At 34.6% G+C, this 144,179-nt stretch overlaps 1 long non-coding RNA gene across 1 annotated transcript; it reads left to right on the top strand.

The window, feature by feature from the left end:
* The first annotated feature begins 38,071 nt into the window (after positions 1-38,071).
* LOC116419773 lies at positions 38,072-126,933 on the top strand. Its single transcript, XR_004230069.1, has 2 exons — positions 38,072-38,214; positions 126,279-126,933. It is a non-coding gene; the product is annotated as an uncharacterized LOC116419773 (long non-coding RNA).
* The last annotated feature ends 17,246 nt before the right edge of the window (positions 126,934-144,179 follow it).

Below are 144,179 nucleotides of genomic sequence, written 5' to 3'. Positions count from 1 at the left end.
AGAAAATTAATTGAAATGAGAGAATTTAAGAATTTTTTTGACATTATCAACATATTAGCCTCGACACCATTTTTCAGATATTATAAATAAAATCTTCCCTGATGTTTTAGATCCAGAAGATAAAATGAAAAATGAAAGAATTCACTAATCACCTTCTGAAAGACATCTCAAAATGAAAACTCCATGGGATGTTATAGCCAAAATCCAGAGCTCCCATATCAAGAAGAAAATATTATAAGGAACCAGAAAGAAACAATTCAAACATCATGGAGCCACAGTCAGCATCACATAAGAATGATCAACTTCTACCTTAAAGAAGTGCAGGGATTAGAAAACTATATTCAGTAGAGCAAAGAACTAAGATTACAACCAAGTCTTACATATGCACCAAGTGCATATCATCTTTAAGGGACAAAATGGACATTCAATGAAATAAAAAACTTCTAAGTATTCCCAATAAAATACCAGAGCTGACTAGAAAATTTGATATTTGAACAGATGATTTTAGAGACCTATTAAATGGTAAACAAGAAAGAATAATTATTAAGGACTTAATGGGGCTAAACTGTTTATATATGGGAAAATAATGTACTGAACTCCAAAGAATGCTTTCATTATTAGAGTAGTTAGAAAGAGTTTGGATAGACAGAGGTCACAGCTACAAATAAATTATATTGGGATAATCTCCAAAGCAAGAAACTTAGGAGGGAGAAAGAAGGATACACTAAGAGAAGGGGAGAGAGAGAATGAGGCAAATTTTCTCATATAAAGGAAGTTATACAAGGAAAAGCTTTTATAGTAGAGTGAAAATGAGGAAGGGATGAGGGCAATCCCAGTCTCATCTCATTATAATTGGTTAAAAAGAGGAAAATATATACAGATACCTACACACATATGTAAATATACTCATGTGTGTGTATATATATATATATATATATATATATATATATACTGATAGATGCATAAACATATACAAACATAAACACATAAACACTCAAATGGGTATAGAAATCTGACTTGTCCAATAAGGAAATAGGAAGGGAAGGGAATAAGAGATATGGAATGGGGGAAAGCATATGGAGAAAAGCAAATGGGGTAATCAATGGTCAGAAACAAGACAGACTTTTAAGGACTGACAAGATAAAAAGAAGCAAAAACAGAAAAATGGGATGGAGGGAAGTACACAATTAGTGATCAAAACATGAATGTAAATGGGATTCCCTAACTCACAGAATATAAGCAGATAGCAGGATGGATTAGAAACTGGAATCCAACAATATGTTGTTTATAAGAGACATACTTGGAACAAAAAGACACAAAATTTGAAATGAAAGTCTGAAACAGAGACTATTATGCTTCAGCTTAAAGTGAAAGGGGCAGAGAGCTTGACCCCCCCACCCCTTTCAAATTTTAGATTTGCTTCTTACTACCATTATGGCACTGAGCACGTTGATTGCTATTTCTGGGACTCAGTTTTCTCATTTGTAAAATAAGGGTTAATGCTAAGTGATCTTGAACTTGTTTCCTTTGACTCTGAATTTATGATCTCATCACAAATTTATTGAATTGGCCTCAATCATTTCATTCTTGAAAAGAGCCACATCCATCAGAATTCACCATCCCATAATTTTGTTGTTACTGTGTTCAATGTTCTCTTGGCTTTACTCATTTCACTTCATATCTGTTCATTTAAGTCTCTCCAGACCTCTCTGAACTCATCCTGCTGACCTTTTCTTATACTACAATAATATTCCATGACATTGAAAAACCATGCCTTAGTCAGCCATTCTCTACCTGGTGGGCATCCACTCAATTTCTAGTTCGTTGTCACCACAAAAAGAGCTGTTATAATTATGTTTGCACATATGTGTTCCTTTCTCTCCTTTATGGTCTCTTTGAGATACAGGTCCACTAGAGACACTGACTCAAAGGATATGCACAATTTGATAGGCCCTTAGACATAGCTCCAAATTGCTTTCCAGACTTGTTAGATCAGTTCACAACTTCACCAGCAGTGTATTAATACCCCAGCTTTCCCATATTCCCTCCAACACTTATTATCATTTTTTCCTTTCATCCTAATCAATCTAGAAGACATGTAGTGGTACCTCAGAGTTCTCTTAATTTGCATTTCTTTGTTTGACAGTTATTCTGAGCACTTTCATATAACTAGAAATGGTTTTAATTTCTTCATTTGAAAATGGTTCATATCCCTTGATCATTTATCAAATGAGAATGGTTTGCATTCTTATAAATTTGAGTCCATTCTCTATATATTTTAGAAATGAGGTCTTTATCAAAATTCTTGAATGTAATTGTTTTTCCTAGTTTTCTGCTTGCCTTCTAATCTTGTCTGCATTGGTTTTGTTTCTTAAAAAAAACTTTTTAATTTAATATAATAAAAATTATTTAGGTTGAGTTTTGAAGGAAATGAGGTAGTGAGAGGCAGAGGTAAAATAAAATTCATTAAAGGCAAGGCACTATCCATAAGGAGGCTGAAATAAAATCCATTGTGATAGGAAAAAAGAAACAGGCAAGAAGGCTAATAAAATAGATATGATACCTTCATGACTTACTTGAGAGAATGAATGGGAAGAAAGCATTGAAAATTGTTAAACTCTATGAAAATAAAATTGTCTGAACATCAGGAAGGTCACACAAATTCAACATATTGAAATATCTGTTTTCATGTCCTTGCTTTCATGCCCCCTGGGGGTCACTTCACAAATTTCTCAACATTTACATTGCTAAACATTGGACTATAGGGTCAAACAAAGATCTCTTTAACCCAAAGGTACCCATTAAAAATATTGAAGGTGACAGATGATCAGAGGCAGTTTGTTACAACATCCAGAAAGAGGTCAACTAAAAGCTTCTAGGAAAATGGTTTTCTGTTGATATAACTGCCCTTGGAAAAGACTACCAACATGTCAAATATACCAGATTAGAACATAGGGCTATAGAAAAAAAAAATCAAAGTTTTTGAAATCATTTATGCAAAGCAGCACCAAAACTTTTTTCTTTCTTTCTTTCTCTTTTTCTCTCTCTCTGTCTCTCTCTCTCTCCCCCCTCTCTTTCTCTTATTTTTTTCTTTCATTCTTTTTCTTTCTCTCTTTTTTCTCTTTTTCTTTCTTTTTTTAAATCAGTCTTTCATTCTTTCTTTCTCTCTCACTTTCTTTTTTCCCTTTCTTCCTTTTTTTCTTTTTTCTTTTTTTTTCTTTTTGTTTCTTTCTTTCTTCTTTCCTTCCTTGGAATACCCATACAAATGTTCCCACTACTTGGTAATGAAACATTTAGTGTAGATTATGGGTAACTTATAAAAAATAGAATTTGGGAGAAGTAGAAAGAAGGGATAATGAGCTAGTACATAGGACAATGTTCTTAGGCTTACAAGAAATGTGTGTTTTTATCATCAAAGAGAAATTGCACTAGTCATCTCAGGACCATCTCTTAATCATGTTTAACAAACATGAGTCCCAGTCAAAATAAAATAACAGATGCTATTTAAAAAATGGTATGACTAGAATAAGAAAAATATGACCAGCTTGTCGAGAGTAATGGGGAATCAATAGTTAGTTTGAGTGCTTCACTGGTACCCATACAATGTCAAAAATCTAGAGAAAGTCATCCTAACATATGGAATGAGTTTCCTATAAAAGAATTTTGATATGACATAAATCAAATCATGCAGCAAGAAGGTTACAATGAATATCAATTTATACCATTGAAAGAATACTCACATAGACATAATAAAGTTTAAAATAATTTTGATTGAAAAAAGGAAATTCCCCATAAGTAGAACTATACCTTTGGGAAGCTATTAAAAGGTGTAAAATACCTCTTTATAACATTTATTTTATTTCATAAAAATAAGGGGAAACCAAACTAGAAACATTCAATGTTATGAATTATTGTGAAATTCCCAGAGTAAATGGACACAATTGAATAATATTAAATCAAAACAAATTTGAAGATGAAAACTACAAAGGAAGACTTGTATGAAATTATGTCAAATGAAGAAAGTATATTTGGAATGATTATTGCACTACTTAAAATGATAATAATAACAAAAAGTAATTGTAAACACATATTTATTGAAAATTTTACTTTGAGCTTTAGAGCCTTACTATAGGTAAAATACACTGTGTATTTGTTTTTGAAAGTTTGTTTTGGCTGGTGATTACCATTAAGAATTTTGTTTTAAATAATATTTCAACACATCAGAAGTTATAACACTCCACATATCATTTTAGAAATATTTTAAGTGTCCCATTTCTATATTTATATACCAATGTTGACAAGGACTTTTATTATTGTCATGTATTTTACTAGTCTTTGATAATCTGAAAATTGATAATATTATATAAACCCTTACCTAGTAACTAAAACTCATAGCATGTTCCTGTATATATGATGGAATTGTCGAAACTCTATCAGTTTGATAGATGATGAAGGGAATACAAATTTGAAGTCAAGTGTAATGGAACAAGCAGTCACTTTACAGATTTTTTTGCATTTCTTCCCATCCTTTCAAGTCAAGTGAAATGCTGTCTTCCACAGAACCTCTCGGATTCATTTCTGTTGGTAATTGCCTTACCCTTTGGCATAGCATAAACATTTCATACTTCTCTAAGACACTTACTAAATATTATGGATTATCAGCATTTGTCTTTGTTCTCATGTTCTGTAAATCCAATGTGAGCAAGGTATAAATCTAATGTCAGTTGCATCACCCAATATATACCCATACCAAAAAAAAAAATATATATATATATATATATATATATATATATATATATATATATATATATATATTGCCCATACACGAGAAACTTAACGAAATTTGATTGGCATTTAATGGAATCTTTCCTTTGCAAATCTCTCAGTTGATGATTTACATGGTGAAACTGTTAGAACAGTGTCAAAACTTTCTTTTCCTACAATAGGATTTTAATTTACCAAATTCATGTAAATCAAGTTTTCAACATTCATTTTTGTAAGACTTTGTAATAAATTTTTTTCTCCTTCACCAGTAATCTGATATAGTTTGAACATGTGCAATCCTTTTAAACATATATTCACATTTGTCATGTTGTGCAGAGAAAAATCAGACCAAAAAGAATAATAATATGAGATTAAACAAACAAACAATGAAAATGTGAAAACGTGCTTTGATATGAATTAGGTCTCCCTAACACTCTCTCTAGATATTGATGGGATTGTTCATCCCAAGTGTATTAGAATTTCTTGCATCACCACATTGCTGAGAAGAGCTAAGTATATCACAGTTAATCGTCACACAATCTTCCTGTTACTGTAGAGAATATTTTCTTGGTTCTGCTCAGCTTAATCAGTATCACAAACAGTACTTTTGTACACAGGAGATCAGGTTTAAAAATAGGAATGACACTGAGCAAAATTCTCTATTGACTTAGATTCACACTAAGATGTAAAGTCTCATGAGACCAGAAAGCGGGAAAAGTAAAAGCACAAGGAACATTAGATAGTTGCAGAGGGCAGTATTGGGGGAGTGAAATAGGGAGAAGAGACATTTGTGTTAAACCCTGTATACTTTAAATAATCAAAGTAAATTAGAGCTAATGGAGACCTTAGAGGCCACCGATTCAAACTCTGTCATTTTACAGGTGAGGAAAGTGAGAGTCAGAGAGAGAAAGAGATTTGATCATGAACAAGCCAAGACTATTAATTTTATAGCCAGTATATGAAATCAATACTTCTAAATTTCAGTCTGGTCCACTTTCTTACCATGGAATAGGTAAGGGAACTGGAATTAGCATTATATGTAATATTTTTTTTAATCTCCTGACCTTTAAGTCCATGACTCAGCATCATTTCAGTAATCAAGAAAAATGTGATCCTAGAATCTATGTAAAGTGTTGCTTTGAAGAAAATTACTGGCAAATTACAAATATTATAACCAGGTTAGCTTTTGTTAGTGCTGCTATTTAATAACAATAGCTTACAATAAATAAGAAGTTGGTGGGAGTGAGGGAAGGGAAGAATTTCAGAAAGGATGTGTCATGTGTTTAATTCCAGGAAAACATAAATGTTGACATTTGCATTAGTTTCTAGTTCCCAAGGTCTCTCCATAAAAAAGGCCCTACTGGTTTTATTGGGAGCTGGTGGGGATGGGAAAGCTCTTGAAAGAAAAGCTGTCATTTACTTCTAAGCAGAAGCAGAGTGCAAACATGTTTTTTCCATATTGCCCCATTGCTGCTATCTGTTCAAACTTTCAAGGCTTGCTTTTCTCAAGGGAAGAAAAAGAGTGACAATGAATGCATCCTTTCTGTTTTTCTGGGGAGAGAAAGGAACTGGGCCTGAGATTACATTGGGGGAAGAGCTATTCTGTGAGGAACTGTCCTTGCAAATTTGATTTGGCACCTTCTTTGCAATTCACCATCTTGGAGAGTTCTTTAAGTACTTAAAGATTAAATGGTTTCTTCAGAGACACAAGACCAGTAAATGTAAAGGACAGGGCTTGAGCCTGGGTCTCCCTTGTTACAATGAGGGCTGTCTATCACAATACCACATCACCTTTCATTTTCTAGGGACCAAGGTATTGTTGACACAGAGTGATGAGAAACAAGGGACTCTTTGGCTCATGTTTTTCTCCTAAACACATAAACATCTCTAGAAAAGGTTATTGTGAAGAGACTTATAGAATGTCTCAGTATAGAGGGCTGAATTCAAGAGCTGTCTTTATCTTGGTTTTAATTCTTATAAGATCTACATGTTTGAATAATTAAAGCCTTAATTTCCATGGAAGTAAAATAGAAATGCTTATTGTTGCATGACTTAAAGGGCTACTTGTGGAGACCTAGTGATAGTTACATCAATTCCATCCTTTTCAAATTGGAGATTCAGCACAAATATTTCATAGGCCATAAGATTGATAAGTCAAAAGTTGAAAAAAGACTTTAGATATGGTGAAGTCTGCCCCCTCATTTTACAGTTGAAGGAGACTGAGGTTTGGAAAGGAAGTCAACTTGCTCAGAGTCACATAGGAAGTTAACAGAACTGTAGTTCCAACAGAATCACAGACTTCAAACCTAGCATCCCTTTTACCCCACACTTAATTTGTGTTTGATTGGGTTTTGTGGGGTTTTGTCTTTTCCACAGTCTTCAACTGAATCGAATTATCATCATCCTGTATGTAAATGCTATGTATATTAAAATAAAGAGATTCAGTGTTCTCTAAATATCTCAGATTCATTTTACTTCATTTCATTCTACTTAGAAGAAGACAATGTGCTTAAATGTCTTAGATTTCCCTTAAGATACATGAAAAAAAGACAGCTATGAACAAAAAAGGTCAGCTACCAGCAGAAGAGACTATAAAAAAACCTAGAGGGAGGGCTAGAAAAGCTTAAGGAGAGAGAAAATAAGAGAAAGAAGGGTTTTAGGAGCTCATTTTTATAAAATGTATCAATATTTGCAAAGTACTTTGCATTTCTTCTCCAAGATCAGCCTTGTGTTCTGCAGCTGTACAGATTCTTTCATTTATTTATTTTATTTTTTTTAATTAAAGCTTTTTATTTATCAAACATATGCATGGGTAATTTTTCAACATTGATCCTTGCAAAGCCTTCTGTTCCAAATTATCCCTTTTTTTCCCCCCACCCTCTCCCTCTCCCCTAGATAGCTGGTAGCCTAATATATGTTAAATATGTTAAAAATCCAATATATGTATACATATTTATACAGTTATCTTGCTGCACAAGAAAATTTGGATTAAGAAGGAAGAAAAAAACTGGGAAAGAAAACAACATGCAAGCAAACAACAACAGAGAGAGTGAGAATGCTATATTGTGGTTCACACTCAGTTCCCATGGTCCTCTCCCTGGGTGTAGATGGCTCTTTTTATCACTGAACAACTGGAATTGTTTTGAATCTTCTCATTGAGGAGAGCTACATCCATCAGAACTGATCATCGTATAGTCTTATTGTTGCCATGTATAATGATCTAGTTCTGCTCATTTCACTCAGCATCAGTTCCTGTAAGTCTCTCCAGGTCTCTCTGAAATCCTCCTGCTGATCATTTCTTACAGAACAATAATAATCTATAAAATTCATATACTGCAATTTATTCAGCCATTTTCCAATTGATGGGCATCCATTCAGTTTCTAGTTTCTTGCCACTACAGAAAGGGCTGCCACAAACATTTTTGCATATATGGGTCCCTTTCCTTTAAGATCTCTTTGGGATATAAGCCCAGCAATAACACTGCTGATCAAAGGGTATGCGTAGTCTGATAAATTTTTGAGCATAGTTCCAAATTGCTCTCCAGAATGATTGGATCCGTTCAGAACTCTACCAACAAGGTATCATTGTCTCAGTTTTCCCATATCCCTTCCAACATTCATCATTATCTTTTCCTGCCATCTTAGCCAACCTAAGAGGTATGTAGTGGTATCTCAGAGTTGTCTTAATTTGCATTTTTCTGATCAATAGTGATTTAGAGCAACTTTTCATATGATTACAAATATTTTCAATTTCTTCACCTGAAAATTGTCTGTTCATAACCTTTGACTATTTATCAATTGGGGAATGGTTTGTATTCTTATAAATTTGAGTCAATTCTCTCTATATTTTAGAAATGAGGTCTTTGTCAGAACCTTTGAATAATAAAAAAATGTTTTCCCAGTTTATTGCTTTCCTTCTAATCTTGCCTGCATTAGTTTTGTTTGTGCAAAAGCTTGTTACCTTAATATAATCAAAATTATCTATTTTGTGATCAACAATGACCTCTAGTTCTTCTTTGGTCACAGAGCTCCTCTTCCTCCACAGATCTGAGGGGTAAACTATCCTATGTTCTTCTAATTTGTTTATAATACCATTCATTATTTCTAGATAATAAAATCATTTCGACCTTATCTTGATATATAGTGTTATGTGTGGATCAGTGCCTAGTTCCTGCCATACTAGTTTTCAATTTCCCCAGCAGTTTTTGTCAAAAAGTGAATTCTTATCCCAAAATCTGGGGTCTTTGGGTTTATCAAACACTAGATTGCTATAGTCATTGACTGTTTTTTTGTTTTTTTGTTTGTCTGTTTGTTTACTTTACCTATGCCACTGATCAACTGCTCTGTTTCTTAACCAGTACCAAATGGTTTTGATGATAGTTGCTTTATAATATATAGTGTTAAATCTGATACAGCTAGGCCACCTGCATTTGCTTCCCCCCCCATTAATTCCATTGAAATTCTTGACCTTTTGTTCTTCCAGATGAATTTTATTGTATTTTTCCTAGGTCAGTAAAACAGTTTCTTGAGAATTTGATTGGTATAGCATTAAATAAGTAGATTAGTTTAGGTAGTATTACCATCTTTATTATATTCGCTCAACCTATCCAGGAGTACTTAATATTTTTCCAGTTGTTTAGATCTGACTTTATTTGTGTGGAAAGTGTTTTGTAGTTTTGCTCATATAGTTCCTAACTTTCCCTTAGCAGATAGATTAACAAATATTTTATACTATCCACAGTTATTTTGAATCAAACTTTTCTTTGTATCTCTTGCCATTGGATTTTGTTAGTGGTGTATAAAAATATTGATGATTTATGTAGATTTATTTTGCATCCTGCAACTTTGCTAAAGTTGTGGATTATTTCTAATAGTTTTTTAGTTGATTCTCTAGAGTTCTCTAAGTATACCATCATATCATATGCAAAAAGTGATAATTTGGTTTCCTCATTATATACTCTAATTCCTCTAATCTCTTTTTCTTCTCTTATTGCCAAAGCTAGCATTTCTAATACAATATTGAATAGTAATGGTGATAGTGGGCAACTTTTTTCACTCTTGATCTTCTTGGCAATGGTTCCAGTTCATCCCCATTACATATGATGGTTGCTGATGGTTTTAAGTAGATGACTTTTAAGGAAAAGTCCATTTATTCCTACACTCTCTAGTGTTTTTATTAGGAATGGGTTGGATTTTATTAAATGATTTTTCTGCAATTATTGAGATCATCATATATTTTTAACTTATTTGGTTACTGATAAAGTCAGTTATGCTAATAGTTTTCCTAATATTGAAACAGCCCTGCATTCCTGGTATAAATCCTACTTGGTCATGGTATATTATGCTGGGGATGATTTTCTGTAATCTCTTTGCTAATATTTTATTTAAGATTTTTGTATCAATATTCATTAGGGAGATTCGTCTATAATTTTCTTTCTCTGGTTTAGGTATCAGTGTCATGCCTGTGTTATAAAATGAATTTGGTAGGACTCCTTCATTCCCTATTTTTCCAAATAGTTTATATGTTATTGGAGTTAATTGTTCTTTAAATGTTTGGTTGAATTCACATGTAAATCTGTCTTGTCCTGGGATTTTTTCTTAGGGAGTTGATTAATAGTTTGTTCTATTTCTTTTTCTAAACTGAGACTATTTAAGTAATTTATTTCCTCTTCTGTTAATCTGGGCAATCTATATTTTTGTAGGTATTCCTCCATTTCATTTAGGTTATCAAATTTATTGGTAATAAATTGGGCAAAGTCACTCTTAATTATTGCTCTAATTTCCTCTTCATTAGTGGAAAGTTCTCCCTTTTCATTTTTGAGACTATCAATATGATTTTCTTCTTTGCTTTTTCTAATTAAATTAACTAAAGGTTTATCCATTTTGTTGCTTTTTTCATAAAACCAAGTCAGTTTTATTTAGTGATTCAATAGTTTTTTTTTCTTTCAATTTTATTAATATCTTGTTTTATTTTTAGAATTTCAATTTTGATATTTGATTGGGTTTTTTCTTTTTCTTTTTCTAGCTTTTTAAGCATCTAGAGATATAAAACTTCCCCTGAGTACCACTTTGGCTGCATCCCACAAATTTTGGTTAGTTGTCTTATTATTGTCATTCTCTTGGATGAAATTAATGATTTTGTGAATGACTTGCTGTTTTACCCATTCATTCTTTCAGATGAGATTATTTAGTTTCCAATTTCTTTTTGGTCTATTTCCCCCCCGGCTTTTTATTGAAGGTAATTTTTATTGCATTGTGATTATAAAATAAATAAATAAATAAATGAAAACAACAACAACAACAACAACAACAACAACAACAACAACAACAAAACAAAAAAAAACAAAACTGTGAATTCTACCAAACATTTAAAGAGCAATTAACTCCAATACTATATAAACTATTTGAAAAAAATAGGGAATGAAGGACTCTAACTAAATTCCTTTTATGACACAGACATGGTACTGATACCTAAACAAGGTAGGATGAAAAAAGAGAAATTATAAAACCAATTATAAATCAATCTCCAATAAACTAATGAACATTGATGCAAAAATCTTAAACATAATATTAGCAAACAGATTACAGAAAATCTTTACACAAGATATAGTTTCCTTCCTTATCTCTTTTAATTAGATCAATTTTTGCTTTTGCTTGATCTGAGATCAGAATGGCTACCCCTATTTTTTTTTAAATTTTTTTTACTTCTCTTGAAGCATAATAGATTCTGCTCCAGCTTTTTACCTTTACTCTGTATGTATCACTGTGCTTTAAATGTGTTTCTTGTAACAACATATTGTAGGATTCTGGCTTTTAATCCAATCTGCTATCTGCTTATACTTTATGGGAGAGTTCACCCCAATTCCCCTTTACAGTTTAATTAGTACAGTACTAATTCTATATTTCCTATCATTTCATTAACTCCAAATTATACTTTTCTCTTTCACTTTCCCCTTTCTCTCCGCCTCAGTATTTTACTTATGAGCACTACTTGCCTTAAGCAATCCTCCCCCTTTCTTAAACTTTTCCCCTATTATTTCGGTTTCCCTTTCTATTTAAACTACTCCTTTGGTTTCCCTTTCTATTCCCATTTTTCTATCAGGTGAGAGAAGCTTCTGGGCAAAAGCAAGATATGTTTAATATTTTCTCTTTGAGTCAAATCTGATGAGAGTAAGGTTCACATAATGTTCATCCTCCTCATTTTTTCCTTCAGTTATAATAGGTTTTCTTTGCCTCTTTGTGAAATGTAATTTTCCTCATTTTACCTCCACTTTCCCCTTTTTTTCCCTGTACAATCCCCTTTCCCCTTCTAGTTTCTTTTTTATATTATAACAATAAAATCAAATGAGGCATGCACTCTCTATGTATAACTATAACAGAAATACAGTTCTCAAGAATTCTTTTTACCTTTTTATGCTTCTCTTGAGTTCTATATTTGGAGGTCATTTTTGTTGTTGTTGTTGTTGTTGTTTAGCTCTGGTCTTTTCATCAGAAATGAAAGGGATTTATCTGTTTCATTGAATGTCCACCTTCTTCCCTGGAAGAAAATGTTCAATTTAGCAGGATAGTTTATTCTTGGCTGCATTCCAAGTTCCTTTGCCTTTAGGAATATCAGATTCCAGGCCCTTTGATCCTTTAAGGTGAAAGCTGCTAGGTCCTGGGTAATCCTTATTGTGGCTCTTTGGTATTTGAATTGCTTCTTACTGGCTGTTTGTAATATTTTTTCCTTGGTCCAATAGTTCTGAAATTTTAGCCATGATGTTCATTGGGGTTTTAATTTGGGGGTCTCTTTCAGGAGGTATATTATGAATTCTTTCAATGGCTATTTTACCTTCTGATTTTATGACATCCAGGCAGTTCTCTTTCATTCTTTCCTGAAAAAATAGTGTCTAGGCTCTTTTTTTCATCGTGGTTTTCAGGGAGTCTAATAATCCTTAGATTGTCTCTCCTAGATTAATTTTCCAGGTTAGTTGTTTTCTCAATTAGGCATTTTACATTTTTTCTTTTTTTTTTCATTTTTTTTGCTTGACCCTCTCATTGTCTCATTGAATCATTCATTTTCATTTGTTCAGTTCTGATTTTTAACGAACTGTTTTCATTTACTTTTTTTTAAACTTCTTTTTGTATTTGTCCAATTGAATTTTTAAAAGAGTTGTTTTATTCTATAGAATTTTTTTTCCATTTCATAAATTCTGTTTCTTAAAAAGTTGTTTTCTTTTTCCATTCCACAAGTTTTGTGTTTCTGAGAGTTGTTTTCTTTTTCCATTTTGTCAAATCTATCTTTTAATGCAAATAATGTCTTTTCCATTTCGCTAAGTATATTTTCTGTTGTTTTATCCAAACCCTCTTGCAAAGTTTCCACTTCCTTTCCCTATTTTTCTTTTGGCTCTCTTTTAAGATCCTTTTTAAATTTCTTCTAGGAGAGCCTTGTGTGATGGGCAACAGTTTATATCACCTTTTTGGGGCTTCATCTGGAGATGATCTGCTTTTTGTCTCCTCAAGGTTTGAAATCTGTTCTTATTTTCACCATAAACACTCTCTATGGTCAGAGTTCTTTTTTTAATTCATTTTTTTTTAAAGTTGATATCTGGTTTTAGGGCAAAAGTGTTTGTCCAAGCTTCCTTTACAACTGGCCAGGCTGTGCTGGGTTAGTGCTGGCTGGCTGAGTCAGTGTTTACTTACTTCCTGGTCCTGAGTTGGCGTGGACAAGTCCCGTGAGATTCTGGCATTTCAGGATTCATTCTTTACCTTTTGTGTTTGTGTTGGATGATTTATAACTTCTAAGGTGATCTATTGGCTTGCAACCAGGGTACAATAGCCAACACTGATGTTCACAAATAATAAAATACAAATTAAATTGTTATTTGTGTTGTTGTATTTTATTTATTTTGTGGAATATCTCCAACATTTTAATCTGGTTCAGGCTGCATCAGAAGTGTTCAGGGTCATATATGGTCAATAGGCTGAGAGTTGGACACCTATGGTCTAGATAACTAATCTGTTGTACTGATGAGAAAACTGTGGTTCATGGAGGTCAAGGGACATATCCAGGATCACCTAGCTAGGAAGTATCTGAGTTAGGATTGAGGGCTTTAGGCTTCAGGTTTAGCCTATTATTGCCTACATATACCAAAAGAACTCTTTTGCTTAGTGTATCTCTTCTAGTGCCTCTGACTTCCCAAGCCTGCCTTTGCTGAAGTTTATCTTACTGTTGAAAGGTTACTCTTTCATTTTCATCTGTTGTCCTTTTCACCAAAGGTGATCCCTTATCTTACTGGGTCTAGAAGTGATGTTTTCTTAAACCCAGAGTTATGGGTATACTCACCCTTCGATTAGGGACACTGTGTCTCCTCATATTTGAAACATGAAACTCCATTTATCCTGAAGATTTGATCTATGAAGGAATAGCATTTGATGTTTCAAAACTACCATGAGTTACCACTAGCAAATTCCCTATCTCAATTAACTAATTAGGAGCCTGGTGAATTGATGCCAACACTGTGAAAAAAAAAAACTAACTTGATAATACTATAACTAATGAAAATATGTTTAGAAACAGCTTATCTAAATGAATCTCCAGCAAGAAAATGACTTATTATTCTAGACTGTATTTGGTTCTGAAAAATCAATCTTCCCTTCAGGCCTGTCATCCAGCAGCTCATCAGACATTTAAAGCATCAAATGAGCCAGACGGCTTTTGCCATTCTTAGCAATTTAAACATTTTCACAGTAGATCAAAAGACATTAGTGCTATTATTATAGAGATTAAGAACACAGCCCCAGTGCAAGAAATGAATGAACGTTATGTTTCTTTAAATGTAACCTTTCTGTCCTCATTAAATCAGCTTTGGTTAAAAACAGCTGACTTTCTTTTTTTTTTTTTTCCTTCTTTCTTTCCTGGTTTCCAGAGGAAATGCAGTAAAACCTATTAAGCGCTGTACATTATTGCTAACATCTGTAACTGTTTGTAGTGCACATTATGAAAAACTTTATATAAAATGCCACAATTGAACTGTAGAGTATTAAAAATGTCAGCCCTATTATATCATTTCTGAAGACCAATTTGCCTTTCTCTTTTTCAGGAGGTTGTAATGAGCTTGGTTCATTTTGCTTTGTACCATTTATCTTTTCAGTAGTAATGGAAAATTTCCCCCTTAGGCACAGCAAACTATTCTTGTCTTAGACGATTAGGCAGAAATGAAGGGGATCATAAAGGTGAGAGATTTCTCCACAAATAATATGATATGTAGCACAGATTCTTGCACCATTCAGACCCAGGGATTCCAGTGGAACTGAAGTGTAGGTACTTGGAAATGGTGTGAGCGCTTGCAAAAAGCAAGTAATAATTCATCTATTTCTTAACACTATGGGAAGGCAAATGTTTGGTCATTTTCTGTGAGACTTTTCAAAGGCTAAGTGAATTGTACTTTTTCCAGGCTCAGCTGTCAAGAAGCATAGCTTAACATGAGAATGCAATGTGCTTAATGAAGTTGAAATAGTCAGGATATATCTGGCTCAATCCTAGGAAATTTGGGGGTTCTGGGATGGAAATATACTTACTGTCCTTGGCCCTCTTGCACTTTCCCTCCACATCCTATGCTCAGGAAGGCTCATTGACTCCCAAAGGTTCAATTCCTACGACTCCCACACTCTCTGGATCTAAACTCTCCTCTGAATTCTAGGCCAGCATTTCACAAAGTATTCTAGAGACTCCTAGGAATCCTCCAGACCTTCTCAAGGCATCCCCAGGGACTCCTTTGCATTCACATAGGGTTATCTATAAAATCTGTTTATGTATTTACTGTACTAAACTGTACTTTGTATTTATTTGTACTGTTATACATTGCACCAGACACTAACATTTTGAGTAATGGCTCTAGCTAAGTTTTGAGCCTATATACTCACTTAGAGAGGCAACAAAGATGGTTTGGTGCATCTCTATCAAGCAACTCATCTTTCAAAAAAAAAATGTTAGGACACACAGGGAGGAATAGCAACAAGCCCTCGATCTACCTGTGCCTCTGTCTCTCTATACACATAGCTGTTTATTATATTACACATTAATAGATATATGTATTAAAATAGTGGGTAGACAATAATTCCTACTTATTGGTCTAAGCACATTAAAGAATCTGTATTAACTAATGCTCAGGTGTCCTGCTCTCTGCCTATGGGACTAAATTAGGTCACCTTCCCCCTTTCCCTCCTAATACTTTATCTTCCCTATTGAGGCAATCAGCTCAAAGTCCTAGGATGTTCATCTCTAATAAATGTTATTATAATTTCTTAACATTTCCCTTTTACTTTACAAATTCTATAGCTGGAAAGGTTCATTATCACCTGTTTTTCTGCCATTTTAAATTTTGCTGACAATACATTTAAAAAATGATTTCATATAAAAAGGTAAGATATTTTAAATTGAATCTTCAGTTGTTAGTTTGACTACAAAATGAAGGAAAAGGATGAAGAGTGTCTCTCATAATTGATTACACCAAATTCAACTGCCTGAGAGACCAGCTTTCCAGTTTAGTGATCAACAGATTGTGTATAAGCTCAGAGAATTTTATTAACTTTATTGAAAATCTGTATTTTTAAATTTTATAGAAAAAGGAAAATATGGAACCAGAGCTAAAATAGAACAGCAACAACAAAAAGTCCTGATTAGCTAATCTCATTGCCTGAAGGAAGTTTTGTGCTTGAGTCCTCTGCTTTTCTTTTTTTTTTTAATTCCCAAAAGAGGTATATAGCAAGAATACAGATATCAGAAAAGGTCCCATCCCTATGTCAGCTCCCAGTGGGTGAAAAGAGGCATGGTGAGAATAAAAATTCAATCCCTTCTACTCCCCCAACCACAAGGGAAACAAGTGAACAGTGTCCCTTAGCCGACATGCCTTTCACTGAGACCTCATCTTTGGAAAGATGTGAAAGCTGAGAGTATCAGTTAAGCTTTTCAATATGTAGGAGCTTCTGGGTGAAGAATTTTAGAGTATTTTAGACTTCCACTAAAATAAACTGACATAGTAAGTCTGAAGAAAATGGATGATTTAATGTATTATGTAGAGGCTAGTTTTCTTGGCCTGTGCACTCAACTAGTGAGACTGAAAGTACCGAGTCTTGTCACCCTCATCATCTGTTAAAGTAATGACAGAACACAGAAAGATGATTCAGTGTCAAAACAGTATCATTCTGATGGGAACAATGGTGAAGTCGGATTTATGCAAGTGGACCCAGAGCCAGAACATCAGAAAATGAGTGAAAATCAGTGGAGAATTTTTTGGCGTGTGTGTATGTGGGGGGGATGACTTGGATATAGGACACATTTATCCTTTGATGAATGATTATAGGTCAGGGAGCACACAGATTTTGTGAGTCAAGCTGTTCCTCACTTTATGTCCTCACTTTATGACATAAAGTTTTGAAAAATAAGAGAGTAATTTCGATTCACTATTTTAAAGGCACAGAGTTCTTAAGGAACTGAATAATCAGTGAGTGCCTAGAAAGAAAAGAGGAGGGGGATTCCAAGAAACAATTTGAAGTTTTTAGAGGAATGGAACACAGAGTCTAAGATCTATCGATAATATCGATAATTATCTATTGATAATTCTTTGGCTCCTATATCTAAAGTATTATTCTGACTTGCATGAACCAAAGTAATTCAGAACTTTGTTGGCTGGGAATCATATCTGACTACTGGGATAAATGGCTGAGAAAATGTGAAAACTCTTGATAAAATGCAAGTTTACTAGAGTGGATCATTAAGACTGGGGAATTTAGTCAAATGTTGGATAAGGTAGAATGGTAGTAGAGGCCTGGGGTCTATATGGGGTCTAAGGAACAAAACAAAACAACTAGACAAATATAATAAGGTGTATTTATGTAACTATACTCACATTATTCCAGGAAGTGATTAGATGGGAAGATTCCTGGTTAAAAAATAATTCAAAAAACAAAAGAAAACAAAACACTGTGAAGTTACAAAAAATAAAGTTAAGGGAGTTGGTGGTCCATTTTTTAAATGAGGGTATTTATCATGCCTCTAACTACCCCATTCTCCAGGGATGCATGTCCCTGTGAAGCCTGACAAAATTTAAACATCCATTTCAACCCCAGGTTTACATGATACTGAGACCTAGTAAGCTAAGGGGACATCCATATTTTAATACTAATTATGGTGATAGGTAGATATAGATACACATATATGTATATGTACACATTATATATGTATAGATACACATATACATACATATATAAGTACACACATATGCACACATCACAAGTAGTTATGATTTTTTTTTAATGGAGAGAATTAGCTAGGCCAGAATATGAAGTTCTCAAGAATGCAATTCTGAAAATGCTCAGAGAAAGCCATTGTGGATTATTAGGGAGAGCCATCTATATGAATTAAAGTTAAATGCTATGGAACTGGGCACTCTTTCTTGCTTTCCCTTAGGCCTGGAATGCCTTTCCTTCTATTCTCCAGCTACTGACCATCATGATTTTCTTTAAGTCCCAGTTAAAATCTCAACTCCTATAGCAAGCCTTCCCCAATGCTTCTTAATTCTAATGCTCTTCCTCTGTGGATTATTTCCTATTTAGACTGCACATAGCTTTTGTGTATATTTGTTTGCATGTTGTTCTCCCCATTACATTGTAAGCTTCATGAAGGCGGGATTGTCTTTTTGCCTTTATTTATTTATTTATTTTTGTTTTTCCAACATTTCGTATCACTCCTGGCACATAGTAAGTGCTAAATAATCATCTCTATGGATAGTTTTGCCTTTCAATTCAATTCAATAAACAAAACTATCCATAGAGATGATTAGGTTGGTGAATTTCCTTCTAGATTTTGTAAAGAGCTCCCCATATATATTTTATTATTGTTGTTAATATGGTTATTCTTTTATGCAAATAACATTGCTTTCTTTCTCAAAGATATAAGTGGAATTTTCATTAATTTTTCTTCATCCCCGTATGTGTATTAGATCGGCAGGACTGGGTAGGGGAAGGTATTATGTCTGCTTTTAGTCTTTAGGCTCATGAATAAAGGTCAGTCTTGTTCTATTTTTCTATGATTTATACTTTCCTTGGAATTAGTATTGTCTCAGAGATGGTAGCAAGAGGGCTCAGGTATCCCAAAATAGACTCTGGTCCTTCTCAGGAAATGAAAAGTCAGTCTCTATATTACTTTACTTACCCAAGTTGCCGGATTACCCTTGTTCCTCACCAGAGTCTGACATTTTACATTTTAAACAAATTCACCCATCGGCACAAAGCTGCTTTACAAAGATTTTCTTATTTAAACAAAATGTCACCATTAGAGAAAATCACACTAATTCTAAAATACATGCTATGCCTGAAAAAAGAGAGCTAAGGTACAGATTGGAGGACAAGGATATAGTTTGACATTAAAAGTATACCTCTACAATGTTACCAGTTTAAAGAAAAATAGTTTTACAGAGATATTAATAATGTCAGGATTACTCCAGCATTGATGACAAAGTTTTCACAATGTCTGGGATAGGTACACCTTAGAACAGCAAAGGATGGAAAATATTGTTGAAGACAGAAATATTATCGATGTCTGTGACATGCAATTGTTGGTATTGTTTAGTCCATCAGTTGATTCGGTGCCCAAGATTACAAGAAGCCCGTAGCACAGTCTGTTACACATGACTTACCCAGACATATCCACAAGAAAGGAGAACAATGCTCATCAGTAAACCTATAATGAAACAAAATTCCTTGGATCTATAATATTCTGAAAGAATTTTTACTCCTTCCTAAATCCGCTGTTTAATCACCATGGATACATAGGCCAGCCTAAACAACAAGATGTCCAAATTCTGTTTTTAATATGCTCTTTCTACCTAAAACAAAAGTCTAGTGGCCATGTTGGATTGCTGGTCAATAGCATCTACTTTCTTGTATAAAAATTAAACTGAACTGTCTTCACCATAATAACAAAAACATTAAAACTAATTCTATTCTAGCTTCACAAAATGACACTGTTACCTATTTCAGCCTATTGACTAAGATAAAAATCAGAGAGAGGGTCAGTGTTCAATATAAAATCTGACACCTACAAATTTTAACTCCCCTAAGTCTACTTACATCTCATTTATAACATTTCCCCTATGGAACTAACTGCCCTCTGCATGGTTGTTTCACCTAGTTATCTTTTCATAGAAAAAATTCTCGATATTTAATGTGTGTTTTTTGAGAAAGCATTTCATGTCATGCAATCATCAACCAACTTCTTTCTAAACAAATATAATTAAAACAACTGCTTCAAATAAAAATCACGTCTTCAGGCTTACTGGGGTGGAGGGCAAGCTAAAGACAAATTAGAGAATAATTTTCTAGTGTGAGAGAAATTAAAGCAGCAAGATAATCAGAGGCTCCTTAATTATATTATGGATTTTCCTTTTAACTTAATTTGTACTCTAATTGTACCCCAAGAGAAAGTTATGGGCATTTTGTGGTGTCCAAATTTGTCTGCAGCCACACACATCCTGAGCAATATATCTAGTCCACAGCTGTTTGACAAAAAACTGGACACATGCCAACTGTGGGCTGGGCTGGGTAACCAATTTGTCATTTTATTTTGGTGTTAGACACGTATCTTCTTTAGTTAAAAAGAAATTACAAAAAGATTTCGTGATTATTTCAATCTAGGATGGGTTGAATTAAACTTGCAACCATATTCAGTGGCTTGTATGATATATAGCTAGGTGAATACTGAATTTAATGTCAATCTCAATTCTCCCATTTTTTTTTAGGTATGTGACTTTGAAAAAGTCATATAACTTCTCTTAGCCTCAGTATTCTAATCTGAAAAAAATGGGAATAGTAATTCCTATATGTTTAATGTATGAGTTCCTAATGATGAAATGTATCATAGGTATTTTAAGAACATTAAAGAAATCAAAACTTAAATATCAGCAATAAGAGTGATCATTGATGATGATGATGATGATGATAACTTTCCTTCACTATCATAGGGATTAAATTTCTTCATTAGTAGATTTCAGATAAAGTACATATTTTTTAGAATTAATTTTCATAGCAAATAATTATAGTCTTTGAATATTTAGAAATTTCCAAGCATTTTAGAAATGTGAACTATTTCTGAGATGCTGATGATGTTGATAATCATCACCATTGCCATCACACCATTTTGCTTCTCTAAGTCTCAGCTTCTCCTTCATAAAATAAGCTAGGTACTCTGGATGCCCACTAAGATCACATCCAAGCTTTCCAGCATGTGTTCTATGTTCTAAGGTCCTTTCTGGATCGAATATGTATTGATTGACTCTGGGAAAATCATTTCTTTGTCTTTCTTAGAGAGAACAAGTTGGTTTAAGGCAAAGCTCAGTTTGGCTGGAGGAAGCCTGGCACAGCTGCTCCCACCAGCTGTGAGTGGTTTTGCTCTGCTTATTCTTTAATAAATGTATAAAATGCCCCAGGACAACATATGATTACATTTATAGGGTAACATATAAATGGCTTCAGTTCAAGAGCTGTTTGGAAAGCTACTCTCAGTTGAAATCTCAGAGTCATATTAAATAATAATGCTTGAAAGTTTACAAAAAATCTTCCTAAAATACATCTGTAAGGTAAATAATAGATTTATTATGATGCGCATTTAAAAAAAAATTCATGAGGTAACAAATGGATTCCTGCAGGTTATAAATTATGAAGCTAGGCTTTGAATGCAGGTGTCATAACCCAACGGCTAATCCTCCTTCTTCCAAACTTCCAAAACACTTTACAAGCCTACCTTCTGAGAAGCCTAGATGCAGAAAGGACACAGATATGTATTTAATGAAATGTGGCAGTAAATGGCCTCCACCACTGCTGTGCCATGGACATCTCTGACTCTGCATCTTTCAAGGCTAGATCAATGATCCTAAGCATTGGAAAATCCTAGCAAAATGGGAAGGTTTTGAGTATAAATAGAGAAGCACACTTTAGATCTGTTATTGGGAGGTCATCCTAATAGTGAAGATGGTGAAAGGGTAATGGAAAGTTGGGGGTGGATTTCATTATGGTAATAGTGCCTTTTAAGGGATTTATTTTTCATATACAACTCCTCAAGAAGATTGTCTAGTAAGATGTCAGTGGTCAAAATATCCATGTAGTTGAAATCCTGTGTCCTTAAAGTATTGATGCAAATTTTTAATGAAACCTACTATAATTTATGAATTTGAATATTTCCCATAAGCCTTCTCATCATTAAAGTAGAGCATTCCTTTCACTTTTTTGAAGAATGTATCAATCTGTATTCAGCCACAATCAGTTCCTTCTTTGACTATGCATAGGATTTTTCATCATGTCCTTCAGAGTAGTTGTGGGTGATTGTACTGCTAAGAATAACAAAGTCATTTAGAGTTGGTCATCCCAGAATATTGCTATTACTTTGTAATCATTATATATCACTTTGCTCATGATGGACTTTCCAGGATGTTTTTTTTCCCCTAAGAATATCCTGCTCATCATTTCCCAGAGAACAATAATATTCCATCACAAACACGTGCCACAGGTTATTGAGCCATTCTCCTATTTATGGGTATTACTTCAACGTCGAATTTGGTATTCATGCCTAGTACTGGTGTTGTTAAGTCAAAGGATATGCATGAATTTATAGTCCTTGGGGCACAGATCATATCTTAGGGCATAGCTTTTTGTTATGGGCCAGAACTTGAAATAAGGTACTAAGTCAGTGGAATTGATAGAGACGATGGCTGTTGAGCATGGTGCTTAACAGTTCTCCAGTTCAGTACATGTACTTAGTACTTAATATAGTTCTACAAGATTCACACCTATGATAAGAGACATCATGAGTTCAGACAAACTCAGCCAGAATCAGAACTGCGGAAGACAGAGAAGTGATGGCAGGCTGTCCTCCTTTGCTTCTTTACAAGATCCAGAAGGCCTCCAGAAAAACTAGCCAAGTCTCAAGAGAAGGAGACAGGACTTTGAAGGAGACAATAAGAATTTGGACTTCAACCCTTGGCTACTCTTGTGGTGATTACTGACCTGATACGAAGGCTGCCTCCAGATACCCCAAGAAAACCTCAACAGAGAACATTGCATTTTAGAGAGAATATTACAGATCTTTTTTAAATATAAATTTGACTCAGTTTTCTCTATGTTTGAAAAAAATACATCTTTTCAGAGAAACTTGCTGCCAATTTTTTTTATACTTACTAGTACTAATTGTATTTCCCCCCATTTATTCCCTCTTTTCTCTCACCCTGTCCCTCCTCAAAGGTGTATTACTACTGATCACTCTTCCTGCAATATGCCTTCTCTTTTACCACCTTCCCCCCTTTCTCATATCCCATTTCATTCCTATTTTCCTGCAGATTAAGATAGATAGCTATTTTTCTATTTGAACCAATTTTGATAAGAGTAAGTTTCATTCACTCATTTTCTCCTCCCTCACTTCTCCTCTGCTATAAAATCTTTTTCTTCTCTCTTTTATATGACAGATAATTTGCACCATTCCATTTCCCCCTTTTCCTTTTTTCAAGTACATTCCTTTATTATTTCATCATTTTAAAAAAATGTCATCATTAAAAAAATTACCCCTCATATTCAACTCAGAATACCCATGGCTTCTATCTATATATACTTCTAACTTTAATAACAATGAGAATGTAATAATGAGTTACAAATGTTATCATTTCATGTAGGAATGCAAACTTAAAGTTTATTAACTCTTGTGATATCTTTTCCCAGATTATCTCTTTATGCTTTTTCAGATTTTTTGTATATGAAAATCAAATTTTCCATTTAGCTCTGGTCTTTTCATCATGAATGCTTGAAAAGCTTCTGTTTCATTGAATGACAACTTTTTCCTCTAAAAAAACCTATATTCAGTTTGGTTGAATAGATGATTCTTGGTTGCAATCCTAGCTCCATTGCTCTACAGAATTTCATATCCCAAGCTCTCCAGTGTTTTAGTGTAGAAGCTGCTAAATCTTGTGTTATCTTGACTGTGGCCCAACTTTACTTGAATTGTCTTTCTGGATGCGTGAAATATTTTCTCCTTGACCTGTGACTTCTGGAATTTGGGTATGATATTCCTTAGAGTTTTCATTTTGCGGTTACTTTCAGGAGGTGATTAGTGAATTCTTTCAATTTTTATTTTACCCTCTAATTCTAGAATATCAGGACAGTTTTCCTTGATAATTTTTTTGAAAGATGATCTTCAGGATCTTTTTATGATCAGGACTTTCAGATAGACCAATAAGTTTTAAATTATCTCTCCTGGATCTATTTTTTATGTTAGTTATTTTTCCAATGAGATATTTCACACTTTTTCTATTTTTTTCATATTTTTGCTTTTGATTTATTGTATCTTGATTTCTTAGTAAGAAATCAAGTCATTAGTTCCATTTTCTTGATTCTCATTTTTATGGAATTATTTTCCTCATTGAGCTTTTGTACCTTCTTTCCCAGCTGGCCAATTTTGATTTTCTGGGGACATTTTTCTAAAGTTGTATGTTTTTTTTGTATTTCCTTTTGCACCTCTCTCAATTCTTTCCCTAATTCTTCCTCTATCTGTTTTGCTTGATTTTCAAAGTCCCTTTGGAGCTCTTCCATGGCCTGAGCTGAATTTGTATTTTTCTTGGAGATTTGAAATGTAGGAGCTTGGACTTTGTTATCATCTTTTTTTTTTTTTTTTTTTTATCTTCCTTGTCACCATAACTTTCAATAGTCAGATTTTTGTTTATTTGTTTGTTTTCTGCTCCTTTTCCCAACCTTTAAGTCTTTGCTAAAGTAGGGCTCTTTCCAGGATGGAGGGTGCATTGTCCCAAGCTTCAGGGGTTTTATGTAGCTGTTTTCAGAAATCCTGCTAGGAATCTGGCCCTGGAGCTGTTAGTGGTGTTCTCTACCCCACTGTAACTGCCCAGTGCTGGCCTAAGTTGGGGCTGCACTGGGAATGTGTGTTGGGCTCCCACTCTAGTTCCACAGACCTTTTCTGCTGACCTTCCAGGTCCTCTTTGGTATCTCAGCTGAGAGGTCTGGAAGCCACCAGTCCTGCTGCTGATTCAAAGGTCAGGCTGTTCCGGGCAGGATTATATTGCACCAGGACTGCACACTGCTCTCCTGAGCTTCCATGTTACCTTCAGCTGGAAAATGTTTTACTCCATCTTTTGGATTAAAATTTGTTTAGAGACATCATTTAAAGGAATTTGGAGCACTTTGGGGGAGATGTTCCTGCCTTTACTCCACCATCTTGGCTCCACTTTCCAAGCAGAATATTTCAATAGAGAAAATAACTAGATCATAGTGGACTCATATGAGACCAATTAGATAAGAATTTATATGACTCAGCAGCATATAGCCTGTGTATTTAGATAAACTTATTATTATTATTGATTAATCATATCCATGACAAATGGCTATCAAAGAATCACCTCAAAATGCCAATATTTACTTGGAAGTAGGAACGAGGGTATGGATCATAACTTTACATTTTTAGTATAAAAGATTGGATTCTAATCCCAGTTTTGCTGCTTACACTATTCACTTCATCTGTAAAATGAGTCTAATAATAGCAACTACCTTCAAGGGTTATTGTCAGAATCCAATAAGATAGTCATTTAAAAGCACTTAGCATATTTCCTATCATGTAGCAAATGCTACATAAATGTTAGCTACTATGAGCCTTTATCATTATTAGTATTTTTTATTATCATCAAAACTACATTAAACAAGTATTTTTCTAGGCCTTAGTTTCCTGGCATGTAAACAAGAAGAGGCTGGACTAGATAATGTCTACAACCCTTGCCAGCTCTAAATACAATAATCCTATAAATTCACATTTATTTTATTCTAAAAGCTTTTCAAATTACTTTCCTCACCATAACCTTGTGAGACAAGTGGAGCATTTTTTTTTTCATTCCTCATTTTAGTGATGAGGAAATTGAGTTTCAGAGAAGTGAGTTAGTATAACCAAAATCATAAAGCTAGGGAGAAAAATTACTCCCTGGATGAATGCTCTGCCCTCAAATCTTAATTGCTAAAATACAAAAAATAATATTAAAACTTAAGCTTTGGAGCTGTGCCAAGGTTTAATTATTAAACATAATTATGCTTCTCACTAGTTGATCCCTTTTCTACTCTTTCTCCCTTATCATTCTTTCTTCACATCTCTATAACAATAATCTTTTGTTTTCAATTATAACTTCTAATCAGAAACTTTTATTTCTTCCTTACTGCTTTACAAAAAAATTTGAAAATCTCTTTCTTGCCGCCTAAGACTTTTGCTAAACTGTTATAAGCTTCCTTCCCTTCTACATCTCAAAGTGACACCCTCCACATACTCTTGTGTCCAGCCAAACTACTGTAATTTTGTTTCTTTGAATGTATCATTTCCCTGACTGCTCTTTATTCCCTTCCTCACAATATCTCCTAAACACAAAATTTATCTTCTTCTTGAATTTCCTTAAATTCACAAGTCTAACTGGGTTAACTCATAATGTCATGAACAATCTTTACCTCTCAATCCTCCCATGGCACTTTGTTTTGCTCCTCTTTGGGGTGTTTTTTCCTGTACTGTGAATTATATTTATCCAGCATGGTGTCTTATCTTTAACGCAAATCCGGATAAGAGAAGGGACTTGGTAGTCTTAACAACTTTATAGTTCTCCCAGTACCTGGCGCCATTGAACAGATGGATGGAAAATGAATAGACTGTATATATGGATGGATGAAATCTATTTATTGACTGATTATAAACATTTTTACCTTCAGAGGGCTGCAGAAATCATATTTTGGCAAATCACTCCTTTAAGCAAATTACATCCAAATCCCAAACAATAGCTTCTTTGTTTTATTGTGTGATTAATAAGCACTGTGGTATGCGACTCTTCCTGCACACATAGCAGAGGATCTGGTTTCAAATCCCAACACTGCTACTTATGTTGTCTTAGTGGTCTTGAATAAAATGCTTCTTTCTTTTTCTCTCTTTCTTTCTCTCTGTGTATGTGTCTTCCCTTCTTAACCTGCTTTAATCCAGATGTCCTCTAGTTTTCCTCTTTCATCTTCATGCTTTTGCACTGACCATTCTTCATGTCTTGAATTTATATTCCTTCAGAGAATACCTTTCTTACTTCAAGAAATAACTCAAGCTTGCCCTTCTGCATGAGGTTTTTTCGGATCCCACAGAGTCCTAGTACTTTCTTACCATCTTTTTGTTAACTATGATGGATTCATTAGTGTTTAATCTTTTAATATTTATTCTTTATATATATGCATATATTTATATAGATATGTATATCTTATATATATATATATATATATCAGTCTGTCTATCTATATTATGTCACTATATACTTTCTACCATTATTTTATAACTCTCTTGAAAACATGAATGATTTCATTCTTTGTATCTATATCAAAAGTATTAAACACACTTCCTAAAACAAAGTAGGCTCTTAATATATGTTTATAAAGTGATCTGCCTTCTTTGTGACATTATGACTGATATTGTTAATAACTGGAATTTTGGTCCAATTCTTTTCTTTATTAAGTTCTGATTTTCTTTAAGAGAAGCTAAATTCACCACCAGAAATTTTCTGGGTGAGAAGTAATTTTTTTTCTTTATCATTTTCTACGGTTTTGTGATTGAGGGCTTTCTCAAAACCCAAAGTAGAACTGAATTAAAACTATTTTTTAACTGAAGCCCATATAATCATCATGTGTATATCAAATATCTAAAGTTGTCAATAAATGGGGCCCACCTATCCATTGTGCCAACATTTGGAGCTCATTAGAAAGTAGCGTGGTTCTCTTTCCAGTTCTTTGTTTGCTAGGTGTGTTATTTTCTCTACCCGAGACTCAGTTTCTCCCTTTAGAAAAGAAAGGAATTAGATTAAGTAATTTTTCTTAGAGCTCTCATCTGACGGCCAGCATTGGATTCTAGATTTCTTTTTAAATTTCTCTATATCCATTGACTTGCATTCATATTTTTTTTCTGTAGTCTATTTTTTCTCATGTATGAAGTAGATAGTCATAGAAACTCAACACTGAATACTCCTAATGAAGACAATTAAGTAAACCTCATAATGTTATAATTGAAATGCTAACAGATAATTGGCCATGTAATTATCCCCAGTCATTTTTATTATCATTAGGGAAAGATAAAAGTCAGTGGTATGATTTAATATCAAATGTCGCTCGATTACAGAGATATGTTTAGTGGTAATAGATCTGTTTCATAATCTCTTGAGAATTATCTCGGTGGCTAAAGTGTAAGGAGCATTCAAAACGGGCTATTTTATATGAAATAATATTTAGAAATGAGTGTATATTATCTTTTTTAACTCATGTTTTGTTACTGTATAAATCCTGGTATTTTACTTTGCCACAGAACATGGAATGTTAAAACAGGAGGGCATGGTGGAACTTAAAACAGAGAATATGAACAACAAAAGGCATTTTAGAATATATAAAAGGATGAACTTGAAATATGCAAAGTGAATATCAGGTCTAAAAGAATCCTTGGAAATCAATTGATCATGGATTTATCTCTTAAAAGCATATTATAAATTATTTACTTTCTCCACCTGTCTTTTACTTTACAAATAAGAATATCAAAGGATAACAAAACAAAGAAACACATATTGTGTTTGTCCTTTGTTTTGAAGAAAACTAGTGCTATCGTAGGGTGATGTTTTGACTCATGTGTTAATTGGATTTAAGTGAGGCACTTGCACAAAGCTGTCATCCTCACTCTCTCTCTTCCAGGGTCATTAGAGTCCAGTGGCAAGACAAAAGTCAGTTATGACAGACAGTGGCCCTGGATGTAGTGACTGACCTTGGCGTCTTCAATATCTGAACAAGCTCCATGGGCTCCAAAGAGCTTGTTTCTGCCACTCTGATGTTATTGCCCATTGGAGTAAATTGCTCTCAACTAGCCATTCTACCATGATCTTCACATAGACAGAGCAACCCCCCAGCTCACTTACTTTCTCATAATTATTATAAATGATGGATAATATTCATTAGCAAATGGAATCAGAACTTCTCCTGGAAACTCCTTTAATCTTGGAGCTACATGAGGTAAGATATCAATAAACAGCTGGTCATCTAAAAAGCATTTCAGATCAAACGCTGGATCAAGGACCACTTTGCTTTGTCTTCTGACTCTGACCTACTGCTGAGATGGGAGCAGCTTAGAATTCTGGGACCAGTCTTTTTTGTGGTCTGTAAGTTGCTCTCACTCTAATTTAGCCCATCTGCCTAAATGGCTTACCAGCTTGTGACATTGAACATATCACAGCTTCTTAGAGCTGAGGGAGAGTTGGACAAAGGTGGATGTCAAAGATGGATAAGCAGCCCTGAAAAGGGTCTAATAAGTCATCTCACCAAAGAAGCTAGTCCTCCTTGAACACCCCATATACCCTCAGATGACAAACAGGTAGCAGTAAAGCATTAGAGATCCCTTGCCTAAAGTTGCTCATTTATGTCATTTTCAAGATTTTATTTATTTTCCCTAAATTTGGACTATAATATTCTTCTCTGAAATGTAATCTTCTCTTGTTGGGGTTTCCTTGGGGTCTGGAGGCAGACTGAGTTTCAGTTCAGTAATCACTCCAAATGCAGCCAGGCATTAAAGTCCAAATCCTTTATTGTCTCTTTCAAAATCTTGTCTCCTTTCTTGCAGCTGGTTAGCATTCTTAGAGACCTTCTGTAGTCTTTTTCCAAGAGTTTGAGCTCTGGCTTCTGAATCTCCTGGACTGAATCCTGGCTTCTGCATCTCCCTGACTGAGTATTGGTTGAGACTCCTAGCTTATATATGCTCTCTTAAAGGTGTGAATCTTGTGGAACTCTAGTAAGTACTAAGTACATGCTATGCTATGCTAAATAATCATTGTCTCCATCAATTCCACTGATGTAGCACCTTGTTTCAAGTTCTGGCCCATAACATCGGACATTAGATTTTTTAAGTAACCTCAGTTGGAATAGAATTCCTAAATTCCTTTAACAAGTTTTGTTCTCATGTATTATTTTTAAACTTGGTAAAAAAAATAATATTGGACTTATAACTATTGTCATTAAATTCCATTTCAGATGTAAATTCCCTCCACCAATGAATCTTCATCATATATAATTTTTGGCTTTACTTTGATATTTTAATACCTAGAAGGGATATATTGTTTTAAAATTTTATACAACTCTTCCTGTGTTCTGTCATTCAGTCCTCAAAGCAATCCTGTGAAAATAACAATTTTTATCCCCATTTTTACAAGTGAGGAAACTGAGGCTGAATAGTTAATTGATTTTGCCCTGGATCACACATCTAGTAAGTGAGTGAGCATTTTAGTTCTGATTCTGTGTCCAATGCTCTTTCAGGTATTTTGCTAAAAGGAAAAGACGAAAGTCTATATGCCAAGGAAAAATTTATGTATCATCATTTGAAACCATATCAACTGAAGAATGATTGTGTGTATGTACACGGAGTGGGAAAAATGAGTTTGTGGGCCTGGGCAGTGCTTTAAAAGAGTTTACAAGGCTAATGTGAAAAGACGAGGAGGCCCATTCTGTATAATTTCAAGTACAGAATGTAGGTACTTTTAGAGGCATCTATAGCTTTAAGGAATTCCCAGTGTAACATATTCTTAGACAATCTCCCCTCCAATTGAGGGGGCAAGTAATTTTCACTTGTATACATAATCACTGAGGTCACTGGCAGCACTTGAACCCAATTTTTCCCAATTCCTCTCTTTCCCTTAAGCCCTGTTCCTTCTAAATATTCATGGAAAGCTCCAAGTTTGTGTATTCCATGAGAACATCTGTAACATTTTCATCACTTCCAGCACTTTTTCTTATACATAACAGGTACTTTGTAAATATGTAAAAATGAAGGAATGAAAAACTTGACCCAACTGGGAGAAATTGCAGGGAAGCTGGTTCACTCTCAATATAAGAAAGTCCTACCTAGCAATATAAGTGATCTAGCAATAGAATTATCTTCCTAGAAAAACAATGAGGTTTTTTACCCTTAGAAATATCCAAATAAAAGTTTTTTTTTAATTTTGCTTGATTTGCTTATGAGTGGTTGTACTCATTTGATAGGCTGGTACTTTGTCATATTTATAGATAGAAACAGATCAGTAGCTTTACTGATGTGATAGTTTTGTTAAAGTAGAAAAGTTATTTTTTATAAATAGTATTTTTTTTCAATTTACATGTAGTTTTCAACCTTCATTTTAGCAAGATTTTGAGTTTCAAATTTTTCTTTCTTCTTTCCTCTCCAAGAAGCGAAGCAATCAAGGAAACATATTTGCACATGAATCATGTTCTAAAAGAAGAAATAGGACAAAAGAAAAAATCCACAACCCTCCCTCTCCCCAAAAGTGAAAATAATAGCCTCGATCTGCATTCAGAGTCCATCCCTTCTTTCTCTGGATGTGGATGGCAACTTCTATCATGAGCCTTTTGGAATTGTCTTGGATCATTGTATTTCTAAAAAGAGTTAAACCTATTAAAGTTGATCATCACACAATGATTCTGTTAATGTATACAATGTTCTCCTGATTCTATTCATTTCATTCAGCATCAGTTCATGGAAATCCATTTTGCCCTAAAATCTACTTGTTCATTCCTTATAGCACAATAGTATTCCATTACATTTATATACTACACGATGCTCAGCCATGTCCCAACTGATGGACATCCCCTTGATTTCCAATTCTTTGACAACACAAAAAGACCTGAAATAAATATGTTTGTACATTTATTCCAGTTTTTTAATAAAATACTGATCTAGTAGTGGTACCCAAAATTTTGTGGCCCTTTCCGCACAATTCCAAATTGATCTCCAAAGGGCTGGATCAGTTCACAGCTCTACCTACAATGCATTAGTGTTCCAGTTTTCCCACATCTTCACCAAAATTTATCATTTTCCTTTTCTGTCAGATTAACCAATTTAATAGTTATGAGATAGTACCTCAGAGCTTTCAACTAATGATTAATGATTTAGAGCATTTTTTCATATGGCTATATATAGCTTTGATTTCTTTATCTGAAAATTAACTGTTCCTATCCTTTGACCATGTATCAATTGGGGAAATAGTTTTTTTTCCCACTGCCTTGCAAGTTACTTGACTGAACTGAATGGAGATGGGTGTTGCTTAGGTATCACATTGACATGTATTTTCCATATAGGTTTAGACCAATTCATAAATAACATCTCTAGTCAAGGAAGTTTGGTTCAGGGCAGCAGTGCTTGACGTTGGCAGCAAGTTTCACATTCGGATCTGCATGATAGCATGTGATATGTTTGTCAAGGATAAAATCTCGGTCCATGTGATGTCTTTGTCAAGGATAAAATCTTAGTCCATGTGATGGCTTTGTCAAGGATAAAATCTCAGTCCAGATACACCACAAGTCTTATAGAATTTGTGCAATGAGGTCATAGCCCTCCATGTTGTGATACGCCATGAGAGAAGGATTCCACAGATATTGAGGAATTGGGATGAGCATGGACTGAAACCAGGAGATGTAAATTCCAATTCTGTCTGTAGTTCTTAAAAGCTATTTGGATTTTGGTAAGAAAGTTTATTTCTCCAAAATTTGGTTTCTTTAAGTGTAGAAAAAAGGTACTAAGATAAATCATCTCCATGGTCCCATCCAGTTTTATAATCCTATAAGATGTTACTGTTAAGATGATGATTGTGGTAATAAATCTTTCTAAAAGTCTATGCACATTACACATATGGGTAAAGCCACGTCTGATAATGATCCCATCTGGACATTGTCAGGGCAATATTTTTGTGTTGGTGAACCAAAGGATATATAGTCTTTTCAACCATGAGTTTTCTCAGGTGAGTTTTGATGAGCCCGGCACTTCACAAGTAGGTGGTGTGTACATGGAAGCTTGATCCAAATAGCTTGACACAGAGTTACAGGAAAGCTGAGCCGTCCCCAGCCTTTAAAATTAAAAGTTGTAATGTCTGTGGAGATGTGTTTGTTTTTATTATATTGTCTAGACATGTTGATAGGTATGTGCGTGTTTCTGTTATACAATATATGTGGGTATATATATATATATATACACACATATGCATGTAAAAACACACATATATGTGCAAATGTATATGCCGACAAAGATCAACATGGAATAAATAGTTTGGGGAGTAAAATGTTTCTAAGGTTTCTGCTTGAAATAATTAAAAACAAAACAAATGCTGCTTTTTGTTTTTTGAAAATTTTTATTATTTTTTAAAGCAGCTCCAATGTAGATCCAAAGGCCCTCAAGAGAGTTTTAATATCTGATTGAAATTCATAAATTTCACACAAATTGTAATAAGGAAAGCAAATGCTTACAATTCTATTTTATATTTTAGTAATTATTGCTAACGAGGTGAATTGTCTAATATATATATATATATATATATATATATATATATATATATATATATAAATTTAACAAAGTTATTTCTTCATATATCTAGCCATTCCACTGTTGTGTCCAGAGATCATCAGCGGTTTATTACTGTCTCTTGGATAAAGATCATAGTCCTTTGCTTGAAATCAAAGAGCTTTCTTAGTCTGGTGGCATTTTTTCTTTCTAGTCTTATCTCATATTCCCCTCTCTTTAGATGCAGTTAGCAAGACAGTGGATCAAGCACTGGGCCTGGAGTCAGGAAGATGAGAATTCAAATGGTGTCTCAGACACTTACTGGCCCTGTAACTCTGGGCAAATCACTTTATCCCTGCTTGTTTTCTTAAATTTAAATAGGAATCCAAGCAGCACCTACCTCTCAGGGTTGCTGTGCTTATCAAATGAGATAATATGTGTAAAAAAGCTCTTGGCATACTGCCTGGCACATAGTGGGTACTAAATAAATGTTATTACCTTCCCCTTAAACTGTCATGAGGAAGTTAAGGTAGACATTTTGCCCCTCACATCCACCTTGCACACTCCTACCTTTGCAACATTTTCTGTCACCTGTAAAATGGAGAATATAATAATACTTATCTCAGAGAAGTCGTTTGAAGATATTGTGCAGATATTGTGAGAGAATATTGTGCAAAGGGTTAGTACTGCCCCTAGGCATAACAGGCGGCTGATAAAGCTTGTTTCTTTCCTCTTTTGATCATTCAGATGCCTAATCCTGGTCTGCTCATCTCCCCATTCCTCTCTCATTATTGATTCATGAACTATCTTTACCTGCTAACTATGCCGCCACCTCCATTAAGATGTATCTCAGGGTTCCTGTTGCCCAGTTTCTTTGGATTATAATCTTTAACAAAGAATTTTAATAGACAAGTCAAATAAACTGCTCTGAGGCTGGAATAGATCATCTCTATGGTCAACCTGCTTTCTACATGTGTGATCCTTTCTCTCCAATTCACATAATTAATAATGGGCATTTTAGTCTTTTGTGTTCAAGTCTTATTCCCTCTCTTAGCATGAAAACTCCAGCAGTTGGAAATTTGAGCTTGTCTCTAGCAAACCTTGCTTTTCACCTTGCGGTGGACACATTACTCTGAGCTACGCTGCTTTTGATTGCTAAATGATTTCTGAAATTAAACTCTTTGTATGAATTCATTCATGACATCAAAAACAGAACTGTGTTCCTTTATCATAGAATCAAGCAATTTCTCAAATCCTTATGTGAAGTTCATTCAATACCATCAATCAGTCGATCAATATTTGCATATATGTGTACATATGTGTGTACATACATACATGCAGAGTCATTGTGGACACATATATACATATATTGTGTATATACATCAATACGTATACACATACATGTGCATTTATATATATATATATATATATATATATATATGTAATATAGGTCTGTGTTATGCACACAAACATGTATATCCTATTATGTACAAGGTCTTTTGCTAGGTACTATCAGTATAATCCTAAGTTTCTGGCCTTAAAGCAGACATAAGGAAAGAAACAAATCATATATAGAATTTATTCACACAGTATGCTTACTGGAATGCTGGGAACTCTTGTTCCCACCCCCAGAGTTCAAAGAGAGAAGAGATCACATCCCCCAAAGGGGATCAGAAAAGGATGCCCAGAGAGAGAAGCTTTGCAGTTGATCTTTAAGAAGTGTGGGATTTCAATAGGCAATGATGGTAGGTGAAAGGGGACCATTTCTAGCACAAGGAGGAATGGGAAACTAGAGCAGAAAGAATTGGATGCTGTATTTGTATTGTTTTCATCAAAGGTCTGGTTGTCTGTGTTATAATGAAACATAAATGACCTTTTCTCCGTATTTGTGAAACAGCCCGTTTCAGAGATTTTTAAGAAATATATTGCTGTATTTTCCCTTTGTTTGCCCAATGTTGAATTATTTCTTAGAGGTGTTGCTGCTGAGAACTAAAAGTTTAATGCCATGTTGCCTTCACACCCAAGATCCTTGGGCCCTTTACAATAATTACTACTGCCCAACAGAGTATCAAGGAACACAGTCTCTTTATGGAGTAGCCATTGTCAATTAGCCTGCCATTATTGCTTGATGCACCTAACATTTGTGGCCATTGAGCAAGATGGATTTTGAAATATGGATAAGAAGAGAAAATGGGTAGAATATTCATTACAGTTATATAAGAGAAAACCATAATATTCTTGTGGCTAGTTATAAATTTACTGGTGATGAAAACTCTCTCTCTTCTGGTACTTTTTTCTTTAGGAATTGCTAAGGTCATGCTGCAGATGATACTGATGAAATGCAAGGGGTATATGGTTCGAGAAGCCCTTCTGTCCTATGTGTACATATATTTATATATGTCTATATATATTTATGTATTTACATATGCACACACTATATATATACATACATATGTGTGTATACACACACACACACACACACACACACACACACACATTATTATGTAGCCAGGTTTTACACTTTATTTAGGAAGCTGATCTGATTGAAGGAAAGCTCCAAGACTGAGAATTGATTAGAAAAACCAGAGCACTCTGTTGTTTAAATAACTATCTTAGGGGAAAAATAATCTTGCTTTCTGATGCTATTTATAGCCTGAGAAAACTTTTCAAAGGCTCGTTTATACTGTTCTCCGAGGCTCAAGAAGAGTTAAACTCTCACAGGCAGATTATAGGCCTAAATCTCTTTTCAGATTTAAAACTTAATAGAATTACTTTTTGCTGGAAAATTGCATCATTGGAAGATCACTGACTCAGTATGCAGTCAAGTGAGTATACCTATGAAAAATTTCAGATCTTATTGTTAGGATTCTTCTTCTTTTTATTAGAAGAGCAGCAATATCTTTTAAAGAACGGCTTTGAGGAAATAAGTTAATTTGACTATGATAAATAACCAAATTAGTTATAAAGGACAAAACACATAGGACATATGAAGAAAGACACTATCTTCATCCAGAGGAAAAATATGATAAATAAAAATATAGAGAATGATATGTAAATATATATATTTATATACACACACATATACACATATTCACAAGTATATACTAATTTGTGTATACACACACCCACATACACATTTGTGTCTAGCATGGAAATTCCATGGTGGTCCTCTCTAGAACAGGGGAGGGAAGGGAAAAAAAGGAAATTTACATGGTAATTTTCTTGTATATTTAAAAGGAAGGGCAAATTATACATAGTAGATTTATGATTTCATGTACAGTCATCTTTTTAATATAGAAATACTTGTTTTATTCCATAAATTAAAAATATTTAAAAATATTAAAAATATAATTGCTTTAGCAGTGTGAATATAGCAGGCTCTTCCTGTGAGAGGGCAGAGAAATCCAGACTCTCCATCATACTGATGGATGGTTTAAACTGTTTCCTTAGGAGAACAAGATCAACAAGGCCTTCAGTTCAGACTTACGTCAGGCACACAACTCTCTGGATTTCTCTTCCTCACTAGTAAATGCCTATAAGTCTGTCTCCTTTCTCTCTGGCAGCGAATGTGTACATTGGTGGAAGAATGTGACCCGAGTTTATAAAGGCACATGTTACGTTATGGCTTTTTATTGTTATATCGGTTTACCATTTTGTTGGCAAATGTTTCATGACTAAGTGATCACTGTGTTCTTTAATGATAATTTTTGATTGGGAGAACATTGGTGGGGCTCTGAGGAGCTGGGATTGTAAATAAGAACTGCCTAGTTTTACTTACATGAGAATAATCCCTAGGATTCTCTATGTGCTTTATAGCCATTTAGCATTTGGTGGTCTAAGGGTATGTATATTTTAGTCACTTTCTTATAAATTCAAATTCTTCTCCAAAATGCTCAGAATACTTCCCAGCTCAATCTACAGCATGCTGTTGTAACTCCTTCCATATCCCATCCCAAATTGAAAATGCCCATCTTTTGTTTTCCTTATTAATTTGCTTCAAAATAATAATGCCAAGTCTAACAGATTAGTCCTTTCTTTGATTGTCTCTTAATAAGTGCACTCTCCTCCACATAGATTTTAAAGTTCTTTAGTCTTACTTCTACCTTTCTAGGATTATTTCTTATAGAGCTCCTCATATTTCTATGTTCTAATTAATTAGTCTATTTGTTCTTCACCAAACCTCACAATCCATTTCCCATTTCCAAGTCTTCAAAAAGTTTGACCTCTATGACTGAGATGTGCTTTAAAAACAAACAAACAAACAAAAAATAACCTTTCATCTCTTAGGACACTTAACTTCTATCAAAGTTCAATCAAGTTGCCATATACCTTGCCAAGTTTATTCTGATCCCCTGGTTTTTAGAATTTTCTTTTCAAGTTACCAAGTACTTAGCGCTCCTTTATTTTGGGAAGTAATTTATAATGATATTTAGAGTTTGTACCTGGAGTTGAAGGACCTGAGTTCAAATTCTGTACTTGATATTTGCTAGTTATGTGATCGTGGACAAAGTAACTTAAATTGACTAAGCCTCAGGTTCCTGAACTGTAAAATGAAAAATATAATAACGATAATACCTGTTATAGGATTGTTGTGAAGGTCACATGAGAAATTATGTTATGAATTTGATAACTCTTGAATACCATCTAAATGGGAGTTATTGTGTTTTGACTCTAAATTGTGTCTTAGAAAGCTGGGCTTATAATTGAAAGAGCTGGATCCCATTCCTTCCTCTAACTAGATTTATGGCCATGGCTAAGTTCATTGATTTCTGCGAACTTCAGTCCACTACCCAAGACTTACCTTCTAAGTTATGAATGAATTCTCTTTGTCAGGATGGCAAGTTCCCAGGGCAACACAATCAGATTCTTGGACATAGTGATGTCACATTCTCTGCCTGCCCTCCCCTCCCCCAGCTTCTTCTTTCTTCAATACAGTTGTCCTCCATTAGCTCTCTTCCTCCCAATGAAGACAGTTTATTTGGTTGCTGTTCTCCAGTTCCTACCTTTTATGCTCCCTGAGAGCAGAAACTTTCACTCACTTCGATACTCGATAGAACAGCTTTAATCTAGTAAGTTTGTAATACATGTTTATTGAAGTTAATTTGCCAGATTCTAGAAATGACTCTGAGAATGAGCAGATTTTACACACTTTTAAAAAATTTCAAATGACAAAGTTAGTTGGAGATCATCAGATCCAATCTCATTTTACACAGGAGGAAACAGATTGAGAAAAAAGTGACTTGTTCAAATTTTTACATGGAATAATTGGGGGAACTAGAATCAGAACCCAGGTATCTGTGCCTGAATCCAGTTCTTGCCCACAGACTCTCATTGTCTTATGAAAGTTGTTTCTTTCAAGCTCATTCCTACCGTGCAGGGGAAATGTCTGACGTGGCACTTCTAGTCTGCCCATAACTCTGGGAACTGGGTTCATTGTTTTCCTGACTGCAACATCTTGTTCTTTTACTGTAAATCTATTTTGCTCTTGGGGACACTTTTATAGGTCAAGTTCTCTGATGCATTATAGAATAATGTAGACTGGACAGTAAAGAATAATTATTTCCAGCTAAGCCATGAGCTTTGGGTTTTGTATTGTGAATATTCCCGTGGCACCAAAGTTATGCGATGTCTTTGGTAGTCAAGTTAGCCATTTCTAGGCCTTTGGGACTGGGAACTTGGCCCGGGGAAAAATAGCAGACAAACTCTCAGATGCTCAGAGCTGACATTAAAATTTTCAATTGCAGTTGTTTGACCAAGAAGAAGCACTGTGTTTGTCTGTTCTTGCTGAAGCTACTTCAAGAATTATGTTCCATCTTTGAGTGGGTGGCTGTAGTTAGCTCTTTGGAGATATCTTTCTTTTGGGAAAACAAAATGATTGATTCCTGAACAGTCTTACTCCAGAAATGCGATCCAAAGCTGTGTTCCATTTGGCACCTCAGAGTCTGTGACCATGGCTTTAATAATAACAGAAAACTAGAAGAACTGTATTTTTAAAGCAGGTTCGTTTTATTGGTCAGCCACGTGTATGACCCTGAATTTTCTTAAAAATCACTTTGTAGCGTACGTTACCATCTAGTTTATATCATAGCTATTGGTGCATTTGGAGCCATTATAGCAATGGAGTGTTGACCCTTCTGGTTTATATCATAGTTATTTGTGCATTTGGAGCTATTATAGCAATGGAGTGTTCACTCACTTGGAAAGAATATTAATAACTGAGATTTGTAAAGCACTCTAAAACAGTGTAAACTCATTTCATGAACAATATTCTATTCAAGCTCCACAGCAATCCTAGAAGGTAGGCAATATAGGTATTAGTGTATCCATTTTATAATTGGGCAAACTGAGACTTGGGTTACATAGCTAGAGACAAAAGTTGAATGTAGGTCTTCCAGAATTTAAATCCAACACTTGCCAGTAGATGATGCTGGCGGTACCCTATATAAAGATGATGGCCTTCCACCTATACACATATTTCTTTATAGTGAGGTGTTTTCTGACTATTTTTTTTAGTCCAGAGTGACCATATTCTTGTATGTAACCATTAAGTGCGCATATTATCTCCCCTACTATGATCAGGTAGCTTAGAACTAAAAATGATCCTGAAGATCATCTGCTCTGAATTTGTCATTTTACAGAAGGCTCAGATAACTTGGACATGGTCACACAAGGGAGAGCAAAGCCAGGCCTCAGATCTAATTGTTCTGATTATAAATTGAGTATATTTTCTCCCAAACTCCTTCAAAATAGAATAACTTCTTTTTCTGAAGAGCCCCTGATTGTCCTCTCTGTATAGTTACTGTTCAGTAGTTACTGAAGGAATATTTGTGGAATGACTTTGGGTCCCCAGGGAAATAACTCCCTTAAGGCAGAATCCCTAGGATATCTTTTTATCTATCTGCTAAGTGGCAATAACTATATCCATTCTCTGCCCTTTGCTGACCAATATAATGATGAGAGGATCAGGAAGCTAATGCATATTAAAGATCTTTGAAAAATAGCAACCTGTGTTGATATATAAGGTCTCCATTTACTCTCTAGGCTTGAAAATCTAGTTCAATATTAGTAAGGCCTATTGTTTTTCAAGGATAGCTATATGACTGTATATCATTGAGGTGGTACATGGAAGCCCTGGCGTTCCTTGTGAACTTTTACGATCGGAAGCTATTAAGTGTTCCTGGCAGAGGCACACAGATATGCAAAGAACAACAAAGAACAATAGATTTTTGGCTCACGGATATTTTGGCAGCAAGATGAGGTTTTTGTTTTATAAATATTGAAGAACTGATTAGGAAAAGGGAAAAACCTATTTTCTTTTTCACTGAGAAGGGGGAAAAAAGAGTAGATTCTTAAGCTGCAGCTCTGCTGTTCCACTGCCTCTTTGAAGAATCCCCAATTGTTTTCTTATTTCTGCTTCACCCATGTGGATAACTTCCATTTACATAGCACTTTCTACTAAAAAAATACTCCCTTGCAATCACCTCTTGAAGCAATCAATAAGAATATTATTAGTCCCATTTAAAGCAAGAAAATGCTGGAAAAAAAGAGAGTTAGTTACCTTGCCCAGAGTCAAATTAGTTACAAGGACAAAATTAAGATTTCTTTCCTATTTCTTCTAATTTTGAACTGAATGTCCTTCCCTCCATATGACATTGTTTCTTGGCCTGCTGTTGCTAATAAAATGGTTTTTGTTAATATAATGAATGCTTTTTAGTATACTTACTAATATAATCCTGCAGAATTGAAAAAAAAAAAGATTCTACAAAAGAGACCAAGGAATGAGTAGATAATATAAGAACCAGGAGAAAATAATGCCATAAAATTGGGAGAATAGAGTGTTTAAAGCAAACGGTGATTGACACCATCAACGACTGCATAGAAGTCTAGGAGGATGAGCACTGAGAAAAGGCTGCTTGATTTGGCCATTACTAAATCAATAGTAACTTTGGAAAAAGCTGTTTCACTTAAATGATCAAGTGAGATGCTGGATGTCAGAAGTAAGGGAAAGGAGGAATAGGAGCCGCTAGTATAGATGACTCTAGATAGGAGAATGGGGGAAGAAATATGGGTCAGTAATTTGTGAGCCTGCTACAAAGAGTTTAAATTATTTCCAGGGTAGGGAGACACAAACATGTTGGTAGGGAGTAGGAAAACAGCTACTAAGTAGAGATTGAAGATCAGTGAGAAAGCAGTGAGGATGGGGTTACATAGAATATCGGGGGAGGGGAAAGGATGGGTCTTTATGTAAGACAGAGGTGGAAGATGACAATTGGGAAACAGAGATTTGGGAGGTGACAAGAGACAGCAGGTAGAAGAGGGAGAGCTGTGCAAATGGCCCTGACTTCTTCAGTGAAGTATAAACTGAAGTTCTCATCTAGGAGTGTACGAGGGGTTCCATGGGAGGTTTTTGGAGAGATGAAAAATTTGGAAACAACTGTGCGATAGATGGAATAGCAAATAGACTAGGAAGGGGATGAAGTGATTACTTTCCTTCAGTGAGAAGGCTGTTAAGATCATGTAACGTGTCCATAGTGGAACCTGTGAGCAAAGCTTTATGACATTCTCCAGCTCTGTTGCGCTGTATGGGAATTGAAAAGAAGGCAATGGATACTGGGGTAATGTAAGTTTGACAAGAAATGATCTTTGATAGGGCTGGTGACTTAAATTTTAAAGATAGTGCATGTTTGAACTTTTTCACCAAGTGTCCAAGATTGGCAAGGAGGCAGAGGGCATCCAGTACAAGAGAGAGAGGGAGGGATTGGAAGACATGGCAAAGATTAAGAACAGGATCACTTAAAAGGAAAGATGGAGTGCTAAAAGTTAGCTCATAAAGCTATTTCTGTGTTTCTGAACATGGAAGTGTAATATTTTTCACAGGGTAAATAAAGGTAAGATGAAGGGAATGGCCATATTTGTATCTAGCTGAGGTGAAGTCGAGAACCAAGTTATGAGAATTGAATATAGTTAAGAACTGGAAAAATAAGGTATTCAAGCATGTCTTAATGTGCATGTTGGAGTCTACTAAGGTGAAGGTAGGAATTGTGAGGCAAGCAGTAAATGCCCTGAGGAAGGACAATGTTTTTAGAATCTTGATTAAATGATAAACTTGGGTTGATTGGGTATGACTTTAGAAAAAGAGACCTGAGAAAATTCTTAATTTAGAAGACCAAGATCATCCAATGCATCCTGGGTCATCACCGGTCATCCTAATCTCTGTCTTGCCACTGAACTTTTCATTCCCCATCTGTAAAATGAACTAGAGAAGCAGATGACAAACCACCCCAGTGTCTTTGCCAAGAAAACCCCCCATGGAGTCATGAAGAGTTGTCCATGCTTGAAATGACTAACTGACAATTAATATTAGGGTTACATAGCAAATAAATTCTGAGCAGGATTCAAACTCAGTTCTACTTAAAACCTTGTCTGCACTTTAACCACTATTTAACTTGTATTTGATTCCTGACTAATTGGCATGGAGTGGATGAGTTACTTCTCTCTGTGTCTCTCTTCCTTCACCTATAAAAGAGGAGAAGGTCTAATTAGATGACCTCTAAAGTTGCTTCCTCTTTTAAATCTATGATGTTATAAGCTCTAAAATATCTTCCAATTCTAGATCCTGTAATCCTATGAAAGCAGAATCTCCCCTGCAATCTGCAGAGAGTTACTGTGTAACTTTGCATAGCTTCTTTTGAAAAGTGATTTGGTATATATTGGCAGTATCTCTTCCAGGCTTCTTAAATAACCTATTTTATTGACTGGTAGACCAAGGCAAGAAATTCCATTTGCATCTTAGATTAAGATTTCTTCACTCCTTATTTGCCCATTCCAACAGTGGTCAAGGGTAACTGTATAGTTTTTATACTTAAAGCAATCACTCCTTTGATTAGCTAACTAGCAAGGATACCATCTCTAACATCTTGATCAATAAGGGTTGTTATTAATTTTATTTTCAATGAATGTACTACTACAGACGACAATAAAACAGCAATCACAATCATAGCTAAATAAAGCAAATTGTTAAAAGAGACTGTTGAACAATCTGTTGTACAAGTTCACTCTTTGTTGTCTTTCTGTCTTCCCAATTTTTTGCAAATTCCAGATTTTATTGTAGGAGGTAATTTGTTTGGGGACAATTGGAAGAATGACATTAATATGGGTTTCAAATGAGGTAATAATCGAAGTTCCCATCTACAAGCCCTTTATTTCCCATCAATAAAAAGCTTTCCTTTGAACATGCCATCCCCTCATGCTCATCTTTCCTCCATTTCCCAGCCAACTTTCTAAAAAGTGACATATACATATTCTTATAAACTTTCCTTGTTATTCAGTAATTTTTTAATCACTCACAATGGGGATCCTGAGAGTTTTCTCTCTCAGAGGCTACTAACAATCTTTTTTTGTGTTTATTTTTTTAATTTCCATTTTTTTAAGCTTTTTATTTACAAATCATATGCATGGCTAGTTTTTCAACATTGATCCTTGCAATACTTCTTGTTCCAAATTTTCCCTTCTTTCCCCTCCCTCCCTCCCCTATATTTTCTTTACTCTCTTCAGCTTGTGATAGGGTAACTTCATTCCTTCCTTCATTTCCATGACAAATATTTCTCTTGGTTCTCAGCCTAGCCGCCAATATTACTTTCCTCTGCTGGATCATCATTGATTTCTAAAGTTTTAAGTAGCAATATATTCCTTAGCTTAAGGATGAGCTCTGTCTCAGTCTCTATTTCTGTCTCTGTGTATGTCATTCTCTGTCTGTCTGTCTCTGACTTTCTCTTTGTCTCTCCCTCCTCTTTTCTCCCATTTCCCTTGTCTCTTCCTTTTTCCCTCCCTCCCTCTCTCTCTCTCTCTCTCCCTCTTTCTGTCTGTCTGTATCTGTCTCTCCCCCTCTGTCTGTCTGTCTCTGTCTCCAGGTATTAGATTATAACCTTTATATGGCTTATTTTGAAATCCCCATATGTACTGAGCCCCAGTGATGCTGCTTTTTTCCTCCAGTCACTAGGCCACCTCTCTACTAGAATATCCTGTTGGCAGCTGAGGCTGAACTTGGTCAAGTCTGAACCTATATTTTCCCCTTAATTCACCCTTATTTTAAATTCCCCTGTTCCTGTCTAGCATTTAACACTGTGATCTGCACATAGTAGGTGACCAAAAATGTGAATTTGAATTGAATCAAGATATTTGGCATGTAGAACCATTTACAAGAGATAGGTTAATCATGAAATGAAAGGGAGGAAAAAAGGATAGCCTCTTGCTGTATTTGCACTACCAAGATATTAAGAGACCCAGAAGAATTCAATGGACTAGAGCATCCCTCTAGGTCATGGATCGTAGTCACCCAAGATGAAAAGCTGAACTAAGGCTTCAATCAGTAATGAGCAAGGGAATATTTACCTAATGGTCCAATTAAATGTCTATTTCCCATCATGTTCAGAGTCATCACTCAGGTGCGTTGAATTAGGTGATCACTGGAAGTCCCTGCCACTTTGATTAAAAGCGCAATAGTTTAACATCAAAAGGGAAGAAATAAAGAGTTGTCTCAGAATTCAAAAACCTGGAATCTCACACACATATATTGTCAGCTTCTAATATCTTTATTATTAACAAGGCAAAGTGGTAATGTTAAATCCTGAATTGCTATGCCTTGGACAAAATTATTATAGCTCCCCCCCACACTTTTCCCTTGCCATTAGGACTAGAAGAACTGAGTCAGGAAAAACCTTGGAGCTCTTATGTCACTTTACATTCCATTGTGTCATAAACTCCAGGGGCATTATCTTGGATGACTCCCTCTCCATCTGAGTATTGTCCCTTGCCTTCCTGCCTCCTGCCCCGACCTTCTTATTTTGACTCCCATCCTGTCAGGACTAAGTTATGATCCTTTCCTGGAATGATGGCTTGTCCACTCACCCAGTGTCTCCCCCCCCCAAATCTGCCTTTGTTTCCCCTATAAGCTATTTGCAAACTCTATAGCTATATAGATTCCTGACTTTAGTCTCTTAGGGCCGGAAGATTTTGGCCACGAGTCCCATCCTGGTCTGCTAGCCTAACTCAAGATTAAAAACCAGCCTCTGCCTTGCCTGTTTCTCTGACATTACAGTAATGTTTGAGGAAAGGAATTTTAAAATCATGAGGTATCCTGGAAATGTGAGCTATTAGTGTTCTGTAGTGATCTGAGGTTCTTGTCTCCGACCTTGTTTTGATTTTCTCAGAATAACTACTTAAATGTAATTGGTTCCCTTTGTAAGCCTCTGTATCTTATTTTATGCTTTTAGGAAAGGGGAGAAGGGAAGAAAAATTTATTTAGTGCCTTGGAAGTAACAGGCACTGTGCTAAGTGCTTTACAAGTATAATTTCACTTTATCTTCACACATGCTCTGTGAAGTAGCTGCTATTATGACCCCCATTTTGTAGGCAAAAGTTAAATGACTTGCCTAAGATCCTGCAGTTAGAAAGTGTCTCAGGCCAGTTTGAACTCAGATCTTCCTCATTCCAGGCAGAATGTTCCATCCAAGATGCCATCTAGCCACTTCTAATAAATACTTGAATAGTGTTTAAAAACATTAAACAGTATTCTGAGAAGGCCTTCATAGCCTTCCTTCACCAGACTTCCAAAGAAGTAAACCATCTAAAATAAAATTAAATAAAAGGTTAAGAATTCCTGTACTTATGACATTCATAGAATGCCAAGCAACAAGCATCCAGTGTTTAGCGCCATACCGGCACATGGTCAGTGTTTGTTGATTTGCTACTTCTTATTCTTTTTTGTCTTTGTCTGAAATTTAATCATTAAAAATTAATAGATTGAAGTTGATCTTTTATAACTTTCTTGATGTCCTTTACCCCTAATTCACCAAGTCATATGGCAATTATTGGTTGGAAATAAGGGAAAAGGAACATGCTATTCTAGGGGAAATCCCATTTCTCAAATGTTTGCCTTTGACTCTCACTGCCCACCTCTGTTTCCTCCCAAATACCTGCCTCCTTTCCATTCCTCCATTCTACGTACCCTAGAATGCTATTGGTCCATTTGGACAGCCTGTGGGATCCTCCTTCTTTGATCAATGGAGGGATAGGGTACAAATGAGAATAAACCAAAACCATAATGGGTAGAGCTGGAACTTGGGGGAAGAGTTCATGGTGAGGAACTATAATGGAGAAAGAGGAAGACAGACAGAAAGGAAAAGCTGAAGAATGGGGGAGAGGAGATCAGATATCTCTTAGGGCCCCCCCCTCAGTGATTTTGAGTAGGCAGGTTTGAATGAGAAAATGTTTGAGCTTTTAATGTTTACAGCTTTCATAGTCAGAGTAAGTGAACTGCTATTATCAGACTAATTACTTTGTAAAGAGTTTGGATACTTGGAGTTTGAAAGGAGTTACTTAACAAAGAAATTGCCTTCTTAAATTCTGTTTAATGGCTTCTTAAAGACAAAAAGGTATCATTAAAGAATTCTTTTTATCCCAAGTTGAAGCGAATGGTTCTTGGTGTACCAAAATTTCAAAATGGCTTGGTCATAATAACATTCATTAAAGTAATTGTCTAATAATAATGATTTAGCAATAAAAGCTACAGATAAAAGGTAGGACAGCAATAATGTTCAGCTATAATCGATACTCCATAAGCAAGAAGAAGGATGTTAAAGGACATTATTCTTTCCTTTCTCTTTCCCTTCAACCTCATGCTGGTTGAATGACGAAGAAATAAAACAAAACAATCACCTTAGGGGGAAAAAAAAAACCAAGAAAAAAGTCTGGACAATCATGATGATTGTCTTGCTCATAAGCAATCTATCCTGTCTTCATGTTCTACCAATTTCACAAGCTGAGCATAATAGGAAACAGAGGTGTTCCAATAAAGCCACATTGGCAATTTAGGATATCGTTTGTACAAAAGAACTAAGAAAGAGTCTTTTTGACAGTGCCCAGAACAGTTGCCCAACAGAGAAAACTTAGCAGAGATTACATAGACACATTTATACAAGCATACATGCAATTATATATGCACACACATCCATATACAAATATATATATGCATATATTTGAAAACCTTGAAGTACTATGTAAATGCTAACTATTTTTACTTTATAGTTCTTCCAGTCATCTGAAGACATAAGAAGGTTACCATAAATTCAAACAGCTAATGTTCTAGCCCTTGCATTGAATTCTTAATTCAGCAAAATTGCACAGTGGTTAGAACACTGGATCTGAAGATAGGGAGGTATGAGTTCAAATTTGACTTTAAGCTCTTGTTAGCTGTGTGATGCTGGGCAGATCACATAACCCCTGTCTAGCTCAGTTTTATCACCTGAAAAATAATCATCATAATAGCCCAGATGTCCCAAAGTTGTTAGGAGAATCAGAGGAGATTACAATTACAAAGTGCTTAATGGTACCAAGTACTGGTACATAGTATATGCTTAATAAATGATTAGTCCTTTCCATAATTACAAGTGATTAACATAATTAACATAATCCTTTTAAAGAAAAGCATTTTACTCTACTTTGTTATTTGCTTCTCATAATAATGTCCCAAAGCAAGTATGAGAGGTATTATTGTTCTTAAATAAATATTGCAAAATATGTTCGGAGCTTTCAGACTCATGGATTTTAAAGTCAGAATTTGCATTCAGATCTCTCTTGATTCCGCGTTTAGCACTCTTTCCATGATAACATATACATAGCATGGAGGTTGTCTTTTGGAGACAAGAATGGTTAGAATTGATTGGACCTTTTGCTAGGGATTATTCTTTCCTTTCTTTTCCTACTCAGGATAAGTAAATGCAGGAATCATCTCTGGAGAAATGACCATTAAAGCCGAGAAAGCTGATACAGTCACCAAGTGAGGGAAGAGAGGAGAAGGAATAAAAAGACCGGGGACAGAGTCCAAAGGGTTTGTAGAGGAGACTGAGACCCTAGAGAGTGGGAATGAGCAAAAGCAGCAAGGAAATGCAGGAGCAGAACGTGGACACTTGTGCCATGAGTCTAGAGGGGTCACGAATGGTGAGGACTTGGAAAAGACGAGTCGATTTTGTGACCAAGAGATGAGGCGTCCATTTGGAGCCACAGGAGACTTTGGGGGAGCTGTCTCTCTACCTTCTTCCCTTAGAGACAAAGAACTGAATTACAGAGCGAGCTAGTGAAGTACCTGAGCCCCACAGGTAACAAACTGCAGAAGTAGGAGTGGAACTCAGCTCTTCTGCCTCCAGATCAGGCGTTCTTCCCACTGTATGATGGAGATTAGTTTCAACGGACAGACAACTTCAAAATCACTCTGTAGAGTTTTTAGAAGACAGTGATAGGATGGAAAGTAGAGTCCAGATACATAAGGACAATAGTGGTGACAGAGACCCACATCTCTTCAAATAACATCTCTCAAATCTAAAGATTTAGTAACATCATTGCACTAAGACTTTGGGGACATTTTGTATAAGTGAAGGAAGTGAATATGGCATATTTTGTTTGGGAAGGAAAGGGTCAGGCTGAATAGACTCAGAAAATATTTCAGCTTTGCCTCATGGATTTTTGGTTGGTGGACTGTCTCCAGTTGTCAGTTTGCTGTGTTGATTAGGTCACATTCACCTTATTTGTCCAAATCCAAAGAAAATGAAAGCAGTTTTTGCCTTGTTTTTTGGTTTGTATTTTAGTTGTAGGGCTGTTTGTTGGTACCCCAATATTTGTCTAAAAAAATGAAAGCTTTGCTGGTCTTTGTTTTGAGTGAATATATTTTGTATGCCCCTGTTGTTGGTTGGTGCTTTGGAACTGGAAAAAAAATTTTTCCAGAAGGACCCTAGTTTGAGAATTTTTTGGACTGGCCCTCCTTTTGTGGTTTTCCCTTTTCTTTTGAGAATAATTTCCGAAGGACAATCAGGAAATTGTTAAGGGATGTTTAATTGGGGGATAAAAAGTTTAAAAAAATTAAAGAAGCAACACTAATAGTACATAATTATTGTTATACTCTCTTATGAAATTAAAAATAAGGACATTTACAAAAAAAAAAAAGAAAGAAATGTTGAGGGAATGAGGCCAGAAAAATAGAAAGTGGGTTTGGAAGCAGGGGCCCATGTATGAGGTACTATCTCAATAGATAGGGGCACTGTAGCACACAGAGCTCTAGGTCTGGCTTAGGAAAAGTCAGCTTCCCAAGTTCAACTACAGCTGCAGATACTTACTAAATGTGTGATCTTGGGCAAGCCCTTGAACTGGCTTTGCCTCAGTTCCCTCATCAGGCAAATTATCCTGTATACAGAAAGAAAATCAGGCCATATTGGGAAGAGCGCTGGATTTGGAGAAACACAAAAACAAACAAAAAATCCTGCTTTCAAACCTTGTCTCTGCCATTTCTTTTTTTACATTACCCTCTCCAGCTTAATTTTCCTTAGCTGTAAATCAGAAGTGTATTATATGAAGACCCTGATTCCCCTTTGCTCTAATTTTATGATGTTGAGATTCTATTGTACCCCTCCGCCCTTGGGGATTTCAGATTCTGCAGTGTTTTGGCCTGGCCTGGGTAAATCGTTATGTGAATTCTCATGCTGCAGTCTCTAATGTGTCCTCAAGGGTCAATTAGAAGCTTTTAGTAATGCTCCTGGAAATCTCTTAGAGCACACCTTAGGAAAAGAATTCACTACTTTGCCATTAGGCCGACTCCCACTGGAGCAGGAAGTAGGTCCTAATTATAAGTTGGTTATATGGAGGAAAAAGCACTGAATTTAGAGTTTGGGTATTGGTTCATCTATTTAATTATGTGTATACATATTCAGAAACATACATATGCACATGCACATACACACTGATACACAATCCATTGTGTGTATATATATATATATATATATACATATATATATGCATGTTCATACAACATGCATGCATGTTGCATATACAAACATAAACATATTTTGCTTGCACATAGGATTGTAAGGATTAAGTTAATGATTATATTTATGTGCATGTGTATGTATTTATATGTATACACATATATATACATATACACACACATCTATTTATATATATACTTTTTTCCTAATTTAAATTATTTTGGAACAATACAGTGTTTTGTGTGTCAGTCACGATTATTACAAATTATTACAAATATTAGTATCATAATCATCATCACCATCATCATCACTGAAGTGAGTATTTAATAGCTTGCTTTGGACTCCTAAGGCTTCTGTTTAAATTTTATAGTGTATCGTTCACAAGCAACCTGGTAAAAACATTTTAAACGCAGCATCCATCATAGTGCAGCTGTTAGGATGACGGCAACAAGCCAAAAACCAAGAATAATTCCAACACTGACTTGTTAGCTCGGCATACATATACATTTTTGTTGCCCATAAATAGAGCCCCGAATCTGGGCCTAGGAGATGAGTCAGCTGTCATTAGGAAAGGGTAAGAGAGTCACAGCTCAGTGACTCCACTGCTAACATGGAAAATGGTCATTCTAGGAGTTTATTACATGTCTTCTCTTCTAGTCGGGGTTCTCTGCATTGAAAGGCCCTTAGCATTCCCATCCAGGTGAGGAGGTTTGGTGGTTTTCAATGCTGCCTCATTGTCCTGAGGATAAAAGGTAGAGAAGGGATAGGCTTGGGCTTCTGTTGATGTATGAGAAAGCGTAGGAGCGAGGAATTCTGGGCTGAAGTCCTAATTATGCTAATTACTAAACACATGACCTTGAGAAGGTAATTCTTTGTTTGAACTTCTTCATTCCTAAAAGCGAGTGACAATTATATGTTTATTTTATAAAAATTCCAGAGGTAAGCACTTTTAAAGATGTAGTATTTATATTAGTAATTACTATAATCTAATTCTTTTTCATTTAGAAAAATGGTTTTAGTTCTTCTATAAGGTTGGTACCAAATGCCTTTTCTGATTTGCATGACAAATGCATTGAGACTTTGAGGTTTTTAAATGGCTAAAGGATCTAATAGAACATAAATACCTGGAGAGCAAACTATGTTTGCTTTTTTGTCTTTATAACCCCAGGACATGCCTGGGTGACTTAACCTGGGTTGATTGAATTGTATTGAATTTTACACAAGGATCAGGGAATGTTTCTTTACATTGACAAAGTTTATTCACTTTTCAAAATGAAGAGCACTGTGATTTAGTGAACAATGCACAAGAACCGACACCACAAAGCTGAAGGTTGGATTCTAAGGGACACGCTCAACTGTAAAATAAAGATAATAATGCTACCCAAATGACCTCACAGGGTTGACAACAGAGAAGCCTTCCTGACATGGCTTGGAAGCATACCCATATACTCAGAAGCTATTATTATTAAATTATAGAAAAGCGGCAAGTGAATCCTGAAGATATAATTCAGAGTTCTAGGTGCTGGATGGCTAGGGATGACCTGTGCATGCAAAACAGACCTTAATCTATCTATCACCTGTCCTAGTCTGTCATTGAGTGTTGGTGTTCAAAACCCTGAAAGAATCATCTAGTTTAGGGATTCTGAGCTTTTGTGTGTCGTGAATGTCTTTTGCAGTTTGGTGAAGCATTTAAACCCCTTCTTAGAAGAATGTTTTTACATGAGTAAAATAAAATACAAGGGATTATAAAGATACCTAAGTGTAATGCAAAACATGTATTTATTATAAATATTATACATATATGTATATATATATATGCATATATATGTACATGGTTATTTGTGTGTATGTGTATTACACGGGTATCTCTGTTTACATGAATGTGTGTGTGTGTGTGTGTGCGTGTGGTGTTTCATAGATCTTAGGTTACAAAACAACTACCAAATAACCAAACTAAAGAACCAAAAAAATGATCTAGTTTCAACTGAAGATATGAGACAGGAATCAACTTTTTCAAACCCACAGAGAAAGACAGAGACCAGAACCCAAGACTCACATACATACATACATACATACATACATCTCTCTCTCTCTCTCTCTCTCTCTCTCTCTCTCTCTCTCTCTCTCTCCTCTCTTCTCTCTTTCTTTTCTCTCTCTCTTCCTCTCCATACACACACACACACACACACACACACACACACACACACACACATATATCCCAATAACATTTAAACATTTTAAAAACTTTTAGTTGAAAATTCTCTTTCTTTTTCTTGGTCCTCCCATACATCACTTGAAATGTTAAATAATATGATAACAATTATACAAGTGAAGTCATGCAAATCATATTTACATATTAGCCATGTTTCAAAAGCAATTTTATACAAATCAAGAAGAAAAGAGTGTGGAGGGAAATATATTTCTTTTTCTTTTTTTTTTATTATACTAACTTTTTATTGACAGAATCCATGCCTGGGTAATTTTTTTTTTTACAACATTATCCCTTGCACTCACTTCTGTTCCAATTTTTTCCTCCCACCCTCCACCCCCTCCCCTAGATGGCAAGCAGTCCTATATATGTTGAATATGTCTTAGTATATCCTAGATACAATGTATGTGGGCAGATCCAAACAGTTTTCTTGTTGCACAGGGAGAATTGGATTCAGAAGGTAGAAGTAACCCGGGAAGAAAAACAATAATGCAAACAGTTTACATTCATTTCCCAGTGTTTTTTTTTTTTCCTTTGGGTGTAGCTGCTTCTGTCCATCATTGATCAATTGAGACTGAATTAGGTCTCTTTGTCAAAGAAATCCACTTCCATCAGATTACATCTTCATACAGTATCGTTGTTGACGTATATAATGATCTCTTGGTTCTGCTCATTTCACTTAGCATCAGTTCATGCAATTCTCTCCAAGCTTCTCTGTATTCATCTTGCTGGTCATTTCTTATAGAACAATAATATTCCATAACATTTATATAACACAATTTACCCAACCATTCTCCAATTGATGGGCAGCCACTCAGTTTCCAGATTCTAGCCACTACAAACAGGGCTGCCACAAACATTTTGGCACATACAGGTCCCTTTCCCTTCTTTAGTATCTCCTTGGGGTATAAGCCCAGTAGAAACACTGCTGGATCAAAGGGTATGCACAGTTTGATAACTTTTTGGGCATAATTCCAGATTGCTCTCCAGAATGGTTGGATTCGTTCACAGCTCCACCAACAATGTATCAGTGTCCCAGTTTTCCCACATCCCCTCCAACACTCATCATTATTTTTTCCTGTCATCTTAGCCAATCTGACAGGTGTGTAGTGGTATCTCAGAGTTGTCTTAATTTGCATTTCTTTGATTAATAATGATTTGGAACACTTTCATATGAGTGGTAATGATTTTAATTTCATCATCTGAAAATTGTCTGTTCATATCCTTTGACCATTTATCAGTTGGAGAATGGCTTGGTTTCTTATAAATTAGTCAGCTCTCTATATATTTTGGAAATGAGGCCTTTATCAGAACCTTTAACTGTGAAGATGTTTTCCCAGTTTGTTGCTTCCCTTCTAATTTTGTTTACATTAGTGTTGTTTGTACAGAAGCTTTTTAATTTGATGTAATCAAAATTTTCGATTTTGTGATCAATAATGGTCTCTAGTTCATCTTTAGTCACAAATTTCTTCCTCCTCCACAAGTCTGAGAGATAAACTATCCTATGTTCCTCCAATTTGTTTATAATCTCGTTCTTTATGTCTAAATAATGGACCCATTTTGATCTTATCTTGGTATACGGTGTTAAGTGTGGGTCCATGCCTAATTTCTGCCATACTAATTTCCAGTTATCCCAGCAGTTTTTGTCAAATAATGAATTCTTATCCCCAAAGTGAGGATCTTTGGGTTTGTCAAACACTAAATTGCTATAGTTGACTATTCTGTCTTGTGAACCTAACCTGTTCCACTGATCAACTCATCTATTTCTTAGCCAATACCAAATGGTTTTGGTGACTGCTGCTTTATAATATAGTTTTAGGTCAGGTACAGCTAGGCCACCTTCATTTGATTTTTTTTTTCGTTAATTTTTTTGAGATTCTTGACCTTTTATTATTCCATATGAATTTTGTTGTTATTTTTCTAGATCATTAAAATATTTCCATTTCCAGACCAATTGGAAGTCTGATTGGTATAGCACTAAATAAATAGATTAGTTTAGGGAGTATTGTCATCTTTATTATATTTGCTCGACCTATCCAGGAGCACTTGATATTTTTCCAATTGTTTAAGTCTGACTTTATTTGTGTGGAAAGTTTTTTTTGTAATTTAGCTCATATAATTCCTGACTTTCCTTTGGTAGATAGATTCCCAAATATTTTATGCTGTCGACAGTTATTCTGAATGGAATTTCTCTTTGTATCTCTTGCTGTTGGATTTTGTTGATGATGTATAAAAATGCTGAGGATTTGTGGGGATTTATTTTATAACCTGCAACTTTGCTAAAGTTATGGATTATTTCTAATAGCTTTTTTGTAGACTCTCTAGGGTTCTCTAAGTATACCATCATATCATCTGCAAAGAGTGATAGTTTGGTTTCCTCACTGCCTATTCTGATTCCTTTAATCTCTTTCTCGAATCTTATTGCCGAGGCTAGTGTTTCTAATACAATATTGAATAGTAATGGTGACAGTGGGCAACCTTGCTTCACTCCAGATCTTACTGGGAAAGATTCCAGTTTTTCTCCATTGCATATGATGCTTACTGATGGTTTTAAATATATGCTCTGACTATTTTAAGAAAAAGTCCATTTATTCCTATACTCTCAAGTGTTTTTATTAGGAATGGATGTTGGATTTTATCAAATGCTTTTTCTGCATCTATTGAGATGATCATATGGTTTTTGTTCGTTTGCTTATTGATATAGTCAATTATGCTAATAGTTTTCCTAATATTGAACCAGCCCTGCATTCCTGGTATAAATCCTACTTGATCCTAGTGTATTATCCTATGGATGATTTTCTGTAATCTTTTTGCTAATATTTTATTTAAGATTTTAGCATCGATGTTCATTAGAGAGATTGGTCTATAATTTTCTTTCTCTGTTTTCAGCCTACCTGGTTTAGGTATCAGTACCATGTCTGTGTCGTAAAAGGAGTTTGGTAGGACTCCTTCAGTCCCTATTTTTCAAATAGTTTATATAGCATTGGGGTTAATTGTTCTTTAAATGTTTGGTAGAATTCACATGTAAATCCATCTGGTCCTGGGGATTTTTTCTTAGGGAGTTGGTTAATAGCTTGTTCTATTTCTTTTTCTACGATGGGACTGTTTAGGATATTTACTTCTTCCTCTGTTAATCTGGGCAAGCTATATTTTTGAAGGTATTCTTCCATTTCATTTAAGTTGTCGAATTTATTGCCATAAAGTTGGGCAAAGTAATTCCTAATTATTGCTCTAATTTCCTCTTCATTAGTGGCGAGTTCTCCCTTTTCATTTTAAGACTAACAATTTGTTTTCCTCTTTCCTTTTTAATCAGATTTACTAAGGGTTTGTCTATTTTGTTGGTTTTTTTCATAGAACCAACTCTTAGTTTTATTAATTAATTCAATAGTTTTTTTACTTTCAATTTTGTTGATCTCTCCTTTTATTTTTAGAATTTCAAGTTTAGTGTTTGACTGGGGGTTTTAATTTGTTCCTTTTCTAGCATTTTTAGTTGTAAGCCCAATTCGTTGACCTTCTCTTTCTCTGCTTTATGCAAGTAAGCCTCTAGAGATATGAAATTTCCCCTTATTACCGCTTTGGCTGCATCCCACACATTTTGATATGATGTCTCATTATTGTCATTTTCTTGGGTGAAGTTATTAATTATGTCTATGATTTGCTGTTTCACCCAATCATTCTTTAGTATGAGATTATTTAGTTTCCAATTATTTTTTGGTCTACCTTCCCCTGGCTTTTTGTTGAGTGTAATTTTTATTGCATCGTGGTCTGAAAAGGATGCATTCACTATTTCTGCCTTACTGCATTTGAGTTTGAGGTTTTTATGTCCTAATATATGGTCTATTTTGTATAGGTTCCATGAACTGCTGAAAAGAAAGTGTACTCCTTTCTGTCTCCATTTCGTTTTCTCCAGAGGTCTATCATATCTAACTTTTCTAGTATTCTATTTACCTCTTTGACTTCTTTCTTATTTATTTTGTGATTTGATTTATCTAATTCTGAGAGTGCAAGGTTGAGATCTCCCACTATTATAGTTTTGCTATCTATTTCTTCTTGCAGCTCTCTTAATTTCTCTTTTAAGAATTTAGATGCTACACCACTTGGTGCATATATGTTTAATATTGATATTGCTTCATTATTTATGCTAGAGGGAAATATATTTCAATCTGTACTCAAGATTCATCATTTCACTCTCTAGCAGTGAATAGAAATTTTTCATTATATTAAGTCCTTTGGAACTCAAAATAGCTAAGTCTTTCAAAATCGATAATTGTATAGTATTACTATTACTATGTACAGTGTTTTTCTAGTTCTGCCCAGTTCAATTTTCATGTATCTCAAGTTTTCCTGAAAACCATCTGCTGATCATTTCTTTATTTTATATTTTTTGAAAGTAATATATATATATATATATATATATATATATATATATATATATATATAATTTGCCTTTAGATACCATTAGTTCTTTCCCTGGGAATGGATAGCAATTTTCATCATAAGTCCTTCAGAGTTCTCTTGGATAATTATATTCCTGAAAATAGCAAAGTCGTTTCCAGTTGATCATCTTAAAATATTGCAGATTTTTGAGGGACTTCTCATCATTTCTGATATCACAATAGTATACTATCACAATCATGTACCACAAATTGTTCAGCTATTATACAATTGATGAGCATATCCTCAATTTCCATTTCTTTACCAGCAGAAAAGAGATGCAATAATTATTTGGACATAGTTCCAGATTGCTCTACGTAATGGTTAAATCAGTTCACAATTCTACCAAAAGTGCATTATTACCTCAATTTTCCCACATCCCCTCAAAAACACTTGTCATTTTCTTTTTCTATTATTATTATCAGTCAATTTTATTATTAGTCAATATAAAAAGGTGTGGGGTAGTGTGGTGTAGTACTTCAGAATTATTTTAATTTTAATTTTTCAATTAGTAATGATTTGGAGCATTTTTTATATGGTTATAGATAACTTGGATTACTTTATCTGAAAATTGCAATATTTTTGATCATTTGTCAATTGGGGAATGGCTTTTATTTTTATAAATTTGACTTATTGCTCTCTATATTTGCATTTATCGGAGAAACTTGCTTCAGTTTGTTTTCCATAGTTATGACTGCTAAGTGTATGCTATTTCTTCTCCCTTGCCTATTCTGTTCTCCCTCCCTCTCCTTTCATCCAGTACCTGTTCAAAAGTATTTTGCATCTGACTACATCCCCAAATCCACCTTCCCTTCTATGATCACCACTCCCATTTTCTTAGGTCCTTCCTTTTCTACTTTCTATAGGTTAAATTGGATTTCTATACCCAATTGAATGTATCTTTCTTTGAGCCCTTTCAATGAGAATAAAGTTTAAATATTCCCCTACTTCCCCCATCTTACCCTTCATTGTAAAACATCTTTCTTGTCTCTTTTATGTGAGATAATTTATCCCATTCTACCTCTCCCTTTTGCTTTGTCCCAGTGCATTTTTCTTTCTCATCTTTTAACATTTCTTTAGATTTTATCTCTTCATATTCAACTCACCCCTGTGCACTTTGTCTCTATAAACTCCTTCTAACTGCCTGATGGTCAAGAAAGACCCAGGATGGAATGGAAAAGAAATTAGATATGGAATTAGAAGAATTATTTTGGGATACAGATTTTTCCAGATACTTAATGTAACATAGGACATATCCTTCTTCTTCCCTACCTTTCAGCTTCTTTTTTTGGCAAAATAAGGAAGGCTGAACAGAATTCCTGCTAAGAGTCCTTTTACTTCTTAATTTGTTATCCCATTGTGTAAAACATATTCTAAGTTCAACCTCCATAAGAGCAGGGATCCAACTTTTCAAAACTTTGTGCATCCTCCATATTCTAGCCCAAATCTCTACCCACAATAAGCACTAAATACATTTTAAATGGCATTGATAGATGCCATTGATAGATAATACACCTTTAATAATATCTCTCTAAGTATTTATGTACAGTTCTTATTTTCTTAATTAAGATTTCTACTTTTTTTTCCTATTCCTTCTGATATGTAATAAATTTTCACCCATAGGAAAATTGACATTGACTAGCTTCAAAATCGTTCTATTGTTCATTGCTACTTGCAAACCTTTGGTCAAGTGATTTAACCTCTATAAATCTCAGTTTCCTTATCTCTAAAAATGAAGGAGTTAGTTTTATATGTGCTCTAATGTCTTTTCCCATTCTCAGTCTCTGATCCTATCATTTTTGTCAGTTTTCTCTGATAACATGATAAATAATTTTGATTTCCCTATTTTGATGTTCTTTCAGTCCTTGTCATATATCTTAATTTCCCTAGTCCAAAATTAGTCAGGCATTGTTACTGGTGATGAAAATAGAGTGAGAATGATTTCTTGGCCTCTGAGTGCCATTTTACTATTTATGCATCCCAGTCACTGGTTTTTCCCTTCAAATATGTATGATATGACAAGTAATGGGACTATCTTTTATGCAACTGGATCAGAATACATGCATTTAAATCAATACTAGTTTCTTTAGCAACATCATGTTGGAAGATTATATACTTTCTTTTTTTTCCTCGTGCTACTAATATTCAGATTGTGTTTAGAATTGTTCTTTGGGAATTCCTCCCAGAAAATTATGAGTCTCCTTTAATATATCAATACTTGATGTTATAGTCAAAGATGCTCAGACTTGAATGAATCTTAGAGATCATCCAGTTTAACTCATACCTAAAAAGAATGTCCCAATCCACTCAACTAATCATCTAATTCTATGTAAATAGATCCCATATGAATGTGTTTTTGTGTGTATGTGTGGATGTGAGTAAGTGTGTATGTATATGTGTAGTTGCGAGGGGACTTTGATTACTACCCACCAAGTCTTCTTTCCAATTCTACCTTTTTTAAAAGCTCTTATTGTGAGGAAATGTTTTCTTATTTAACTTAAATTTTCCTCTTTATAATTTCTAACCCATGATCCTAAGTCTACCATTTGGAGTCAAACATAATAATGTCTAAAGTTTCTTCCACAAGACTGCTGACTAAAAACTTGAAGACAGCCATCATATCTCTCTTGAAGTCTTCTTCTGGCCTGGATAATTGTCCATGATGATTCCTTCAACCAATCTTCATGTACCATGATCTCAAGACCCTTCATCATTCTGGTCATCCTCTTCTGGACATTACATTTCGTTGAAGTCCATTTAAACGTGTCATCCAGAAGGAAACCCAAGAATCCTAATGTACTCTGACTGAAGCAGAGGAAAGTAGGAATAGTTTATCCGTGGGCCTGGACATGATGTCTGTCTTCATGTAGCTCTCTCTGCATGAGATCTGTGATCTTATCAATATGGATACTACTTATGTTGAGTCATGGCATAACCCATCCATTTCATCTCATTCTGTGCAAAGTTCCCTTCAAGTCCCCTCAGGAATCCCCCACAAGGAATCCACTTAATTTGCCCAGACTTTTATGTTTTCCAGGATACCTGCACAATTTTTGTCTCATCTGAATATGTTTTCTCTATCTTCTGGCATATGGCATAGGTCCTTTGGAAGAGAGGATAAACCGCTGAACTCAGAATCAGGTAGCCAAATGTCTCCAATCTGTACCTTTGAAAATTATTAGTTATATAACCTTAGGCACATCAATTAACCTCTTTCGGTCTTAGTTTCCTTATCTACAAAATGAGGATAATACCATAATCTGCTGCATAGAATTGTTTTGAAGATCAAATGAGATAATATATTTGAAGTATTTTATAAAGCTTCCAGAGCTGTAGTATTAACTATTTTTACATGTTCTTATGACTTATTTTTATGCTAGTAATGAATCATAAATATATACATAGCAAAGATTATTCTTCTGTTGCTATTTGACTCCCCCCAAGTCAGGGACTCTCTTCATTCATTATTCTTGCATCCAAACAAACTTATGACTCTTTTCAAAAAGAAAATCCAGCCCGAAAGGATGGAGATTCTCCATCTATGAAGAGAGTTCATATCGGTTCTTAAGACAAAACTCAACAAAAGTTGAGTAATGACAGCATGGCTGGTTGTTATGCTAACTTTTGCAATGGGCATTGGATCATGGAGAAGGACACAAGCCACAAGTCTATGTTCTCATACATGGACAACTGATTTAAAAAGGCAGAAAAGTGTTTCATGGAACCAAATTCCTTAGCTAGGTGTATAACCTGACCTAATCTCCAGCCTGAAATTCACGAAAAAGTATGAATTTTGGGGTGAGGAGGAGAGAATTAAGTAGAAAGAGAGAGCTAAAAAATTCAGGTCTCATTGCTTATATTTGTCACATAAGACTAGAATGAAGCCATGGGAAACTGTAATCATTAAATCTTTGCACTTGGTTAGGTGTTCCATTGTTTGGACATATAGTCATCCCTTTCTTGCTGTAAAGATCTGTGTGACTTTGGAATTGACCATTACACTTCTGTGGATTTTTATTTCTTATATAAGAGACACATTTAAGGTATTTTTCATCTTGCAATGCTATGATTATCTCCCACTGGCTGTGCTGGCTATGAACAAACTAAGAAAAGAGATGGGGATTGCATGCAAGGAGATTAGCAAGGGTCACCAGAAATTCAATAATATGTGTTTGTGGTTTAAAAGAGTGAAGTCATAGAACACTGGGAAGGAAAAAGATCTGGGAACTCATGTTTCTTAAGTGAACAGCTTTTATGGCAGCAATGTTCTTTTTATTGTATATGTTGTGATCAGTTATTGAGTTTGTCCTTTTTTAGGTATGACTTGGACTGAAAGATGTCTAAGATCCCATTCCCACTCTAATCCTTGCTCCATTCAGCCACTAAATTACTTTTTTTCTGAAATGAAAGTCCAACCATGTTATCCTTTCATCACTATTCAATTTTATTGGTATAAAGAATTCCAAGGTGAGGGAATCCACTCTAATTGATGTATTTTCTGTATTGCCTTTTAATCTTAGAGGTTTGGCTAGAAGGTAGCCATTCACCTAGGCTCTCACAGCCATATACAAACTGTAGCATTTGAACTCATGATCTTTCTAGCTTTTAACCCGATTCTATCCATTGTGTTATTCTGCCTATAATATGGCAGCTAGATGACTCAGTGAATAGAGCTGGATCTGGACTTAGAAAGTTTTTTCTGAATACAAATCTAGCCTTAGACACTTCTTAAATTGCCTTAATTTCCTCACCTGTAAATTGATCTGAAGAAGGAAATGACAAACCATTCCAGTATCTTTGCCAAGAAGAACCCAAATGGCGTCATGGAGACATGACTGAAAAGCAATCAAACAATAGAAAATCTTTTAAATATGATCTAATCTATCCATGTATGATATATGTGTTGCTGATGCACCTTATATAGATGTCTATATAGAATTGTCACTGACAATGAAAAGTGAGAAGAAATCTCTAGAGTTTTATCTGCCTTTCTCTAAGGGAGACTGATGCTTTGAGAGTGTAGGAGACCGGGATCAAAAGCCTGGGTCACTGTCAAGAGAAAGGGCATACCAGACTAGAATTATAGCTATCTATGCTTGTATTATACCTACATATTATTAGTCTAGGGGAAAATTTATTCAAGATCTGACTTTTGTCAGATAGTTTCAGGATGACATGATAGGAATCAGTAATTTTCAAAAATCTTATTTGTTTTGTTATTAAAACATGTGCCCATATTCCTGCAGCATGCTCACTCCAAGGACTGTTGATTTCACCTTGGCAACGTGACCTGAATGGGTCTCATTCTTATCTCTGATGTTGTCACCCCTGCCAGGCGAATGGTCATTACTTCATACCCTGTTAACTGTAATCGCTGACTGGAGTCTGTTTGCCCCAAGTCTTTCTTCGGTCTTAACCATCCACTAAATATGACTTTCCTAAAATACTGTTCTGACCATGTCCTCCCACGCCCTACTCAGTAAACTCCAGTGGCTCCCTGCTGCCACCAGGATCAAATGCCCCAGTGTTCAAAGTTCTTGATGACTTAGCACCCTCCTATTTTCTAGTTTTCTTAATAGTTTGCTCTTTACTATAAAACTCTTTCAATACTGTGACTTTGACCCCTTGTCTATTCCATGAACAAGGTCATTTCTTGTCTTGGCTCCAGGCATTTTCTCTGGTTAAACCTGTGACTGGAATGCTCTTCCTCCTCATCTCCTCCTCCTGGCTTCCTTGAGTCTCAACTAAAAATCCATTTTCTACAGGAAGCCATTCTCAGTCCTCCTAATTCTTGTTCCTTCCCTTTCTTTAGTATTCTTGATTTATTCTGATTGTAGCTTGTTTGACATATTTGCTTGTTTGTGTCTCTTCCATTAGATCATGAGGTCCCTGGAGCAAGGGTTGTCTGTTGCCTTATTTTGTGGCATCAAGATTTACTTCAATGCCAAGAACATTGACTGGTCAAGGGGACTGCCATTTTTAATAGGGGAAAGTGCCTTAGGCAATACCCAAAGACTTACTTTATTCCCTTTCTACCAATTACTAGTGACACACACACACACACACACACACACACACACACACACACATAGAGGGATGCTGTAGGCACTGATTCCTCTCCATGTCACCTTGGACCCACAGTCTAGTCTTCTCTCTCTCTCTGTCTCTCTCTCTGTCTCTCTCTCTCTGTCTCTCTCTCTGTCTCTGTCTCTCTCTCTCTGTCTCTTTCTGTCTCTTTGTCTCTGTTTCTGTTTCTTTCTTCCTCCTCTGTCTCTTTGACTCTTTTTCTCTGTCATTCTTTCTCCATGTATCTGTCTCTCTTTCTTTGTTTCTCTCTGTCTCTCTCTCTTTCTTCCTCCTTTGTCTCTTTCTCTCTTTGCATCTGTCTCTGTCTCTCTCCATGTGTCTGTCTGTCTTCTCTCTCTCTATGTCTCTCTGTCTCTGTTTCTCTCTTTCTTCCTATTCTTTCTCTCTGTCTCTATCATTCTCTGTATGTCTCTCTATGTCTTTCTCTCTCCATGTGTCTGTCTGTCTCTCTCTCCAGGGCACCTCCCTCCCAAAGCAAACTTGTAAACGCACATCTTCTCAAAGTCAAAAGCCAGAAAAACAAACAACTCTGTTCTTTACCAGTTCTACAACCCCTTCCCCCTCCCCCCCACCCAAGGTACAGAGAGATAGAGTTAACCTTCTCCCAAGAGGAGAGGCCTATGAAAATGCCTAGGCTTGAATCTTGACTTATATTCCGTTACTAGAAAGTTAACTAAGGCACATGCCTGAAAACTGTCCCTCATGTAGGATCACCTACTCCTGAAGATCTGAGCAAAGTCTCTTTGTGGTAGCAGAAAAACAAATAAAAAATTAAACATGAAAAAAACTGATGGACACACACATATTTAAAAGACCGATTATATATATACTTAGTTTTATATTATTAAGTTATATTATATATATTATAATTATACTATATTATAAATATAGTATAATTATAATAATTATATATATATATATAATTATATATATTATAATTAGATTATATATATACTTATTATATATATACTTAGATTATAATACTGAGAGACCACAGAGAGTATTTGATCCACCCCTTTTATTTTATGCTTGAGGAACTTGAGTCCAGAAAATTTGTGAAAAAAGTAGGATTTGAACTATCTCCACATCCAGCATGTTTGCTCAATGTCAAAAACAAACCAGCCAGGCCGGAAGGCCTAAATTCTGGAAGGTGGGCTGCGGGAAGTAAACAACTATAAACAAGACACTTAATCTCTCTTAAACTAAATTTCTTTATATGTAAGTTGCAAAGGCTGGACCATATCATGTAGGGTTTCATCTGCAGGACCCAATGGCCAATGCCATCATTCTAAACAGTTCCAGCCTGAGGGTTGAACATATGTATTGTTTATGTGTTCCAAATTTTTCAGTTTCAATTTCAATTATTTCCATAAGTTAAATTATGTCTGTATGTCTTTTGACCTAATGATGTGAGGCTCTGCTGATTATTTTCAAGGAAATAAATGAAAGATATATTTTTTTTAAATGTCTTCACTTCCCCACATGAATCACCAAGGGAAGCTCTTAGAGCGCCTTGCCATTCACTGGGCTTTAGCTCGATAAATACTGCATTCTATTAAATCCAAGTCTCTCCAATGTTTTGGGCTTGGCAGGGAGAGGAGCCGAGGTCTTCCAAAAGGGAACTCTATGCAAAACATTTAAAATCTTCATTATGTTTCAATTGCTCCCTTCCACTTAAACTCTGACTCTAGGTTTCCTCATTATCCTCTTACCAGTAATTAAGTTACCTGGGGATTATCAGGAAATAATAAAATGCTATGGTGGAGAAAATTAGTTTACTCTATAAAACATTTGCTAAAATTATTGTGAGAACAAAAGGAAAAAAAATAAACAGCATATAAAACAGGTTTAAGCATCCCGAGATTCCATAAGCATCTTCCTAGAGGATCAAATCATTCTTCCATAAAGTAAAATACAACCAGAAAAACATCCTTTCCACACACTCTGTTCTGCAGCCCTTTAGAAATAGCTTTCGGTGCTTACAGACATGTTTGTACAAATTCTACTGAGCCAGAGGATTGTTTGTGTTTTTGTGATGAGGGAAACGACTGAAAATCTAAATCTCAAAAGATAGCATGAGTATCCAAAGAAGTCATTTCTTCTTGAATGAGACAAAATAGGGAGCAGGCTACCAAATGTTGCCCCTGGGTCCCAGCTTGCCTCTAAGGCTTGGGAATGTTATATGAGAAGTGATCTAATCCATTTATTTTATTTAATTATAGCCTTTTATTTTCAAAACATTTGCATAGATAATTTTCATCATTTGTCCCTTGCAAAATTTTGTATTCCAAATTTTTCCCTCCCTTCTCCTTACTCCCTCTTCTGGATAGCAAGTAATGCAATATATGTTGAGCATGTACAATTCTTCTGTATGTATTTCTACATTTATCATGTTGCACAAGAAAAATCAGATCAAAAAGGGGAAAAATGAGAGAAAACAAAAGGCAAGCAAAACACAAAAAGAGGGAAAATGTTATGTTGTGATCCACACTCAGTTTCCATAGTTCTCTCTCTCTGGGTACAGATGGCTCTCTCCATCACAGTATCATTGGAACTGGTTTGAATCATCTCATTGTTGAAAAGAGCCGTGTCCATCATTGTATAATCTTGTTGCCATGTATAATGATCTCCTGGTTCTGCTCTTTTTGCTTAGCGTCAGTTCACATAAGTCTCCCCAGGCCTCTCTGGAATCCTCCTGCTGGTCATTTCTTACAGAACAATAATATTCCATGATATTCATATACCATAATTTATTCAGCCATTCTTGAATTGATGGGCATTCACTCATTTCCCTAATCCATTCTTTCTCTATTCAGTAAATAACCTATATGCTCCATGGAGCTTAGGTTGTACATTCAGCTCATCAGCCCTCAAGGTGTCATTTTCAAATAAACAGATCCAGAGTGGACCTTGTTCAAAGTCTCAATTAGGTAGACTGACACCAGGTTGCTTCATTCCCAGTTCCATCTTTTTTCTGCTATTTCATATTTTGGAAAGACAGCATGCTTTCTGAGGAATAAATAAAGGTCACTATCCTTTACTTTGGAAAGCTGATAATCTATTTGTGAGTTAGTGTATTTGCTCAGGTTCTTCAAAGGGTTCTCAGACACCCAGGGGACTGCTGAATCCCACTGCTGCTTCCAGTGAGAAGGCAATAGAGTTGCCCTATTGCCTGGACCATGGGTGTGCAAGGTTGTGACTGCAGTTCCCAGTGTATTTGCACAGATCTTTGAGACAAGAAGAAATAGTAAAAATAGCAGAGTGAAGTGTTGTGACTCGTGAGTAAATTGGATTTCAGTGAGACAGACTTGCATGAAGTCATCGGTCTCACTCCCTCTCCCAGAGTCTCCACTGTCTAGTGGTGAGCACAGAATTAAGATGACTGGGGATGAGTGGAGATGCCATGGGTGACTTTGCTTTCTTCGATGGCTAATCAAGCTCCAAGCACTTCATAAACCCTTTGTCAGCTGCCTTTGTGACCATGGGAACAAATTGTTGTCATCTACCCATTCCACTAGAGGAAGTCTTTGCATGATTTGGTTAGACATCCCCCTCACTCACTGTGGGGTTGAGACCCCTTGGTTAGCTCACCTGATAGAGCTAGTTGCTGGATGGCTTACTGGGGTGTGACCACTGGGCATGCTACAGCTTCTTGGAGTCCCATGTGAGAGTTAGGGGATTCAGGTGGACACACCAAAGGTGGAAAACTGCCTTATAAAGGGCTTGGCAGTCTGCACATCAGAGATACTGGTCTTCCCTGAATGCACCCTGCACCTCAGTTTTTAAAATGTAGAAGAATGAACTACTTAAATTATGTAAACAATGAATGCTACAGATTTTTTAAAATGTGGTGCAAAATGACAGAAGAGGGAGAGATCCAAGTGGATTGGGCTAAGGAGTGCAATTCTCACTCTCCCATTTTGGTTCAGGAACACTTCATAGATCAATCATGGCCTCATCTCCTGACACTGAGGAGCTCCTAGAGCATACCTCCTGTAGACTCATGGTTATATGGACCTCCCTCCATAGTCCCACCTGGGTGGAAACAGCTTTACTCTATCTGATCTATCTGAACTTCCTGTAGCTTCCCAAGAAGAGATCTGTGGATATTGAGAGAAATCATCATTAAATGATCATTAAATAATTAATTATTAATATTGTTTATATCCTTTTGAAATTTTATGCTCTACATAGACATTGCTGATAATAAGATTAGATTCATATTTTCCTCCATCTTGTTCAGACTCCACCCACATGGGGAAGCCCATTGGGTTCTAATTAGGTTTGGATGGGGAGAGACTATTTGATTAGATTACCCAAGGCTAAGGATGGTTTGGAAGTAAATGACAAGACCAAAGTCATTCTTCCCCAACTCATCAATCAGTAGGGTAAGTCCACCTCTTATTTTAATATTCATCCCTTATTAACCAGTTATAATTGCTTTCTAGCCTCAAGTGCTTGAACTTTTCCAAAACTTTATTTTAAAGTATTGAATGTGTCATAAATTAGGTCTCTTAGTCACTGGAAATGCCAAATGACTCCTTTTTTTAATCTATTTGTCAGTAGTGCTTATTATTAGAACTCATAATTTTTCAGATCCTTTAGCTCTCAGAAAATTTTCCTCAGATGTTACCAAAATAAAAGTTAGTGCTTGAATTTTCAATTTTCAATCACAGGACAAGTCTTGATAAGCACCAAAAATTCACATCTATCTACAGTTACTCTTTTCAAAGAAAATTTTGCCTGCTTAAAGATAGGCCATCATTGCCAGGACAAATTCAGAAACCAACAATCCATGCGAATGCTAGAGGATTTCCAATCCATTTAGTGCTGACACATTTCCCTGCAGAATGGCAACTCCATCTCCTTGAAAAGATAAACTCCAGTTTCATGAAACAACAATAGAGTCATATTTCAAATATCTCTTCTGGTATTAAGTTAATCTACACATGGAAGATGCTCAACACATTCATGTCTAATTGAGTGTAATTGATTCATCCATATTCTCCTTTCTGCACTATCATCACTGACCACCCCTTTCTTACATATTCTCTATTCCCTGATTGTCTCCTTAATTCCCTACTACTTATTTGGCTATTTTTCAGTCTCCTTGACTGGATCATTAATATCTATGTTCCAACCCCTAACTGCAATATTGGATTCTTTTCTCTTTTCCATTTGTAGGTGTGCATATGCATATATGCATACATATATATATGTGTGTACATATGTATATGTACCTGTGTGTATTTTTTGAATATATATATATATATATATATATATATATAGAGAGAGAGAGAGAGAGAGAGAGAGATACATGCATACATGTGTATCCTTTCTTTTGGTAAATAAATCAGCTCTAAAGTGTTTAATTATCCTTTCTATGGAAATGATAGGCAATTCTGTATATTCAGCCCTAGGATATCTCTGAAGTTCCATTTTTCATAATTACCTACTGGATATCTGTAATTGGATACTCCAAAGACATCTCAAGTTCAATATGTACCAAATATTAACTCCCTTTCCTCAAGCATAAACCTCATAAAAATTCTATTTCTATCCAGTGTACCATTGTTCTTTTAAGTCATATAGTTGCAAAATTTCGGACTCTGACTCTTCCTTCGCCTTCTTACTTCATTTCCAATGAACTGCCAATTCATATTAATTCTGTCACTACAACAGATCAGGATTCTGTCCCATTCTCTCCTTATTCCAAACCATCAACCTCATTCACTTCCTCAGTCCCTCTTTCCTGGTTCATTTCAATAGTCCCCTTCTTAAATGTACTCTCTGGTTTTCAGTATATCCCCACCCCAAACTTCTCCTAAATCATGGGACTGATATTGTCACTTCTTAAGCACATAGTATGCTTTCCCTAAGTTATTACACTTCATTTCCGTATCCAGACTCTAGGTCCTGCGTATTCCAGGCAAAATGACTTCAACATCCCATCTTCTTTCTCTCTGTTTGGTACGAGCTAACTCTCATAATGGAATGGACTCCGTGCACTCCATCAACTTCTTATGGGAGTCCCTAGATTCCTTTAAGTTTTGGCTCAGGTACCAGTTTCTAGAAGAAGCCTTCCTTCAGTGTTTTTCATTTCACCTTTATAATTCCCCTGCTCCAGAGCCCAATTGTGTACAATATCTGATTAATAAATGATTGTTGCATTAGCTTGAATTGAAACTCTCAACATCCTGGGCTCACCTGTGGACCCCTACATCATCTTTCTTTTTTAAATTTTATTTTTAATTTATGAAATTTAAAACCAATATTTCCATAACAGAATCCATGCTACCACAGCCCTGCATCATTTTGTAGGAAATAGTTAGCAAGCTGGTATATTAGCTTTGGAAACTCTGGTCCCAATCTCCCATGGGCAGATGGGCTGCTCCATCCCTGAGATGGAGCTTCTTAGCCCATTACCATGCTTATGTCATCTGTCAAAAGAAGCACAAGTCCCTGCAGTAGGAAGTGGTCACACCCTGATCCCTACATGTGAACTGAAGACAGTTGGCTTTTTTCTTCCCTGTTTGCTGTGATTGATTGGTTTTTCTGTGTCTGTGACAAGGCTTCACTGGAAGGAGGAACAAACTCTGCAGCCAAATTGCTTACGATGTAATTATGATTTTATGATTGCAGCAGGTTTGCGGATCTATAGCTCAGTTTTCTATTAGCACCTTACTTAAGTGAGACAATGTGAAAACAATAGAGTTGGGGTTGGGGCCTGAATATACAAGTCGATTTTCTAATTGTCTGATTTGTTACATTGGAAATTTCAAAGCAAAGTGGAGCTCACAAGAGGGTTGGATTTTCTTCCTTCAACAACCATCTGTATTTCAACTTGTCCAGTGGGGGCAGCCCTCGGAATAAAAATCTCTGCCTTTCATTAGCTTTAATAGGATAGACATGGTCTCACCAAGAGGTAAATATGCCCATTAGTCTTAATAACATGAACAGGATTCACTTGCAAAGAAAAATTAAGAGAGTTGTCAGTAATTAATCTCAGTAGGCAAGTCATTTTTCCCCCTAGAGATGTGAAAATGTCTCACAGTTCTAAGAGAATAAAATGAAATATATGTTCCATATATAGTTATATAAATGTGTATATAATATGTACATATATACATCTGTATATGTATGTATGACAAGATTATTTCTAATGGAAAGGTTTGAAGAGAGGGTGGGGAAAGAAGAGAATAAGGAAATACATTAGGAAAAGAACCAAAACTCTCCCCTCAAACCAGGGGATATTTGTTCCCACTGCCCAAAATGTCTCACTCCCACCTCATCTCCTCCTCTAAGAGTTTCTGCTCAGTCTGCTCTGATAATAGGTTCTCCACCTCCTTCCCTCCTTCCCTCCTTCCTTCCCTCCTTCCTTCCTTCCTTCCTTCCTTCCTTCTTTCCTTCCTTCCTTCCTTCCTCCCTCCCTCCCTTCCTCCCTCCTTCCTTTTTGTCTTCCTGCCTTCTTGCCTTCCTGCCTTCCTTATTTTTCTTCCTTTTTAAAATATCTTTCTTCTTAAACACACACACTCTCCCTCTCATTTTCAACATGGACTTCTTTAAAAGTTTAATTAAATTTCTAGATTCATCTCTAAAGCATAAAATAATATATATGAGACTACAAAGGCAACAAATTTTCTTGAAATATAATTATCACAATATCAAAAAATTCATTCTCAGAGTTTAACAAAGCCTTTTCATATCCTCCCATCCAAAGGATTTCCCCACAGCATATCTTCTATTTATTTTTCTATATTATATATATATATATATATATATATATATATATATATACACATACACCCCTATATATCTATAGCTACATATATAGATAGATATATCTATCTATATATGTAAAATTGTCAATGTATATTGTGTCTTATGTTAAAAAATAAGTTCAAGAAGAGGAACTGTTACTGTTATTGTTTTTCCCCTTACCCTTAACACCCCAAACAGCTGCTGGCATATTGCAGGCACTTGTTGGTAGGACACGCTACTTGATTGAGTGACTGACTCCATTTTGAATAGGTTTGACCAGATGGTGTTTTAAGATCCAGTGATCTGTATCTGCCATGACTAGAAGCTATGCATTTAAGCCAATTGAAATTGATTCTTAGTGCCTAGTTCTGCTTTATTGATCCTTAATATTGCCATTCTCCTTACCTCCTCTTCCTTTTTCAATAGTCCACTGGCTTAGTGCAGTTATCTGGCTCATTTGGAGAGCTCCTCCTCATCTCTCCCCCAATTCTCTGTGGTTTATAATGGGGAATAGAGACAAATACAAAGAAGCAAATTAAAGTTTCCACGAGTCCCAGTTGTTACCTCTGGATCATGTATATGATCTTACAGATTTCTCTTATTATCTGATCAGAATATCTGAATATCCCCACTGGAAAGACATCTACCCTAACTCAAGGGAATATAAATTTTGAAACGTACTATGAAGATCCTTAGCCCAGTTCCTTCATTACATAGATTAGGAAGCTGAGACTTAGAGTGGGCAGAAGAATCTCTCAAAATCACCCTAGTATTTAGTAGCATATTTGGAATTAAAATCAGACATTCAGGTTTGAAATTCGATGTTTTCCTTACTGGTTAGCATAATATACTTTTCTATTTTCCCCCTTTCAAGATGGAGACGCTGCTGGCTGGCAGATCAAATCAGGAACACTGCATTTTCTTCATAGATTATATAATTGGTATCTGACCTCACTGAGGAAAATTATATTATCTTTCATTTCTTGTTTGAAATTTCCTAGCATTCAAATCAAAGTGCTAGCTGACCATTCCTGCCCTCATCTGGGAGTATCTGGTTTTCTGGCTCTGTGTTTCCATTCACAAACTACTCAAAATAGCAAGGGCGTGTACCCCTATCATCTACTCTAGCACCAAATCATCTCATGTCTAAGACAGATTTTCTATAATACTTTTTTACAGAAGAGGGAAATAGTAATTCTTTTCTTCACTTTTTCCAGTCTTCCCATAAAACTTTCCTTCTCTACTCTTATGTTTTTACAGAAAATAAAATAAGCATGAGTGTAAATGGAGAGGAAAAACACTAATTTTTTAATAGAAAAAGATCCTAAAATGTTTTTACCTCTACTTAACCCCCAAATTACCAACTTCAAAGGCATGAGTCACTGGTTTTTTTTTCCCATGTGATCTTGAACTGGAACAAATTTCAGAGAATGTCATCCATATTTCTCATTTTATGAAGGAGAAAACTGTGAGCAAGACAGGGAAGTGACTTGTCCGATGTCACATAGGAACTGAGGAATGGAAATAGAAGTTAGCATCCTTTCTTCAGAATTTATATTTTCCTCTGTTCTTTTTTCTTTTTAACTATATTAAGATTTATACTTGAAATGGATTAAATTAAATGATATGGAAACACTAGCTATAGTTGATTTCATTTTCTGATTTCATGGTATAAACAGAGATTTCATCCAAGAATAATAAATGAGAAAAAACTAAAACATATATAAAGCACTTTATAAACTTCTTGCAATGTATGTTATTATAATTATATACATATATATTTATGTGCAAGCATAAAATTAATATTAACTCAAGATGATATATCAATGTTTCTTTATCATATGATTATGTCATAAATAATAATTCTAAATCTATCACATGGTTTATTTTATGCCATTTTGGGAAGCTTTTCAATTCTTTTCTCCCTCTTCAAACATCTCTGATTGTTCCTGAGAATCTTTTTTTTTTCCTGATTCCTCTCTCTGCTGCTAAGCTCTTAAAAAGAACACATTCCCTCATATTTGGTTTTCAGACCTCTTCAGTTGGTGATTTCATCCATTTTCCTGGATTTAACTGTTTTTAGAGCCAGAGACACAATGGATATTCTGGGTGCTAAACTTTCTGGGCTTTGTGCTTCTTAATCTGGGTACTTACATAAACTTTTAAACATTTAAACTACATTTTGCATTCTTTTCACCATTTCTTGATGTCCCATTAGTACAAAAGACTCATGAAGAAATCTAACTTCAACTCTCTCTAGATCAATGATGTTAAACTCAAATAGCAATCTGGGATCACTAACCATAAAGAGTATCTCTGAAGGCTATACATTGATGTATAAAACCTGTGCTTAACAATATCTTTGCCCTATTTTATTTATATTTATTTAAAAATATTTACTTACTACAGTTTAATCTGATTCAGAGTTCCTGGACTACATGTTGATATCTTTTGCATTTCTTTGATTGCACCTTCAGAAAAGTACTTCTAACCTCTCCCTCCCCCAGAGCTTTAATATTTTCAAATGATTACTGGAAAATGCCCTTGGAATATTTCAGTGATATCGTAAATTCATCATGCATAAAACTGAATTAATTTTCCAAGTCTACCATATCTGATCTCCCTCAGATTCCTTAGCTCCATTTCTCCTATGACCATTCCCCAAGTCCCTCAAACCAAAAAGCACAGGATCATAGTGGACTCTTCTACTTTTATGCTTCTGTCTAATCAATCACCACATTCTATTATTTAAAAAAAATACTCTTCCTGTCATATCTCTTTTGATCCCCATAGCTTCTACTAGAATTAAAGGTAAATAATTATTCCTTAGCAGAACTATCAGAATTCTTTCCTGCCTTTTTTTCTTTATCTCTAGAGGCTTGGTCCTTGCTGCTCCATTTTTCATATAGGGTCAGATTGTTTTAAGTATAGGTTTGGCCATGACCATCCCTCTGTTGATAAACTTATAATAATTCTCCACAGTCCCCAAAAGAAAATTCTAAATCTTTTATTTCTAATTTAAGGTCATCTATAATCAGAAACCAAACAGTATTGTAAGCCCCATTTTCTCTTGTTCCTTTTTAGGAAGTTGCTATTGTCATAGTAGTAATAGTAACAATAGTAACAGAAGTAGTAGTAGTAGTAGTAGTAGTAGTAGTAGTAGTAGTAGTAGTAGTAGTAGTAGTTGTTGTTGTTGTTAGTGGTAGTAATAGATTCTTTCCCTATAGTTTTTCTTTGGTTATTTACTTTTGATGATAAACTGTTGTTTATGTTTTTTTCCTCTTCTTTCTTTCCTTTCCTCCTTCCTTTATTTCTTCCTCCTTCACTCCTTTGCTCCCTCTCTCCTTTCCTTTCTCCCTGTCTCTTTTTTTTTTCCAGAAGCCTCATATGTCCTTTCCATCTATGGCCATTTAAATCATTAAACTAAGGCACAACTCAGGTGTTAATTTCTAAATCAAATTCAAAACTACTAAAACAAAATATGAGATACTTTTTTTTATATTCAGGGCGGTATACTCAGTGACACTGATTCATTTATACTTTGATGAATCTCTTAGTTCATCCATATATATGAGTATTCTCTCCAGTGATGCAGGATGCAACCTGATTCATACCAACCCATTCTCTATAACTGTCTCTTATAAACCATGATAAATATAGTCAACCTGGCCAACTCTTTTCTGGAGTTATGTTTACAGGCTGAGAATGCCAATGGAGATTGCAGGTTGCACCCATTGTTTCTCACTTTCCCCAAGTGACTGATACACAGCCTTTGTTTTTTGTCATCTTCATCATTTTTGGTGGGTTTTGGACACTATTTTATTGGTGGTATCCTTTACATCTATTCTCCTTAACAATCTATTCTTTATGCTTTGCAAACTTCAAACTCTCCTAAACCGCTCTCTATCACCTTCAGGTGAACTTTTAGCTTTCCTTCTCCACATCTTGCATATTATACATTGAGAAGAATATGAATGCAAAAAAATACATATGTGCCTTTGTTTGAGGGAGATTTTAGGAAACATGAAAATAAATTTGTAATTTCATAAATACAATCCAAACTTCTGTCCATCTCTCTTAGCCCAAGACTTTGTCAGTGTCTTTTAGCATTTTTATAGAAAAAAATTACAATCATATATACATATGAACTGACACACATACACACAGAAGTCGGAGCTCTGTAAGCTGTCTTTTACATCAGCTGAGTAACTGACATTTAAAATAACTTTTATTTATCATTTATAACTATAGTGAGACCAAAATCTTTAGAATAATTAAAGAGCTCATGTAGGAGGTTCAATATCATTCTAAAACTGGATTCAATCAGTAGAATTGCATTCATAAAGTAAAGCATGTGAAGAACTTTTCCTTCCATGGAGAATTCTTGGAATTCTCAACCTGGAGACTGTGATGACAACAACCAACTTTCTTTAATGTTTAAAACATTTTTATTTAATATTTGATTTCCCCCTCACTTACATAGATTTTAAAAAATTTTTGAGTTCCAAATTTTCTCCCTCCTTTTTCTCCCCTTCATTGAGAAGGCAAGCATTCATGCACAAAATTTCTTTATATTATATTTTGAAAAACAAAACAGGGAAAAATAATTAAATACTATCTCCCCTAATCCGCCCTTCCTTTTATCAGTACCCTTCCTCCACATATATTTCTCTTATTTTTTTTTACCCTCCTAGTTACTTATAAGGCAAGATAAACTTTTCCTCCCAACTAAATGTGTGTTATTTCTTCTTTGAGCTAATTCTGATGAGTGCAAAGTTCCTATGCTCCCACACCCACCTCTCCCAATTTCCCTTCCACTGCAAAAGTTTTTTTGCACCTCTTTTATGCAAAAGAATTTACTTCAATATTCTTTCCCCCCTTCTCCAAATGTATTTGTCTTTTTCACCCTTTAATTTTACGTTTTAGAAAAATATTAAACTCACACCCATTTCCTATGTCTATGTATACTCCTGCAAGCTGCCCTAATGAAGAAATTTTTAGAATTTAATCTTCTCAAGTAGATATGTAATGGTTGTAGTCCTTCATTTTTGAAGAAGACCTAAATGACATTGCTATGTTAGAACTGAGTCACAGTGTGACCAACTGTCACTGATCAGACCAAAGTGACCTCGGAATCCTCAGCCACAGGTCAGACACACAATAGGCCCTATGAACATTTGAATGTATGAATATCTGCCCAAGTAGAAATATAAACTGTGATGTTCTCTTCTTTTTTATAATATATGATGGTTCTCTCTGGGAGCAGGTTTCTTGGGGAGGTTTTCTGGAAGCAGCCTTAGTTTCAATTCAGATCAGTAATCACCTCAAAATACAGACAGCTGATAAAATCCAAATGTTTATTTTCTCCTTCCAAGTCTTGTCTTTTTCCTTGGGCCTGGTTAGTTTTCTTAGAGGCCTATCTCACTCCTTGATTCCAAGAGCTCTTGCAGCTTGTCTTTTAGCTCTTGCAGCTTCTGCCTCTATCTCAACTCTGACTCATGGCTTCTCAATGTCCCAGAGTGCTCTTTGACCCTGAAAGCTTCTTGCTTATGTGCTGTACACTGAGTACACACCAGTCACTATATCACTGGGAAACCATTATTTGTTATAGGATTAAATCAATGCTAAACTAGATTTAACCATTGTCTCCTCAATTCCACTTAGTATCTTGTTTCAAGTTGTGGCCCATAACATCTCCTTGTAGGATCAGATCAATCATACTGAACCAGGCTAAATTAGATAATTATTGTCTCTATCAATTCTAATGACATAACACTTTGTATCTTTCTTTTTACCTTTTTATACGATGCTTAAATCTTGTATGTAAAAGTCAAATTTTTTCTTCATCTCTTGTTATTGTATTAGGAATGCTTAAAAGTCCTCCGATTCCATGAATGTACTTTCTTCTCAAGGATTATACAGTTTTGCTGGGTAGGTGATTCTTGGTTATAAACCTAGGTTTATTGCCCTCAAAAATATCATATTTAAAGTTTTCCAAATTTTTAATGAAGAAGCTGCTAAATCTTGTGTTACCCAGTATGCAGCTCTATGATATTAGAATTGTTTGTTTCTGGCTAATTGCAATATTTTCATCTTACCCTGGGTGCTTTATTATTTGACTAATATTCCTGAGAGTTTTCATTTAAGAATCTCCTCCAGAAGGTGACTGATAAATTCTTTCAATTTCTGTTACACTCTGCTTCTAGAATATCAGGGTAATTTCCATTAATAATTTTTTTTAAATTAAGGTTTTTTATTTTTCAAAACATATGCATGGATAGTTCTTTAACACTGTCCCTCAAAAAAACCCTGTGTTCCAATTCCCTTCCTTTTCCCATACCTCCCCTAGATGGAAAGTAGTCCTATATATGTTAAACATGGTAGAAATATATGTTAAATCCAATATACATATACATATTTATACAATTATTGTGGCACACAAGAAAAAGTAGAAGCAAAAAAATGCAAGCAAAAACAACAAGAACAGTGAAAATGCTATGTTGTGAACCACACTCAGTTTCCACAGTTCTCTCTTTGGGTGTAGATGGCTCTCTCCATCACAGTATAATTGGAACTGGTTTAAATCATCTCATTGTTGAAGAGAGCCATGTCCATCAGAATTGAAAATTGTATAATCTTGTAGTTATCATGTATAATGATCTCCTGGTTCTGCTCATTTCACTTAGTATGATTTTGTGTAAGTCTCTCCAGGCCTCTCTGAAATCATCCTGTTGATCCTTTCTTATAGAACAACAATATTCCATAATATTCATTTACCATAATTTATTCAGCCATTCTCCAACTGATGGGCATCCATTCAGTTTTCTGTTTTTGCCACTATGAAAAGGACTGCCACAAACATTTTTGCACATGTGGGTCTCTTTCCCTCCTTTAAGATCTCTTTGGGATATAAGCCTAGTAGAAACACTGCTGGATCAAAGGGTATAAACAGTTTGATCACTTTTGAACGTAGTTCCAAATTGCTCTCCAGAATGGTTGGATTCATTCAAAGTTTCATAACAATGCATCAGTGTCCCAGTTTTTCCACATTCCTGTCAACATTCATCATTACCTTTTCTTGTCATCTTAGCCAATCTGAGAGGTGTGTATTGTTCTCTCAGAGTTGTCTTAATTTGCATTTCTCTGATCAATAGTGATTAAGAGCACCTTTTCATATAACTAGAAATAGTTTCAATTTCTTCATCTAAAAATTGTTCATATCATTTGACCATTTATCAATGGAAGAATGGCTTGAATTCTTAAAAATTTGAATCAATTCTCTATATATTTTGAAAATGAGGCCTTTATCAGAACCTTTGAATGGAAAAAATGTTTTCCTAATTTTTTACTTCCCTTTTAATCTTGTCTCTATTAGTTTTCTTTATACAAAACCTTTTTAACTTTATATAATTAAAATTATTTATTATGTGATCAATAATGATCTCCAGTTCTTCTTTGGTCACAAATTCTTTCCTCCTCCACAGATCTGAGAGGTAAACTATCCTAAGTCTTCTAATTTGTTTAAAATATCATTCTTTATGTCTAGATCATGAACCCATTTCGACCTTATCTTGGTATACAGTATCAGGTATGTATCAGTGACTAGTTTCTGCCATACTAGTTTTCAATTTTCCTAGGAGTTTTTGTAAAATAATGAATTCTTACCCCCAAAGCTGGGGTCTTTGGGTATGTCAAACACTATATTGCTATAGTTATAGACTATTTTGTCTTGTGAACCAAACCTATTCCACTGATCATCTAATCTATTTCTTAAACCAGTACCAAATGGTGTTGGTGACCACTGCTTTATAATATAGTTGTAGATCTGGTATACCTAGGCCACCTTCATTTATTTTTTTTTTCATTAGTTCCCTTGAAAATCTTAATCTTTTGTTTTCCCAGAAGAATTTTGTTGTTATTTTTTCTAGGTCAGTAAAATAGTTTCTTGGGAGTATGATTGGTATAGCACTAAATAGATTAGTTTAGGTAGTATTGTCATCTTTATTATATTCGCTCGACCTGTCCAGGAGCACTTGATATTTTTCCAATTGATTAGATCTGACTTTAATTGTGTAGAAAGTGTTTTGTAGTTTTGGTCACGTAGTTCCTGACTTTCTTTTGGCAGATAGGTTCCCAAATAATTCATCCTATCAACAGTCATTTTAAATGGAATTTCTATTTGTATCTCTTGCTGTTGGATTTTGTAAGTGATGTATAAAAATGATGATGATTTATGTGGATTTGTTTTTGTGTCCTGCAACTTTGCTAAAGTTTTGGATTACTTCTAATAGTGTTTTACTTGATTCTCTAGGTTTCTCTAAGAACCCATCTGCAAAGAGTTATAATTTGGTTTTCTCATTACCTACTCTTATTTCCTTTAGGCTCTTTTTTCATTTCTTATTGCCAAAGCTAGCATTTCTAATATGATTTTGAATAGTAATTGTAATAGTGGGCAACCTTATTTCAACCTTAATCTTATTAGAAATCATTACAGTTTATCCCCATTACATATGATGTTTGCTGATTGTTTTAAATAGATGCTACTATTTTAAAGGAAAAGTCCATTTATTCTGATACTCTCTAGTGTTTCAGTAGGAACGGATGTTGAGTTTTATCAAATGCTTTTTCTGCATCTTTTGAGATAATCATATGGTTTTTGCTAATTTGGTTATTGATATAGTCAATTATGTTAACAATTTTCCTAATATTGAACCAGCCCTGCATTCCTGGTATAAATCCTACTTGGTCATGGTGTATTATCCTGGGGATGACTTTCAGTAATCTCTTTCCTAATATTTTATTTAAGATTATTGCATCAATATTCATTAAGGAAATTGGTCTATAATTTTCTTTCTCTGTTTTTATCCTACCTGGTTTAGGTATCAGTACCATGTCTGTGTCATAAAAGGAATTTTTTCCTTCTTTCCTGATTTTTTTCCAGATAGTTTTAAATAGTATTGGAGTTAATTGTTCTTTAAATGTTTGGTATAATTTATATGTAAATCCATCTCACCTCTGGAGATTTTTTCTTACGGAGTTGATAAAGAGCTTATTCTATTTATTTTTTTCTAAAATGGGAGTATTTAAGTAATATATTTCATCTTCTCCTATCCAGGGCAATCTATATTTTTGTAGGTATCCCTCCATTTCACTTAGGTTATCAAATTTATTGGCATGAAGTTGGGCAAAATAACTCCTAAATATTCCTCTTCATTGGTGGAAAGTTCTCCCTTTTCATTTTTGAGACTATTTGATTTTTTTCTTTCCTTTTTCTAATCAAATCAACTGAAGATTTATCTATTTTGTTGGGTTTTTTTTCATACAACCAACTCAGTTTTATTTATTAATGCAATAAGTTTTTTATTTACTTCCAATTTTATTAATTTCTCCTTTTACTTTTAGAATTTTAAGTTTGGTATTTAATTAGGAGTTTTTAATTTGTTATTTTTCTAAATTTTTTAATTGGAAGCACAATTCATCGATTTTCTCGTTCTCTGTTTTATGAAAGTAAGCATCTACAGATAAAATTTTTCTCCTTATTAATGTTTTGACTGTATCCCACAAATTTTGGTATGTTGTCTCATTATTGCCATTCTCTTGGATAAAATTATTAATTGTTTCTATGACTTGCTGCTTGAGTCATTCATTCTTTAGGATGAGATTATTTAGCTTCCAATTACTTCTTGGCTCATTTTCCCCTGGCCTTTTATTGAATGTAATTTTTATTGCATCGTGACCTGAAAAAATGCATTTATTATTTCTGCCTTTCTGCATTTGATTCTGGCATCTTTATGTCCTAATATATGGTCAATTTTTGTGTAGTTTCCATGAACTGCTGAGAAGAAAGTGTACTTTTTTCTGTTTCCATTCAATTTTCTCCAAATATCTATAATACCTAACTTTTTTTAGTATTCTATTTACCTCTTTAACTTTCTTAGTTCTTTTGTGGTTTGGTTCATCTAGTTCTGAGAGAGCAAGTTTGAGATCTCCCACTATAAGAGTTTTGTTTTCTATTTCTTCTCATGGCTCTCTTAACTTCTCCTTTAGGAATTTATATGCTATACCACTTGTTGAATATGTGTTTAATACTGATATTGCTTCATTATCTATGTTATTCTTTAGGAATATATAGTTTCCATCCTTATCACTAAATTAGATCGATTTTTGCTTTTGCTTAGTTTGAGATCACGATGGCTACTACTGTTTATTTTTTTTAACTTCACCTGAAGCATAATAGTTTGTACTCCAACCTTTACCTTTGCTCTGTATGTATCACTCTGCTCTAAATGTGTTTCTTGTAAACAACACATTGTAGGTTTCTGGCTTTTAATCCAGTCTGCTTTCTACTTCTGCTTTATGGGAGAGTTCACCCCATTCACATGTACAGTTAAAACTACTGATTCAGTATTTCCTACCATCTTATTTGCCCCAAATTATACTTTTCTCTTTCCTTTTCCCCTTTTGCTCCTGCCCAGTATTTTATTTATGAGCACCACTTGCCTCAAGCAGCCTTTCTCTTTAAAGCCCCTCCCTCTTTCTTATACATTTTCCCTACTATTTGTTTTCCCTTCTATTAGCCTACCCCTTACCTTTTCCCCTTTCCCCTCCCACTTTTCTATAAGGTAAGATTTACTTTCTTGGTAAAACCAAATATGACTAATATTTTCTCTTTGAGACAAATCTGATAAGAGTAAGATTCATACAATGTTCACCCCTCCCTCCCTTCTGTTCCTCAATTATAATAGGTTTTCTTTGGCTCTTTGTGACATGTAATTTCCTTCATTTTACTTTTACTTTCCCCTTTTTCTGGTATAATCCCCTTTCCATTTCTAATTTTGTTTTTATATTATAACAGTAAAATCAAATTATACATGCACTATCTATATATACCCATAATAGAGATACAGTTCTCAAAAGTTCTTTTCTTATTACCTTCTATGCTTCTCTTGAGTTCTACATTTGGAAATCAAATGTTATAGTCAGCTCTGGTTTTTTCATCAGAAATAAATGCAATTCACCTGCTTTTTTGAATGTCCATTTTTTTCCCTGAAAGAAAATGCTCAGTTTAGTGAGGTAGTTTATTCTTGACTGCAGTCCAAGTTCCCTTGCCTTTTGGAATATCAGATTTCAGGCCCTTGATTCTTTAAGGTGGAAGCTTTGTGCCACATTTAACTTTTACCATTTACTCTATTCTGTCATTTTCAAGTGTTATTTTTTCAGTATTTTTAGTGCCCCATTTACCGTAGTGTTTGTGCCCCCTGAGTGATCCTTATCGGGGCTCCTTGGTGTTTGATTTATTTTTTCTGGATGCTTGTAATATGTTTCCTTGGTCTGATAGTTCTGATATTTAGCCACAATATTCCTTGGAGTTTTAATTTTGAGGTCTCTTTCAGTAAGTGTTCAGTGAATTCTTTCAATGGCTATTTCACCTTTTGATTATATAATATCTGGGCAGTTCTCTTTGATGATTTCCTAAAACATAGAGTCTAGGCTCTTTTTTCCTCATGGTTTTCAGGAAGTCCAATAATCCTTAGATTTTTCTCCCCTAGATCTATTTTCCAGATCAGTTGTTTCCCCAAATATGTATTTTACATTTCTATTTTTTCATTTTTTTTTTTTGGATTTGCTTGACTGACTGTCTCATTGTGTCTTTCATTTCCATTTTTTCAGGTCTGATTTTATTTTCTTTATTTACTTTTTTTTTTTAGTTTTTTTGTATTTGTCCAATTGAATTTTTAAATGAGTTGCTTTTTTTCTATGGATTTTTTTCCATTTCACAACTTCTGTTTTTCAGGGAGTTGTTTTCTTTTTCCATTTTGTTGATTTTTTTAAGGAGCTATATGCTTCCATTTTACTAAGTCTATTATAGAATTAATTTTCTTAAGATAATTTATGTGTTTTCTTTTTCAAACCTTCTTGTAAAATTCTCATTTCCTTTCCCCATTTTTCTTCCAGGTCTCTTTTAAGATCTTTTATAATTTCTTCTAAGAGACCTTTGTGTTATGGGGACCAAATTATATCACCTTTTGGGGGCTTTACCTGGAGACAATCTGATTTTAGTCTCCTCAGGATTTGAAATCTATTTTTCTCTTTCACCATAAAAAAACTATCTATGATCAGAGTTATTTTTGCTTTTTTACTCATTTTTTTTTTAAAAAGTTGATATCTACTTTTAGGGCAAGGGACATTGTACAAGCTTCTTCTATAAGCAGCAGTGGCTGCACTAAGTCTGTGGTGACTCACTTCCAGTGGTGGGTGAGTGTGGCCAGGTCCCACGAAATTCTGGCATTTCGGGGTTCACTATTTACCCTTTGCATTTGTGTTGGATGTTTTATAACTTCTCTGCTGATCTACTGGCTTACAAGTAGAGTAGGCAACACTGCTGTCATTTCCTCCTGTAGATTCTCCAGCTTACACTGCCCTGGGACTTTTTGTTGCTTACATTGGTGTCTGTGTTTGGCCTGCTTGTGCTTGGCCCATCTTCCTCCACACTGATTAAAACAGACCTTTTATGATGATCTTCAAAATTATTTCCTGCTGGTAATTTTTTGCACTCCCTATATTTGTGGTTTCTGCTAGTCCAGAATTAATTCAGTGGATGGATTTGCTAATTAGTCTGAGGATCATGGGAGAAGGTCAGAAAGAAACATGTGTCCTTTCTGCCATCTTTTATAATTTCTTAAAAATGATGTCTAGGTTCTTTTTGATGTTCATGGATTTCAGGTAGTTAAATAATTTTAAATAATCTCTCATTTATCTAGTTTCCAAGTAAGTTTGTGTTTCCAATGAGATACTTCATATTTCTTCTATTTTGTCATTCCTTTCATTTTGTTTTAATTGTTTCTTGATATCCTATGCAATCATGAGCATCCACTTGCCCAATTCTAATTTTAGGATTAGATAATGTACCTCTTTTTTTCCACTTGGCCAATTCTTTATAAAGAGCTCTCTTCAGTGAATTTTTGTGCCTCATTTAACTTTTACCATTTACTCTATTCTGTCATTTTTAAGTGTTATTTTTTCAGTATTTTTAGTGCCCCATTTACCATAGTGTTTGTGCCCCCTGCCATGATTTTTTTTGCATCATTCTCATGTCTCTTCCCCATTTTTTCCTCTACCTATTTTATTTTATTTTAAAAAATTCTTTATGAATTCTTCCAAGAATTCTTTTGAGTCCTGAGACCAATTCACATATTTTTTTTCTTTGAAACTTTGGATGTAGCAATTTTGATTTTGTTTTCTTCTGAGTTTGTGTTTTGATCTGCCATCTTACCGTTATCTTTCATCATCAGGTTCTTTTGTTGTTGATTCATTTTCCAGACTCTTTCTTGACTTATAACTTTATTAAAGTTGGGCTCTGATCTTGGGGTCATGGGGACACAATCTCAAATATGTTACTATTTTTTTCTGGCTGTTTTCAGAATTAATTCTGGGGTTCTCTATATTTTCTGTTCTTCCATGGTGTTATAATCTAAAAAGAGGTATATTTAGTACTCTTCTGGCCTATGAGAGAACATAAACACTGTTTTACTCCATAAATTGTGACTGGGGTTCCAGTTGCCCCATGTCTACAAATTCTGCTCTGCTTGTTATCCTACTTACCCTGGTACTAAAACTCAATACTTTAATCCTCATACACATCTGTGCAATGAAATAGAATCCTAGAGCCAATGTCAGGAAAATTAACTATAATTTTCTGACTAGTTTTCTCACCAAACCACTCACCATCTCTGGGCTGAGACCTCCAGTAATCACCTATTCAGCTACTGTTCCAGTTGCCTCCAAGACTTGCTTTTGGTTTCCTGGGATGTGCCTGTATTGGAGCAGCCTGTGCTGCACTGTATTTCACTTTCTCCATGATAGAACATAACTTTCTTTTTTTTTAAATAAGTTTTTATTGACAGAACCCATGCCTGGGTAATTTTTTACAACATTATCCCTTGCACTCACTTCTGTTCCGATTTTTCCCCTCCCTCCCTCTACCCCCTCCCCCAGATGGCAAGCCGTCCTATATATGTTAAATAGGTTACAGTATATGCTAGATACAATATATGTGTGCAGAACCAAACAGTTCTCTTGTTGCACAGGGAGAATTTGATTCAGAAGGTATAAATAACCTGGGAAGAAAAACAAAAATACAAGCAGTTTACATTCATTTCCCAGTGTTCTTTCTTTGGGTGTAGCTGCTTCTGTCCATCCTTGATCAATTGAAACTGAGTTAGATCTTCTCTTTGTCGAAGAAATCCACTTCCATCAGAATCCATCCTCATACAGTATCGTTGTTGAAGTATATAATGATCTCCTGGTTCTGCTCATTTCACTTAGCATCATAGAACATAACTTTCATGATACTTTTCTAATTTGTCTTTCCTGGAAAATTGTTTTACTTTGTCCTTGTGTATGTTCTATGACTCAAGAATCCATTTTGCAACATCATTTTAAATTGTTTTCCAGGGAATTTGGGAGAGCTGAAAGGAGCTTCAGCTTTTCTCAGCAGCTTAGCTGTGATTCCCTCCAGCATGTGTGTGTGTATGTGTGTGTGTGTGTGTATGTGTGTGTGTGCACACACATACACACACACAATTGTCTCTCATAACTTTTAGAAATCTTGTATGATGTTGACAGGTTCATCTGGGAGAATTTGTGGAAGGAGAGTTAGTAACACAGTGCTTGGTGTACCAAATCAAATGCTTTCTTTTCCAAGTCAAAAGTAGTAAATATAGCAGGAACTCATATTTTTTCATATCTTTTAGACAGTTGTATAATGATAAAGAGGTAGTGTTCTGTATACTTGTCAAATGTTACCTAGTACCTCCTCAAGGAGGCCCTTGGTGTATATTAAGATTATTATCATTAAAAAAATGTAGTTGAGAAATCTGACATAAATTTGAGTAGTTATTGATGTTGTTGTGATCACATTTTTGAAGTAATAGTAAGATCTTAAATGTTTCTTATTTGTTTATCTCTGCCTCCCCCCCCCCACAATGTACTCTGAGTATTCATCCCTCAATATTTTCAAATTGAATTAAAAGTGAAAAATTCTCATTATTCCTGACATTAAAATTGCTTACAGTATAAACCATGAGTTGCTAAACATTTTTGTCATGGAATCTTTTGGCAGTCTGGTGAAGTCCATGTACTCCTACTGAGAATATTGTTTTTAAATTCATAAAATAAAATCCATACCATTAACATTTTAGAAAATTCAGAGATCCCACATAAATCATTCTGAAAGAATCAATATTATTATATCATATTATATATGTACTATATATTATAATATTAATAATATTACATGAACATAAATAGGAAATGCATAGAAAATAATAGTAATGCTATGCTATCAGGATAGATATCATGAAAATGACGAAGGAGATGGCACTTTCTTCTGGAGTGAAGGCAAAAATAGAGAACACTTTATGGAAAAAGTACTATTTGATTAACACATTGAAGGAGAGATTTAAAAATATGAAGGTGAAAGTCACAAGTGAGCAAATGCCAAAAATAGGCAAAAATAAGACAAAGTTTAATAATAGGACCAACTCATGCAAAACAATTTCCAAAGATTCTATCACATGAAGCCAATAGATAAGCATGTGGAGTACTGATAAAATCTTAGTAAATCTGAAGCTATCAAGCAGAGATTACTAACCCTGGAAATTAACTCTTCTTAACTGCCATAGAATTTTGCTTCTTGTCTCATCTATGATGCTTGTCATCTTCCACCTTTTTACTTGAGTGATTAGTAGAGTATCTTATTTCTTCCAGATTGTAAGATTCTTGTGGAAAAATATCAGGTTGTTGTTCATCTTGCCTCACTGCAAAGCAGTCAAGGGCCACTGAAGAATAACTAAATATCTGTCAAATTGAGTTGCCCTGAATTCTTCCCTCATGGGGTATCTACTCCCCAGGGTTGTTATAGGAATCAAATGTGATGGTGCACATCAAAACCTTTTGAAACAATTAAGTATTAATAAAATGAACATTTCTATCATAGGGGAACCAATCATCTCATTCTTCCACAAAGCATGTTTTAATCTCAGCTTCTATTTTCTGATCAGTCTATTATTATCATTTTAGACTGTTTTCAAAATATTTTAATGGAAGTCAAACCATAAGGATAGGGAATGAGATCTACATAAGATGATTAAAAATAAATAATATTTTAGTTTATAAAAGTCACTGAATGGAATTCTTCAAACCTCATTGGAATTGACAGTCATTAATATTCATATTTGAAGTATCAATAATTTGCCAATTAACATCCCCTAATGAGTCTGTTAGCAACATTTATTGTTGCATTTAGGACAGTCTCCAGATCCATTAAATATAATCCAAAATCATTCATGCTTAAGGTTCATTGGATGCTTGAATTCAGCAAACCACTATTGTTCCAAAAGGTTCCTGAGCACTTGGTGATTTGAGAAGGAATACAAAGATTAGGGAAATTTGAAAAGTGTGTACATAGTAAATGAACCTCAGAGATGAAAGCAAGGCCCCTTGTATTTGTTCTGGAAGGAGGAGTTGCATTCCAAGAAGTTCATTGTAAGTTAGTGAGACCTAAAGTTTGAGATTGGAGCATAATATATTTTATCAACTCCAAACAATTACATGGGATTCAAGACAAGAAATCCTTGCATGAGTCTGAGTTACATTAAAGCAATTCCATTTGCAATTGGCAATGCCTACCTATGTAGCAAGGGGGAACTGAGTTTCTTCTTAATGGAAAAATCATACAATGATATAAAGTTTACTTAGTTTCCATTTACACCAGGTAGACATGTCAGAACACTGCAGGTAGTCTCATATTCAGTGTTGGGAAGACCAATTAACGAATCCATTAATTGCAGTCCTGTTTACATTACAGTTGTCAGCTCTAGTATTTCATTTGGATTAAATTCTTTCTCATTAAGGTCTCCCTGAGATCCTTAGGTCTCTCAGTGAATGCTAATCTGTTTCACTTTCTCCAAAATATTACAACCTCACAATGTGACATTTCAGTTTCAGAGAGAGTCTGTCTTATTTTTTTATTGACACGTTATCAAAGTGTAGGGATATGGAACCAAAAAGAAAGCCAGTATTTATTACTTTACAATTTGATCTTCTCATTTGTGGATATTAACCTCTTCCTAGTTAGTTGTGATATTGCTGCTACAGATATGTTTATATGTATACTCTCCCCAAACATTTGTTCTTTAGTTTGCGTGTGTGTGTGTGTTTTTAAATTCTGACCACTGGAATGATTTAGATTGTTCATCACTTTGAAATTATCTTTCTTATCAGTGGAATAGTTAGGTACACAAGACATAATTTTAAATGGCCATAGCAATCTACTATTTGATAAATTCATAGACTGCAGCTTCTGGGATAAGAACTCAGTATACAAGAAAAACTGCTGGGAAAACCAATATGGCAGAAAACTATGGGAAAAGTATGAAAGAAACTATGCACAGACCACCATCTTACACCTATACAAAGTTAAGGTTGAAATGGGCATGTTTTAGCCATAAGGGTTGATAGATACCATAAGCAAATTATGAGAGCAAGAAATATTTACCTGTCAGATTTATGGAGAAAGGAAGAATTATAAGCAAACATTAGAGAACATTATGAAATACAAAGTAGATAATTTTGATTACATTAAATTAAAAACTTTTTGCACAAACCAATACAACCAAGATTAGAAGAAAAACAGAAAGATGGGAAACAATTTTACAGACACAATTTTTCATAGAGGTCTCATTTCTCAAATATATCGAGAGAACTGAGTTAAATGTACAAGAATACAAGCCATTCCCCAAATGATAAATGGTCAAAAGATATGAACAGCCATTTCATATGGAGAAATGAAAGCTATCTATAGATGTATGAAAAATGCTATAAATCACTGTTATTATTTTTCTTTAGTAGTTTTCCCAGTTAGTTGCAAAAGCATTATTTAACATTCATTTTTAAAACTTTGAGTTCCAAATTCACTCCATTCCTCCCTTCCTAACTTGTACCTCCATTTGAGAATGTAAGAATTTGATATGGTATACATGTGTAAAATGCAAAACATTTCCATAATACTCATGTTGTGAAAGAAATCTTAGACCAAAATATGCTCAAGAAATAAAGTTTTTTAAAAGTGTGCTTTAATCTATGCTGACATATTAGTTCTTTTTTTGGATATGGATAGCATTTTTCATCATAAGTTTTTTGAGTTGTTTTGGATCATTTAATTGCTGATAAGTTATATCCTTCACAGCTGACCGTCTTACAATATTGCTATTACTTTGTACATAGTTCATTTCACTTTGCACCAGCTCATGAAAGTCTTCCCAGGTTTTTCTGAGAGGATCCTGCTCATCATTTCTTATAACACAATAGTATTTCATCATAATCACTCATCACAACTTAGTCATTTGCCACTTGATGGTTATCCCCTCAATTTTCAGTTGTTTGCCCCCCAAAAAGAGCTGCTACATTTTTTTGTACGTAGAGGTCTTTTTCCTTTTTGCTTATTATCCTTTTGGGGATACCTGAGTTCAAATAGTGGTTTTGCTATATCAAAGGGTATGCAAGATTGTATAGTCCTTTGAGCATAGTTCCAAATTGCTCTAAAGAATGATATATTCATTTTACACATTCATAAACAGTACATTATTTTTTTCGCCATATCCCCTTCAACATTTTTCATTTTCTTTCTTTGTCCCTTTAGTCAGTCTAAGATGTTTGTGGCAGTTCTTCAGCATTATTTCAATTTACATTTCTCCAATCAATAGTGAGAGCATTTTTTTTTTCAAATGGCTGTATATCTGTGATTATTTTATTTGAAAAGTATTCATATCTTTTCATCATGTATTGATCATTTACCATTTGAGAAATGGCTCATATTTATACATTTGACTCAATTCTCTCTATGTTTGAGATATGAGGGCTTTATTAGAGACACTTGCTTCTGATTTTTTTTCACAATTATTCTTACTAACTCTATTTCCACCATTTATTCTATTTGCTCTCTTCCTAGTCTTTCTCTCTCTTACCCTATCCCTCCTAAAAAGTGCTTTACTTTCGATTACCTCCTTCTAACACTATCTCTCCACTTCTTTTATCCCCTTTCCACCCTAATTTCTTATAAGATATGATAGATTTCTTTACCCAACTGAGTGATATCTTCTCCCTTCTTTGAACCAGTTCTGATGAGAGCAATGTTTAAACTTTACCCTCCTCCCAATTTCCCCAGCTATTTCATGCTCTTTTATGAGGGATAATTTCCCTCATTCTGCCTCTCCCTATCTTCCAGCACATATCTCTCTTACCCCTTAATTGTATTTTTTAAGATACAATCCTTTTATGTTCAATTCACATTTATGTCCTCTAACTGCAATATTTTCTCCTTGACATGGAAAATTTGGCTATAATATATATGTCTGTAATATCCCGGGAAGTTTTCATTTTGCGATCTCTTTCAGAAAGTAATCTATGAATTCTTCAAATTTCTTCAAATTTTACTCTTGTTTTAGAATATCAGGGAACTTTTCATTGATAACTTCTCAAAGGAAAATATCTAGGTCTTTTCTAGAACTATTATGGCTTTCAAATGGTTCAATAATTTTTTTAAAAAATTTCTCCCTTGGATTTATTTTCCAAGTCAGTTGTTTTTCCAATGATATATTTCTTGGTTTTGTTTTATTGTATCTTGATTTCTCCCAGAGTCATTAGTTTCCATTTGCTCAATTCAATTTAAAAAGGATTTCTACAATATTTGTATGTGATAGAATACTATGGTTTTGTAAGGAATGATAAGCAAGCAGATTTCAGAAAAAAAAAAAAGACCTGACTTAGATGAATTTATGCTGAGCAAAGTGAGAAGAACCTGGTAAACACTGTGTACAATAATTCCAACATTATGCTATAATCCGTTATGATTGACTTACTCTTCTCAGCAATACAATGATTCAAGACAATTCCAAAAGATGATATATGGAAAATTCTATCCACTTTCAGAGAAAGAACCATGAAATATGAATGCTGATTGAAGCATATTATTTTCCTTTTTAAAAAATTCTCATAATTTTCCCCTTTTATTCTGATTCTTCTTTCACAAGATGACTAATGTGGAAATATATTTAACATGGTTGTGTGTATATATATATATATATATATGTATATGTATATATGTAATCTATCTTAGCTTGCTGTTCTGCATCTTTACGTTAAATTGGAAAAATATATTTGTTTTTAGTATCCAATTTATTCTTGACTAACATGGGTTAATACTCTTGAAGATATCAGCAACTATCGCTTGTTCTAAGAATGTATTTGAGACATTTTAAGCAATCATCAGAGACTTATTAAACATCTACTCTCTGTTTTGCACAGCATTGTGCACAGAAGAATTAAAGGAAATTATGTCTCTCCCTTTGAAATTGTAAGGATCAAGTTGGGTAGACATACATAAATGGGTCAATTAAAGATTAGTATTAGATAATGCACAGACCAATGCTATATTGCATTCTCCTGACCATTATGCAATAGGAATTCAGAGAAGGAAGAGCCCTATGATTGGAGAACAGAATCTAGGACTTACACTGGACAAGCCACTTCAGAAACTAAATTTCTTCATGAGTAAAATAGAATAAAAAGAGAATCTATTTAGAGGTAATGTGAAGATCCAAATACTCTTAGAAAAGTTTAAAGACTCAAAGCTTTTGGGAACAATCTGTGTAGATGATATCTTTCAGAACTTAAAGGGATAAAGTAACAATATTTTATACTTTAAAGTTAGGCAGCCAATTATTTTCACCCGCATTGTTCAAATAAGAAAAAAATGAGTTTCACTTGAGTTGGGGGTGGGCAGAAGACCCATGCCTTCAGATTAGCTCTTACCCCTACATAACATGTTTTCTATATATTAAGACTATGCTTCAGGTCTCTGTTTTTTGTCCTTTAAATGTCATTCAATAAATATTTGTAGAGATGCAGGTCTGAAAATGACAGTGTTGATAATGCTGTTGGGATGTTTTTGTGGCTGACATGATGGATTGGTGACCTCTAGTCTTTTCCTTACTGAGCCCACGTGGATCCTGGCCTCCCTTACCACTCCTGCCCCTTGCTTCCCCGGCCACCTTACTGTTGACAACTCCATCTCTTTTCATGAGCAGCAGTGCATGTGTTGCTTTAACTGAGCCACTCAGCCTAGATTGACAAGTAGCCTCTTTGCAGATGTCACTTCTCAGAAATCAGCCACGTTGCCACATTGCTTCCAATTATGTCTGACAATGTCCTTGTAACCAATTCCTCCACAACCTTCTCTACAGCTGTACTGGTTCAGCTTTCCCTATACCAAGTATGTGGTCTACTGAAGCTGAATTTCACAGGATTTGACTTAACAGGATATGAGGGCAAATGTTTATTTATTTTGGTAATAGGTGACCAAGTCAGACTGACTTGTGAAGAATTTGTGACAGAAATTGCTGATCAGATTGAACATTCTCACCACTCTAGCTGTAAGGCCATGACTACTCTAATTAAAGCTAATCCTATATTCTAGACAGGATGAGGATTTTCTGGACATAACAAATGTGTCATTTGCTTCTGAGAGACTAGGATTCACACTTTAGAAATCAGGTGGCATTTGAAGCTGTTAAATAAATTCAAGATTATCAAATACCATGGTCATTGCAACAGAAATTGGGTCGGAAGAATATCCAAAATGTAACAATTTGCTTCATGAAGTAATGAAGTCCCAGTTATCTAGGTATTAAAATAGAGTTTCAGAATTCAGGTAATAGAGATGATAAAAGAATACTATGTGACCCAGAGGCTGAATTACCTCACCTCTAGGAAAACTTCTAACCTAAGATCCCATGTCAATTGGAATGTCAAGAAAACAGAAATTCATACATTTGCCATTGCTTTTTGTTTTGGTACTCTTGTGATTATGGTCCATAACTAATTGTTTCCCAGGAATCACTTCTTGCTTCAGTTCTTTCTGAATATTAGTTCAAAGTGGAATGTATTATTCTACTAATATGATTTAGTGACTTTTCCTTAAAATTCTGAATTTATTTTCTTTATGATTATATGGGTTGGGGGGGTGGGAGGCAGGAAACACTTGATTTGAACTCAGGAGACTCAGAAATGAACATTGGAACATTGGGCAAGAAACATAATTTTCTAGAGTTTTGGTTTCCCAATATTGAAAATAACAGGTTGAATTATTTGAAAGGTTCCTTCCGTCTTTAATATTTTTTTCATATCACATCACAACATTCTACTTAGAATCTGGAGGCTGATTTCTTCCACAGGCCTTTTTCAATTTGGTGTTTTCTCTCATCTTGCTCTCTAATCTCCTCCTCATTTTTTGTTAAACATATTTCCACATTATTCATGTTGTGAAAGAAGAATCAGAGCAAAAGGGAAGCACCACAAGAAATAAAAATAAGTTAAAATAATCTGCTTCTATTTGAATTCATAGTTCAGGCTTCATAGTTTTTTCTTTGGATGTGGAGAGTATTTTTCATCATGAATTCCTTGGAATTGTCTTGGATTATTGCACTGCTAAGAAGAGCTAATGCTATCATAGTTGATCATAGCATAATGTTGCTGCTAATTAGCCAATCTTCCTTTCTTTTGTTATAATTTCTGCAGGCTCATCTCTTTCTAACTTAGTCTTCCCTCATTCTTGTTTCTCTCCTTCCCAATACATTTTCCCACATTTCTCACAAAATCTCCCTATTCCACCCATCTGCTCATTTCATTTCTATGCTTCTTTGCCCTCTTTTACTGTCCTTCCATTGTCTATTGGACAACACAGAAACATTCCCCAATATAGCTCTGTTTGTCTTTCTAGATTTATGTCTGTCTTTTCATCATCTTTCTATAGTTAAGCTAACAGGGTTTTTTTCCCTAACCTAGTCTTGCCCTTTTCTGTTTCTATGAATTTGCATCGTTTATCTTTAAAGCCTGAAAATGATTTTCTCTCTATCTCCACCTGTTAAATTCTTATCTTCCTTCAACCCAGTTCATTCACCACTTTCTACATATGATCCTTCATGTTTCTTCTAACTGAAAGTGATCCAAACCAATACAACATAATAAACAAGCAGCATGTATGGCCTAAGAATGTTCTAGGTTTGGCATGAAGTAAGAAGGGAAGGACTTAAAGCTTATGCAAGACCCAGTCTCTTGCCTAAAGGACTTTATAGTCTAGTAAGCCTGATTTTTCTCAGTGACTTTTTGTCCATATCTCTCCTTTAACCACAATACAGTCTATTTGGGTCATTTTTATTTGTATGAACTTTTTGGAAACTCTGAAACTGTGAGTTCCTAGAAAGAACTTATTTCCTCACCTCACTCCCTCTTTGTGTTTTTGATGAATACTAAAGTTTGTTGTATGACAGTTAGCAAACTAACATTTGTTAAGTGCCTCCTCTGTCAGTTACTGTGCTAACCAGTAGCAATATAAAGAAAAGGCACAGTTCCTGTTGTTGGGGAACAGAAAACTTAAGGGATCTCAAAGACATTAAAAATCTTGTTTATTAAATTGAGTAAGTCTGAATTGAATTGAATTGATTTTTTTTTTGTGACTGGGATTCTCCCATAATTCTGGATCATTGATATGAATATTAGCTTCTCTTTTCTTGGACTGTAAATATAAATATAAAGGCATAGATGATATGTGCACTTATTCATTTATTAGAATTATTAAAGACTCTGATATAACCTAATTCTAAAAAAGTGAGTGGGTCAAACAAGGAATCATAGAAACAATGCATAATTTCATCCAAGAGAATGACAATAATGAGACAACATACCAAAACCAATGGGATGCAGCCAAAGTAGTTCTTAGTGGAATTTTCGTATCTCTAAATAGCTACATGAATAAAATGAAGGAAGATCACTGAATTTGGCATGCAAAGAAAAAGCTAGAAAAAAGAACAAATTAAATACCAAATTAGAAATTCTCAAACTCAAAGGATAAGTTAATAAAATTAAAATTAAGAAAACTATTGAAAAGATACTGGTGTTGGTTTTATGAAAAAAAATCATCAAAATAATTAAACCTTTGGTTAATTTTATTAAAATAAGAAATGAAAAAAAGCCATATCACCAGCATCAAAAATGAAAAGGATGAATTTACCACCAATGGCAAAGAAATTAAAGCGATAATTCAGAGATATTTTGCCCAGCTGTATGTCAGCAAGTTTGTCAATTTAATCAAAATGGATGAATATTTATAAAAATATAAATTGCTCAGATTAACATAAGAGCATAGTCCCATTTTAGAAAAAAAGAAATTGAAGAAGCCATTAATAAACTTGCTAAGAAAAAAATCTCCAGGGCCAGATAGATTCACAAATAAATACTTCCAAACTTTTAAAAAACAATTCATTCCAAATAAACTATTTGGAAAAATAGGTAAAGAAGGAACATTGCCAAATTTCTTTTATGACACAAATATGGGACTGTTACCTAAACCAGGAAAAGCCAAAACAGAAAAAGAGAATTACCGACTACCTATCTTCCTAATGAATATTGACGCAAAATTTTTAAATAAAATAAAATAAATTTATCAGCAGGATAATACACTATGACCAAGTAGGATTTATAACAAGAATGCAAGACTGGTTCGATATTAGGATAGCTATTATCATAATTGACCCTATTAATAACAAAACCAAAAAATTACATAAAAATCTCAATAGATGCAGAAAAGGCTTTTGACAAAATGCAGCACCCATTAGCATTAAAAATATTTGAGAGCACAGTCAAAATGGGTATGTGATTTGGGCATAAAGGATGATGCTATAAATAAATTAGAACGGATAATTTACCTATCAGATCTTTGGAGAAGGGAAGAATATATGACAATAGAAGAATTAGAGAACATTATGAAAGGCAGAATGTTAGATTACATTAAATTAAAAAGTTTTTACACAAAGGCAATAGAAATAAGATTAAAAGGGAAGCACAAAACTAGTAAAAAATCTTTACAGCCATGGCTTCTGATAATAGGTCTCATTTCAAAGATATATATAGAACTGTGTCGAACATATAAGAACACAAGTTAGTCTCCAACTGACAAATGGTCAAACGATATGAACACACAATTTTTAGATGACCTAATTAAAGTCATCTATAGTTATATGAAAAAAGCTATAAATCACTATTTATTATAGAAATGTAAATTAAAACAATTCTGAGGTACCATGTCAAACCTCTCAGGCTAAGATGACAGGAAAAGATAATGATAAATGTAGGAGGGGATGTAGGAAAACTGGGACACTAAAACATTTTTGGTGGAGTTGTGAAATGATCCAGCCATTCTGGAGAGCAATTTGGAAGTGTGCCCAAAGGTTTATAAAACTTGTTATCAGCAGTGCCATTGCTGATTCTGTATCCCAAGGAAATCACAAAGGAGAGGAAAGGACACATGTGTGCAAAAATATTTGTAACAGCTTTTTTGTGGTAACAAAGAATTGGAAAATGAATAGATGCCCATCCATTGTAGAATGGCTGAAGAAGTTGTGGTATATGAAAGCAATGGACTATTACTGTCCTATTAAAAATGATGAATAAACTGGTTTTAGAAAGACCTGGAGAGATTTGCATGAACTAATGCTGCATGGAACAAGCAGAAGCAGGAATACATTGTGGACAATAACAGCAAAAATGTGAGAAGATTAACTATGAAAGACTTAGTTCTTCTCAGTGCTTTAAGGATCCAAGGCAATCCTAATAGACTTTGGACAGAAAATGTCATCTGCATCCAGAAAACCAAATAAGGACACTGAATGTACATCAACACATGCTATGTTCATTTTTTTCTGTTTTTATTTCTCTCATGTTTTTCCCTTTTGCTCTGATATAAATATAGAAAGAATGGGAAATCACATTTGATGGGGGACATTGAATGTGGAATGTAAAATAGTTGACCTCTGTGAAATGTGATATCGGCAGAAGACATTGAAGATGTGGAAGCATTAGAAGCACCAGTTGTCCTTTTCTTTAGATTCTTATCTCCATGAACCTGTGTTCATCTTTTCTTATGCTATCATTCAACTAAGGCATGGGGTTTTCAACTGTGCATGTGTGTGTATCCTGGGACCCTTTCTTAGTCTAATAAACACTATGCCCTAATTCTTAAATAATGATTTTTGAATGATTGAAGGGAATAATGAATTTTATTTAGAGGCTAGTAAAACTAATTATGCAAATATTTTTCTATCCAAGTTATCTCCAAATCATGTGGGGCTCAATAGATCCCAGGTTAAGAATGCCTGCCCTAAACACAAATATAGTAAGAGGGGGAAAGGTCATATCATTAAAGAAAATAAGAGCTACAAGAGCTTTTTAGAGATTATTTAGCCCAACCATGAAAACAGGGGAGATATGGAAGGCAAGTGAAATTTTATTGTGATTTGTTGTTAATAGCTTTTCACATTTATTGAGCTTCCCTTATGCTGAGCACTGATTACATATTAATTATGAGTTATTGATACAAATTTTATCACTCTGAAAATTCAAATGGTCTTTCCTGATGAGCTACAAATTTGGAACACTTTTATGTATTAAAAATAGGGCTCATTTAAAAAGAGATCTTAGTGTGAATGAATCCTTTATGAAGCAACCCTTCTTTTAAAGTACTCATGTCTGCCTGAGAAAATCTCATCTGAAATTGTCACAGTTTCATCATGTAAACTTCAAAGTGAATTTTCTAGTTATGAAATCAGAACCTAACCAAGGGTGTTTTGAAACAATGTTATTCTAGCATATAATCACCAGACACAATCATAATAGCATAGAATCTGCCACATTTTTTTGGCTGATTGATCCTTTAGAGCACTAAGCAGGACAGTAGCTGAAAAGAAGATTAAACTAGAAGGCCTAAACCAGACTCTTCTCTACAGCATATTAGCCATGGGGTTCCAGGTTACTGAAAGTGGCTCATGGGAAAATGTGCTGCATTTGGACTCAGAACTTGCTTGGACATTTACTACCTTTGGGGTCTAACTTTGTACAAGTCATTTGACATTTTTAGAATTTTGTTTTTCCAACAAAAAATAAGTTTGGAAATGAACATCTTTACACCACTGTAGTACTCTCAATTTATGATCCTATGAATTAATTTCCTTGCTACATATCTTATTTTAAAAAAAGTTACAGTGGAAAAAATGACTGTATTAGTGGTTTTATAGGTTTCTTTTGAAGAAATCACCTTCTACATCTTAAAATTCTATGCAACCAGACAAATAAAATGTTATTATAGCATTTGTAATGTATTCATATAGATATAAATGTTTTTTTTTCCCAGAAACAATTAATGATGTTAGGTGAGATATGTCTATAATTCAAGAGTCCTCCTGGGAGAAAACTCTATACAAAACTTAAAAATTTAAACATTTAAAGATTGTCTGGTTTGTTTTGACTCTCTCATTAAATTCTGGGACCGATTCATTATATTGTAGTGTCTCTAAAATACACATTCAAACCTTGGAGTGCCATATATTATGTTGCTATTGTATGTATGTGTATTTATATCTATGTTTATGCGGTATATGTTTAGGTTATATATTAATGAATATGTTTAAGAGTGCATATGCTTATGTGAAAATGCAAATACCTGTGTATGTACACAATATAAAAACATGTGTGTATACATGTGAGCATGCACATCTACATATGCACATACACACATATATGTATGTGTATATATATATATACATATACATACACACACAACCTTTATCATCATCATTAATGTCATCATCATCTAGCATTTATGGAGAGCTTTAAGGTTTGTGAATCACTTTATAAATATTATCTCATTTTCTCTCCCCAAATCTGTACTTTTACTTTTTTTTTTTTAACTCATACAGTTTTACTATATTTTATAACTGAGTTAACTGAGGCAAATAAAGATTAAGTGACTTGCCTAGGAACACACAACCAGTAAGCATATGAGTTAAGATTTTAACTCAGACCTTCCTAACTCCAAGTTCCGTACTCTATATTTAAAATCAGATTATCATACATGACAGAGTGTTCTTGGGATAAATACAACTGCAATAAAACAATACCAGTAATCATTTTCTACTAAAGACTTGTGTGTCTCATGACTTTCTCATCACCAACACTGTTTTCCATTTACCCAAATGTAATAAAACTTTGTGGATATGTCCTTAAAGAAAAAAAAAAATGGCATTTAACAGATTATATAATTGTAAGAGGAAGGAAAATTGGATTGTGAGAATGATGAATTTGAGAATGACGTGTGATGCAGAGTGTTGGACTGATCATGGACTTATCCTCTCCAAGTTAAACATTCACATTTTTAAAAATGGGTAGCTTCAAGGCAAGACAATTACCAGAAGTCTTAATGCCAACAGACTGGAACTCATCTCCTTATATGAACAGTTGGTTGTTAACTTGGGGGAAAAGTTGAGCCAATATAAAATTGACAACAGTGGAATAAAAAACGAGTGGGCAGCTTTCAAAGATTTGTCATATATCATATTTACTCATCTACGCCAGAACATTGCAAACATTAAAATTGTTCCAGTGAAAATGTTGAGGAAATTTAGATACCATTAAGTGAAAAATTTGAACTCCACAGGTTTTATTTTTATCAGCAGGATAATTCATCTCTAAGAAGGAAGCACTTAGCTTGCAGATGATTCACTGCTCCCTGAGCAAATTTTGACCTGGTAATTAACACCAAGAAAACAGAGGTTCACTACCAGTCAATATTGTATCTCCCATACATGGAACCAGAAGTCCTAGAAAAAAGAGATATTTTGAATGTTGCAGAAAAGTTCACTTACCTTGCCAATTCACTTTCCAGTGATGGAGACATAAAAGATAAGGTAGTCACAAACATTTCCAGAGCTAGATCAGTGTTTGGGAAGTTCCAAAGGAAAAGAAGGGGATAAAATGTATTAGTTTGTGTACCAAAATAAAGGTCCACAGAGCTATTTTGATGACCTATTGTATTCCTAAACAGTATACCAACACCATGATAGAGTGATTTTGTTCTTCTTCAAGGACAAGCATTCATACTAATGCATAAAATCATGAGCTCCATTGATTGCATATCCAACTGCATAAAATAGTGACGTAAACAGAGATTCTTCATCCATTTTGCACCACTAGAGCCAAGACTCATATTGGTGAGTTCACAAATCTTTTGGTATACTGATATGGGCAACAGTTCAATCTTAAGACTAATATATTAAAGACATTCTCATGATATCAGATGGAAAAATGCATACTATTTTGGAAATCAAAGAAATTCACAGCCTTTTTATGATACACAGGACAAAACCCAAGTTCTTTAGATTAGCATTGAAGGGTCTCGTTCATTTATCCTCCTCTTACATCTTCAATTTTTTTCTCGCTGTATATGAATTTATTCCTGAATAACCATCAATCTCCTTTAAGTAAATCTTCAATTCTACAGCCTCCTCTATGACATTTCTCATATTATATTTGTCCCAGGAATGTCTCTCTCCTGCTTCTCTGCTTATAAAAATCACAACAATTACTCTGTCAGGCATTGGTTTGCTTTCCCTGAGCACATCAGGTAGAAGTGAGTTCTCGTTCATTGTCTCTGTCAAATTTACCAAAAGTGGTATTATAAAGTGCTAAACAGGGATCGGGATAAGGGCAGGGAAAGTGATGAGAGTGTAGACAGGAACAGATAGGGGAATGAAACAGGGACAATGACAGGGATTGAATATGTAATTTCATCAGTAAAGAGACTTTCCAGGTGAGGAAACTCCTTGCACCAGTACAAGTTGACAATCACTTTCTAATTTGTAATTTTAGAGTTACTTGGAGCTCAAATAGGTTGAATGAATTCTCTGGGGTTATCCAGATAGCAGGTATCAAGGTTATGTCACTGTTCTAGGTTGTCTTCACTCCATGGTCAACCACATTACAAGATACTACCTCTTATTGTATATTGATTCTTATTTGCAACACATGAGTTTGTAGTTGTTTCAAATACAGCCTCAGACACTCAGTAGTTGTGTGGCTCTGGATGACTCACATAACCTCTAATTGACTTAATCCACTGGAGAATGATGTGGTAAACCACTGCTGTATTTTTGCTAAGAAAATCCAATGAGAGTATGGTGCACAGGGCTACAGAGTCAGCTTAACTGGAAAAAAAAAAAAAAAAAAAACAAGAAAGCATATGTCTCGAAATATAAATCTGGACTCCAGCAGCAGTCTCTCTCTGAGCATGTGGGTAAACATTATTATACTGAGCAAAGAAGTACTTGGAACTAACAAATAATGCAAGGACCACCGTTCAGTGATCACTGGTGCCATTATCTTTCATTTAAACTCTGCCAATAAATTAAAAGATAGGGAGGGCCATGGCATGGCACAGGATTAAACAAAGAAAAAATTATGAATCCCCATGGCCATTTGGCCTAGATTTCATGCTACATGATAATGATGGTTTTTATGAAGGTATTTGTTTCTCCACAGAAGTTATAATTTTCAGGATGAGGGTTATGTCTTATATTCTTTAGATCTCTAGAGTTTCTACCATTCTGAAATTTTTTTTTTCATAGTAGGTAATCAATAGAACTAAAAAGTACAATTCAAGTCTTTTGACTTTAAGACTAGACCTTTTTCTCACTCTAGCTTGTAACATGCGTTGACATATGAGTTGAGATAATGCAATATTCAGCTCTTAGCTACAGGTATCCAAAGACAAAGCTCCATGAATATTCAGTACACATATTTGACAATTGGCTCTAAGTAGTTAGGAATGAATCTTCAAATGCTCACATACTAAAACTGGTGAACAGGTATCATCTTTTTCATTTGTAGATAATATTATAATACTAAATAGAGGCCCATGAAAAGGAGATTTGAAATTGGACTCACTGAGGCCTGTAGAATATCAAATCTATAAGGGGCTTAAAGATCATTTAATCCAATCCCTCTATTTTAATAAAATGACTAAATAGAACCCCAGAGTGAGGAAGCTATTTCCTCAAGGTTACTATATCACCAAGGAATAGAGTCCAAATTTTAAGCCAGTTTCTTTAACTCCAGACTAATGCATTTTATTCAGCTATTTATTTTTTAACATTTTTTTCTTCTAATTTTGAGTTCTTAATCCTCCCCATTCTTCCTGTTTTTTTTTAAAGGAGAAAAACACTTTGAAGTAATATAGCTTTATATCAAATATATATAAAATCATGCAAATATATGTCTATATTATCTGTGCTTCATAAAAAATAAAAAAAGGAAAGTAAAAAGGAAGTATCCTTTAATCTGTACTCAGCATTCTTCATTTCTCTCTCTGAAGTTGGATAACATTTTTCATCACCGGTTTTTTGGAATCATTTTTGATCACTGCCTTGATCAGAATAGCTAATCCTTTAATCCATTAAATTTACTATGCACAGTCTTCTCCTAGTTCTGTTTACTTCACTTTGCATGAGTTTATAAAAATCTTCCTAGATTTTCCTAAAAATCTTCTACTCATCATTTTTACAGCACAATTGTATTCCATCACAACAATTACATACCACAACTTACTCAGTCTTCCCAAAATTGATGGACATTATTCTTCTGCATATTTATCCTGTTCCTTTCTTTTTGATCTCTGAAGGATACAGGACTAGTAATAGCATTTCTGAGTCAAAGTATATGCATATTTTTATAGCTGTTGGGGCTTAATTGCAAATTATTCTCCAGAATGTTTGAACTAGTTAACTTATCCATCAATAATTCATTAGTGTATTAGTACTTTCCTCTAGCATTTCTCATTTCTGACAATTGTGAGGTGTTACCTCAGTTATTTTAATTTGCATTTCTATAATCAATAGTGGTTTCGAACATTCTTTTTCATATGACTATAGACAGCTTCTGAATATAGCCTGTTCATAGGCTATGAACTTTTATCAATTGAATAACAGTTTTTCTTTTTACAATTTTATTTAGTTCATCATATATTTGAGAACTGAGAAATTAGCCATTTTATATCACTTCATTTTTATAGTACCTCTTTTTTTTTTAAATATACTTCCCCTGATTATTTCTTTAAATTGGGTCTCATTTTGATTTTGTTTTGTCTAAGATCTTGATTGCTTATTTCTGCCTTACTTCAACTGAAGTGTTCAATTCTAGCCTTTTGTTTTTAACTGTGTCTATATCTTTCTGTTTCAAATATGCCTCTTGTATAGAAGATATTTTTGGATTCTGGTTTCTAATCCATTCTGCTATCTGCTTCTGTATTACGGCTAAGTTTAACCCATTCAGATTCACTATTATGACTATTAACTACTCCTTTCTTTTCATTCCATACTCTTCTATTTCTTCTTCTCTCTCTTTTTATCCTGTGCTTCTCAAGGTTCTTTCACTTCTAACCACTGCCTCCTTTCATCTGTCCCTTTTTATTGTCTTCTGCTTTTCATTTATTTCTCTTCCTTCCTATTTCTCTATTGGGTAATATAGTTGTCATATACAATTAAGGATTTTTTTTCTCTTTGAACCAATCCTATAAAAGTGCAGGTCAAACATTGCCTGTCACCCCATCCTCCCATTTTTTTCAACATAAAAGCTCTTCCTTTTATATGAAATATTTTCCCATTCTAGCTCTCCCTTTCCCCTTCTCCTAATGTACCATTCTTTCTCAATGATTTTTTTTTTTATTTCAGGGCTCATTTCAAAATAATTCAACATAATTGCTCACACCCAAGTTCTCTTATTTTGACAGCTATAATAATAATTAAGTTCTTAGCCTTTACTTGTATTATCTTCCCATATAGGAATGTAAACAATTTTACTTCATTAAATCCCTTATGATAACTCTTTCATGTTTTTTTTAATGTTTCTCTTGATTCCTATATTTCAATGTCATTGCTTTATTCAGCTCTGGTCTTTTCATCAGGAATACTTGAAAATCATCTATTTAAGTGAGTCCACTTTCCCTAAAGGATTTTAATTCAGTTTTTTTTTTGATAGGTCATTCTTAATTGTAATCCTACCTCCTTTGCTTGTAGAAGATCATATTGCAAACCCTCCTCCCCTTTAATGTGGAAATCACTCATTCTTATGAGATCCTGACTATGACTCCAGAGTATTTGATTTTTTTTCTTTTTGGCTTCTTGCAATATTTTCTTCTTCACCTGGGGGCTCTAGCATTTGAATTATTTATATTCCTGAAATTTTTCCTTTTGAGATCTCGTTTAAGAAATGATAAATAGATGCTTACAAATTCTGTTTTACTCTCTGGATCTAAGATATCAGAGCAATATCCCTTGATTATTTTTGAAATATGATGTTTAAGGTCCTTTTTGAATTTTGGTCATCAGGTAATCCAATAATTCTAAAATTAGCTCTCCTCAGTATGTTTTCCAGGTCAGTTGTGTTTGCAATGAGATGTTTTGTATTTTTCCTATATTTCACTATTTTTCAAATTCAAAAAAATTGTCTTATTTCCTAATTTTTTGTTGATTCATTAGTTTCCACTTTTCCAGTTTTAATTTATAATGTGTTTTCTTCAGTAAGATTTTGCACCTCTTTTTTCCTTTGGCTTATTCAACTTCTTTAAGGAATTTTCTTTTTTTACTTTTTACTTACTTTCTGGGTCTCTTTTACCATTTGACCAATTTTTGTTTTTTAAGGTGTTATTTTCTTTAGTATTTTTGTACCTCTATTACAAAGTAGCTAATTCTTTTAAAAATAATTTTCCTGAAATCCTATATTCTTTTCTTTTCTAAATGTTTTCCTCTATTACTATTATCTTTTTAAAATGTTTCCAATAATTTTGTTGAATTTGAGTCCAATTAGCATTTTCTTTTTAGGCTTTGGTTGTGGCTGTTTTTACTTTGTATTTTCTGAGTTTATATCTTGGTCTTCCCTATCACCATAGTAGCTTTTAATTTGTTCTTTGTTTTTGTTGTTGTTGTTGTTGTCATCTGTTTGTTTTGTTTTGTTTTGTTTTATTCACTTTTCCTGCTTTATTGACTTTGAACCTTATGATAATGTTGGAGTCTCCTTACCTGGGGATGGGAAAATGGTTTAAAGCTTCAAGCTTTTTTGGGAAGAGGTATGTTACTGTTCTCAGAACTAGTCTGGATTTATATAAGTTTTTAAAGATTCCAATATGGTGTGCTCTTTGGAGAATTGTAATCATTGATTAACCAATATTTGATCTGGTCTTGTTCTAGCAAGGATCCTCGTTCCATGCAGTCACAAGCACTAGCACTTTGCTTGTCCCTGGAATTGTAACCAGGTATTCTTCTCTCTTGCGACCAAGCACAAGTACTCCTCTTCACCTTAGAATGCCAGCAAAATGATCCCTTTAATTCTGACCAATTGTCAGATGCTCTTACCAACTCTGGGCTGAGAGTTCCCAAAGCTGCTGCTACTGCTTCCACTGCTGTAAACCCTAGTTATGCTCAGTCTGCATAAGCATCTTTCTCAATGTTACAGGCCTGTTATGCCAATCTTCTAAGTTTTCTTAAAACAGAAAAATGTGTCACTCTAATCTTTTGTTCATTTTCCACTCCAAAATTTGAGTTGAGACATTATTTTTAAGTTATCTGGAGAAGAATGTTGAGAGAGTTTAGCTCAATTGTTTTCTCTAATCTGCCATATAGCTGATGCTGTTTTAATTATATCACATTACAAGTCTCCTGAAATATTTTGGTGTTATTTTCTTGGATTTAAATGAAATATTAACATATACATTTATACATATAAATGTATATTTATAATATGTATATGCAAATATATGATGTCTATACAATTTCCAGTATGGTTTGTCAATACAGTAAAAACACACAACAAAAATTGTGTTTCAAATTTTGACTTTGTATTTACCAGAAAGGGCTGCCATTTGAATCTACTGATACAGGAAAGGCTTAGGAACATGTTTCTGAAAGAAAAATGGTGTATAACAGAAATTCCTTGAACATCTAGATGTTCTAGAAGAGGTTCTTGTTTGCTAATCATGAGATGAAAAGAGGTTTATTTTTTTTTGTTTTTTTTTTTTTACATTGACTACAAATATGTAACTAGATTCAGAAGGTTCATTCAAAAGGCACTAACAGATCAGAATTCCTTGCCCCCTCCCCTTCCTTCATGTTTCTGTTCCTACTTGATGTAAGATTGTAGTCAAGGAGTCAAGGGTGTGAGCTACTCAAAGTAGAATTAGAATTCATGAAGGACTGGATGCACCAGAAAGAGACAACTGATCTGGATGCATCCCAGGAGTAGTTGAGACAAAGATATATCCAGAAATAATGCAACTTTTGAACATCAAACTGTTGGGATCAATGCTACATAGAAATTGAATTCTGAAGAATGAGCTGACATAAGAGACTATATCCTCCATGTATTGGGAAGAAGGGTACTTGTATTTTTTTTTAAAAAATTCTCAATTAATAGTATTTTATTTTTACAAATATGTGTAAAGATAGTTTTCAACCTTCATCTTTGTAAAACCTTGTGTTCCAAATTTGTCTCCCTCTCCTTCCCTCTCCCTTCTTCCCAAGACAGCAAGCAATCTGATATAGGTTAAACATATGCAATTCTTTTAAACATATTTCCATATCATTCTTTGCAAGAAAAATAATACCAAAAGGGAAAAACAACATGAGAAAAATTTTTTAAAAAAGAACAAGGAAACAACAATAACCCTCCCCCCCAAAAAAAATGAAAAAAGTATGTTTGGGTCCATATTCAGTCTGCTTAATTCTCTCTCTGGATATGGATGACATTTTCCATTCCAGGTCTTGTTGAATTGTCTTAGATGATCGCATTACTGAGAAGAGTCAAGTCCATCAGTTGATCATCACATAATCTTCTAGTTGCTGTACACAATGTTCTCTTGGTTCTGTTCTCTTTACTTAGCATCAGTTCATGTATGTCTTTCCAGGCTTTTCTGATATGAATCTGCTTATCATTCCTTATAGAATAATATTCCATAACATTCATATAGCATAACTTATTCAACCACTCCCCAACTGATGGATATCCACTCAGTTTCCAATTCCTTTCCTCTACAAAAAGGGCTGATATAAGCATTTTTGGACATTTGGGTCTTTTCCCCTCTTTTATGATCTCTTTGGGATACAGACCAATAGAAGTATTGTTGTATCAAAGGATTTGCACAATATTAAAGCCCTTTAGGTATAGGTACTTGTACTTTTAATAGACTGGTATTAGTTACAGAATGTTATATGTGTTCCAAAGATTATCCATAGCACTTCCTTGATACATCTTCATAACTGTTCCAGAAGCAGATTCTACAGGTTATTCCACTCTGGGAACTCTATTAGATGTACTCTGTGCATACTCAGAGAGACTAAGTTTCTGGCTAGTATTTGTGTCACACATATGGGTACACAAAATGATTAAGGTCTTTAACTAGACATCAGGGAACTCTATAGACCTTGTTATACTTGGCCCCATTTCATGACACAACTTTAAGACCTGTCTTTTGACTCCTCACTCCATTAGTTCTATATCCTGAAAAAAATCACTTAATCCTAAAACCTCAATTTGTTTAACCTTTTACATGAAAGTAATAACAATAGTTCTACCTATCATATATTGTTGCTATTCTGAGTAACCATAAAGGACAAAAGATATGTGAAGTATTAACAGTAATAATATAAAGCTATGATGAATAATTATCATAACTAGCAAGTATGATTTAATTTATTATTAGTAATATTTTTATTGCTTAAAGGATTCATCCTTTGGCCACTTGGACAAAGGTTCTACCAATACGGATCACAATCCTTCTTTACCTTAGTTGATTATCCTTGTGAGATATTAAGGATGAAAAGATCATTACTTTGTAGTTAATTTTTAGTTGTATTTTTGTCACTTCAGCTGTTATTTTAGTATCACTACTGAAGGGATTATTTTGAGTTCCCTTATGCCATTTCTCAACACAACAGCTGTGGTTCTTCAAACAGAAATCATGATTTCCCTAGTTCTGGAAATATTGGTACATGGAAAAGAGATGCCTTCCATTGGCCACCTGAAAATATAGAGCTCTCAGACCCCAGAGGCAAAGTATAACCACTGACAGAGCTGTTTGTTTCTACTCTTTTCACAGAATGTGAATGCCCACACATCATTTTTTGAGTCTCGCCTGTTAGTGTAGCTATGTAGAACTGAGCTCCAGACCAAAAAAATGTTATTGGGATGCCACATTTGCTAAGTATCTTCAAAATCTCAGTATGATTTACATTCTGTTCTTGTATACTTTCCAGTTGTTTTGCTTGTGTCTGACTCTTCCTGAGCCCCTTTGTAGTTTTCTTCACAAAAATATTGGAATCATCTGCCATTTCCTTTTCCAGTTCATTTTTACAGAGGATGATATTGAGGTAAACAAGTTAAATGACTTGCAGAGTTACACAACTAGTGAGTGTCTGAGGCCAGATTTGAATTGAGGAGGACAAGTCTATTTGCTTCCTAACCCAATCTTAACCCTCTTATTCCACCTTAGACATTTCAATCTTTCACAGTCCTACTATAAGCCACCCTTCAAATATTAGTATAATTATACATTACCCCATTCATGAATTCTATACGCAAGTCGATTTTCCCTCGTAGCCATTCCTTATATATGATATATGGACTTTTGTTTGGACAAATTTGCACAGGTTTTCTCCCATGTATTTAATATAATCTCTCTTCAGCTCTCCTTCTTCAATCCCAACTCTCATCAAATGGTCAGCTTAAATCACTGGGAATCTCTCCTCCCACCCCAATATAACAGTATCTAATTGATTTTTCTTGTGTATATATTAAAATAGGTTTTCTATACACATTTTACATGTGCATATATATATAATACACATATATATGTGTATTATATTCATAACATATGAGTTCCTTGAGATGATGGAAAATATATACACATAAGTGTGTACATATATATACATTTATACATGTATACACATATATGCATACATATATATCTTTTGTTATTGTATTTATAGAGATTAATATGTAGTAGATATTAAATAATTGCTTAATAGCAAATTGATATTTCAAATACCTAGTCTAGTTATTTACCTTTCTGGAGACTATGTATCCCCATCTCACCCAAGTTAGAAGTGTAGTGACCAATCATGGACTGATCTTCCTACTAATGAAACTTTTACATGCTACATATCCTATCAGGGAAAGTTTGCTTGTCCTTGGGCATCCAACTGGCTTCCCATCCCAAGGGATCACCATATTGGTGTGGGGTTTAATTCACACAATTCATTGGCTTTATTTCTCCAGCAATCCAGAAGTTCAAGTGACTTCTCAGTCATGACATGGCCCAGGAGTAGAAGTTAGAAGCCTAGAATCCTATATTCAGATAATATTTACTATTGTGTATTGCATTTATTAATTCATATAATTTCTCCCTACTAGACTACATGCAACATAAATGCAGAGACTTGAGATAGTTAAACTCTATTTGTGGCTAAGAACATAGCACAGTTTCTTTACACAAAAGATCATTAATGCATAGCTATGGAAATGAAATATAATTGAGTATGGGAATTGACAACCCGGTGAACCACTACTCAAATTACTACATATGATTTCCTTCATAGATTACATTGAAGTTACTTAAACATTCTTTTTTGTATTCTTATTTATCTAGGATACTGAAGAGAATATTTGCTATATAGTCAGGAGCCTGGAGTTAGCATCCCAATCCTACCATTTATGGTTGTTTCATTTATTAAATGATTATTCTAAGTAGTGCATTATCCTGGTGATAAGTATGAGCCATCAAATTATTTCGAACATTAAATGCTTCATCTGTGAAACAGGAATACAAATGTTTCCACTGCCTAGATCAAAAATAGATAAAAAACTTTGTGTGTATGTATATGTATGTATATGTATATGTACAAAATAGTAATATTTATAGATTTGGGAGTAGTGAGGGCAGGAGTTGTGGGTTATGGTAGGAGTAGTCTTGATAGTAGTAGTAGAGAATAGTAGTAGCAGCAGCTGCAGTCGTAGTAATAGTCGTAATCATAAAGTTGTAGTAGTCATCATTGTCGTCGTTGTTATCATTGTAGTTATAGTAGTAGTAGCAGTAATATTATTAGTAGTAATAGTAGTAATAGTAGTAGTCGTAGTTGTAGTAGTAGTAGTAGTAGTAGTAGTAGTAGTAGTAATGCTGAATTAACTGAAATAAATAGCAATGTTGTGTCTTGAGACAAAAAGTCCAAGATATGATAACTCTCTTTAAATGTCAATGTCAATAACAACAGTAATAATAGTAGTTGTTGTTGTTGTGCTAAATTAACTGAAATAAATAGCACTGTTTTTTCTTGAGACAAAAGGTCCAAGACATGATGATAACACTCTTTAAATGTCAACTTTGAGTAGAGATTAGTTTTGTCCTACCTAGATCAGAGGGTAACTCCCACCTGACAAGAGCGATGGGTTCAAGCGCTAAAAAAGCAGATGTCAAAAAATATTCCATCACAATTAGAGCTGTGGAATAGACTACACAAATGAAAGAGTGGGCTGTTCTTCCCTGAAACAGCCTCAAGAGCAAGTTGGGTGACCATTCATTCATTGGTGAAATGGTGGAGATGCTCAGCCAGCACAGGTTAGCCTCCATGACTTCTGAAATGTCTCTCTTCTGTTTCCCAAACTCTAATTATTAAGGATGGCTCAGGAAATTGCCTGCTTACATTTTCATCTCAGAGATTTTTTTCTCTTCTTCCTGCTGTTCTTTCAAACTTTCTACCTGATAGGTGATAGGTGTTTGTACCTAGAAAATTCAGGTCCATTTTGAAGTAGAAACTTAAGGATCTTTAAATATTTATGAAATCTCCTAATCTTCATGTTTAAAAAGATTTGTATTCCCTTCCCCCTTTTTCTAAAATAAGATAACCAGGGCACAGTCTTCCTGCAAAGACAACATTTTGCTGCCATGAGAAAATCCTGCATAGTTTATGTTATACATGCAGCCCATGCAATTAAGTTGCCTCTTCTTTGGGTCTGTTTATACAGTGCTTACCTGTATTTTCTTCCCCATCAATCTAAGAACAGAATGCAGGGAGAAGCTTTGCTGTTTCTCCATGTCTGTGGACTGACATATTCAGACATTTCTCTGTGATTTGAAAAGAACGTATTTAGTTTATTTTTAGAACAGACATTTGAAGAGTGTATTTTCCTTCTGATGGAGTATTTCTATTCTAAAGAAACCATTCACTTATAAATATTCTATCTTTTCCTTTAAAGTTGCCAGACATTTTTTTTTCTGAACTAAATCTCATTTCCATGAGAAAAAAGCAGCTGTGTTCCTAATTTAGAAGCCAAACAGAGCTGCTCAAAAGTGGGCACTGACACATTAATTCACACTCTCACCATCTCCAGTTCTTAGATATTCAGAGAAAAGGCAAAGATAGGATATGTGAAATAATATAATAAGAAAGGATTAAAATTATATTCTGAACCCAAACATAATGTTTTCCTTTTCTTCCTTCCTTCCTTACTCCACCCCTAAATTGTAAGGCTGTAGAAATGATGTCTTTATTATATTTTCTGTTTTCTAATATCTCTCAATTATCTTCTTAGGAAAGCCTCATCACAGTAATTGACATTTTCATCCCATTCCAAATCCCATGAGCCTCCAAGTGATTTAGCCAAAGAAACTTAAATACCAGAACTCTGCACAGTGTAGAAAGAAATGGGAATCTTGATTAAATAAAGACAAAAAGACATAATATTGGGAAACAGTTGAGGAAAAGAAAAGAGTGTTTAGCAGGATGCTTTGTTAAAATCTTGTTAGCAGAAGGGATCATAGCAAGCAGGAAAGGGATTTTGCACTTTGGCTGAATCATTTTTCCCTTTTGGAGGCCTTATTTTTTTTTTTCATTTAAAATGAAGACCTCATACTACTTTATTTCTGAGGTCCTATCTAGCATCAAAATGTGGAGGACAATAATAATAATAATTTGTTTTGTGGTTTAACCATTAAGGAATTACTTAATGTGACTCATTTTATCAATAAAAAGATAGAAGAAATAGGTGATTTTTCATTCTTTTGGTAGGAGTTATTACAATAATTCTCAGGTAAAAACTTAAGTTACCTGTTTTTATCATTGCTGTGTACTTGAGGAGTAGGATCAAGGATGGGAGGAAGGAGAGGAACAGTTCGCAAAGGAAGCTAGAGAATCACATATGGACTGAGAACAAAAGGAAATCAAGTGATTCATGGATAGTCAAAAAACACAAATCCCTACCTGAGCAAGACAGCTACCATTTTGAAGAAACCTTCTATAGGTATTTTAGGGGAGGCCCTTGACAGAATTTGACAACATTAAAAGGGATAGATGAAGTTGCAGTCTCCACTAGGAGAAAGAATGATAGCACCAATGAGGAGGACATGGATTCATCCAAGTCTTAAAATATACACATTCTTTGGAGACAATCAAGAGCAGTCTTAAGTGAATAAAATTTACCAATATGTCAGCCTATGTCTTTTTTCTCCCTTCACTAAATTTCTCTCATCTGTGGACATCTCCCATCATCCTGATCTATATTTTGCTCCTGGACCCAGATGGCTCCTGAAGAGAGGGTGATGCTGGTGACTTTGCACAACCTGCCTCACATAAATTCAATTTATATGTAAGTGAGACATCATCTCTCTCATGTCAGTGGTGTTGATAAGAAAAGATTAATTACAACAACTAAACCCTACCTCCTTCAGCTGATTCTCCACTATCAGGACCTTGCTCCTCATTGCCTGGGGCTATAATTTCTCCAATTTACCAATATCTTTTTTTTTTTTTTATTTAATAGCCTTTAATTTACAGGATATATACATGGGTAACTTTACAGCATTAACAATTGCCAAACCTCTTGTTCCAATTTTTCACCTCTTACCCCCCCCACCCCCTCCCCTAAATGGCAGGATGACCAGTAGATGTTAAATATATTAAAATATAACTTAGATACACAATAAGTATACATGACCAAAACATTATTTTGCTGTACAAAAAGAATCAGACTCTGAATTATTGTACAATTAGCTTGTGAAGGAAATCAAAGATGCAGGTGTGCATAAATATAGGGACTGGGAATTCAATGTAATGGTTTTAGTCATCTCCCAGAGTTCTTTTCTGGGTATAGCTAGTTCAGTTCATTACTGCTCCATTAGAAATGATTTGGTTGATCTCGTTGCTGAGGATGGCCTGATCTATCAGGACTGGTCATCATCTAGTATTGTTGTTGAAGTATATAATGATCTCCTGGTCCTGCTCATTTCACTTAGCATCAGTTCGTGTAAGTCTCTCAGGCCTTTCTGAAATCATCCTGTTGGTCATTTCTTACAGAACAGTAATATTCCATAATATTCATATACCACAACTTATTCAGCCATTCTCCAACTGATGGACATCCATTCAGTTTCCAGTTTCTAGCCACTACAAAAGGGCTGCCAAAAACATTCGTGCACATACAGGTCCCTTTCCTTCTTTATAATCTCTTTGGGGTATAATCCCAGTAGTAACACTGCTGGATCAAAGGGTATGCACAGTTTGATAACTTTTGAGCATAGTTCAAACTACTCTCCAAAATGGTTGGATTCGTTCACAACTCCACCAACAATGAATCAATGTCCCAGTTTTCCCATCCCCTCAACAATCATCATTATTTTTCCTGTCATCTTAGCCAATCTGACAGGTGTGTAGTGTATCTTAGAGTTGTCTTAATTTGCATTTCTCTGATTAATAATGACTTGGAGCATCTTTTCATATGACTAGAAATAGTTTCAATTTCTTCATCTGAGAATTGTCTGTTCATATCCTTTGACCATTTTCAATTGGAGAATGAGCTGATTTTTATAAATTAGAATTAATTCTCTATATATTTTGGAAATGAGGCCTTTATCAGAACCTTTGACTGTAAAAATATTTTCCCAGTTTATTGCTTCCCTTCTAATCTTGTCTGCATTAGTTTTGTTTGTACAAAAACTTTTCAGTTTAGTATAATCAAAATTTTCTATTTTGTGATCAGTAATGATCTCTAGTTCTGCTTTGGTCATAAAACCTTCCCCTTCCACAGGTCTGAGAGGTAAACTATCCTATGTTCCTCTAATTTATTAATAATTTCATTCTTTATGCCTAGGTCATGAACCCATTTTGACCTTATCTTGGTGTACGGCGTTAAGTATGGATCAATGCCTAGTTTCCGCCATATTAGTTTCCAATTTTCCCAGCAATTTTTATCAAACAGTAAGTTCTTATCCCAAAAGCTGGGATCTTTGGGTTTGTCAAAGACTAGGTTGCTATATTTGTTGACTGTTTTATCCCTTAAACCTAATCTATTCCACTGATCAACTAATCTATTCCTTAGCCAATACCAAATAGTTTTGGTAACTGCTGCTCTATAGTATAGTTTTAGATCTGGTACAGCTAAGCCACCATCATTTGATTTTTTTTTTCATTAATTCCCTTGAAGTTCTTGACCTTTTGTTTTTCCATATGAACTTTGTTGTTATTTTTCTAGGTCATTAAAATAGTTTTTGGGAGTCTGATTGGTATAGGCGCTAAATAAATAGATTAGTTTAGGTAATATTGTCATCTTTATTATATTTGCTCGCCCTATCCAAGAGCATTTAATATTTTTCAATTGGTTAGATCAGACTTAATTTGTGTGAAAAGTGGTCTGTAATTTTGCTCATAAAGTTTCTGATTTTCCCTTGGCAGATAGATTCCTAAATATTTTATATTATCAGTAGTTACTTTAAATGGAATTTCTCTTTGTAACTCTGACTGTTGGATTTTGTTAGTGATATATAAGAATGCTGATGACTTATGTGGGTTTATTTTATAACCAGCAACTTTGCTAAAGTTGTGGATTATTTCAATAACTTTTTAGCAGAATCTCTGGGGTTCTCTAAGTATACCATCATGTCATCGGCAAAGAGTGATAATTTGGCTTCCTCATTGCCTATTCTTATTCCTTTAATCTCTTTCTCAGCTCTTATTGCTATAGCTAGCGTTTCTAATACAATATTAAATAGTAACGGTGATAGTGGGCAACCTTGTTTCACTCCAGATCTTATTGGAATGGTTGCAGTTTGTCTCCATTACATATGATGCTTACTGATGGTTTTAAATAGATGCTGCTGATTATTTTAAGGAAAAGTCCATTTATTCCTATACTCTCAAGTGTTTTTAATAGGAATGGATGTTGGATTTTATCAAATGCTTTTTCTGCATCTATTGAGATGATCATATGGTTTTGTTAATTTGGTTATTGACATGGCCAATTATATTGATAGTTTTCCTAATATTTGAACCAGCCCTGCATTCCTGGTATAAATCCTACTTGATCATAGTGTATTATCTTGGAGATGATTTTCTGTAGTCTTTTTGCTAATATCTTATTTAAGATTTTAGCATCAATATTCATTAGGGAGATTGGTCTATAATTTTCTTTCTCTTTTTCCAGCCTACCTGGTTTAGGTATCAGTACCATGTCTGTGTCATAGAAGGAATTTGGTAGGACTCCTTCATTCCCTATTTTATCAAATAATTTATATAGCATTGGGGCCAATTGTTCTTTAAATGTTTGGTAAAATTCACATGTAAATCCATCTGGTCTGATTTTTTCTTAGGGAGTTGTTTAATTGCCTGTTCTATTTCTTTTCTGAAATGGGACTATTCAAGCAATTTACTTCTTCCTCTGTTAGTCTGGGAAGTCTGTATTTTTGGAGTAGTCATCCATTTCACTTAGGTTATCAAATTTATTGGCATAAAGTTGAGCAAAATAACTCCTTATTATTTCTCTAATTTCCTCTTCATTGGTGGAAAGTTCTCCCTTTTCATTTTAAGACTACTAATTTCATTTTCCTCCCTCCTTTTTCTAATCAGATTTACCAAAGGCTTATCTATTTTATTGGCTTTTCATAGAACCAACTCTTAGTTTTATTAATTAGTTCAATAGTTTTTTACTTTCAATATTTTTAATTTCTCCTTTTAATTTTAGAATTTCCAATTTAGTATTTGATTGGGGTTTTAATTTGGTCTTTTTAGTTTTTTTAGTTTGCAAGCCAATTCATTAATCTTTTCTTTTTCTGTTTTATTCAAGTAAGCCTCTAAGGATATAAAATTCCCTCTTATTACCGCTTTGGCTGCATCCCACAAATTTTGGTATGATGTCTCATCATTGTCATTATCTTGAGTGAAATTATTAATTGTATCTATAATTTGCTGCTTACAATCATTCTTTAAGATGAGATTGTTTAGTTTCAATTACTTTTGGTCTATTTCCCCTAACTTTTTGTTGAATGTAGTTTTTTTGCATCATGATCTGAAAAGAAAGCATTTACTATTTTGCTTTCTTGCATTTTAATTTAGAGTCTTTATGTCCTAATATATGGTCAATTTTTGAATAGGTTCCATGAACTGCTGAGGAAGAAAGTATATTCTCTTCTATCTCCATTCAATTTTCTCCAAAGATCCAACATACCTAATTTTTCTAATATTCTATTTACTTCTTTAATTTCTTTCTTATTTGTTTTGTGGTTTGATTTGTCTAATTCTGAGAGTGCAAGGTTGAGATCTCCCACTATTACAGTTTTGTTGTCTATTTCTTCTTCAACTCTCTTAACTTCTCCTTTAGGAAGTTGAGTGCCATACCACTTGGTGCATATATGTTTAATATTGATATTGCTTCGTTGTTTATGCTACCCTTTAGCAGGATGTGTTTCCTTCCTTATCTCTTTTAATTAGATCAATTTTACTTTTGCTTGATCTGAGATAAGGATGGCTACCCTCTCTTTTGACTTCACCTGAAGCATAATAGATTTTGCTCCAGCCTTTTACTTTTACTCTATTGCATCCCCTGCTTTAAATGTGTTTCTTGTAAACAACATATTGTAGGGTTCTGACTTTTGATCCAGTCTGCTATCTGCCTCCTCTTTATGGGGAGTTCATCCATTACATTTACGGTTAGAATTACTAAATCTGTATTTCCTGCCATCCTAATAACCCCAGATTGTGCTTTACTTTTCTTGCCTCCCCAACCCTCTTTCCCCTTTTAAACTTATGTACCCCTCTTGTATCACGATCTTATCCTCTTTATAATCCCTCCCCCCCCTTTGAGTCTTTCCCCTTCCTTCCCTTATTACTCTTTTCTTTTCCTTTTCCTCTCCCCGTTTTTAATGAGGCAGAGAGAATTTTCTCTAAAACAAATGTCAATTATTTTTCTTTGAGCCAACTCTGATGAGAGTAAGATTCACACAATGTTCCTCCCCTCTCTAAATTCCCTCAGATATGATAAGTTTCCTTAGCCTCTTTGTGGGATGTGGTTTCCCTCTTTTTATCCCTCCTTCCCACCTTATTCTGCCATCATCCCTTTTCCATATCTACTTCCCTTTTTCATGTTACATCAGTACAATCAAATTATACATGTATTCTTTTTGTATATCCACAACGAAATACAATTCTCAAGAGTTATTTTACCTTTTCTGCATCTCTTGAGTTCTATTCTTGGAGATCAAATTTTTGTTTAGTTCTGGTTTTCTTCCAGAAACAAATGGAATTCATTTGTTTCATTAAATTCCATCTTCTTCCCTGGAAGAAAATGCTCAGCTTAGCTGGGTAGTTTATTCTTGGCTGCATCTCAAGTTCTTGTGCCTTTCAGATATCATATTCCAGGCCCTTCTTTCCTTTAATGTAGAGGCAGCCAGATCTTGGGTGATCCTTATTGTGGCACCTCGGTATTTAAATGGTTTTTTTGGCTGCTTGTAAAATTTTTTCCTTAATCTGATAGTTCTGAAATTTGGCCACAATATTCCTTGGGGTTTTTATTTGGGTTTCTTTCAGAAGGTGTTCGATGAATTCTTTCAATGCCTATTTTACCTTCTGATTCTATTACATCTGGGCAGTTCTCTTTGATGATTTCTTGTAAAATAGTATCTAGGCTCTTTTTTTCATCATAGTTTTCGGAAAGTCCAATAATCCTCAGATTATCTCTCCTAGATCTATTTTCCAAGTCTGTCGTTTTAGCAAGTAGATAATTCGTGGTTTTCAGTTTGTCATTTTTTGTTTTGCTTGACTGATTCTTGCTGTCTCAATGCATCATTAGTTTCAATTTGTTCAGTTCTAATTTTTAAAGAATTATTTTCTTCATATAGCTTTTTTACTTCTTTCTGTATATGTCCAATTGAGTTTTTGAATGTATTGTTTTGGTCTGTGGAATTTTTTTCCATTTCACTAATTTTTTTTTTTAGTGAATTATTTTCTTTTTCCAATTCACTAATTTTGTTTCCCTGCACTTCCTGAGAATTTTTTAACTTTTCCAATTCGTATTTCAGGAAGTTGTTTGCTCTCTTGTAAAGGCTTCTCTTTCCTTTCCCCATTTATCTTCTAACTCTCTTTTGAGACTTTTAATGAGTCTCTTCTATGAGGAAGCATTATGTAAAGGAGGACAGTCTGATGCATTTTGCTGTTTGAGGTCTCTTCAGGTTTGCTGACCTGCTCTTTTTCTGCATAGAAGCTGTCGATTGTTCTTTTCATCTTTTTATTCATGTTTTAAAGCCTTTAGGGTAGGTCTCCTAGGCAAGGGGGTTACCAGCTTCCTCTGCAGAATAGGGAAAGATGTAAACCGATTTCCGGCTCCGAGGTATGGGAGTGCCCTGTGTGAGAGTTTTCCCTTCCCCCAACAGGAGGTGGATTCAGCACTGGCCGAGCTATCAAACTGCTTAGTAGGGCTGAGTGGATTATCGCTTGCCCTAGGCTAGAGACTAAGTGGTGAAAGTGTCACCGCCCAGGCCGGAGCCTCTTGTGGGACTGTGAGTATTAGCAGCTGAGCACAGACTGCAGAAGGCAGACAAGCCACAAACTCTGCCCAGCGTCTCTACCTGATGCAAATCGGCCCTGGAAAAGCTCTATGGCCCCAAGCCGAGCTCCCCCCTGCGCAGATTGGAGGCTAACCCGGGCTGCGTCCTCCTGCCGTGCAGGATCACAACTGCCCCAAGGAAAAGCCCCTTACTGCGGGTTGGGGCTGCGCACTTGTGCTGAGATCTGTGCCTTCACCCTCGGTTTGAGACTCTCCTCGGAACCTAATTTCTCTCCCCGTCTGCGCCGATCTCCCCCCTGGCCCCGGAACCAACCTTTTTTGGCGAGACTGCAGATTTTTTTCGGCTGGTGAGTTGTTCTACTTCTTATCTTTACGAATTGTAGCAGTCAAGACTATTTTTGAGGCTCGATATAATATTGATAAAGAGGGTAAGAGAAGAGCTTAGAAAGACGCGTGTGTCTTCTCCGCCATCTTGGCTCCGCCCCCCACCAATATCTTTTATATAGGAAGTTATGCCTCATAATGATGTAATGATGATGATGATCACCTAGGAAACATAGTGTTGTTCAGAGCTGCAAATAATAGTGAGTGGACCCAGATTTTCACTTCACCTTCCCCATTAACACTTAGGAAAGCACAATTAAGATCAAGGTTACAACAAATACAAAAAAGCTGTTTCTGTGTATGAAAGAAAGACCCTTAGGATTCTGTCATTATTCACTCTTTACATTGCATTGTCATTTTCAAGGATTTTCCTTTATAATTCTTTTAAGCCTGTGATGATTTTGTGTATTTTGGATTTGCTAGACCAAGGATTTCAATGTGAACATAGTTTTTTTGCTGTATCTCTGTGGTTTGTAGAAGCAAACTAGAGTAATGACCCAGTCAGCTCAGATCACAAGGAGAACCAGCTTTGACTATGGGAACTACTAACCAATATGTATAATAGATGAGCCAACATGCTGCCAATACCAGAAGGGGTAAAGCAAGAAAGATATTTTGCAATTTGGGTAAATCACTTTTTCCTTTGGGAGCCTTAGTTTGTTTTTTTTTTTTTTTTTCATTTTTAAATGAGGACCTCAAAGTATTTAATATTTGAGGTCCTACCTAAAATCAAAATGTGGAGGATAATAATAATAATAATAATTTGTTTTTATTCTCATTTGAAGGCAAGTTCAGCCATTAAGGAATTACTTAATGTGATACATATTTTATCAATAAAAAGATGTAAGAAATAGGTAATTTTTCATTCTTTCAAAAGGAGCTATTCTAATTATTCTCAACATTTAAGTTATCACTCAATAGTTTTTCAACAGTTTCTATATTCAACAAAGTACATGAATTAATTTGGATGAATAATTTAAATATTTAGATTAATACTTAAATATAATTAGACTTAGGATGATTATTCTGATTATAAAGTAGAAATAAGATTGAATAATGCTGATAGCTTCTTAATTTCACATACCACCATACCATTTTTTAAAGGACCTAACTATGTGTTTGTTACTAGGTGCTATATGTAAAAATACAGTACAAATACAAAATAGTCTATCCTCAAATAACATAACTTCCATTGAGAAGTTATAACAGTTAACACAAATATAGGTTAAAGACTTGGAACAAGTTTGATATCATTTTCTTTTGTGACAGAACTAGCCATATATATGTTTCTGAAAGTAGGTTGGCTAAAAACATCTGACCTAGCCCAAATGAAACTGATTGAGATGTTTTTCCTACTTTTAGTTACTTCTTTGTCAACTGAGTGTTGGATTGTATGCTGTGTGCACATAGATTTTTGTTGTCTTTTGCTGTATTTTTAATTCCATATTTAAATAATAATTTATTTTGAATAATGAATGAATTTATAATAGCAGAATTCCTCTAGGAAGGTACACAACTTATGACTTTTAAAGAGTGTATTACAATGATTATGGGATTTATGGCTGGTTATTGTCATTCCTAATCAAAGGAGACTAAAATGGCTTTACAATGTTCGGCTTAAGGTACAACATGTATAATTGTGTCTGATCAGAATAATGGGAACTCCAACATCTCTACCACAGTTCAGCCACAAATAGTTCATATGAACATATGGGAAGGAGATGTGTCTAAATTTGTGCATCTCACATTTATTTTGAGCTACTACAATCTGCTTTTCTTTGATGTTGGTATACCATGTTGGGCAGTCCTGGGCCATTGTCTCCCATGTTTCATAATTGATTCCAAAGTTCTTCAGAGAGACCTGTGAGCATGTCCTTGTTTTTTTTTTTGTTTGTTTTTTTGTTTTGTTTTGTTTTTTATGACTTCTAAGTGAATCATTTGTTGTATGAGTTTTCCATAAAATAGTCTTTTAGGCAAACATGTGCTTGTGTTTAGAGAACATGGCCAGTCCATTTGGAGTTGTGATGTTAGAAGTAGAATTTGAATGTTTGCTAGTTCAACTTGAAAAATGACTTCAGTGTCTGGTACCTTAGCTTTTCAGAGGTGTAGCAATGAGTGTTGGTATGAGGCAATCTTATGTTTAAAATATCCTTCAAGACTACAAAAGAAAGAAAGATAAATCCTGAAAATGGAAAAGAAAATGAAAATTTTAAAAGTACTGAGAAGTAACAGGGTTTTTTTTTTTAATTTTTATTAAAGCTTTTTTATTTACAAAACATATGCATGGGTAATTTTTCAACAATGACCCTTGCAAAACGTTTTGTTCCAAATTATCCCCTCCTTTCCCCCACCCCTTCCCTCTCCCCTAGATAGCAGATAGTCTAATACATGTTAAATATATTTAAAAATATGTGATATCCAATATATGTATACATATTTATACAATAAAAGTTGGTTCAAGAAGGAAAAAAAAAACTAGGAAAGAAAACAAAATGCAAGTAAACAACTGTAAATGGCCGAAACTCTTGAGTCAGTGCACTGAGGTCAAATAACTGAGCTCTCAAGGCTAATTACCGATTGGACAATATTCTATAAGCATATGCTTGGGAAATGGCCCTTCCCACTATCTTGTGCTGGCTTGATAATTGGTATATACAGAGAATTGTAGGAGGGACTAGAGGGTGGAGTAAGACTAGCCAAGGTCACTTTGATGGTAGACAAGGAAGAAGGAGGTCATGGAGATTCTGCGTCCATCAAATTTACTTCTACCTTTAAAGACCAAGGACTTTTGCTTATCCTGACTCCAGCTGATTCTAAGGTATCCAGGGAGCTAACGTGGTCATCACAAACAACAACAGAAAGAATGAGAATTCTATGTTGTGGTCCACACTTAATTCCCATGGTCCTCTTTCTGGATGAAAATACTCTCTTTATCATTGAATAATTGGAATTGGTTTGAATCATCCCATGTTGAGAAGAGCCACATCCATCAGAATCGATCATTATATAGTCTTGTCGCCATATTTAATAATCTACTGGTTCTGTTCATTTCACTAAGCATCACTTCATGTAAGTCTCTCTAAAATCATCCTGTTGGTCATTTTTTACAGAATAATAATATTCTATAATGTTCATATACGATTATTTATTAAGCTGTTCTCCAATTGATGGGCATCCACTCAATTTCCATTATCTTGCCATTACAAAATGGACTGCCACAAACAGTTTTGCACATGTGGGTGTCTTTCCCTCCTTTAAGATCTCATTGGGATATAAGCCCAATAGAAACACTGCTGGGTTAAGGGTATGCACAGTTTGATAATGTTTTGAGCATAGCTCCAAATTGCTCTCCAGAAAAGTTGGATCTGTTCACAGTTCCACCAAGAATGTGGCAGTGTCCCAGTTTTCCCACATCCTCTCCAACATTCATCACTGTCTTTTCCTGTCATCCTAGCCAAACTGAGAGATGTGTAGTGGTATCTTAGAGTTGTCTTAATTTGCATTTCTCTGATCAATAGTGATTTGGAGCCCCTTTTCATATGACTACAAATGATTTCAGTTTCTTCATCTGAAAATTGTTTGTTCATAACCTTTGACCATTTATCAATTGGAGAATGGCTTGAACTTATAAATGTGAGCTAATTCTCTATATATTTTAAAAATGAGGCCTTTATCAGATTCTTTGGATGTAAAAATGTTTTCCCAGTTTATTGTTTCCCTTCTAATCTTGTCAGCATTAGTTTTGTTTATACAAAAACATTTTAACTTAATATGATCAAAATTATCTACTTTGTAATCAATAATGATCTCTAGAATTTCTTTGATCACAAGTTTCTTCCTCCTCCACAGATCTGAGAGGTAAACTATCCTATGTTCTTCAAATTTGTTTATTATATAATTATGTCTAGATCATGAACCCATTTTGATCTTATCTTGGTATATGGTGTTATGTGTGTGTCAATGCCTAGTTTCTGGAAGTAACAGGTTTTGATTGCATAATGTCCAATAGACCTCAAGAAATTAATTAGATTATTTTGACTCAGTTAATTTGCCCACCACTGTAAGTCAATAGAAACTAAAGGATGGGTGTAGAAAGTATAACAACTAATAAGATCATGAAAATCTTCCTACAGGAGATGATTCCTAAGTTCAATCTTTAAGGAAGCTAAGTATTTTAAGGGGCACAAAGAACAGGATATTCCTTACAAGCATGAGTTCTAGGGATTAAAATGCTAAAATCATTATAGTTTATTCCAATCCCCTTGTGTTGCAAAGCAGAAGACCAAAAAGATGAAAGGTTTATATATTGCATATGTATATGTGTGTTTGTTTGTGTGTGTCTGTACACACACACAAATCCCTTTATAATATACTTAATACCTTTAGAAGTTTTTCAGTCATGCAAACATTAAATTCATTCTAGAAATGTTTTAATTTGCATTATGAAAGTCATTGTATCTATAATTCTCCTGCATCTCTAAAAATACTTGAAGTACATACAAATGTTAGGGTCACTTCAACAAAAGGTGAGGACAATTTAATCTTTTTCCCCCCACCGAAATGCCAAGTACATATGCAGAAAGGCTGTATATCATTCAAAATGGCAATGTACAAGTACACTTGTGTACAATAAACACAAGTACACAAGTGAATTAAGATGGCCATTTTCTCACAAACTCTCTCTTCTTATATGTTCCCATTTTGGTCATTTTTGCCAAGTTGGATCCAGAAACCTGTAAACATAAAGATGCTCTAATTTTCATTTATCTCATTTTTAGTCATTCATAGGTTTCTATTCTTTAAAACAAAACAAAACAAAACAAAAAAAACTTTTCTCTGTCTCTCTCTATATCTGTTTCTCTTTGTCTTTCCCATCCTCTTGCTTCCCTCTTCTACACACACACACACACACACACACACACACACGGAGAGAAAGAGAGAGAGAAAAAAAGAGAGAGAAAGAGAGAGAGAGAGAGACTTATTTACAAACAAGTTGTTCTCAGTGAGATATATTTGTGCCAGTTTCCAATATAACTTCCATATAAGATTTTTATTTTATATATTTGACATATCTATTACTACATTATTTCTTATTTTATTTTGCATTTTCATTTTTATATAAAATATGCCTTTCATCATTTCTCAACTCCTTTATCTCTTTATTGATTAAAATTCTATTTTAATTCATGGTTGTGAAAAATGCTGAATATAATTGCCTTTTATTTTTGTAAATGATATGATATTTCACAGTCATGTTATATATTAATTTGGAACTTATTTTGGAATATGTGCAAAGGCTTCCCATAAACCCAATTTGGGCCAAATTACTTTTCAGTTTTCCTATTTCTTATTTGTAAGAATATCTTCCCTCAATCAATTTATGTGCTTTTTTTTTGCTTTGATATTCTTGAGTATTGTTTCCATTATTCACTCATAGCCTCTAATTTTATTTTTTTATTTCAACTATAAATCATCTGTTAATTTCATTGCTGATGTACTGGAATTAAAAAAAAAATCTATGTTATAATTGTCAAATAGCTATATTTGTAGACTTTTATACTTTTGATTTTTTTACTTGCCATATTATTATAGCTAATTAATTAATGGACAGTGTGAAATAAAAGTGGTGAACAGGGTCATCCTTGCTTTACCCCTCTTTGTTCTAGGAAAGCTTTTAGTGTTTCACCATTTCAATGCATGATCCTCATTATAGTTTGCATGTCTGGGGTGCTTTTCTACTTCAACTCTGTCTCTTAAAAACTCTGGCTTCCTTCAAAGTTTAGTTGAATGTTAATACCTCCAGGAAGATCCTTGTCCCCCTAGCTGATAGCGAATTCCTTTACAAAGATAATTGTACTTTGTTCAGTTGTTTTTCAGTTATGTCCAACTCTTCATGACAACATGTGGGGTTTTCCTGTCAAAGAATACTGGAGTAGATTGCCACTTCTTTCTCCAGCTTATTTTTTTAGATGTGAAAACTGAGAAAAACAGGATTATGTGACTTGCCCTGGTTCACACAATAATAAATGTCTGAGACCAGATTTTGACTCAGGAAGATGGGTCATTTTGAATCCAGGGCTGTGATTTATCCACTGTTCCACTGAGTTACCCTAAATTGTACTAATGCATTTTCTCTATACATATTTATGTACATATTTTCTCCTCTATTAGAATGTAAACTCAGAGGGAAGAATTTTATTTTACTTTTTCTTTGCATTTCTATTATTTCAGACATTTCAATAACTGCTGATTGGTTAAATAAAAGACATTAAAATAAACATTATATATAATTAGAAAGGAGATGGACCATTCTTGTAATGGGTTTAAGATACAGGGAATAGATATGTAACCTCAAAACAAAACAAAGAAAACACATTAGTAGAACTGGAGGAAAGTCTCAGGTTTTTTGTGAAACTTTTATGGAACATTTATGGGAAGATATGGACAAGAATTGTATAGCCTAAGAGAGCAGAATGAGTTGCCATTTTTGCCAAGTCAATTCATGTATTTAAATGGTCATTAAAGCTTTCTAAACAAACTTCTGCAACTGCTATGCAATGTTTTTAGGGAGTCAGTGAAGTAATTTGACTCTAGTCTTTACTTCTGCTGTAACTCTGAGGGACATCTAATAGCCCCAGCTGATGGAGAAAGGAGAGGGAGCATCTAATGATAATCATTCCCAGAAATCCCCTCAAAAATATTGACAAGATAACAGTCCCATTTATAGTTTTTAATCTTATTTCTAAAAATCAGCACGGTCATCCCCAGTCAAGAAAACCTATTATCTAATATCATATCTTGTCCCTGAAATGTACTAGCCATGTGACTTGTGAGCAAGCAATTTAAATTTTCTGTGCCCCAGGCAACTCTCTCAGACTAGAAACCACAGTATTTCACCCTGATAGCTCCTTCAGGGCAGGAATTATTTCATTTTTATCTTTGCATTGTCAAGATCTGGGATTGCATTTGCTTAACACATAGTAGGAACTTAATAAATTAAGAAAGGTTTGCTGACTGATTGATAAGTTAATATTCTACTTTGTTGGGAAATTCTCCACACCAATAAAACCACAGGATTTGATTAATAACAAGCAAAAAAAAAAAAAAATCCCCATTCAAACATGTTCCTTTAATAGGAAAGATATCACAAAATAACATTTTAATTTTGTCTCCTCTCTTTGTCCTGCCTCGATATTATAGAGGGAGAATGAATATTAAAACACCTAAAATTCAAGGTGGAAGGAGGAAGTCTGGTCGGAAAAAAAGTCTCTAGAATCCACAAAATGAATAATGATTATATAATATTCATCACATTAATAATAATTATCATAAGATCACAGAGGTCTTTCGTAACCCAGCCAGGAATGGAATCTAAGACTTCCAAATCTATTGTGATCTTTCTCCTATATCTTGATGCTAAGCCAGTTTTTGCTGATATTCCTTTTTAGTGAATGGAATTAATTATAAAACTATAATCAAGCATTATTACATTCTACTACAGCAGCAATTTTCTCACAAAACTATTACCTTAATTGCCATCTTTATCCCAACATGACCATAATAATAGTAGTACCTTATAACATATAGCACTTTGTTCTTTTAAAAAAAAATCTCTTTCATTTATTTGATCCCATAGCAACCCAAGTAAAACTCTGGATACCCATGGATTTTGAACTAAGGAGAAGCCTCCAGATCATCTAGTTTGGTCCTCTAATTACAAAGAGGGAAAGAGAAACACAGAGAGATGAAACAGCTTGCCCAAGGTTACACAGAAAATACATAAGGAAGTAAAGATTCAGAGATTCAACCAAGTTCTAATGAATCCAAATTCAGTGGGAGGCCTACTGATGGAGTGAGAGGACCTTCTGAAACATTGAACCCATTTGGGTGACTCACTTCAATTCTCTGGGTTAGAGTTTGCTTCTTTGCAAAATGAGAGAGCTGTGCTCACTGGACCTTTGAGCTCTCCCCTAGCTTCACCTCAGGCATCTGGTGCTCATTCTGCTGATGACATGATAATACAAACATCTATGTTGCCATTTTACAAATGAACACATTGAGACTGGGAAGGCAACTGACTTGCCCATAATAACAAGGCAAGACCCAAGACCCACGACAAGACAAAATCCAGTTCTCCCAATTCCTGGTGCTCTTTCCATCCTCCTATACTCCTGAACCTTGGCAGTCCTGAGACATCTTGTGTGTCCTTAATAAGATCCAGATGAAAACTCATCATTTCCTTTCATTTCCTACCACGAGGACCTAATTAAACATGTCTCCTTTCAGTTTCAGATTTCATTTACTGCTTATATTCATGAAGGACACATCTCAGAAACCCTTCCCCAGAGCCTCTGGCTTCCATCTTGCCCCCTCTATTCCTGAGGTGATTGTCTCTCTCTGTGGTCATGAGGGGCATGGGTGGTTCTTTCTCCACTCTAATTGGGATAAGTGTTGCCACATCTCAGAAGGGGAATTTCTTGGTGTGCCTTGGAAATAAATGTGGCTCCTGAATCATTATTTGGCTCTGTAAAAATTGATGCCTTGAAACCCTGCTGAGACTCTGCCATCAAAACAGAAAAATCAAATTTTACTCTGAATGGAGTCTTAATAACAGTTGGAAATTTCTGCCTCTTGTCTATAATTTATTTACAAAGAATCTTTTTGAAGAGAACTGGCTTAGAGAATTCAGAGTGCCTTTGATGTTTGCAAAAAGTAACCATATAGTTAGGCAGAGTGACTTTTACAATGTATACAGAGATAGAAAGTTTGTACAGTAGTAGATTATTCCCAGATATGTAGGATTGTATGTTACTTACCTTGTATCACATATGTGTCATATTTAGATAAAAGGGAGAGGTACCATAATGGAGTACTGCTAACCTCCCATTATTAAGAATAACAGATTCCCTGCAGTACTTGCACATATTCAAATGCCAACTATCTGCAGCTATAATTATATGAAATACATACACTGATAGAATGGATAGATGGAGTATCTATTCAGAGACTGCAGCCACTTTGGAGGATCATAGCTCATCATAGTTAGAAGCTAGCTGTAGAGAGAGCTGGCCTTTGGAGTGCAGAAGACAGAGACCCAGCCCTTTCTCTGACAGGCACTGAATGTGTGACCCTGGGCAAATCCCTTGGAAGTTCCAGGAGCCCACTTTATAAGATTAGGTTGCAACAGACTTGCCAGACCATGTTGATGGAAAAAGTTTCTTAACTGGAAATTCCCAACATCCATTAAATCACAGATTCGGTGACGGATGGGGAAGGAATAAGAGAATGTTAGATCTGGCAGGAGCCTGAGAAAGAATCTTTTGTTGTTGTTGTCCTTTCTGTTGTGTCTAACGCAGTGACTCCATTTAGGGTTTTCTTGGCAAAGATATTGATGTGATTTACCATTTCCTTCTTCAGTCCAATATACAAATGAGGAAACTTGAGCAAAAAAGTGAGTCACAGCTAGTCAGTGTCTAGTGTTTTCTGTTTTATGGATGAGGAAACTGAGCTTAAACACTGAAATTGACATGAAAATTCAGGTTTGGTGATTTCTTCAAAGTCACATATATCATAAATATCAAAAAGAAGTACCCAAATTCACGTTCTCTAAGTCAGAGGATCAGAGATTTAAAGCTAGAAAAGACCTTAGAGATAACCATGCCCAGCTGTTCCATTTTATTAGTAAGGAAATAAGCTTAGTGAAGTTGAGCAACAGTTAATGCCAGAGAGAGGATTTAAACTGGTGGGCTTGCTGACTCCAAGTATAGCATGTTGCTCCATGCTGCATACTGATTTAAATAAGAAAATATATTTTATAACAATAATATACATATATAATACATGAATAATATTATGTATTTGTATACATATATTGGGCTCTATAATTATGTATATGTAATGAATTATATTCTTTATATTATATAATATTAAGATATTTTTATTTCATCTAGCCTTAAAATATATTAAATTATTTTTAGTATCTGGGAGAATATGCATAGACATAGGCATAAGTATAGGTATTTTAATATATTTATATGTATATATAAAACACATATTATGCCTGTTTATTTATAAGTACATATTATAGAACACATGTGTATATCTATCTATCTATCTTCTTGTCTATATCATGCAAGATTTTAGCATCATTTATAGCTATGAGGACTACTCATCCAGAACTAGCATCCTGGAGAATAAAACCAAGGGGCCCTTAAGAAGCATTGCTAACAATAAGGTTAATAGAGATGGTGGAATTCCAACTGAGAGATTAAAAAACTTAAAAGATTCTACTGTTAAATATGGCAGCAAATTTGTAAAATACAACACTGGCCACTGGATTCTAAAAGATCAATTTAGGTCCCAATTCTAAAGGAGGGTAATGCTAAAAAAAATGTTCAAATCACCAAACAGTTGTTCTCATTTGAGGTGCCAGCAAGGTTTTGCTTAAAGTTCTGCAAGTTAGGGTCAACAATATGTATCATAATAATTACCAGAAGAACAGCTAGGTTTTTAAACAGGCAGGGGAATTAGAGACCAAACTGGCAACATTTGCTGGATGATGGAGAAAGTAAGGGAGTTTCAGAAAACAAAGTAAAAGAAAAGAAAAAAAAAAAAGATACTTCATGACAAATATAGGGAGAAAAGTGGAAGCAATGTCTGATATTTTATTATTTGATTCAAAGATCACTCAAGATGGCAACTATAGTCATGAATTTAAAAGACACTTGCTCCTTAAAAGGAAAACTAAAGCAAACCTGGATGGCATACTAAAAAGTATTAACAGCCCCTTACCAACAAAGATCCACATAAAACTGTGGTTGTTCCAATAGCTATGTAGCACTGTGAATATTGGGATCATTAGAATAGCTGATCACCATAGAATCAATGTTTTAAAATTGTGGTCCTGAAGAACACTCTGGGGACTCCCTCGGTCAGGAAAGAGATTAAATCAGTCAATATTTAAAGGAATTAATTCAGCTTATTCATTGAACAGTCAAATACTTAAACTGAAACTTAAATATTTTGGCCACAAAATGGGAATTGGAAAATATGCTGATGTTGGGGAGGTCTGAAAGCAAAAAGAAAAAGGGAACAGCAGATGAATAGATGGTATAGAAACAAGGAAGAACTTAGATAGACTTTGTAAGACAGGAAAAAGGGAACTTGTGGGTTCTGATCCATGAGGTCATGGAGACTCGAACACCACTGAATGAACAACAAATATCAATTGACATGTACACACATATTTATTCTATCTGTATACAATATTATTGTATACAATAATCTGTGCTTACATATCTATCTATATCTATATCCACCTATATCTACTTTTATCTAGCTACATAAGGATTGATATTGCTATTCAGTTTATAGACTTTGCAGATGATTAGCATTTTATACTGGGAAGCTTAGTGATCATCTAGTCTAAAAGCACATTTTAAGATGAGGAAACTGAGGCTCTAAAAAGGAATGTATTTTGTTCCAAATCACATAATGAGTCAATGATAGAGTCAAGTTCAAGAGTCTTGTATCTTGGCTTCCATTCCAATGATTTCCCCCACCACATACACACACACACATACATTCTATATTATGCCTGTACAACTGACTTTGTATGTTATCCAAGAACCACTGGCATTTCAGCAAGATATTTGACAAAAGATTTCAGACTGTCCTAGTGTGGATAAGACTTATAGCTGTATGGATAAAGCATTGATTGGATAACTGCAGCCAAAATAATCATTCAGAAACCAAATATCAACTGAGATGGGAGAGGGGAGTCTTTGTGAGATTCCTCAGTAATCTCGCTCCACAGCCTTGTGCTGATCAATATTATTTTTATTAATTTTATAAAGTACAAATGTTAAATTTACAATTTGCCAAGTTTGCAAATGGAACAAAGTTGGGGGAGTGGTGAGATACATTTTAGATTACAGAGTCATCATCCAAAGTCAGTGCAATAGGAGTCAACATCAAAAAGGATTTAATAAGGGAAAATAGATATATAAGAATACATAATTCACATATATCTGTATATATATATATATACACACATGCATATATGCATATACAAATATACAGACATATACAGACACACACGTCTGTTATTTATACTTTGTTCTTTTCTTCTATAACAGTTTTGGCCTATTGTATAAAATTCTAATCATCTGCAAAGTCTACAAACTGAATAGCAATAGCAATCCTAATATAGCTAGATAAAAATAGATGCAGATAGATATAGATTAGGAATATATACTATGTATTATCCATTACAATTAAACACCTTGCCATTCCATCTTCTTGCAGCTTAATCTCCACTAATCGTTAAGCATGGGGTCAGTACCCCCTCTCAATTATTGGTCCCTTCAGTTTTCTCTGTAATTACCCTGAAACTGCTAAACACTGGTGGTGGGAGCCAGCAAGCCTTGGAGACTGAGTTCAATGCAAATTCATATTCTCTAACTTCAGCTGGGTCCCTGCTGCTCTACAGCAACCCTTTTATCTATCTGATTGATTCCCTATCACATTCTCACAGCAGCTGTGTTCTCCTTCCTCAAGCCCACAATTCCCCTATACCTCTGTCTCTCAGCAGATGACCTTCCTTTTTTGCTTTACTAATATTGAGCCCCTGAGTAATGGATCCCCTCATGCCTCCTCCTTCACACCTCCTTTATGCATAAGAGATTTTAAAATGTTTTGTGCCACTGATAACTTGGGCAGAATTATAAAGCCTAGAGAATAATGCTTTTAAATTCATAAAATAAAAGGCATAGAATTATAAAAGAAACCAATTATATTGAATACAGTTGTCTATATCCCTATCTAGATATATAAAAGATATATATATATATATATATATATATATATATATATATATATATAATAAAGGTGTCTTAAAAGATAGCTGCATATATTTGTCCATCTAGCTACCTATCTGTGAAGATATAGATAAAAATAAGGTCACTGACATCAGATTTAAAATCTTAGCTCTCTACTGTATCCTCCCCACCCCCAAACTCTTTTTTTCCTCCAGTCTCTGAGGAACAGATGGTTTCTCTCATTGCCAATGCTGGTAATTCTCTCCTCGCATGACCTCAGTTTCTGCCCCTTCTAGCTTCTTTGGGTGCTTTCTCCTTTCATCATCTTTCTTTCCTTCTAGTTTTATTCTCTACCTCTCTGCTGTCACTTATTCCAATGTCTCCTAATGCTGGCTTTGGAAAGTCTGACGGTAGGAAGCAGTCTCAGGTACATGATTTGGTTTGTTCATGGATTTAGAGAAGTAGACATCTGGCAGAATTATTTTCAAGCATTAAGGTGGAGAATAACAGCAGGAATGAGAAGGGTGAGAATGAGGAAGTGTCTGGGAGCTTGGAGCCTTAAGAAATGTTCAAGAAAATGGAGAGTGAGATTAATATGACTACATATTGAGAAAGTTTTAGCATCCCAAGATATAAGCCTCTCTCTTGGTGATATTCTCATGTCTTTCATTAATATCTACACCACCACCATTTGAATAGTGTTCACCTGTATATTTCTAACTCTTAAGTCTAAGAATAAAACTCTGATGTTTCTTTAGAACTTCACTCCCATAATTTTAACAGCTGGTTATCTCTACTGCATATCTGCCCTCCCTGGAAATTTAAAATGTCCAAAGAAAAGTTCAATATATTTTGCTCTGAACCTTTACATCTTCCCAAGATTTTCATTTTCATGGATGGCAAAACCATTCTCCTTTATTGCCCAGACTCACAACCTAATTGGCTACTTTCATTCCTTCTTTCTACCTCAACTTCCATACTTCATTGCTCTGTCCTTTTGATTCTGTCTTTACCACATTTCTCAGATACCACGAATCCCCTCTTACTCAATACTTTATTCATAGTCCTTTCATTAATTGCTTTTCTTTTATAATCCAGCCTTTACACAGTCAACACAGTCTTGCTAAACCACAGTCATGATGTTAGTTTTCTAATCAGATATCAATTATTTCCTGCTACACTTCAGTCACATGAAAAACTCCTTACCCTGTCTTTTAAAAACCTCCCTAAGTGGATTTAGATTTACTCTTCCAGATGATTTTTATATTATATTTCCCTTCTCCACGCACTCTGCATTTAGGTCAAACAAGTATTCTCTGAATTTGAAACACTCTTTTAGGTCTCACTACCCAAACCTTTAATGGCTCACATGCTTCTCCTCCTATGATCCCTTTTGATATCTCTTGTGAATATTTGCTTCCTTTTCAAAGTTTCCTAGGACAATTTCATGAGAATGCTCCTTTGCTGCCAAAAATAATCTATAGTAACATACTAATCTGCAAATCTTTTGCACGAAATCCAACAGATTATTAGATCCCGGTTGGGGGGAGACAAAGATTATGTTACTTTGGCTATCATTTTGGTTGATCTTTATATCCCCAGAAAACAGGCTTTCAAGTAGAATGCTTGGTCCTAGATGATCTTTTATAATACTTGAAGATTTAGTTAACTTCTTTTTATGTGTTATAAATGGGAGATTCATACTTTTTCTTTAGATCCCTAGTATTTAGCTTAGTGGGCTTGACACATGGTAGGAAATTAATAAATATTTATGGATTCAGACTCTGATATTGCACCATTATAAAAGTGGTCAGAAGTTTAAGAGAGGACAGAATGCCCTTGAAAAATCCATGCTAAAAGAGCTCTCAGCCCAGGGCTTTGGTGGACATAGTAGTATACACAGTGGGTGCTTATAAATAATTGCTGAATGAGAAAGTGGGCATTACTTTTGTATCTTTTTTTAAATTTTTTAATATATGTGAAATATGACTTTTTGATCTCTAAAGATAGGACTGTATTTCTGTATGGAAAACCTTGAATCCAATAATAACATCATACCTGCACAAGCTCAATAATAGGCTCTGACAGCCCAGAACCTTCCTGGGTAAGTTTGGAAATGGCCATCACCATAAGGCTAGTCCTGGAAATGATTTTTTGAAAGTGTAGCACTGCATGCAAACAGATATAAAGGGATTATGGTGTGTGTCCCTGGAAGCAATACTCAAAAGCTCATGAAATAGTAGATCTTTGCATTGTCAAAGAAACTATACTCATACACACAACTATATCATATAACTATAAAACCCCAAATTATGTTCAAGGTCATATAGTAAAGTAATGGGAAAGCCAAGGGTATCCTGGTTTCACTCCTGAACTGATTTCCACTATCTCTCCCTCACTCGGTACAAAGGCACCCTCTAAGGCTCTGAATGATACCACTTAATTAATCTGCTATTTCTATTAAACTATGGCTCTGGTGTGGGGAAAGGGGAAAGAGTTTCCATTAGACACAGGAATAGAAAATTCTTGCTTATCACTCTGCCCTCTGCTATCTTAGGGAAAAGACATTCCAAGCTACATGAAATTAAAAAAAAAGTGAAAAGACTGTTTATGACAATCCCTAAATCCCTTATGACACTGCCAGGTCAGGCTTGGAGCGGGAAGACAGAATATCATGTCAATCACTTTCTTTAGTGAGGGGGATTGGGTGAAGATGTCCAAAGAGGCACCCGGAGGAAGATTCAAGCTTCTTTAAAAATGCTGTCTTAGCTCTCTCCGTAAACAGTACACAGACAGTTGAATGAGTATCAGCCGTGTATTTGATAAGTTCTTAAGGTACAGCAAGGTGCTGTAAATACAGAAAGATTAAAGGCTAAGTTCGACTGTGAAGCTGGGGTTTTAAAGAACTTATCTGGACTCTCCATTGCTGCTAGTGCTAACAAGAAGCTCTAAGGCCTGCCTTGATGGTTCCCAGAGCGCTCTGAAAGCATGCACACATGCTGATTGTATGGTAAGGCTGTTTGAGTTTTTTTAAAGAAAAGTGACTGAAGCACATATTGATCCTTAGAAAGTAAGTGTGCAACTTGAGCATCTACATGCTCTACACAGAGGATGATCCACTTCCCTACGTTTTTCCCAAGATGCTCTGTTTTCTTCACAGAGCCAGGCTGGACTCTCTACTCATGTTTTTCAGATTGGCCACTGAATTTGCAGAAGGATTTCAGAAGGTACTTAAACAACTAAGCCAGATTTGACAGGATCATATCCCTGTTCCTTTTGATGTTGCTGTTATTATTAAAGAGAATATTACAAAATATTTAAAAACCCACTTTCATTTAATACAAGGTTTTCAGAGCACAGAATACTTTTAGGGCAGGGAAACATTAGAATGTCCTAGCTCCACTACTGATAACATAGAAATATAGGCTATTAGACCAATAAGTAACTGTAAGCATCATATATTCAAGGGAAATGAATCTGACTATTAACCTTGGACCTTATTACTTAGATGAATTAGAATTTCTGAGCCTGTCTCGGTTTTCTCCTCTAGAATATTGAGTTAAAACTTGAAGTGCCAAGTTTGGAATTATTGAGAATACGCTGTGTGTAGATTTCCCACTATGATATAAATATATTTTATTGTCCTTGTTGGATTATTTTTAACTTGTATCTAACTCTTGATAGTTTTCTTGGTAGAGATCTTGGGGTGGTTTGTCATTTCCTTCCTCAGCTTACTTTATAGAGAAGGAAATTGAAGCAAATAGGGTGATGTGCCTTGTCCAGACTCATATAATTAGGAAGTATCTGAGACCCCATTTGCACTCAGGTCTTCCGGATCACAGGCCTGGTCCTTTTCTTATGTGTCGATGAGATGCTCCTAAATGTCTTATTGCTGCTCATTTACTGGGAGGGATGTCCTATGAAAGTGGTGGATAAACTTCCATGTGGACAAAAAGAGATAATAGGAAATTATAAGGAAGCAGATTCTCCCCCAACACACACACACACACACACACACACACACACACACTTTTAGCATTTATAAGCTATGTGACTCCAAATAAATCATTTAGTCATTCAATATTTTGGGTCATTCTCATACTAAAGAATCCCCATGATTTTATTAAGGCAGGTCCAGTTATTGCAATGAGCCTATGTCTGATGAATCCTGGAGAATTGCTTTTTAAATTTGTCATTTAAACATAGGAAAGAGGATGATTAAGTTCTTAGCACTTTTATTATTAAGCCTTGGAAGAATAAGGAAATACCAATGGCCAGAACACAAAAGAATTTTCAAAAGAAATTCCTTGAATTCACGTGACCAGTTTCTCCACAAACATTTCTCTTCCAAAAATTCAGAAGATCTGAAGTGGGTGATTCTGTCAGTGTGGGAGCTTACTTTCCTAACATGGCTAACAACTACAAGATTTGCTGATGTGACTTTAAAAAGTTATGCCTTTGTTTCTCACCTAATGGTCATGTCAGGAAATATCCTCCATCCTCCCATCCCCAAGTCATCCATGCTTGACATAAAAAGAAAAGAGCCAAGTGAAACTATCTGTATCAAAACCTCTTCTGAGAGCAAATCCCAGGACCACAGCTCCCCATCTCCAATGAAAGGGGGAAGTACTTTTTTCTTAAGTAGAGATGTAGATTGCTGTTGCAGCTCCAAATTAGAACTGCATAACAAATATCTAGTCTTTTTTTTTAATTTGTAATTTTGTTGTCTCTGCTGTTTTCCTTCTGGATCCGCACATTTCAGTTTTCCCATGTTTCCTTGAAGTCCTCAGATGTATAATTTCTTATAATACCACAGTTCTCCATTATGCTCGCATCCAAGATTTTGTTCATCCTCTACTTTATAATAAAGATTCTTAATCTTATTTGTCTCATTAAAATCTTTGGCATTTTATTTTAGCTCATATATTTCAGACTCATATTTTTCAGACTGATACTTTTAGATGTGTAAAATATGAAGGCAGAATTAGAAAGGGAATGGGAGATTCGTGAAAATAAGGAGGTGATTTACCTCATCCAGATTTAATATAACTCTGAAATAAATCCATAGAATGTCTTGGGCACCAAGGGTACTGCAGACCGCATGAGCACCAATTTTACAATCCTTACCCTAAGATATCTCTTAATAGCATTATCATAGGAGGAAAAGGCCACTGCCTTTTCTGGCCACTTTTCTCATTATGGCCATCTATGAGCTTAGTGTCTGGTATTTAGACATCAGAGACACAATCTCTTGCTTTGTACACATTTAAGCCTTTCCAGTCTGTCAGGTGTTGGCAGAACTTGTGCTGGACTGTCAGAGCTCTCAAACACATCTTCTCTTCCTTACCACAATTATCATCCTCAGGACCCTTTAGTTAATATAATTATGCACATAATAAATGTTTAATGCATATTTAGAGGAATGGGTGAAAAATACTTTCTATCAGTGAATCCAGGGTTAGCACCATTTCATAGAAGTGTTTGAGGGAGAGATGATCTTTTTCACTGTGGGGGTTGGAGGGATGTTGGGGGGGGGTCAAAACAAATGACACAAAGTGCTTACCTTTTGGTTTTTTAAAATTTTTATTTTTTGCTGAGACAATTGGGGTTATGTGACTTGCTAGGAAATGTTAAGTGTCTGAGATGAGATTCAAACTCAGGTCCTACTGTCCACATGGAAGGACAAAAAGAGATCAATAGGAAATTGTAAGGAAGCAGATTCTCCCCCAACACACACACACACACACACACACACACACACACACACACTTTTAGCATTTATAAGCTATGTGACTCCAAATAAATCATTTAGTCATTCAATATTTTGGGTCATTCTCATATTAAAGAATCTCCTGACTTCAGGACTGGTGCTCTATCCACTACATCACTTAGCTGCCCCAAAGTGCTTACCTTTCTACTCACTTTTCCTAGATTTAAATACAGATAACTTTAAAAATCTGGAAATCTTAAGTATTTTCTCTCTATATATTTTTTCTTTTGGTGTCCAGATAGTGAACACCTGAGTTAGTATAGAAGTTGGAAGTTATCATTTTAGCCTGCTGGGTCTGTGATGTGAAATAGAGAGCCACAGAATTCCAGACAACTGAGCTTTTATTAGTGAAAAGCACTGAGTTTCTTATGGGAAAAAAATTACCTTTATATCCTATCTGATCTCAGTTTTCTCAGTCCTAAACCTCTTATAAAATGAAAGGGGGAAATTTTTGATCTATCAATTCAATTTGCAAACAATATCAATGGCAAATTGCAATTCAATGTGGATTGTCCAAAGATTCAGGGAACAAAGTAACAAAGAATATTCATTATCTTTTGAAAAAAACTCCCTCTGTATTATCATAAATTATCTGTTAATATGTCAATTTGCTGTTGACTGGATCAAAAGTGAAAAGAAGTAGGTAGGAACAACTAATGGATTTCAGCTGCAAATTAAACTGGTAACTTGCCTTCCTAAAGGGGAAAAAGGTGTTTTAAAACCACTCTCCAAAATCAAGCATATCTGGAAAATATTTTGACATAAATAAATGTTTTAAGACTCTTTATTGTTCAGTTATTTCAGTCATGTCCAACTCTATGACCCCATTTGTGATTTTCTTGATTTAAAGATACTTGAGTGCTTTGCCATTTCCATCTCCAGCTCATTTTATAGACTAGGAAACTGAGGCAAATAAAGTAATTTTAAAGTGATTTGCCCATGGACACTGCTAGTAAGAGCCTGAGGCAGGATTTGAACTCAGGATTATGAGCCTTCTTTCCAGGTCAATTTCTCACTATACTCTAACACCTAGCTCATAATATAAGCTATTTAGGTGGACCATAATGCTTTATATATATTTTACACATATGTTCATAACAATTCTGCAAAAATGGAGAAGCTTTTTTCATATGCAAAGAAGTTCATTCTTAGGTTAAGTGAGTTACCCATCGTCATATAGCTTATTGCATCAAAGGTAAGATTAAAAAGAGATTCTGGGAAGATGACAGAGTAAGCCTGAAAATTCCCTGCTCTCTAGATTTCTTCCTCAAAACAAAACAAAAAAAAAATAGCACCTCAGGGTGATTTTCCACTTGCAAAAATAAACAAGAATTGGGGCAGAACAATAGTCCTCTTGGGATAACCTGGAGCTGTGAAAAAAGTGAAAAAAGATTTCAGGACAGAGATTTGACCCCTGTGAAGTGTAAACCCCTCTAGACTATCTCTGCAGACACAGCAAGTAGGGAGAATTCAAGAAAAAGAAGAAGATTATGAAAAGGAATTAAAAAAAAACTAGAAAAGAAGATCTAGAATCTTAAGGAAGAAAATGACTCCTTGAAAATTAGAATTGGCCAAGAGGAAGTCAGTGAAGTTATAAGAGACCCCAAAATAAGAAAACAAAACATAAAGAATGAAAAGAGAAGAAACCATGAAACATCTGATAAGAAAAGAAAAACTGACCTGGAAAACAGATCAAGAAGAGAAATGTAATAATCAGAGTACCTGAAAGCTAGTATAAAAAAGAATTTAGATATAAAAATACAAGAAACAATTAAAGAAAATTGTGCTGAACTGTTAGAAGAAGAGGGGAAATAGATATTAAAAAAAAATCCATCAATCACCACTTGAAAGAGATCCTACAAGAAAGCCTAAAGGAATATCATAGCCAAATCCCCAAACCCCCAGCTCAAGGAGAAAATAAGAGCAACAAGAAAAAAAAAAAATCAAACATTACTAAGTACACAAGGCCTAGCAGCAACTACATTAAAAGACTGCAGGTTTTAAACATTTTATATTGAAGAGCAAAAAATCTATTGTAGCTGAAAAATATCATATCTAGCAAAGGTAAGCATAATTCTGGACAACAACAAAAAAAGACACTCAATAAATTGTCAAGACTTTCAGAATTTTCTTGCAAAAAGACCTGAATTTAATAGAAAATGTGGCATAAAAGATCCATGAGAAATATCAAGGCAACATGAAAGACTACTTACAAAGGACTCAATAAGGAAAAACTGTTTATTTTTTATATATAGAAATGGAAATTTTATTCTAGAATTGTCATTAGTAATCGAGTTGTTTGGAGAAAAAATTGGGAGAAAGAAAAGCGTGACATTATTATAAAAAGCAAAATTGTGTAGAAAAAGGTAAAAAGAATAATTATACAAAGAGATGCCAAAGGAAGATCTGACACAGAGGAATTAGATGGGGTAGAAGGGTTGGTAGTTCTGGAATACGTTGTCACTGGGAATGGGTTAAAAAGCAAAGCACACACATATATGTACAATTACATATATGTATGTTTTTCTATAAGTTTTCTAAATATAAAAAGAAATAAAAGACTGAGGATAGAGAGAGGGGAGAAAATAAGGATGGGATTTTTAGAGGGAACTTTACTCACATCAGATCTAGTTAACTAATTAACAAACAACATATACATTTGGAAGGAAATAAAAGCTTTTTAAATCTATAAAAATAATGGGATGAAGGAATAGGATAAGGGGGGAGAAAATAGAAATGTGTATAATTTAATGGAAATGGAATAAAGTAGGAACAACACACATATTCGGAAGGCTGTAAAAATCTTCTAAATTCATATAGAAACAAGAGTCCAAGGAGAAAAGGTGGGGGGAGGAAGAGAATAAAGGAGGGATCTTTGTGGGTATGGGTGGTGGTGGTGGGGAGGGTTGGTTAAGTAATAGTGCAAGGTAGTGGGTAGTAATGGAGTGAGGAGGAATAGTAATTAAGATATATATATATATATATATATATATATATATATATATATATACATATATACACAAACATAAATAAAGATCAAGTGTAAAATTTGTTAGATTAAAAAAGTGGAGATAGTAATCATGATATCACGCAAAGTTAAAGTTAAAATAGATTTAATCAAAAGAGAAAAATGAGGAACTGCACTAAATGTCAGCTGTGTTATTCAGTATTATTTTTGAATATTTAAAATAATCAGATAAAATAAGCTTGGGATATTACTGTTTTGTAGGAAATGAATTGATGGATTTAGAAAAGTATGGAAAGAATTAGACTTTGAAAGAAGTGTAATTCACCTTTAGAGAAACAAGGAAGAGACAAGCATAAGCTGTATTGTCCATATGAATGTTTATGTGGTTATAGATAATTATGCATAGACTTATTTATGTATGTGTGTAAGTACATATAAACATACATGTATACACACATATATGTATACAAGTATGTATATGTGTATGTGTACATGTGCACATGTATATAGAGGTTTATGTATCTATACATGCATGTGTATATATGTACATGCATATATTCATAAACATATATAAGCTAATTGTGTCTTTTTGGGGGGGTAGAAAGAAAAAAAAAGTAAAAGGTACATGAAGAGACCAAAAGAACCCCATAAAAAAAGCAAAGATTGGCAGTTCTGCACACATGAGGTATTATTTATTATCTAGGCTTTCTTGAAATGGAAATTTATTGCTTTATATTTTGAATCCTCTTTAATGTTCTGTTGTGCATGTAGAATTTTTTTTTCTTTTCCTATTTAGTATTTAAGTTTTAAATAAATAAATGAAGGTTCAACCCAGATCTTCTTCTCAGTTTAGAATTGTCACTTTGCTTTTTTATTATTATTATTATCACATGTGTGGTAAGACCAAAACCAACATTATGTGGGCTGATTCATTTTCCTTTACATGGGCAGGAATATAATTTTTGGGATAATTATGTCAAATGAAGCATTAAAGACCCTACTTGTGGAATTTGTGTCGGAAATTTTAATATGATTATCTATCCTTTGGTCTAGAAATGAATTTTTGACCTGGTACATGGCTAATTGCCATATTGAATGCAGGCACCTAGGGGGATGCTGTTTCATTTTAGGCAGTATCCTTTGAATTTTAGGAATGGTGTCATTTTGAATCAATCTAAGTAAATGATTTTATTACAATTTGTGGTCCATGAATGTCTCGTTATATTTTAACCCTGAGCCTGAATGACGGGATTGCACTGAGTTAGGACTGACAGAATGTGCGAGGAAAAATTAAAACATATGGCATAGAAAAGACAATAGCCTCCCATTAAAGCCACCTGAGATAGGATTTCAATTCCTATTTTAAAGATGTAAAAAGTAACAAGGAAAGGAAATGGAGAGGAAAACTTAAAGAAAAAAAAAAAACTGTACCTTTCTCTCTACTTAATGATTAGGCATTTTCCTTAGAGAATTATGCATCCTAGAATCACATATTCTGAGGAATATGTTTCATCAGCAAAGATCTTGGAAATAATCCCATTTCAGACCAGGATTTTTCAGAGAAGAAAATTAAGTCCCCAAGAGGGAAATTATTTTTTCAAGGTCATATCAAATTAGTGTCAGGTTTTGCATTTTTCCTTCTGTTTTCTTCAAAAAAAAAATCTTTTCCTTCCTTTGCCTTCCTTCCTCCTTAATTTCTTGAGAACCTGAGATTTGGGGTTTGGGAAGGATCTTAATGATCACATAGAACATCTCCCTTATTTTACAGACAGAAAAAAACAACAGCTTGTCCAAAACACACTGATAGGGAGGAGAACTATTGAGATTTGGAATTAGGTTCTAAGAGCCAACTAGATTATTCTTTCCACTCCAATGCCACCCAATGAAATTTTCGTTCTTCCTGGCAAATCGTGATTTAACCTTCCATGGTTAAATCCTTCCATAAGTCCTTTCTTTTTTTCTCATCCAACAATGGGAGGAGCAGGTCACCAGTTGCTAATGAACTAAGTTGGAACAGATCTGAACAGCCTTTTTGGTGGTCAGCTGACGATTTGAGATCCTCACATCTCAGATTTCCTAGTTCCATAGTCCATGATGCATTAGAAGCATCACTGAGGTATTCACCCTTTTGGGTTTCAGTTCTGAAACTTGTGTCATATCCCAGTCTAAATCTGTTTTTTGTCATCTAACCTAAATATCCCTGAACTCATTCTTATTATTCCTGGTAATGAGCATTTCTTAAATCCAGTTCAATTTCTATCCTTATTTGTGGTTGACCCACTTAAATAGCAGTTGACAATTAGAAGGGTAATTTACCTTAGCCATCATTTTGTGCTTGCTAGTTTCTCAAAGCAGACCTTGTCAAAATGTCAATCTTTTCTTCTCTGGCACTAAGAATCTGATGTCTTTGCACTTTTTGCTGAGTAAGGAGCTAAATGCATATTTCTATTTTTGCTACTAATTAAAGGTGCATGATACACTAGAGCTATAAAGAACTAAGCTTTCCACTTCTCTGCTCTTGTTCTGAATAAGCACTATATCGTGGAAACAATAAGCTATAAGTAAGGGAGAAATTGCTGCATTGCATCTTCAGCAATTCCTTTCAAATGCGAAGATGATATGCTGGCAAGCATTGAGTGCCAGAATCACAAAAGGATCATAGCATATTGGTCAATATATAAGGCTTATTTTATCTTCAAATTTAACTTGAATAAAACCTAAGTATAGGATTAATCTGGGTGTCCATTTATAAGTGATTTCATTTTAGGATATGTATATATGTATGTGTGTGTGTATATATATATATATATATACATTAATATTTGTGTATATACATGTATATGATACTCTAAAATGAGTACACATTAAAAGGGAAAGAATATATAGCCACAGAGAGATATTTATGCACCTCAATACATCTAATCTATACAAACATGTAGAAAAAGAATACAGATTTTAGACAGTAGTCAGGTTTTATTCAATGTAGGGTTAAGGTTAGGGTTAAAATATGTTCCCCATTTATACTAATATTTAAAAATTTGTGGGTATTCACATGACCTCACATTTATAGCACTTTATGATTTATTTTTCAAAATCTTTCTGCTTTATGCTGAGAAATAGCTAGTAAAGGTAACATTTACTTGAATCTATAGATGAGAAAACCAAGGATCAATGCAGTTAAGGAATACACACACAGGCATAGAATTAGTATTCAAAGCCCTATCAGAATCCTACTTCCATATCTCCAAAGTTAAGAACCCAACCCAAATCTAAGACAAAGAAATCTTAAGTAATAGGGTGTAGAAAATCTGTTTATTTCTCCTGCTACCCTTCAGTTTGAGAATATCCATTTTATTTCAATTCATTTAAATTAATAAGTGCTGACATAAAAACAATGTGGTTTCATTCAGAGCTGTCATCAGTCTCAGCTATTTCCTTTGCTAACTATAGTGCTAACTATAGTCCTTGTCATTTTATCTCCCCATGCCTCAGTCCTCTCACATATAAAATGGGAATAATAGTATCCATACAACCTCATAAAACCATTTTTGAGGATGAAATAGAATAATGTGGATAAAGCAATTTGTAAACCATAAAATTGTGAATAAATTTAAGTTCTAATTATGGAGTGAGTTTTATGGGCCCATCTGCAACTGCTTAGAGACAGCTGTTTTCCCTGAGGATAATTATTATGGTGACAGAGTTGTCCAGCTAATTCAGGGGAAGCACATAGGTGGAACTTGTCTCCAGCAATGAAACACACACACACACACACACACACACACACACACACACACACACACTTTTCAAGGGATGACAGATTTGGCAAATTACCTTAGATTCCATGATGAATTTGAATACTTTTGCTAACATCAGACTTTATTTGACTACTCATCCGACTTCATCTTTTGATTTTTCACCTGCTCCACAGAATATGATGAGCATAATCTTATTTCATGCTTCTGATTCATACCATGCTTC

This window comes from Sarcophilus harrisii, chromosome 6 (genome assembly GCF_902635505.1).
Source record: "Sarcophilus harrisii chromosome 6, mSarHar1.11, whole genome shotgun sequence".
In the NCBI taxonomy this organism is placed as follows: domain Eukaryota; kingdom Metazoa; phylum Chordata; class Mammalia; order Dasyuromorphia; family Dasyuridae; genus Sarcophilus; species Sarcophilus harrisii.
Note: the sequence above shows the minus strand (reverse complement) of the source record. Positions and strands in the feature narration are given on the sequence as shown.